The sequence below is a fragment of the Oncorhynchus keta genome, chromosome 27 (assembly GCF_023373465.1).
Source record: "Oncorhynchus keta strain PuntledgeMale-10-30-2019 chromosome 27, Oket_V2, whole genome shotgun sequence".
NCBI classification, from domain to species: Eukaryota; Metazoa; Chordata; class Actinopteri; order Salmoniformes; family Salmonidae; genus Oncorhynchus; species Oncorhynchus keta.
The window spans coordinates 46,090,217-46,234,395 of NC_068447.1; the positions used below are offsets into that span (position 1 = coordinate 46,090,217).

The 144,179-nt window shown below is 43.8% G+C and overlaps 2 protein-coding genes and 2 long non-coding RNA genes across 9 annotated transcripts; 2 read left to right on the forward strand and 2 right to left on the reverse strand.

Annotated features, from left to right (window-relative positions):
- The first annotated feature begins 11,806 nt into the window (after nucleotides 1-11,806).
- On the forward strand, nucleotides 11,807-57,014 carry LOC118360199 (kelch-like protein 17). Of its 3 annotated transcripts, none has more exons than XM_035739444.2 (12): nucleotides 11,810-12,156; nucleotides 21,671-21,935; nucleotides 22,585-22,706; nucleotides 28,796-29,017; nucleotides 49,767-49,883; nucleotides 49,991-50,204; nucleotides 50,559-50,703; nucleotides 51,613-51,780; nucleotides 52,181-52,269; nucleotides 52,557-52,630; nucleotides 52,977-53,158; nucleotides 53,801-57,014. In XM_035739444.2, the coding sequence occupies exons 2-12, from the start codon at nucleotides 21,722-21,724 to the stop codon at nucleotides 54,027-54,029; spliced, it is 1,776 nt and encodes a 591-aa protein (XP_035595337.1). In that variant the 5' UTR covers nucleotides 11,810-12,156; nucleotides 21,671-21,721; the 3' UTR covers nucleotides 54,030-57,014. The 3 variants fall into 3 exon arrangements, with proteins under 3 accessions (XP_035595339.1, XP_035595337.1, XP_035595338.1); XM_035739445.2 differs by lacking the exon at nucleotides 11,810-12,156 and adding an exon at nucleotides 19,899-20,264; XM_035739446.2 differs by lacking the exon at nucleotides 28,796-29,017 and having other exon boundaries at nucleotides 11,807-12,156.
- A 6,061-nt stretch (nucleotides 57,015-63,075) lies between these two features.
- LOC118360200 (pleckstrin homology domain-containing family N member 1-like) lies at nucleotides 63,076-81,732 on the forward strand. 2 transcript variants are annotated; one of them, XM_052482553.1, is made up of 11 exons: nucleotides 63,076-63,295; nucleotides 65,905-65,995; nucleotides 66,602-66,763; nucleotides 71,497-71,577; nucleotides 72,542-72,632; nucleotides 77,275-77,411; nucleotides 78,044-78,193; nucleotides 80,326-80,406; nucleotides 80,752-80,827; nucleotides 80,953-81,097; nucleotides 81,586-81,732. In XM_052482553.1, the coding sequence occupies exons 1-11, from the start codon at nucleotides 63,222-63,224 to the stop codon at nucleotides 81,611-81,613; spliced, it is 1,116 nt and encodes a 371-aa protein (XP_052338513.1). In that variant the 5' UTR covers nucleotides 63,076-63,221; the 3' UTR covers nucleotides 81,614-81,732. The 2 variants fall into 2 exon arrangements, with proteins under 2 accessions (XP_052338513.1, XP_052338514.1); XM_052482554.1 differs by having other exon boundaries at nucleotides 78,047-78,193.
- Nucleotides 74,412-76,927, reverse strand: LOC127912551 (uncharacterized). Of its 3 annotated transcripts, XR_008083266.1 has the most exons (4): nucleotides 75,480-76,927; nucleotides 75,330-75,429; nucleotides 75,030-75,229; nucleotides 74,412-74,979 (listed from the first exon to the last, which is right to left on the reverse strand). It is a non-coding gene; the product is annotated as an uncharacterized LOC127912551 (long non-coding RNA). The 3 variants fall into 3 exon arrangements; XR_008083265.1 differs by having other exon boundaries at nucleotides 75,030-75,179; nucleotides 75,330-76,927; XR_008083264.1 differs by having other exon boundaries at nucleotides 75,330-76,927.
- A 38,280-nt stretch (nucleotides 81,733-120,012) lies between the features above and the next one.
- On the reverse strand, nucleotides 120,013-136,791 carry LOC118359502 (uncharacterized). Its single transcript, XR_004820685.2, has 3 exons — nucleotides 136,607-136,791; nucleotides 136,393-136,512; nucleotides 120,013-120,315 (listed from the first exon to the last, which is right to left on the reverse strand). It is a non-coding gene; the product is annotated as an uncharacterized LOC118359502 (long non-coding RNA).
- Nucleotides 136,792-144,179: the final 7,388 nt, after the last annotated feature.

The window sequence follows — 144,179 nt, forward strand, 5'->3', positions numbered from 1 at the left end:
CCTGCTAGAGCCGCTGTAAATTCAGCTGTAAATTCTGTGAGGTGGAAACATCTAAGAGCAGCAACAGCTCAGCCACAAAGTGGTAGACCACACAAGCTCACAGAACCGGATGGCTGAGTCCTGAAGCGCCTAACGTGTCAAAATCCTCTGTCCTTGGTCGCAACACTCACTACTGGAAGCAATGTCAGCACAAGAACAGCCTCACGCACACAAAGCCTAAGATCACTATGCGCAATGCCAAGTGTCAGCTGCAGTGATATACAGCTCACCGCTATTGGACTCTGGAGCAGTGAAAACGCGTTCTCTGGAGTGATGAATTTCGCTTCACCATCTGGCAGTCCAACAGACAAATCTGGGTTTGGTGGATGCCAGGAGAACGCTATCTTCCCCAGTGCATAGTGCCAACTGTAAAGTCAGGTGGAGGAGGAATAATGGTTTGGGGCTGTTTTTCATGGTTCGGACCCCTTTAGTTCCAGTGAAGGGAAATCTTAATGCTACAGCATACAATGACATTCTAGACGATTGTGTTTCCAAATTTGTGGCAACAGTTTGGGGAAGGCCCTCTCCTGTTCCCGCATGACAATGTCCCCGGTGCACAAAGTGAGGTACATACAGAAATGGTTTGTTGAGATCGATGTGGAAGAACTTGACTGGCCCACACACAGATCCCTGACCTCAATCCCATCGAACACCTTTGGGATAAATTGGAACGCCGACTGCAAGCCAGGCCTAATCGCCCAAGATCATTGCCCAACCTCACTCATGCTTTTGTGGCTGAATGTAAGTAAGTCCCCGCAGCAATGTTCCAACAACTAGTGGAAAGCCTTCATAGATGAGTGGAGGCTGTTAGAGCAGCAAAGTGGGGACCAACTCTATATTCATACCCATGATTTTGGATTGAGATGTTTGACAAGCTGGCGTCCACATACTTTTGGTCATGTAGTGTATGTTGCACTGATGCCACCTTTTCAACTTCCCATGTATTGGTTCACCAAGACCAATGTAAAAAGATAAAGATGAGGACTGAGCCCAATAGATTGCTTTAGTTCTGAAGAGGCATTGTTTCAGAATGGAGGGTGCTGTAGCATGGGCTCGGGGAGAGAGTGGCGGGGTCAGAGAGAATGACATCACTCAACAGGGTCACAGTGAAGGGAGAGCGTGCAGGGAGAGTGATGTTGAACAGTTGACCAACCAGCCTGACATCTGGACTGGGCTGAAGGAGCTGAGAGACATGGTTGGGGAAGAGAGAGTGGAACTGAGAAACATTGTGGGGAAGAGAGAGTTGAGCTGAGAGACATGGTGGGGGGAGAGAGAGTGGAGCTGAGAGACATGGTGGGGGAAGAGAGAGTGGAGCTGAGAGACATGGTGGGGGAAGAGAAAGTGGAGCTGAGAGACATGGTGGGGGAGGAGAGAGTGGAGCTGAGAGACATGGTGGGGGAAGAGAGGGTGGAGCTGAGAGACATGGTGGGGGAAGAGAGAGTGGAGCTGAGAGACATGGTGGGGGAAGAGAGGGTGAAGTTGAGAGACATGGTGGGGGAAGAGAGAGTGGAGCTGAGAGACATGGTGGGGGAAGAGAGAGTGGAGTTGAGAGGACATGGAGGGGGAAGAGAGAGTGGAGCTGAGGAACATGGTGGGGGAAGAGAGGGTGGAGCTGAGAGACATGGTGGGGGAAGAGAGAGTGGAGCTGAGAGACATGGTGGGGGAAGAGAGAGTGGAGCTGAGGAACATGGTGGGGGAAGAGAGAGTGGAGCTGAGAGACATGGTGGGGAAGAGAGAGTGGAGCTGAGAGGACATGGAGGGGGAAGAGAGAGTGGAGCTGAGGAACATGGTGGGGGAAGAGAGAGTGGAGCTGAGAGACATGGTGGGGGAAGAGAGAGTGGAGCTGAGAGACATGGTGGGGGAAGAGAGAGTGGAGCTGAGAGACATGGTGGGGGAAGAGAGAGTTGAGCTGAGAGACATGGTGGGGGAGGAGAGAGTGGAGCTGAGAGACATGGTGGGGGAGGAGAGAGTGGAGCTGAGAGACATGGTGGGGGAAGAGAGGGTGGAGCTGAGAGACATGGTGGGGGAAGAGAGAGTGGAGCTGAGAGACATGGTGGGGGAAGAGAGGGTGAAGTTGAGAGACATGGTGGGGGAAGAGAGAGTGGAGCTGAGAGACATGGTGGGGGAAGAGAGAGTGGAGTTGAGAGGACATGGAGGGGGAAGAGAGAGTGGAGCTGAGGAACATGGTGGGGGAAGAGAGAGTGGAGCTGAGAGACATGGTGGGGGAAGAGAGAGTGGAGCTGAGAGACATGGTGGGGGAAGAGAGAGTGGAGCTGAGGAACATGGTGGGGGAAGAGAGAGTGGAGCTGAGAGACATGGTGGGGGAAGAGAGAGTGGAGCTGAGAGGACATGGAGGGGGAAGAGAGAGTGGAGCTGAGGAACATGGTGGGGGAAGAGAGAGTGGAGCTGAGGAACATGGTGGGGGAAGAGAGAGTGGAGCTGAGAGACATGGTGGGGGAAGAGAGAGTGGAGCTGAGAGACATGGTGGGGGAAGAGAGAGTTGAGCTGAGAGACATGGTGGGGGAAGAGAGAGTGGAGCTGAGAGACATGGTGGGGGAAGAGAGAGTGGAGCTGAGAGACATGGTGGGGGAAGAGAGAATGGAGCTGAGAGACATGGTGGGGGAAGAGAGAGTGGAGCTGAGAGACATGGTGGGGGAAGAAAGAGTTGAGCTGAGAGACATGGTGGGGGAAGAGAGAGTGGAGCTGAGAGACATGGTGGGGGAAGAGAGAGTGGAGCTGAGAGACATGGTGGGGGAAGAGAGGGTGGAGCTGAGAGACATGGTGGGGGAAGAGAGAGTGGAGCTGAGAGACATGGTGGGGGAAGAGAGAGTGGAGCTGAGAGGACATGGAGGGGGAAGAGAGAGTGGAGCTGAGGAACATGGTGGGGGAAGAGAGAGTGGAGCTGAGAGACATGGTGGGGGAAGAGAGAGTGGAGCTGAGGAACATGGGGTTATGACCAGGCGATATGACTAAAATATCACCTCAATATTTTTTTAAAGGTTGACAATATTTGCAGTTGTTGAATAATAAAAGTTCTAAATATGCTTTATGAGTAGGGCATGGCCCCAGGGTGACAATACATTCAATGCCTTTTTAATTGGGCTTTGGCCATTCTGATTGTGTTATACAGCTCAATAAAACTTCCACCAAAAGTTGGAATATAGTGGGCACTTTGAAAACAGTGTTATTTGACATGATAACGAATGAAAATGCCAGGGAGGGGCTATTGTGACAGGGTAGGAACCAAAGTGTTTGGCAGCTTTTACCAAGTGGACCCTAATTCATGTTAAATTAAAATGTTTTCGATTACTGTCGCTTTGAGTAGCTAAAATACAACAGCAATGGTATCAGGCTCTATTAGAGAGCTAGCTACGTTTGCGCTGACTAACTATATTTAGCTAGCAATTAGCATTAGTGGCTAACATGATTTATTTGAGCAACAACTTGCTGTTTGCATATAGACACAAAAACTAATAGTGCGATTATAGAGCGATTATGGATTTAAACTCAGCAAAAAAAGAAACGTCCTCTCACTGTCAACTGCGTTCAGTTTCAGAAAACTTAGCATGTGTAAATATTTGTATAAACATAACAAGATTCAACAACTGAGACATAAACTGAACAAAACTGAACAAGTTACAAGGACATGTGATGAACAGAAATGTAATAATGTGTCCCTGAACAAAGGGGGGTCAAAAGTAACAGTCAGTATCTGGTGTGGCCACGAGCTGCATTAAGTACTGCAGTGCATCTCCTCCTCATGGACTGCACCAGATTTGCCAGTTCTTGCTGTGAGATGTTACCCCACTTTCACCAAGGCACCTGCAAGTTCCCGGACATTTCTGGGGGGAATGGCCCTAGCCCTCATCCTCCGATCCAACAGGTCCCAGATGTGCTCAATGGGATGGAGATCCGGGCTCTTCGCTGGCCATGGCAGAGCTGTGACACACCGCCCCAGACCATGACGGACCCTCCACCTCCAAATCGATCCCACTCCAGAGTACAAGCCTCAGTGTAACGCTCATAACTTCGACGATAAACGTGAATCCGACCATCACCCCTGGTGAGACAAAACCGCGACTCGTCAGTGAAGAGCACTTTTTGCCAGTCCTGTCTAGTCCAGCGACTGTGGGTTTGTGCCCATAGGCGACGTTGTTGTCGGTAATGTCTGGTGAGGACCTGCCTTACAACAGGCCTACAAGCCCTCAGTCCAGCCTCTCTCAGCCTATTGCGGACTATTGCATTCCTGGTGTAACTCGGGCAGTTGTTGTTGCCATCCTGTACCTGTCTCGCAGGTGTGATGTTCAGATGTACTGATCCTGTGCAGGTGTTGTTACACGTGGTCACCAAAATATGAAGTATGCACGCAGAGAACACTATTTCCGTACTATAGGGCCCATAATGCAATTCTTCAGGAAATGGGCGTGGCTTCACATCATTTTCAGATTTGAAGAAAATGGCGGAAAATATGCAGCCAAAGTACAACCAGAGCGGATACAAATGCATTGCTTTAACTAATTATGACAAATGTTAAGCAATGTAATAAAGTAATGACTTAACACATAAGTTACCTTACACGTTATGTTTTCTGACAATTTGTTAGCTATGCTGTCTTTATGAACCACATAGCATATCATTACAGCAGTATGTTCCGGTATGCTAGCTAGCTACCTAATGTTAGTTGGCTGCTTATACATCAAACTTGCCAGTATATTAACTATAGGCTAACTACCCAACATTTATTGACTTGATTATTCCTGTTATTATTAGCTTAGTTATTAAATGGTATAGTCGTTGTGCGTTCTCAGTGGACATTCGGGTGCTTTCGTAAATTCGCTCTGGCTATCTACTCCGTTTTCAGAGCACTCTCGTCTGAGTGTACCAGAGCACAGAATCATGAATGATGAAATGGCCGGTGTCAGCAAACGTTGGCAAAAAAGCATAATTAAATTGTTGCCAGCAGCACTGTTACAGTCACCAACGCTCTGAATAACATGAAAACTGCCTAACCAGCTCTGCTAAAGCAAATAAAAGAGTGGTGTCATTTGTGTCTGGAAGCAGCTTGCAAGCTAGCCAACGTTAGCTTGGGTGCTTGACTGCCGCTGCAAGGTCAGAATGCTCAAATCAACTCTACTCCTCTTCCAGTGTGCCCTCCACCGAGAGCGGAACCCGTACCAACAGATGCATATCTGTATTCCCAGTCATGTAAAATCCATAGATTAGGGCCGAATGAATGTATTTCAATAGACTGATTCCCTTATATGAAAATCATTGAAATGCAAAATGCAATCATTTCAAAGATTTTACTGAGTTACAGTCAATATAAGGAAATTAGTCTATTGAAATAAATTGTTACATGACTGGGAATAAAGATATGCATATGTTGATACAGGTCTATATCAGCAATCCAGTCAGTATCCGGTGTGGCCACCGTTTGCCTCGTGAGGTGATGTCGGCAGATGAATGGCACGATAATGGATCAGGATCTCGTCAAGGTATCTCTGTGCATTCAAATTGCTATCAAACAAATGCAATTGTGTTCATTGTCTGTAGCTTATGCCTGCCCATACCATAACCCCACCAGCACCATGGCGCACTCTGTTCACAACATTGATATGAGCAAACCACTCGCCCACACAACGCCACACACGTTGTCTGCATGGCCCACTGCATGCCAGTGGCCCACTGAAGTTGGTTACGACACCAAACTGTAATCAGGTCAAGACCCTGGTGTGGATGACGAGCACACAGATGTACGTTTCTAACAGTTTGTGCAGATATTCTTTGGTTGTGCAAACCCACAGTTTCATCAGTTTCAGGGTAGCTTGTCTCAAACCATCTGGCAGGTGAAGAAGTCAGATGTGGAGGTCCTGGGCTGGCGTGGTTACACGTGGTCTGCGGTTGTGAGGACGGTTGGACGTACAGACAAATTCTCAAAAACGGCTTATGGTAGAGAAATTAACATTCAATTCTTTGGTAACAGCTCTGGTGTAAATTCCTGCACTCAGCATGCCAATTGCACACTCCCTCAAAACTTGACATCTGTGGCATTGTTTTTGTGTGACAAAATTGCACATTTTAGAGTGGCCTTTTATTGTCCCCAACACAAGGTGTGTAATGATCATGCTGTGTAATCAGCTAATTGATATGACACACCTGTCAGGTGGATGGATTATCTTGGCAAAGGAGAAATGCTCACTAACAGTGATGTAAACAAATTTGTGCACAAAATGTCAGCACTCTATAGTCCCTCGAATCACTCGGACATCAATGCAATGTCATCAAAAATCGAATCAAACACTTTATGAGAGCCTATACGCTCATGGTGCACAACATTTCTGTAGGCTATGCAACTGCCTGAGAAAAGAGAGTTTTGATGACCTCTATTAAAATGAGGATCCCATCAGCTTTCTATAGGCTAGGCCTACTATATTGATCAACTTTCCTATTATTAAGCACATTGCTGCGCTTTACAACAGGAGTAGAGCCTACCTGCCTGGCATGAAAATTAACCATGGGAAAAGAGTCCTCCATTCGCTATTTAAGTGCATAGATTATTTAAAAATGTTTTACCCAAATTCCTGGAGTGGACTTTTGAAAACATGAATACTTACCCTGAGCAGCCTTTTAAATATAGGCTTTTAATTGCATGCCTTTTTAAACATGTACAGGTGAAGTCTGAAGTTTACATACACTTAGGTTGGAGTCCTTAAAACTTGTTTTTCAACCACTCCTCAAATTTCTTGTTTTAACAAACTATAGTTTTGGCAAGTCGGTTAGGACATCTACTTTGCGCATGACACGAGTAATTTTTCCAACAATTGTTTACAGACAGATTATTTCACTTATACAACACTAAGTTGATTGTGCCTTTAAACAGCTTGTAAAATTCCAGAAAATTATGTTATGGCTTTAGAAGCTTCTGATAGGCTAATTGACATCATCTGAGTCAATTGGAGGTGTGCCTGTGGATGTATTTCAAGGCCTACCTTCAAACTCAGTGCCTCTTTGCTTGACACCATGGGAAAATCAAAATAAATCAGCCAAGACGTCAGAAAAGAAATTGTAAACCTCCACAAGTCTGGTTCATCCTTGGGACAATTTCCAAACACCCGAAGGTACCACGTTCATCTGAACAAACAACAGTACACAAGTATAAACACCATGGGACCACGCAGCTGTCATACCACTCAGGAAAGAGATAAATTCTGTCTCCTAGAAATGAACGTACTTTTGTGCAAAAAGTGCAAATCAATCCCAGAACAACAGCAAAGGACCTTGTGAAGATGCTGGAGGAAACAGGTACAAAAGTATCCATATCCACAGTAAAACGAGTCCTATATCGACATAACCTGAAAGGCCGCTCAGCAAGGAAGAATCCACTGCTCCAAAACCGCCATAAAAAATCCAGACTACTGTTTGCAACTGCACATGGGGACAAAGATCATATTTTTTGGAGAAATGTCCTCTGGTCTGATAAAACAAAAATAGAACTGTTTGGCCATAATTACCATCGTTATGTTTGGAGGAAAAAGGGGGAGGCTTGCAAGCCGAAGAACACCATCCCAACCGTGAAGCACGGGGGTAGCAGCATCATGTTGTGGGGGTGCCTTGCTGCAGGAGGGACTGGTGTACTTCACAAAATAGATGGCATCATGAGGACGGAAAATTACGTGGACATATTGAAGAAACATCTCAAGACATCAGTCAGGAAGTTAAAGCTTGGTTGCAAATGGGTCTTCCAAATGGACAATGACCCCCAAGCATACTTCCAAAGTTGTGGCATAATGGCTTAAGGACAACAGTCAAGGTATTGGAGTGGCCATCACAAACCCCTGACCTCATTCCTATTAAAAGTTTGTGTGAGCAAGGAGGCCTACAAACCTGACTCCGTTACACCAGCTCTGTCATGATGACTGGGACAAAATTCATCCAATGTATTGTGGGAAGGTTGTGGAAGGCTACCGAAAAGTTTGACCAGAGTTAAACAATTTAAAGGCAATGCTACAAAATACTAATTGAGTTTATGTAAACTTCTGACCCACTGGGAATGTGATGAAAGAAATTAATGCTGAAATAAATAATTCTCTCTAGTATTATTCTGACATTTAGCATTCTTAAAATACAGTGGTGACAACTGACCTGACAGGGAATTTTTACTGGGATTAAATGATAGGAATATTGAAAAACTGAGTTTAAATGTATTTGGCTAAGCTGTATGTAAACTTCCGACTTCAACTGTATACTTATCTGCAGTGGCCTTTAAAAACATCCATACTTACCTAAAGGTGACCTTTTAACAAGAATACCTACAACACCTTTCAAATGTTTGGGGTCACTTAGAAATGTCTTTTTTTTGCCCATTAAAATTACATCAACATTTTTAGAAATACAGTGTAGACATTGTTAATGTTATAAATGACTAATGAAATGGCAGTTTTGTAACTACCCATCCCGGGTCCGGGAGCGTTGTCATCATCTGACACTAATTAGCATAACGCAACGGACATAAATATTACTAGAAAATATTCCTATTCATGAAATCACAAGTGAAATATATTGAAACACAGCTTAGCCTTTTGTTAATCACCCTGTCATCTCAGATTTTGAAAATATGTTTACAGCCAAAGCAAGACAAGCATTTGTGTAAGATTATCGATAGCCTAGCATAGCATTATGCCTAGCTAGCAGCAGGCAACCTGGTCACGAAAATCAGAAAAGCAATCCAATTAAATCGTTTACCTTTGATGAGCTTTGGATGTTTTCACCCACGAGACTCCCAGTTAGATAGCAAATGTTCCTTTTTTCCAAAAATATTATTTTTGTAGGCGAAATAGCTCCATTTGTTCTTCACGTTTGGCTGAGAAATCGACCGGAAATTGCGGTCACGACAACTCCGAAAAATATTCCAAATTAGCTCCATAATATCGAGAGAAACATGGCAAATGTTTTTCAAATATCTATCCGATAATATATCCACTATATCCAATTGGCTTTTCAGTAGGGCTGAGAGGAAAAATGGCTACCTCTGTCTTTTTCGCAAGAATCACTCTAAGAGCCATCAGGTGACCACTTACGCAATGTAGTCGCTTACGCTCATTCTTCAACATAAAGGCGTGAAACTACGTCAAAATGCTGTAGACACCTTGGGGAATACATAGAACAAATAATCTGGTAGATAGGGACGCATCGGAACGCATAACTTTCAAAACATGAGTCACTTCCGGATTGGATTTTTCTCAGGCTTTCGCCTGCAATATCAGTTCTGTTATACTCACAGACAATATTTTCACAGTTTTGGAAACTTTAGAGTGTTTTCTATCCTAAGTTGTCAAATATATGCATATTCTAGCATCTTGTCCTGACGAAATAGGTTGTTTACTTTGGGAACGTTATTTTTCCAAAAATGAAAATACTGCCCCCTAGCAGGTTATTTGGGTGGTCCTGTGTCAGAAGTACAGAGCGGTTGGTACAGCCGTTTCTTCTTTGTTCCCAAGAACAATGGAATGCTGCGTTGCGTCCTATCCTGAATATGAGTGTTTTAAACAAACACCTCACAGCTTGCAAGTTTAAAATGCTCACAATTCGCCGGCTATTGCAGTCGGTGCTTCCCAGCAATTGGTTCACTTCCATAGATCTGAAGGATGCATATTTTCATGTGGCTACACATCCTCCCTACAGAAAGTTTTGGAGGTTTCATTTCGAGGGTGTGGCCTAATGTGTATCTGTTCCTGCTTTTCAGGCTCTCCCTATCGCCCTGCACCTTTTCTATGGTGGTGGAGGCAGCTTTGGCACCGGTTCGATGCCAGGGGATCAGATTATTGGCCTATCTGGACGATTGGCTGGTCATAGAGGTGGAGCTCCACCCTGCCACGCTGGTTTCCCATATTCAGTCTCTGGGGGTTCATAGTGAATCACAAGAAATGTTGTTTCACTCCGGCTCAGCGCACTCAGTTACTGGGTCTCGTTCTGGACTCGGCTGAATCATGTGTTTATGTCCCAACAGAGGAGGTTCGCATTTAACTATGAAAAGGAGGATGCACAGCGACCTCCAGACCATACCTCCACGTCACTGTCCTCATCAACAATGCCAGTCTCCCATACATTATCTCCTGAAGGTGCCAACCTGAGGACTGGGATAATTAGTTTTTATTGCCATTGTTGTTTTCATATCTACCACTCTTGACAACCAACCGTGTGTCTGAATGTGGGGCAGGAACTGTGTTTGTTATGCCCACAACTGGAAGATACCACACTCTTGATAGGGGTGTGGATCAGAAAACCAATCAGTATTTGGTGTGACCATCATTTACCTCATGCAGCGTGACACATCTCCTTCACATAGAGCTGATCAAGCTCTGTTCACAACGTTGACATCCGCAAACCGCTCACCCACACGATTCCACACATGTGGTCTGTACATGTGGTCTAGTGGACATTCCTGCAGTCAGCATGCCAATTGAATGATTCCTCAAAACTTGAGGCATCTGTGGCATTGTATTGTGTGACAACACTGCACATTTTAGAGTGGCCTTTTATTGTCCCCAGCACAAGGTGCAGCTGTTTAATGATCATGCTGTTTAATCAGTTTCTTGTTATGCCACACCTATCAGGTGGATGGATTCTCTTGGCAAAGAAGAAATGCTCACTAACAGGGGATGTAAGCAAATCTATGCAACACGTTTGAGAGAAATAAGCTTTTTTCATGTATTGAACATTTCTGGGCTCTTTTATTTCAGCTCATGAATCATGGGACCAACACTTTACATATTACGTTTATATTTTTGTTAAAGTTTTGTTCAGTGAAGTTAGATTTAAGCAAACACAAAAAACAATACCAAGACCCAAAACTCGCAACATCTATAGGAACGTGTATGTCTCCCCAGTAACAGACACCTAAGTCAGAGCCCAATCTAGTAGTCTTCATGTGCTTGAAAAGTTGGTCAATTGCATGACGTGTTCAGGAAATGAATGCGAGCTCTGGTATTATAGCCAGAAAAGAGGGGCTTCCGAGGGCAGGCTTGGCATCCATTTTTCCTGATAGGTGTGAATTCAGTTTTCTTCATGTGAATATGATTGGTCGTTGACTTTCCATAGTATATTGTATCGAGTTACTGACTGACGGGGAACAATAACAAAGCAGAGTCCCCGCCCCTGTTTTGGTAAAAAGATGAGGGATGGGGCTGGAGAAATGTAACCACTCTTAAATTCATAGATAGCGCTATGGTTGCAAGGACTGACCATCCGGGATATCAAAATGTGAGTTTTAACCATGTTTTGAGGCTATATAGCGTTTGTTTAGATTGACTTTAAAAAAAAAAACATTAGAGTGAAACAAGTTTATATTTTGGGTTCTGATGGGGTACGACAGTTGATCTAAGCTCATGAGGCATTTCTAAGTTACATTCTTCAAGAATCAATGGGTACATACTGTATAATACATTTCTAAATAAATAAAAATGTATGCAGATTGTCCCTTTAAATGCTTTTCCATTTTGTGGGCCTGTTCAACATTGCAGCCAAATGATCTACAAAGAACCTTGCAATCATAAATAACTACTCATTATTATTTGCAGATCCGTCAGTCACAATTTACTCATGATACATTACTGTTTTGATCCTCTCGAACATAGGTATTGTGAGATGATTCGCCAACCGTGACTACAAAAGAAGACGACCTCGAACTTCACCAATCTAAAGCATTGATATTATGGATGACGTTCAATTTGAGAAGGTTTATGCAAATCCAGTAGATTTAGCAGAGACTGTAGTTCATCTAAATTGATTTTGTATTTCGCTTTTCAATCGGTATCATGTGCAATAGCAAAACACGTATTAGTTCACTTTGTGTTTTTGCAAGATATAAAAACTGTTTTAAAATGTGCAGTCTGAAAGAAGGAGAAACGAAGTATTTGTCAGTGTCACTTGTGTGGAGCGAGCCATACAAGCATTGTTTTGATGCGACATCATGTAATGTTGACGTGATGATTAGCAATTCAAACTACTGATAAATCAAATAAGTTACATTCTGAACTTGGACTATAACATATCAAGAAACTGGAAAAGGTTACAGATAGAAATACGTTTGTGCTGTCCTTGCGACACAGACGACGGCTGGTGAGTCTTGAGTTCTACTGTGTAGTAGCTAGCTTGCTAACTTTAACTAGCTAAATCCCGACATCGCAATGTCATTTTGTCACGGCTGCCGGTGGCTATGTAGTAAACATATAGCTAGCTAGCGATCGGTTAGTTAGCTATAGTAGCAAAATCAATGACAGTTATGTTTTAGCCACAGATGAACAGGGAAACGTTTAGCTAACCATATGGAAGACTGTCGCTAGCTAAATAGCCATTCTGGAAATTCAAAATTGCACTTTATGTTCATCTCGTGGGACACCAGACGCAGTCACTCATTTCTAGCTATAGTACATATTTTTTTTCTGTGGGAACGTAATCTCAATAGAGCGGCTAAATATAGTTAGGATTCGATGTTCTGACTTCAATATCGATTTGTCTGTCTAGAGAGAGGTTGATCATTTGCTGCAGGTTATGTTTTGGGACAGGGCTCTCCAACCCTGTTGCTGGAGTGCTACCGTTCTGTAGTGTAGGTTTTCACTCCAACCCTAATCATTAGCTGGTTGATACGATGGATGAATCAGGTTAGTTACACCTGAGTGAAAGCATTCAGGAGGATAGCTCCCCAGGTACAGTGCCCAGTGCCCTGTTTTGCGATAATGTTCTTGAGTGGCCAGACCAGACGATCCAGCGATTTAAGGTGGTGTAGAGATCGCACCTTGCACATAGTAGATAGCTAATGATAATGTATGAATGTCATAAGCGCCTTTTAGTCGATATCACAATTACAGCAAAAAAAACATCATTTATTCCTGTCAGTGTCTAATTTTATTCACGCCGCAACGATGAGGATCTCGTCACTGCTGCAGATCCACCTTAAACTTTATGTCGTTGCTCATGCGGTCAGCAACGTCATAGAGGATCACTGATGTAGTGCTATTTTTTATTTTTTTTGATGAGGGTGACTTTAAAAAAAAAGTGACTTCATATTTTTATCACTCAGTGTGTACCGACAGATCTAGCCAATTGAATAATTATTTTAAAAATGCATCCTCCAATTGCAACGTCTGCCTATGCCCACACACAGGCTATTGTCTAAATATTTGTAATACTCTCAAACATCGAGTTAGGCATAGGTTACCTAATTTCAAAATATAGGCCATCATCACTGTCAATCATGAATGATCATTATTAATGTTTTACCGGTGAAACGTCCAAACGTATCTCCATTCTGATTATTTTATTGATCTCAATCATTTTCATGGGAATAGGCATTTAGTTATTCTTTAATTACTGTTTCCTGAGTGAATGAGAGAAGATGGTTTTAAACTATTACCCTTTCTCGTATTTTGTTTAAATCAAAGCACATATCCTGCTGAGTGCCACGATCTGTGGAGTTTTGGTGCATGAGAAAGAAATGACTATTCGGTTTCAGCCTAACCATTCTAAAATCTCATTAGAAAAGGAGGTGCTTTTGGTGTAGCAGGAATGTTACAGCCCTACGTTGGTATTGTATTTGGTTATGTAACACGACATTGATTATTTGATCTAGCTTTACTAAACAAGCACCGTTGTGAGAAGGGACAATCTTCGATTTGTAATAATAAGCGATGAGTATGACTATTATAGGCATAGGCAACAGATCTTGATGAAATGTCATTTTAAAGGGATATTTTAATTAAAAGGTTCTGAAAGTACAGCGCCAGGATTGTGCAATGATGTCAATTAAAGAAGTTGAACCAACTTGTGGTGCTGAAGGATAGCTCTTCCATTTGGCCAGTTCAGGATCAAACAACACTCATTTGTAATAGGCCTATGACTACATGGTATAGCTATTTGTAGGCTATAGCCTAATGTAAATACATATAGCTTAATATCATTGCACTATTTGCAAGGAAGGCTTTATTGCGTGTAGGTCTTACATTGTATGGCACACGCTGTATTATAAATACGCTTTGATTTGATTAGCTTGAACACATGGTTACAATAAATGTTGCATTCAGAAAGTATTCAGACCCCTTGACTTTTTCCACATTTTGTTACGTAACAGCCTTATTCTATAATGTATTACATCGTTTTTCCCCCCTCATCAATCTACACACATTAGCCCATAATGACAAAGCAAAACAGGTTTATATAATTTTTTGCAAGTTTATAAAAAAAATTAAAACTTAAATGTCACATTTACATACAGCACCAGTCAAACGTTTGGACACACCTACTCATTCAAAGGTTTTTCTTTATTTTTACTATTTTCTACATTGTGGATACAAGATGATGTTATATTTATGCACCAAATGGTTGTTTTATTTAATAGAGTAAGGTTCTTAGGACTGTCTCGCTCCTTTCTGAGTTAATTGAGAGGAGTCTTTATGGAACTTGGACTGGCAACTGATTAAGTGATGGCTTGGTGATATAAAACCTACAGCTGGCATTCCATAGATCAGATGTGGTGGGTCTCACCGAAATAGAGAGAGCCTGGAGGAACAGAACAAAGGCCTCAGTATTCTTAATTGTCCTGGGATCTGGGAGACAACACCAGAGGCAGATGACCAGAGGATGAACCCAAAATGGCTTATGGTGCCCCCCAATCTATATGTGATGGGTGGAACCAAGCATTCTGGTATCAGCTATATAAACTGTGCATTGTCTGTGAAGGGTAGTCTCTCTGCCCGATAGTCAAGAATGTTGAGTCGATGGTTTCATTATTGAAATAATTAATCAACATTGAATAAAGATGATTGTTTGAATGGAATATTCCACGTCAACCTTTGACCCAGCCTGAGGTCCTGAGTCCTCTGGAGCAGGTTTTCATCAAGGATCTCTCTGTACTTTGTGCCGTTCATCTTTCCCTCGACCCTGACAAGTCTCACAGTCCCTGCCGCTGAAGAACATCCCCACAGCATGATGCTGCCACCACCATGCTTCACTGTAAGGTTGGTGCCAGGTTTCCTCCAGACGTGAAGCTTGGTATTCAGGCCAAATAGTTCAATCTTGGTTTCATCATACAAGATAATCTTGTTTCTTATGGTCTGAGAGTCCTTTAGGTGCCTTTTGGCAAACTCCAAGTTGGCTGTCATTTTCCTTTTACTATGGAGTGGCTTCTGTCTGGCCGCTCTACCAGAAATGCCTGATTGTTGTAGTGCTGCAGAGATGGTTGTCCTTCTGGAAGTTTCTCCCATCTCCACAGAGGAACTCTGGAGCTCTGTCAGAGTGACCATCGGGTTCTTTGTCTCCTCCCTGACCAAGGCCCTTCTCCCCCAATTGCTCAGTTTGGCCGGGCGGCCAACTCAGGGAAGAGTCTTGGTGATTCCAAACTTCTTCCATTTTAAGAATGATGGAGGCTACTGCGTTCTTGGGGTATTTCAATGCTGCAGAAATATTTTGGTACCCTTCCCCAGATCTGTGCCTCGACACAATCCTGTCTCGGAGCTCTACGGACAATGCCTTTGACCTCATGGCTTGGTTTTTGCTCTGACATGCTCTGTCATTTGTGGGACCTTTTTATATAGACAGATGTGTGCCTTTCCAAATCATGTCCAATCAATTGAATTTACCACAGGTTCACTCTAATCAAGTTGTAGAAACATCTCAAGGATGATCAATGGAAACAGGATGCACTTGAGCTCAATTTCAAGTCTCAAAGCAAAGGTTCTGAATACTTATGTCAATAAGGTATTTTAGTTTTTTTTTATTTCTAATAAATGTGCACACTTATTAACCTGTTTTTGCTTTGTTATTGAGGTATTGTGTGTGGATTGATGAGGAAAACATTTTATTTAATCGATTTTAGTATGAGGCTGTAACGTAACAAAATGTGGGAAAAGTCAAGGGGTCTGAATACTTTCCGACTGTATCGTACCGTTTTACAGAATAAAATAAAGAGAAGGCAACTATCAATTAATTGCATTTTAATCTATGCAATTACATTCTATCAAGTAATTTGACCAAGTAGTGAACATAAATCATTACTATGTAGAATTGCACAGCCATAAAATCAGGTGTTTGGTGTGTTCTATTCATGCTTCTCAAAAACTATAACCGAAATGCATTATTACCTCCAACTTGGCCCATTTCACATTTCCAATTGTCTACCGTGACATTCCAAGCTAGAATGATCCTCGTGTCTCCCTTTGGCCACTCTGGTTTGGGAGTCTTCAGCAAAACGTTGTCGCCTTAAGAAGTGGTCACATATTGTTCAGGGTTCCACTGTGCAAGAGGGTCCATGGAGTTTTATGAACATCTTCGAGGCAGACACACAGTGAATTACTTTTTTCCCATCGTTCTGATTGGCCAAAGTGGCCAAGAGTCTTACTGGCCTCTGCAGTGCACACAGGTAGCCTAATAGTTAATTATTGCCACCGCCAGAGAGAAGACGGGGAAGAAACCACAAATTTACCTACCTCTAGGCTGCTATACATTTTTATTTGTCATTCTATAGTTTTTAATTAAATATAATTTATTTAGAATGTATCAGAATTAATTTTCCAGAAATATTTTTATGAGCTCAGTGTATTCTCGAGTCAAAAGGGAAGGAGCCTGCACTCCGGCAGCACGACACCCCTGCAGAGGATTGAACGGAGGCTTTCTTCATATATCATATGCTTTACACAAATATGGACCGAGACAGACCGTAGCGATTATCAAATTAGATGCTTCACGTCACGCCATTAATTCCTATGTGAATTGAAGCCAAATTAAGTCGGTTAAGCTGGCGTCTCATGGAGAGTTTGTGCTACTCCAGGAAAAGATGTTGCAGGCTAGCTCAGTGCTGCCCCCTCTTGTTAAGTACTCTACATGACTATTTCAGCCACACCCATTGCTGATAGGTGTATAAAATCGAGTACACAGCTATGCAATCTCCATAGACAAACATTGGCAGTAGAATGACTCATGCTGAAGAGATCAGGGACTTTCAACGTGGCACCGTCATAGGATGCCACCTTTCCAACAAGTCAGTTCATCAAATTTCTGTCCTGCTAGAGCTGCCCTGGTCAACTGTAAGTGCTGTTATTGTGAAGTAGAAACATCTAGAAGCAACAACAGCTTAGCCGTGACGTGGTAGGCCACGCAATCTTACAGAACGGGATCGCCGAGTGCTGAAGCGTGTAAAAATGTTCTGTCCTCGGTTGCAACACTCACTACCGAGTTCCAAACGGCCTCTGGAAGCACAATGTCAGCTTGTGGCTGAATGGAAGCAAGACCCCGCAGCAATGTTATAACATCTAGTGGAAAGCCTTCCCAGACGAGTGGAGACTGCTATAGCAGCAAAGGGGGGGTCCAACTCCATATTAATGCCCATGATTTTGAAATGAGATGTTCGACGAGCAGTTGTCCAGATACTTTTGGCCATATTGGTTCAAAGACCTATGTCTTTCTGGTCTATTAGAAGCAATGATTGTCTTAAAAAATATATATATTGACATGAAGATTGACCACGATTATCGGCATTTTTCCATTCACTGTAAAGGAGGAACCTGTTTTTTTGCAAACAATGCCTGCAATACCACGGTCGGCCTTGAACTTCCGTGACTTCATTGAGAGGGATCAGTCGTTCAAAGAAAATGTCCTTGGTAAACAACAGGTGTAGACTAACAGTGAAATGCTTGCTTACGGGCCCTTCCCAGCAATGCAGAGTAAGAGAAAATAGAGAAGTAATAGAAAAGTAATAACACACAATAATAAATACACAATGAGTAACGATAACTTGCCTATATATTATATTATATATATATTTATTATTATGTGTACCAGTACCGAGTTGATGTGCAGGGGTAATTGAGTGCATAGGCAACAGGATAGATGATAAACAGTAGCAGCAGTGTATTTAATGAGTCAAAAAAGTTTGTGCGTAAAGGGTCAATGCAGATAGTCCAGCTAGCTATTTGGTTAAATATTTTATGAACTATTTAGCAGTCTTATAGCCTGGTGGTAGAAGCTTTTCATGTTCCGGTTGGTTCCAGACTTGGTGCTTCGGTACCTCTTGCTCTGCGGTAGCTGGAGTCTTTGACAATTTTTAGGGCCTTCTTCTGACACTGCCTGTTATAGAGGTCCTGGATGGCAGGGAGCTCTTCCCCAGTGATGTACTGGGCCACACGCACTACTCTCTGTAGTGCCTTTGCTGTCGGCTGCCAAGCAGTTGCCACACCAAACAGTGATGCAAGAGGCTCTCAATGGTGCAGCTGTAGAGTTGTTTGAGGATCTGAGGGACCATGCCAAATCTTTTCAACCTCCTGGGGGGGGATTGTTGTCTTCTTCACGACTGTGTTGGTGTGTGTTGACCATGATAGATCCTTAGTGATGTGGACACTGAGGAACTTAAAGCTCTCGACCCACTCCACTGATGTGAATGGGGGTGTGCTCGGCTCTCCCATTTCCTGTATTCCACGATCCGCTCCTTTGTCATGCTGATGTTGAGGGCGAGGTTGTTGTCCTGGCACCACACTACCCGGTCTCTGATCTCCCTATAGGCTGTCTCGTTGTCGGTGATCAGGCCTCTACCACCGTCACGTCGTCAGTTCTTCCCTGGTTCCACGAAACTGCAACGTTTATCACTGGTCATTTTGTATTTTCTGCCATTGCTTTTCTTGCTGATGATACAGTTATTCAAAACTAGATGGTGTTGGGGGTTGGGGGTGCAATGCCACATCCTTTAGGAATAGAAATGAATAGAAACAACCTCAAGGGGGAAGGTGAAATGACCAAATGCATGCTGATGAACAAACGAAGCGGAGAAATGGTCTGCAGAAATTGAAGCAGTACGTCTGGCAGTCATCCAGAATACCCAGTGAGTCAGAAAAAAGGTATCGTTATGTGTGTGTGAATAGGTTTGTGTGTCCCCTCAGTGACACTGACATGGCTACGGATAATAGTCAGTGTTTCAGTTAATGACACATCGCTGCAGTGACAACAATGCATTCTTATTCATTGGTGCTGGCAACCTTGTATCTGTTGAAAATATGAACTTGAATGAATGTCATGTCAACATTTGGAAATTATCAATGTGCAAAATAGCCCAATGCTAGCTATTTGCCCAGGGCATTAGAACGTGTGGGTGTGGTGTGTGTGTGGGAGAGAGAAAGGCAAAGAAACAAGCCCTGTTATGCAGTAGTGGGGACATTTTAAGATGCTTCTCTATCAGTTTAAAAAATGAATTTGTTGAAGGAGCAAAAAGTAATGCATCTCACACTGATACATACTACAAAGTCTCCATTGAGTCTATATAATCTATGGCATAGGCCTCATAGAAATGGACAGTGGATTCCTAAAGTGTAAGCTCGGTCTAGGTTATCACAGCATGAAACTTACACTCTGTTACCACAGAACCAACGTAAGATGGTGTTACCGTTATCCAGTTGTAACATAACTCCACTGTTATCGTAGTACCTCACCCTCTCACACACACTGAAGTACAACCTTGGCCAGGTGAAATGCTTTACTGTCAAGATGTTACTGCCAGTAGGGTCCCAGAACAAGCATACAGTCACAGCAGTCCAGTTTGCCAAAAATATGTCCAGGGTGGATCCCGAAGGGGCCCAGGGCCTGGTCTTTTTACAAACATGGCTGTAGAGTCCGAATGGTTTGAACTACAAAACTATTAAAAGCTGTATTAAAAGCTGAGACTCTCACAAAGCTCACACGCTTTTACGAAGAAGATAGGAAATCCCAGGACATAGTGTCTATAGTACTGTAATAAGCTCACATAGTTGCTTTCACAAACTCCACACAGTTGTCACTGACTAGTTGGATGTTGCTCCCAGTGAGCGAACCATTTATGTACTTACAGAATTCATATAAATTCATCTTTATCTGTTTTTTTGCTTTGGTGGACCTTATTTTTAAATTGACATTAGTCAACAAAACTCATGAATTCAACTGTTTTTGTCAAATAGTTTTGTGTTCAGCTTGTAACCCTGGTTGTCCTGAAAAGAAGATGGTGAAACACTTGTGAGGCGAAGTACAAGGGCTTTACATATACATGAAAGTCAGATAAGGAAAAGGCTAATCTTTTTCTGGGGTCACAGGACTGATAGGGTTAACCGTTTTAACAGTGGTTATCTTTCAGACTGGTTCCACCCCCAGAACGCACAAACCTATGGCATGTGTGTACACACAGCCTTCAATCAACAAACATCCAGCCTATCAGAAAGGTAGGCTATATTGACAACAATATCATTTCCAGCAGAATAATTTTACAGGACCTTGGTGCAATGTCTTCAGACATTTTGGGTTATGACGGGGTTAGACCGGGCTGGTTAGCTCAATAAAGCTGACGAGGCATTTACAAGTGATATACTAAGAGTCAACAGCTGTTCAGGCTAAAATGGCAGTACATATCATGGTGGGCCTTTTCATGAAGCCTTCCTAAAACTTTTATAAGGCCTGCTTTAGATTCTAAAACACTACTACGAAAATATACCATATTTGGTAGAAAAAGGCCCCGATTTTAAATGACTCTTTTAGCCACTTGTGGAATGACACATACAGTTGAGAGGAATGTAAATATTCATTATAACACGATTCTACAGAGTACAGTATAGGGCATCTAGATGCTTATGCACCATTTTAAAGTGTGTTCTTAACGTGAGAACTCACTGGATGAGAGAGTCCGAAGGAAAGGTGTGTGTGTGTGTGTGTGTGTGTGTGTGTGTGTGTGTGTGTGTGTGTGTGTGTGTGTGTGTGTGTGTGTGTGTGTGTGTGTGTGTGTGTGTGTGTGTGTGCGCGCCCGCGCGCATCCTTCTTTACCCCACACACCCTGCCAGGAGCTGCAGCTGGCAATGAGCTAAGACCTTATTCTATTACAATACATACGATATCAAGCTTGCCTTATAAGCAAGGATAACATTGAACAAGATTACATAAGGGATAATCAACAAGAGGCTATGCGTTCTATGGAAAATAATGAACTTCCACGGAGTTGACAATCTCTTGTTATACCATCATATACCATAATTTAACACATTTCCCACTAGAAATGTGTTCATCCATAGCTAGCAAGTTCACTAGATGGCGACAGTAGATGCTTTGGTAACCAAACACACAGACTTGCACGTTTAGCTAACCAAACCATCAGTCCTAGTCAAACTAACTCGACCTGTATTGTACTTTTGATTTGACATACATGATTAGGACCTAGCCTACATCGACATCTTCAATGGCATTGACGGTCAGACTGAAAGCAAAGTAGAATCAAGCCGTCTTGATCGCTGATGTCAGTATTATGATGTGGATATTACTGGCTAACGCAGAGTGCTATACAAACTAACCATGCTGGCCTAGCTAACCTACATTTTGGTATACCTGGCGGTCATGATTGTACAGTCAGTTGTCACATCAGCTACTATGACTGTTATGACACCTGTCATGCCTATTACAGCAGTGGTGATGGAAGAGTTTTTTTTGATGACAGTCACATATGACAAAACAGAGATTTATCGAATTGGGTCAATTTAATAGGAATGAACCTAGGGCTGCAAAATTAATTCTGGTGTTTTCTAGAAAACCTGGGAATCTGGGTAAAATTCTTAGAATTGGTTGATCCCCTTGTGTGTTGCAGTCTCCCAGAGTGAGGCCCAGGCAGGAGCCGGCTGCTGCTGACCAAGGCACCATGATGGAGGGGGGCATGCAGCTGCTGAACCGTGACGGCCACAGCATCTCGCACAACTCCAAGCGCCACTACCACGACTCGTTCGTGTCCATGAACAGGATGCGCCAGCGCAGCTTGCTCTGCGACATCGTGCTGCACGTCTCCAACAAGGAGATTAAGGCACACAAGGTGGTGCTGGCATCCTGCAGTACCTACTTCCACGCCATGTTTACAAGTAAGTATCACTCCTCCGAGTCCGCACCCGCACCCACAATTAATCACTCAGACGCAGACAGCTACAAATGCTAAACAATTTCATAGTGCTCTGCAGTGACTGTCCTATGAGAATTTGTGTATAATGGGAGGTACGTGCTTCATGTCTGTGGCAATAGAGCAGGGATCATCAACTAGATTAAGCCGCAGGTCGATTTTTGTTCTTGAAACAATGGTCATGGGGCCGGAACTTAGTTACAAAACATTTTTAGAATGCAAATTGAGCGCAAGAAGCCCAAACAGATATAACATTTGACTAAAACATAATAATTTCAAAGCTAGCTGTTATGTGTGGGAATACTTTGAAACATATTTAAAAAATGAATCACTTTGAGCTGAGTTGCTGGTGTTATTACAGTCTTTTATGTCACCCACCCTGTCCATGGGCTGCCAGTTGGGGAACCCTGCAATAGAGTATATACCACATTACACACACACACACACACACAAATCTTTCAGTTAAAATGGAGTGTTAATTGCACTTGAAATCAACTCTGATTTGATTTCTCTCACTTGACATGTTGAATTGGTTTCGCATATGGTTTGTCCGCACGGACACAGGCACAGACTGGAAAACTGGAGAACTCTGTTGTCTGTCTGTGGTCATGCAGATGAGATGTCGGAGAGTCGCCAGACCCACGTGACCCTGCATGACATTGACCCCCAGGCGTTGGAACAGCTGGTTCAGTATGCCTACACAGCAGAAATCGTGGTGGGGGAGGGCAACGTGCAGGTAAGAAGAAAAGACTACTGCATCTCAAATAGCCCCTTTTCCCTACTTTTATTTATTTACTTGTATTTAACCTTTATTTAACTAGGCAAGTCAGTTAAGGACAAATTCTTATTTACAATGACGGCCTACCAAAAGGCAAAAGACCTCCTGTGGGGACGGGGGCTGGAGAAAACAATAAAAAATAATGAAATATAGAACATCACGACAAGAGACACAACACTACATAAAGGGGGACCTAAGACGACAACATAGCAAGGCAGCAACACATGACAACAACATGGTAGCAGCACAACATGGTACAAACATTATTGGGCACAGACAACAGTACAAAGGGAAAGAAGGTAGAGACAACAATACATCAAGGCAAAACAGCCACAACTGTCAGTAAGAATGTTCATTATTGAGTCTTTGAATGAAGAGATTGAGACAAAACTACATTTGTAGTGCGCTATATATTCAAAAGTAGTCAGTATGTACCATCATTATTCTACATGGTGGTCTCGAACACTCAAAGTTTGTAAACTTCTCTGACCGCTGTCAAAGTAATAACGTGAGAGTTCTGTACTCTGATGTTCGTGGAGAGCATGAAATCTGAACGGGTTTGAGAAGTATTTGGCTCTTGTTTTAATAGCTTTGTATACATACCTCTCTGGAACTAATACATTTAGTAACATAAAGTAAAAAACGTAAAAGTATTCCACGAAAACACACTGATACTGATGATTACATTACTTCGTTAAAGTATTTCTGTTCCTAATCTCTTATATATTGTCACATCCTTTAGCATAACGCCACAAACCATTTACATCCTAACCCATATGATCCTATACTAATCTTCACACCCCATATGATCCTATACTAATCTTCATATCCCATATGATCCTATACTAATCTTCACACCCCATATGATCCTATACTAATCTTCACACCCCATATGATCCTATACTAATCTTCATATCCCATATGATCCTATACTAATCTTCACACCCCATATGATCCTATACTAATCTTCATATCCCATATGATCCTATACTAATCTTCATACCCCATATGATCCTATACTAATCTTCATACCCCATATGATCCTATACTAATCTTCATACCCCATATGATCCTATACTAATCTTCATATCCCATATGATCCTATACTAATCTTCACACCCCATATGATCCTATACTAATCTTCATACCCCATATGATCCTATACTAATCTTCATATCCCATATGATCCTATACTAATCTTCACACCCCATATGATCCTATACTAATCTTCATATCCCATATGATCCTATACTAATCTTCACACCCCATATGATCCTATACTAATCTTCACACCCCATATGATCCTATACTAATCTTCATACCCCATATGATCCTATACTAATCTTCACACCCCATATGATCCTATACTAATCTTCATACCCCATATGATCCTATACTAATCTTCATACCCCATATGATCCTATACTAATCTTCACACCCCATATGATCCTATACTAATCTTCACACCCCATATGATCCTATACTAATCTTCACACCCCATATGATCCTATACTAATCTTCATATCCCATATGATCCTATACTAATCTTCACACCCCATATGATCCTATACTAATCTTCATATCCCATATGATCCTATACTAATCTTCACACCCCATATGATCCTATACTAATCTTCATACCCCATATGATCCTATACTAATCTTCACACCCCATATGATCCTATACTAATCTTCACACCCCATATGATCCTATACTAATCTTCACACCCATATGATCCTATACTAATCTTCATATCCCATATGATCCCCTTCATATGATCCTATACTAATCTTCATACCCCATATGATCCTATACTAATCTTCACACCCCATATGATCCTATACTAATCTTCACACCCCATATGATCCTATACTAATCTTCATACCCCATATGATCCTATACTAATCTTCATACCCCATATGATCCTATACTAATCTTCACACCCCATATGATCCTATACTAATCTTCACACCCCATATGATCCTATACTAATCTTCACACCCCATATGATCCTATACTAATCTTCACACCCCATATGATCCTATACTAATCTTCACACCCCATATGATCCTATACTAATCTTCACACCCCATATGATCCTATACTAATCTTCACACCCCATATGATCCTATACTAATCTTCACACCCCATATGATCCTATACTAATCTTCACACCCCATATGATCCTATACTAATCTTCACACCCCATATGATCCTATACTAATCTTCATACCCCATATGATCCTATACTAATCTTCATACCCCATATGATCCTATACTAATCTTCACACCCCATATGATCCTATACTAATCTTCACACCCCATATGATCCTATACTAATCTTCACACCCCATATGATCCTATACTAATCTTCACACCCCATATGATCCTATGATCCTATACTAATCTTCACACCCCATATGATCCTATACTAATCTTCATATCCCATATGATCCTATACTAATCTTCACACCCCATATGATCCTATACTAATCTTCACACCCCATATGATCCTATACTAATCTTCATATCCCATATGATCCTATACTAATCTTCATACCCCATATGATCCTATACTAATCTTCATATCCCATATGATCCTATACTAATCTTCACATCCCATATGATCCTATACTAATCTTCATATCCCATATGATCCTATACTAATCTTCACACCCCATATGATCCTATACTAATCTTCACACCCCATATGATCCTATACTAATCTTCACACCCCACATCAATCCACATGATCTCAATCTTCACACCCCATATCATCCTATACTAATCTTCATACCCCATATGATCCTATACTAATCTTCATACCCCCTATATCATCCTATGATCTATACTAATCTTCATATCCCATATGATCCTATACTAATCTTCATATCCCATATGATCCTATACTAATCTTCATATCCCAAATGATCCTATACTAATCTTCACATCCCATATGATCCTATGCTCATCCTCACACCCCACATCATCCTATGCTCATCTTCACACCCCACATCATCCTATGCTCATCTTCACACCCCACGTCATCCTATGCTCATCTTCACACCCCACGTCATCCTATGCTCATCCTCACACCCCACATCATCCTATGCTCATCTTCACGCCCCACATCATCCTATGCTCATCTTCACACCCCACGTCATCCTATGCTCATCTTCACACCCCACATCATCCTATGCTCATCTTCACACCCCACATCATCCTATGCTCATCTTCACACCCCACATCATCCTATGCTCATCTTCACGCCCCACGTCATCCTATGCTCATCTTCACGCCCCACGTCATCCTATGCTCATCTTCACGCCCCACGTCATCCTATGCTCATCTTCACGCCCCACATCATCCTATGCTCATCTTCACGCCCCACATCATCCTATGCTCATCTTCACGCCCCACATCATCCTATGCTCATCTTCACGCCCCACATCATCCTATGCTCATCTTCACGCCCCACATCATCCTATGCTCATCTTCACGCCCCACATCATCCTATGCTCATCTTCACGCCCCACATCATCCTATGCTCATCTTCACGCCCCACATCATCCTATGCTCATCTTCACGCCCCACATCATCCTATGCTCATCTTCACGCCCCACATCATCCTATGCTCATCTTCACGCCCCACATCATCCTATGCTCATCTTCACGCCCCACATCATCCTATGCTCATCTTCACGTCCCACATCATCCTATGCTCATCTTCACGTCCCACATCATCCTATGCTCATCCTCACGCCCCACATCATCCTATGCTCATCCTCACGCCCCACATCATCCTATGCTCATCCTCACGCCCCACATCATCCTATGCTCATCCTCACGCCCCACATCATCCTATGCTCATCTTCACGCCCCACATCATCCTATGCTCATCCTCACACCCCACATCATCCTATGCTCATCCTCACACCCCACATCATCCTATGCTCATCCTCACACCCCACATCATCCTATGCTCATCTTCACGTTTTCTATTGCTCCACCCATTGGAACCAGACTTTATGTAAAAGTGGGAGTACAATGGAATAACAAAGTGTAGTCTCAGCAAGCACATTACTTTTCCGTTCTGCCTTTTTGGACCTGTTGTTTTTATGTGAATAAAGGTATACCATATAAAGAAAATCAGGACAGCTGATGGTTTGGTACAAGTTTTTATTTGCCTAAAGATAATTTGTTTGTCCGACAAGGTGGGATCTTTTTGTGTCGGTAAAATGTATTCTGTGAGAAATGGTGGTGGAAACTCATTTATATGCAAATATTGATATAATAACCATCATATCAAAGTAAACCTGGATTCACATGATGATATGGTGTGTGGTCCTTCCACTATGATTTGGGAAACCATGCAGTGTATTAGGTTACAGATGAAATGAGTTATTCTGAACTTCACAGGGTGGTGAAAGTGCAAGGTGATGAGTTTGATGCTCCTTTCCAATAAATATTGAGGGTTATATTCTGGTGACAGGATCGATGCTTGACTGCCGTTCTCGATTTTATCAGTAATAATCTCATGTAGATTAGCCTACCCACACTGTAGACTATCTTCCAGCTGTTGGCTAGAGCACATGTACCAAGACCAGAGTAGGGACATTTGCTATTTAACCCAACAGTTTTAGTCAAAAATACAATGGAAACACATTGAACTTAATTTATTTTTATTCAGTACATTTTAACTTAAGCAAAAAAAAAGTACATTTTTTATGCTCTACGTCATAACGATCTTATTTTTATCTGCAAGTCCGTTTGGTGGAAACACACCACTGGTGAAAAAATGCACATGTTTTCTTCATGCATATTTTAGAATATTCGCATGAAAATATGTCGCCAATTGGATAGAAACCTAGCTGCTGTCACCATCAAAATGTTTCAAATCTGTCTCGGCAGCATACATATTTGATGCAACAAGGGTAGAAATAGCTTATTGGGTCGATATTACCAACCAAGCAAAGCAGAGCTGTTTCATCAAGGTACAAATATCCTGTGCTTTTTCAATTTGCACACAGGCACATATAAACACAGCTTGGCTACATTGTAACCGTGAAGCGGCCGTGGTCCACTCTCATGGGCCTCAGCCAGGCTGTTTACTTTTGTAACTGAATGAAAACAACATTTTGGCAATGTGGTTTAAACCAATTTATTTTGGGGAAATGGTTGGCAAAAATGCCAAATGCCAAATGGTGCTAAATACCTGTAAACAGCTTGGGGAGAAAAGTTATTTCACAGATGTAATATTAGGCCTCATGATTATTTCTCACTATCTACTTGTCAGCTACTCATTGACAGCCCGCCAGCTACCGGACACGCCGTTTTCCGCAAAGGTGTTAGGCTGAAGGAAGGCTACTCGGTCAGTGGGAGAATCTCAAGTGTAAACTCCTCACGTCCCCTCTCCTCGCCTCCTTCTCAAATCGCATTGGATGAGAAAGCCAGAGGTCCCGCCCCTCTGACCTTCTCCTCCAATGAGTTTTGTGAAGGAGGTGAGGAGAGAGGACTCCAGCAATTTGAGGTTCTCTCAGAGGCTGCGATACAGCAAAGCCTTATCAGACATGCTCGTGCTCATCAAGGTTCTTACAGGCAACGTGAAATGGCAAACTTTGCTCGTGGTGCTGCCTCTCAAATGATATGTAACAACACCCTGTGTGCATCCGACATGAAACAGTGATACAAATGTTTGTTTTTTTAACACCAGTGGTGCAGCGAGTGCTTTCTAACTGCACTGAGCCAAAACAGTGGAGCAAGGGAGTGAAGCATCGGTTTCAAGTGGGCCAAACCATTCATCTTGAGGCAACGAGGGGAAGGGGTGCAAAATGGAATCTGTTACTTCCATTTTGATGTATTATATAATAATGTATTTTAAGACTAGTGCAAAACACTACTAATCATTTGAAAATGAGAAATGACCTAATGGATCATGATACTTTTCTGGTAAATAAAAAGTGGGGGTGCAACAACTGCAGCTGCTACGTTTGCTACATCGCTCAGGCGTCTATGGCTCCCCCCGATCGTCCTCTTTTTCTTCTAGACCTTACTCCCAGCGGCCAGCCTGCTGCAGCTCAACGGGGTGAGGGACGCCTGCTGTAAGTTCCTCCTCAGCCAGCTGGACCCCTCGAACTGCCTGGGCATCCGCGGCTTCGCAGACACACACTCCTGCAGCGACCTGCTCAAGTCGGCGCACAAGTACGTCCTGCAGCACTTCGTGGAGGTGTCCAAGACCGAGGAGTTCATGCTGCTGCCGCTGAAACAGGTAGAGGCCAGACAGAATACTGAGCTAGCATGTCATATGCCTTTCCTTACAGAATGACGTGACAGCGACGGGATCTTATTTTTGTCATTGTTTTGCATTGGAGTTGTTGAAAGTTATTGTGGCACTTTGGTTTATGACTTGTGCGCTGATGTTGGGAGCTCTAGGCACACTATGAATATAAACCTTTTCACCTCTTAATCGATCAAGGTGATCTACAGTGCTGTCCACTCGTCTGACAGTTATTGGTAAAGACAAAACAAAGATGCTCAGCTGCACTGGGATGCATTAGTCTCCTCCCACTCTGACTGTCCCTCTGTTTCCTGCAGAAAAAGAGGAGAACATCTTGTCATGTTCTATCCTTTCCTCAACCCCCTGAAGGTCCTTCATAGAGCAAGCAGCAAAGACGAGAGTGTGTAGTTGCCTTTTGAACACTCATTAAACGAAGACATCGCTCCATCCTCGGCTCCTTGTCAATCAGTGTCTCTTGTAGTTTTACTCATCATGCTCTCCGTCTAGTTTTTCTGTCATAGCAGCTCAGCATAGCAGTCACTTGTTCATTGTCTGGACTTGTCCAATGACAGCCTAGTTTAGGGGTATGACCTGGAAGTGGTAATTAGGCAGAGCACTGCCAAGTATGGTTCATGTTCCAGACTGAGTACATTGCAGATGTGGCATTGCATCGACCAATGGTTTCTTGCCACATCATCGACTGCGCAGTCGGTAATCCGATTTCTAGTGGGTAATTCCACGAAAAGGATACAGCTAGAATATTTTTTTTGTATCCGAATGTTCTGGCAATTCTCACATAGAAACGTCATTGGGAGGAAGGATCTTTGACTTGTTTTTTTTTCTATACATGATACCTTTACATTTGAGTTGTCTTATCCGGAACGATTTACAAACGCAATTTAGGGTTAAGTGCCTTGCTCAAGCATAACGGACAACATCTTTGTGTCATTACACTCCCTATACTGTAGTATGTCGAGGTCCTGTCAAAACACAATTACATTTATTTAACATAAAATATATCAATAATTCAGAAGGACCCTTTTTGATTTCGTACATTTTAAGATGTATAGTTTGTTACAATATACTGACTGTACAAGTACATCCAATTTCCAGAGTGGGCTCCCTGCTCATTTTGAAGTGTTTATACGTTTAAAGAGCAACATCAACACAGTGAATGGGGAAATGGATTAAAAGGGAACTCCCTCTGTTGTGATTTGGTTATAATGTCAATTCTATGTATATATAAAATGGGTCATAGCTTCAAAACTAAGTTTGACAATTTGCTAGTTTATCAACTTTAAAAAAAAAAAGATCCTGAAAAATGCAGTGTATGATATACCCGTCTTTACTTTTTACCAATGTAAAAAAACGATTTCAAACGTTACTACATAAGACCAAATCCAGGTGTTGAGACACATATTGTTCCAAAAAATACGTCTAAAAATAAGCTAAATCAAATAGGGTACTTTTTTTGTTTTCAAAATCTAGACATAATCCATATGTTAGAGTTTAATGACACCAAGATGTCGCATGTATCGCGTACGATTCCCGGATCATAAAGTCTGACACGAGGCATGTAGAGGTCTGAAAAAAGGTCCTCAAAAAGAACTCTTCGTCATGAATTTCACCCCAAAATGGTTTGTGATACAAATGTCAAAAGCATGTCAAACATCCTTCCTCCCAATTAAGTTTCTATGTGAGAATTGCCAGAACAATATAAAATATCCAACATTTTTGGGGGTCCTGGCACGGAATCGTAATGTTTAGCTGATACGTTAAACACCCATCGAGGCGTTGTAAGATCCGGCATGCGTCTTGAAGCCTAGAACACGGCCGTGGTGTATGTGCTGCCAAGAGACTGAAACCTCTACAGGAACCCGCGTCCATGAAAAGCGAATGGTTGAAGTAGCGACCTAGCACGTGGACAGATGTGAACGCTCATTTCATCCTGTGGTCAGAGTTGAGGGGTAGGAGTCAGTAGTCTCTGTTAGGGTCTGAGTTGGGGTTAGCAGCGTGCCTAGTTGTGTTGGTGAACATCCGTTTTTCGAGACAATATCAGAGACGGGACAGGTCAAGTCATGTGATAGCTGTGACCGCACCAGCTGTTAGGATTTTCCTCCTGACAGAAACACCACACTAACGATTTGATTGCTCTTTAATTCTCTTCCATCTCAATGTTACCCAGCCAGATTGAAATTAATTGGGCACTATCCATTAGCCAAGAGTAGAATGAGTAGGCTTAGTGACATCCGAAATGGAGCTGTAGGGCTGCCAGCTGTGACTCTGCTCTCTCTTTTGCTTTCTCTTTGTATTCCTTTGTCTCTCTCTCTTTCTCTCTCTCTTTGTGTCGCTCTCTACTTTCTGCCTCTCTTTTTCTTCCTTTCTCTTTCTGCAGCGGTCGTGTGCCAGTCACAGATCTACACAGGGGCAGGATTTATTTACTTAGCTCCCCGAGCCATATGAAAAGCACCCCCACATTTTCTCGTTTTAGACACGAACACTGGCAACTGGAGTTTTGACTAGACCTTATGGTCATCTACTACACAGTGTTATTGCTCACATACACAGATATTTGGTTTATTCATGTTTTTAAATATACATTTTGTATCTGTTCTTTCTGGCTCTCAAACACGCTCTCTGGTACACCTTACATGTCAGACACAGACACATTGTCTGTCTGGCTCTGTACTGTGCTGCTCTGTACTGTGCTGGCTCTGTACTGTACTGACTCTGTACTGTGCTGCTCTGTACTGTCCTGGCTCTGTACTGTACTGACTCTGTACTGTGCTGCTCTGTACTGTACTGACTCTGTACTGTGCTGCTCTGTACTGTGCTGCTCTGTACTGTGCTGACTCTGTACTGTGCTGCTCTGTACTGTACTGACTCTGTACTGTGCTGCTCTGTACTGTGCTGCTCTGTACTGTGCTGCTCTGTACTGTACTGACTCTGTACTGTGCTGCTCTGTACTGTGCTGCTCTGTACTGTACTGCTCTGTACTGTGCTGACTCTGTACTGTGCTGCTCTGTTCTGTACTGTGCTGCTCTGTACTGTGCTGACTACTGTGCTGCTCTGTACTGTGCTGACTCTGTACTGAGATGGCTCTGTACTGTGCTGCTCTGTACTGTGCTGCTCTGTACTGTACTGACTCTGTACTGTGCTGCTCTGTATTGTACTGACTCTGTACTGTGCTGCTCTGTACTGTGCTGCTCTGTACTGTACTGGCTCTGTACTGTGCTGCTCTGTACTGTACTGTGCTGACTCTGTACTGTGCTGCTCTGTACTGTGCTGACTCTGTACTGTGCTGCTCTGTACTGTGCTGACTCTGTACTGTGCTGACTCTGTACTGTGCTGACTCTGTACTGTGCTGACTCTGTACTGTGCTGCTCTGTACTGTACTGGCTCTGTACTGTGCTGCTCTGTACTGTGCTGGCTCTGTACTGTGCTGGCTCTGTACTGTGCTGCTCTGTACTGTGCTGACTCTGTACTGTGCTGGCTCTGTACTGTGCTGCTCTGTACTGTACTGGCTCTGTACTGTGCTGCTCTGTACTGTACTGGCTCTGTACTGTGCTGCTCTGTACTGTGCTGACTCTGTACTGTGCTGCTCTGTACTGTGCTGCTCTGTATTGTGCTGACTCTGTAGTGTGCTGTACTGTACTGACTCTGTACTGTGCTGCTCTGTGCTGACTCTGTACTGTGCTGCTCTGTACTGTGCTGACTCTGTACTGTGCTGCTCTGTACTGTGCTGGCTCTGTACTGTACTGGCTCTGTACTGTGCTGCTCTGTACTGTGCTGACTCTGTACTGTGCTGCTCTGTACTGTGCTGACTCTGTACTGTGCTGGCTCTGTACTGTGCTGCTCTGTACTGTACTGGCTCTGTACTGTGCTGCTCTGTGCTGCTCTGTACTGTGCTGACTCTGTACTGTGCTGACTCTGTACTGTGCTGCTCTGTACTGTGCTGACTCTGTACTGTGCTGCTCTGTACTGTGCTGACTCTGTACTGTGCTGCTCTGTACTGTGCTGACTCTGTACTGTGCTGCTCTGTACTGTGCTGCTCTGTACTGCTCTGTACTGTGCTGACTCTGTACTGTGCTGCTCTGTACTGACTCTGTACTGTGCTGCTCTGTACTGACTCTGTACTGTGCTGACTCTGTACTGTGCTGCTCTGTACTGTGCTGGCTCTGTACTGTGCTGCTCTGTACTATACTGGGCTGACTCTGTACTGTGCTGCTCTGTACTGTGCTGACTCTGTACTGTGCTGCTCTGTACTGTACTGACTCTGTACTGTGCTGCTCTGTACTGTGCTGACTCTGTACTGTGCTGCTCTGCACTGTGCTGCTCTGTACTGTACTGGCTCTGTACTGTGCTGCTCTGTACTGTGCTGACTCTGTACTGTGCTGCTCTGTACTGTATTGACACTGCTGCTCTGTACTGTGCTGACTCTGTACTGTGCTGCTCTGTACTGTGCTGATCTGTACTGTGCTGCTCTGTACTGTGCTGCTCTGTATTGTGCTGCTCTGTACTGTACTGGCTCTGTACTGTGCTGTACTGTACTGGCTCTGTACTGTGCTGCTCTGTACTATACTGGCTCTGTACTGTACTGGCTCTGTACTGTGCTGCTCTGTACTGTACTGGCTCTGTACTGTGCTGCTCTGTACTGTGCTGCTCTGTACTGTGCTGGCTCTGTACTGTGCTGCTCTGTACTGTACTGGCTCTGTACTGTGCTGCTCTGTACTGTACTGGCTCTGTACTGTACTGGCTCTGTACTGTGCTGCTCTGTACTGTGCTGACTCTGTACTGTACTGGCTCTGTACTGTGCTGCTCTGTACTGTGCTGACTCTGTACTGTGCTGCTCTGTACTGTGCTGACTCTGTACTGTGCTGCTCTGTACTGTGCTGGCTCTGTACTGTACTGACTCTGTACTGTGCTGCTCTGTACTGTGCTGACTCTGTACTGTGCTGCTCTGCACTGTGCTGCTCTGTACTGTACTGGCTCTGTACTGTACTGTGCTGCTCTGTACTGTGCTGACTCTGTACTGTGCTGCTCTGTACTGTGCTGGATCTGTACTGTGCTGCTCTGTATTGTGCTGCTCTGTATTGTGCTGCTCTGTACTGGCTCTGTACTGTGCTGTGTACTGTACTGGCTCTGTACTGTGCTGCTCTGTACTGTACTGGCTCTGTACTGTGCTGCTCTGTACTGTGCTGCTCTGTACTGTACTGGCTCTGTACTGTGCTGCTCTGTACTGTACTGGCTCTGTACTGTGCTGCTCTGTTCTGTACTGTGCTGCTCTGTACTGTACTGGCTCTGTACTGTGCTGCTCTGTACTGTGCTGGCTCTGTACTGTACTGGCTCTGTACTGTGCTGCTCTGTACTGTGCTGACTCTGTACTGTGCTGCTCTGTACTGTGCTGACTCTGTACTGTGCTGCTCTGTACTGTGCTGCTCTGTACTGTGCTGGCTCTGTACTGTGCTGGCTCTGTACTGTGCTGCTCTGTACTGTACTGGCTCTGTACTGTGCTGGCTCTGTACTGTGCTGGCTCTGTACTGTACTGGCTCTGTACTGTGCTGCTCTGTACTGTGCTGCTCTGTACTGTGCTGGCTCTGTACTGTGCTGGTTCTGTACTGTGCTGGTTCTGTACTGTGCTGGCTCTGTACTGTGCTGCTCTGTACTGTACTGGCTCTGTACTGTGCTGCTCTGTACTGTGCTGCTTTGTACTGCTCTGTACTGTGCTGACTCTGTACTGTGCTGCTCTGTACTGTACTGACTCTGTACTGTGCTGCTCTGTACTGTGCTGACTCTGTACTGTGCTGCTCTGCACTGTGCTGCTCTGTACTGTACTGGCTCTGTACTGTGCTGCTCTGTACTGTGCTGACTCTGTACTGTGCTGCTCTGTACTGTATTGACACTGCTGCTCTGTACTGTGCTGACTCTGTACTGTGCTGCTCTGTACTGTGCTGGATCTGTACTGTGCTGCTCTGTACTGTGCTGCTCTGTATTGTGCTGCTCTGTACTGTACTGGCTCTGTACTGTGCTGTACTGTACTGGCTCTGTACTGTGCTGCTCTGTACTATACTGGCTCTGTACTGTACTGGCTCTGTACTGTGCTGCTCTGTACTGTACTGGCTCTGTACTGTGCTGCTCTGTACTGTGCTGCTCTGTACTGTGCTGGCTCTGTACTGTGCTGCTCTGTACTGTACTGGCTCTGTACTGTGCTGCTCTGTACTGTACTGGCTCTGTACTGTACTGGCTCTGTACTGTGCTGCTCTGTACTGTGCTGACTCTGTACTGTACTGGCTCTGTACTGTGCTGCTCTGTACTGTGCTGACTCTGTACTGTGCTGCTCTGTACTGTGCTGACTCTGTACTGTGCTGCTCTGTACTGTGCTGGCTCTGTACTGTACTGACTCTGTACTGTGCTGCTCTGTACTGTGCTGACTCTGTACTGTGCTGCTCTGCACTGTGCTGCTCTGTACTGTACTGGCTCTGTACTGTACTGTGCTGCTCTGTACTGTGCTGACTCTGTACTGTGCTGCTCTGTACTGTGCTGGATCTGTACTGTGCTGCTCTGTATTGTGCTGCTCTGTATTGTGCTGCTCTGTACTGGCTCTGTACTGTGCTGTACTGTACTGGCTCTGTACTGTGCTGCTCTGTACTGTACTGGCTCTGTACTGTGCTGCTCTGTACTGTGCTGCTCTGTACTGTACTGGCTCTGTACTGTGCTGCTCTGTACTGTACTGGCTCTGTACTGTGCTGCTCTGTTCTGTACTGTGCTGCTCTGTACTGTACTGGCTCTGTACTGTGCTGCTCTGTACTGTACTGGCTCTGTACTGTACTGGCTCTGTACTGTGCTGCTCTGTACTGTGCTGACTCTGTACTGTGCTGCTCTGTACTGTGCTGACTCTGTACTGTGCTGCTCTGTACTGTGCTGGCTCTGTACTGTGCTGCTCTGTACTGTGCTGCTCTGTACTGTACTGGCTCTGTACTGTGCTGGCTCTGTACTGTACTGGCTCTGTACTGTACTGGCTCTGTACTGTGCTGCTCTGTACTGTGCTGCTCTGTACTGTGCTGGCTCTGTACTGTGCTGGTTCTGTACTGTGCTGGTTCTGTACTGTGCTGGCTCTGTACTGTACTGACTCTGTACTGTGCTGCTCTGTACTGTACTGGCTCTGTACTGTGCTGCTCTGTACTGTGCTGCTCTGTACTGCTCTGTACTGTGCTGACTCTGTACTGTGCTGCTCTGTACTGACTCTGTACTGTGCTGCTCTGTACTGACTCTGTACTGTGCTGCTCTGTACTGACTCTGTACTGTGCTGACTCTGTACTGTGCTGACTCTGTACTGTGCTGCTCTGTACTGACTCTGTACTGTGCTGACTCTGTACTGTGCTGCTCTGTACTGACTCTGTACTGTGCTGACTCTGTACTGTGCTGACTCTGTGCTGTGCTGACTCTGTACTGTGCTGCTCTGTACTGTGCTGCTCTGTACTGTGCTGACTCTGTACTGTACTGACTCTGTACTGTGCTGCTCTGTACTGTGCTGACTCTGTACTGTGCTGCTCTGCACTGTGCTGCTCTGTACTGTACTGGCTCTGTACTGTACTGTGCTGCTCTGTACTGTGCTGACTCTGTACTGTGCTGCTCTGTACTGTGCTGGATCTGTACTGTGCTGCTCTGTATTGTGCTGCTCTGTATTGTGCTGCTCTGTACTGGCTCTGTACTGTGCTGTACTGTACTGGCTCTGTACTGTGCTGCTCTGTACTGTGCTGCTCTGTACTGTGCTGCTCTGTACTGTACTGGCTCTGTACTGTGCTGCTCTGTACTGTGCTGCTCTGTACTGTACTGGCTCTGTACTGTGCTGCTCTGTACTGTACTGGCTCTGTACTGTGCTGCTCTGTACTGTACTCTCTGTACTGTACTGGCTCTGTACTGTACTGGCTCTGTACTGTGCTGCTCTGTACTGTGCTGACTCTGTACTGTGCTGCTCTGTACTGTGCTGACTCTGTACTGTGCTGCTCTGTACTGTGCTGGCTCTGTACTGTGCTGGCTCTGTACTGTGCTGGCTCTGTACTGTGCTGCTCTGTACTGTACTGGCTCTGTACTGTGCTGGCTCTGTACTGTGCTGGCTCTGTCTGTACTGGCTCTGTACTGTGCTGCTCTGTACTGTGCTGCTCTGTACTGTGCTGGCTCTGTACTGTGCTGGTTCTGTACTGTGCTGGTTCTGTACTGTGCTGGCTCTGTACTGTACTGACTCTGTACTGTGCTGCTCTGTACTGTACTGGCTCTGTACTGTGCTGCTCTGTACTGTGCTGCTTTGTACTGCTCTGTACTGTGCTAACTCTGTACTGTGCTGCTCTGTACTGACTCTGTGCTGCTCTGTACTGACTCTGTACTGTGCTGCTCTGTACTGACTCTGTACTGTGCTGACTCTGTACTGTGCTGACTCTGTACTGTGCTGCTCTGTACTGACTCTGTACTGTGCTGACTCTGTACTGTGCTGCTCTGTACTGACTCTGTACTGTGCTGACTCTGTACTGTGCTGACTCTGTACTGTGCTGACTCTGTGCTGTGCTGCTCTGTACTGTGCTGCTCTGTACTGTGCTGCTCTGTACTGACTCTGTACTGTGCTGACTCTGTACTGTGCTGCTCTGTACTGTGCTGCTCTGTACTGTACTGGCTCTGTACTGTGCTGCTCTGTACTGTGCTGACTCTGTACTGTGCTGCTCTGTACTGTACTGACACTGCTGCTCTGTACTGTGCTGACTGTACTGTGCTGCTCTGTACTGTGCTGGCTCTGTATTGTGCTGCTCTGTATTGTGCTGCTCTGTACTGTGCTGCTCTGTACTGTACTAGCTCTGTACTGTGCTGATCTGTACTGTGCTGGCTCTGTGTACTGGCTCTGTACTGTGCTGCTCTGTACTGTACTGGCTCTGTACTGTGCTGCTCTGTACTGTACTGGCTCTGTACTGTGCTGCTCTGTACTGGCTCTGTGCTGCTCTGTACTGTACTGGCTCTGTACTGTGCTGACCCTGTACTGTGCTGCTCTGTACTGTGCTGGCTCTGTACTGTGCTGGCTCTGTACTGTACTGACTCTGTACTGTACTGACTCTGTACTGTGCTGCTCTGTACTGTGCTGCTCTGTACTGACTCTGTACTGTGCTGCTCTGTACTGACTCTGTACTGTGCTGACTCTGTACTGTGCTGACTCTGTACTGTGCTGCTCTGTACTGACTCTGTACTGTGCTGACTCTGTACTGTGCTGACTCTGTACTGTGCTGACTCTGTACTGTGCTGCTCTGTACTGTACTGGCTCTGTACTGTGCTGCTCTGTACTGTACTGGCTCTGTACTGTGCTGCTCTGTACTGTGCTGACTCTGTACTGTGCTGCTCTGTACTGTGCTGCTCTGTATTGTGCTGACTCTGTAGTGTGCTGTACTGTACTGTGCTGCTCTGTGCTGACTCTGTACTGTGCTGCTCTGTACTGTGCTGCTCTGTACTGTGCTGGCTCTGTACTGTGCTGCTCTGTACTGTACTGGCTCTGTACTGTACTGGCTCTGTACTGTGCTGCTCTGTACTGTGCTGACTCTGTACTGTGCTGCTCTGTACTGTGCTGACTCTGTACTGTGCTGGCTCTGTACTGTGCTGCTCTGTACTGTACTGGCTCTGTACTGTGCTGCTCTGTGCTGCTCTGTACTGTGCTGCTCTGTACTGTGCTGACTGTACTGTGCTGCTCTGTACTGTGCTGACTCTGTACTGTGCTGCTCTGTACTGTGCTGACTCTGTACTGTGCTGCTCTGTACTGCTGCTCTGTACTGCTCTGTACTGTGCTGACTCTGTACTGTGCTGCTCTGTACTGACTCTGTACTGTGCTGCTCTGTACTGACTCTGTACTGTGCTGACTCTGTACTGTGCTGCTCTGTACTGTGCTGGCTCTGTACTGTGCTGCTCTGTACTATACTGGCTCTGTACTGTGCTGCTCTGTACTGTGCTGCTCTGTACTGTGCTGACTCTGTACTGTGCTGCTCTGTACTGTACTGACTCTGTACTGTGCTGCTCTGTACTGTGCTGACTCTGTACTGTGCTGCTCTGCACTGTGCTGCTCTGTACTGTACTGGCTCTGTACTGTACTGGCTCTGTACTGTGCTGCCTCTGTACTGTGCTGCTCTGTACTGTACTGGCTCTGTACTGTGCTGCTCTGTACTGTGCTGCTCTGTACTGTACTGGCTCTGTACTGTGCTGCTCTGTACTGTGCTGCTCTGTATTGTGCTGCTCTGTACTGTACTGGCTCTGTACTGTGCTGTACTGTACTGGCTCTGTACTGTGCTGCTCTGTACTATACTGGCTCTGTACTGTACTGGCTCTGTACTGTGCTGCTCTGTACTGTACTGGCTCTGTACTGTGCTGCTCTGTACTGTGCTGCTCTGTACTGTGCTGGCTCTGTACTGTGCTGCTCTGTACTGTACTGGCTGTACTGTGCTGCTCTGTACTGTGCTGGCTCTGTACTGTACTGGCTCTGTACTGTGCTGCTCTGTACTGTGCTGACTCTGTACTGTACTGGCTCTGTACTGTGCTGCTCTGTACTGTGCTGACTCTGTACTGTGCTGCTCTGTACTGTGCTGACTCTGTACTGTGCTGCTCTGTACTGTGCTGGCTCTGTACTGTACTGACTCTGTACTGTGCTGCTCTGTACTGTGCTGACTCTGTACTGTGCTGCTCTGCACTGTGCTGCTCTGTACTGTACTGGCTCTGTACTGTACTGTGCTGCTCTGTACTGTGCTGACTCTGTACTGTGCTGCTCTGTACTGTGCTGGATCTGTACTGTGCTGCTCTGTATGTGCTGCTCTGTATTGTGCTGCTCTGTACTGGCTCTGTACTGTGCTGTACTGTACTGGCTCTGTACTGTGCTGCTCTGTACTGTGCTGGCTCTGTACTGTGCTGCTCTGTACTGTGCTGCTCTGTACTGTACTGGCTCTGTACTGTGCTGCTCTGTACTGTACTGGCTCTGTACTCTGTTCTGTACTGTGCTGCTCTGTACTGTACTGGCTCTGTACTGTGCTGCTCTGTACTGTGCTGACTCTGTACTGTACTGGCTCTGTACTGTGCTGCTCTGTACTGTGCTGACTCTGTACTGTGCTGCTCTGTACTGTGCTGACTCTGTACTGTGCTGCTCTGTACTGTGCTGGCTCTGTACTGTGCTGGCTCTGTACTGTGCTGGCTCTGTACTGTGCTGCTCTGTACTGTGCTGGCTCTGTACTGTGCTGGCTCTGTACTGTGCTGGCTCTGTACTGTACTGGCTCTGTACTGTGCTGCTCTGTACTGTGCTGCTCTGTACTGTGCTGGCTCTGTACTGTGCTGGTTCTGTACTGTGCTGGCTCTGTACTGTGCTGGCTCTGTACTGTACTGACTCTGTACTGTACTGGCTCTGTACTGTGCTGCTCTGTACTGTGCTGCTCTGTACTGCTCTGTACTGTGCTGACTCTGTACTGTGCTGCTCTGTACTGACTCTGTGCTGCTCTGTACTGACTCTGTACTGTGCTGCTCTGTACTGACTCTGTACTGTGCTGCTGACTCTGTACTGTGCTGTACTGTCTGTACTGACTCTGTACTGTGCTGACTCTGTGCTGACTCTGTACTGTGCTGACTCTGTACTGTGCTGACTCTGTACTGTGCTGACTCTGTACTGTGCTGCTCTGTACTGTGCTGCTCTGTACTGTGCTGCTCTGTACTGTGCTGCTCTGTACTGTGCTGCTCTGTACTGTGCTGCTCTGTACTGTGCTGACTCTGTACTGTGCTGCTTTGCACTGTGCTGCTCTGTACTGTGCTCTGTACTGTACTGTGCTGCTCTGTACTGTGCTGACTCTGTACTGTGTACTGCTGGCTCTGTACTGTGCTGCTCTGTACTGTGCTGCTCTGTACTGTGCTGCTCTGTACTGGCTCTGTACTGGCTCTGTACTGTGCTGCTCTGTACTGTGCTGCTCTGTACTGTGCTGGCTCTGTACTGTGCTGCTCTGTACTGTGCTGCTCTGTACTGTGCTGTGCTGCTCTGTACTGTACTGGCTCTGCTCTGTACTGTGCTGCTCTGTACTGTACTGGCTCTGTACTGTGCTGCTCTGTACTGTACTGGCTCTGTACTGTGCTGCTCTGTACTGTGCTGCTCTGTACTGTGCTGTACTCTCTGTACTGTGCTGCTCTGTACTGTGCTGACTCTGTACTGTACTGGCTCTGTACTGACTCTGTACTGTGCTGGCTGTACTGTGCTGCTCTGTACTGTACTGACTCTGTACTGTGCTGCTCTGTACTGTGCTGCTCTGTACTGTGCTGTACTGTACTGTGCTGACTGTACTGTGCTGGTACTGACTCTGTGCTGCTCTGTACTGTGCTGACTCTGTACTGTGCTGCTACTGTGCTGCTCTGTACTGTGCTGGCTCTGTACTGTGCTGGCTCTGTACTGCTGCTGTGCTGCTCTGTACTGTGCTGCTCTGTACTGTGCTCTGTACTGTGCTGGCTCTGTACTGTGCTCTGTACTGTGCTGGCTCTGTACTGTGCTGTACTGTACTGGCTCTGTACTGTGCTGCTCTGTACTGTACTGGCTCTGTACTGTGCTGCTCTGTACTGTGCTGCTCTGTACTGACTGTACTGTGCTGCTCTGTACTGTACTGGCTCTGTACTGTGCTGCTCTGTACTGTGCTGCTCTGTACTGTGCTGCTCTTGTACTGTGCTGCTCTGTACTGTGCTGGCTCTGTACTGTGCTGCTCTGTACTGTGCTGCTCTGTACTGTGCTGACTCTGTACTGTGCTGCTCTGTACTGTGCTGACTGTACTGTGCTGCTCTGTACTGTGCTGGCTCTGTACTGTGCTGGCTCTGTACTGTGCTGACTCTGTACTGTGCTGCTCTGTACTGTGCTCTGTACTGTGCTGACTCTGTACTGTGCTGCTCTGTACTGACTGGCTGTACTGTGCTGACTGTACTGTGCTGACTCTGTACTGTGCTGACTGTGCTGTACTGTGCTGCTCTGTACTGTGCTGCTCTGTACTGTGCTGACTCTGTACTGTACTGACTCTGTACTGTGCTGCTCTGTACTGTGCTGACTCTGTACTGTGCTGCTCTGTACTGTGCTGCTCTGTACTGTACTGACTCTGCTGCTGACTGTGCTGACTCTGTACTGTGCTGACTCTGTACTGTGCTGCTCTGTACTGTACTGTGCTGGACTGTACTGTGCTGCTCTGTACTGCTCTGTACTGTGCTGACTCTGTGTGCTGCTCTGTACTGTGCTGCTCTGTACTGTGCTGCTGTGCTGCTCTGTACTGTGCTCTGTACTGTGCTGCTCTGTACTGTGCTGCTCTGTACTGTGCTGCTCTGTACTGTACTGGCTCTGTACTGTGCTGCTCTGTACTGTGCTGCTCTGTACTGTACTGGCTCTGTACTGTGCTGCTCTGTACTGTACTGGCTCTGTACTGTGCTGCTCTGTACTGTACTGCTCTGTACTGTACTGTCTGTACTGTCTGTACTGGCTCTGTACTGTGCTGCTCTGTACTGTGCTGACTCTGTACTGTGCTGCTCTGTACTGTGCTGACTCTGTACTGTGCTGGCTCTGTACTGTGCTGGCTCTGTACTGTGCTGCTCTGTACTGTACTGGCTCTGTACTGTGCTGGCTCTGTACTGTGCTGGCTCTGTACTGTACTGGCTCTGTACTGTGCTGCTCTGTACTGTGCTGCTCTGTACTGTGCTGGCTCTGTACTGTGCTGGTTCTGTACTGTGCTGGTTCTGTACTGTGCTGGCTCTGTACTGTACTGACTCTGTACTGTGCTGCTCTGTACTGTACTGGCTCTGTACTGTGCTGCTCTGTACTGTGCTGCTTTGTACTGCTCTGTACTGTGCTAACTCTGTACTGTGCTGCTCTGTACTGACTCTGTACTGTGCTGCTCTGTACTGACTCTGTACTGTGCTGCTCTGTACTGACTCTGTACTGTGCTGACTCTGTACTGTGCTGACTCTGTACTGTGCTGCTCTGTACTGACTCTGTACTGTGCTGACTCTGTACTGTGCTGCTCTGTACTGACTCTGTACTGTGCTGACTCTGTACTGTGCTGACTCTGTGCTGTGCTGCTCTGTACTGTGCTGCTCTGTACTGTGCTGCTCTGTACTGACTCTGTACTGTGCTGACTCTGTACTGTGCTGCTCTGTACTGTGCTGCTCTGTACTGTACTGGCTCTGTACTGTGCTGCTCTGTACTGTGCTGACTCTGTACTGTGCTGCTCTGTACTGTACTGACACTGCTGCTCTGTACTGTGCTGACTGTACTGTGCTGCTCTGTACTGTGCTGGCTCTGTACTGTGCTGCTCTGTATTGTGCTGCTCTGTACTGTGCTGCTCTGTACTGTACTGCTCTGTACTGTGCTGATCTGTACTGTACTGGCTCTGTACTGTGCTGCTCTGTACTGTACTGGCTCTGTACTGTGCTGCTCTGTACTGTGCTGCTCTGTACTGTACTGGCTCTGTACTGTGCTGCTCTGTACTGTACTGGCTCTGTACTGTGCTGCTCTGTACTGTACTGGCTCTGTACTGTGCTGACCCTGTACTGTGCTGCTCTGTACTGTGCTGGCTCTGTACTGTGCTGGCTCTGTACTGTACTGACTCTGTACTGTGCTGCTCTGTACTGTGCTGCTCTGTACTGACTCTGTACTGTGCTGCTCTGTACTGACTCTGTACTGTGCTGACTCTGTACTGTGCTGACTCTGTACTGTGCTGCTCTGTACTGACTCTGTACTGTGCTGACTCTGTACTGTGCTGACTCTGTACTGTGCTGACTCTGTACTGTGCTGCTCTGTACTGACTCTGTACTGTGCTGACTCTGTACTGTGCTGACTCTGTACTGTGCTGACTCTGTACTGTGCTGCTCTGTGCTGACTCTGTACTGTGCTGACTCTGTACTGTGCTGACTCTGTACTGTGCTGCTCTGTGCTGACTCTGTACTGTGCTGACTCTGTACTGTGCTGCACTGTGCTGCTCTGTACTGTGCTGCTCTGTATTGTGCTGCTCTGTATTGTGCTGCTCTGTACTGTGCTGACTCTGTACTGTGCTGACTCTGTACTGTGCTGACTCTGTGCTGCTCTGTATTGTGCTGCTCTGTACTGTGCTGCTCTGTACTGTGCTGCTCTGTACTGACTCTGTACTGTGCTGACTCTGTACTGTGCTGCTCTGTACTGTGCTGCTCTGTACTGTGCTGCTCTGTACTGACTCTGTACTGTGCTGCTCTGTACTGTGCTGACTCTGTACTGTGCTGACTCTGTACTGTGCTGCCTCTGCCTCTGTACTGTGCTGCTCTGTACTGTGCTGACTCTGTACTGTGCTGCTCTGTACTGTACTGTGCTGCTCTGTACTGTGCTGGCTCTGTACTGTGCTGGCTCTGTACTGTGCTGGCTCTGTACTGTTCTGGCTCTGTACTGTGCTGGCTCTGTACTGTGCTGGCTCTGTACTGTGCTGGCTCTGTACTGTGATGCTCTGCACTGTGATGCTCTGTACTGTGCTGCTCTGTACTGTGCTGCTCTGTACTGTGATGCTCTGTACTGTGCTGGCTCTGTACTTTGCTGGCTCTGTACTGTTCTGGCTCTGTACTGTGCTGGCTCTGTACTGTCCTGCTCTGTACTGTGCTGACTCTGTACTGTGCTGCTCTGTACTGTGCTGACTCTGTACTGTGCTGACTCTGTACTGTGCTGCTCTGTACTGTGATTCTCTGTACTGTGCTGCTCTGTACTGTACTGTGCTGCTCTGTACTGTGCTGCTCTGTACTGTTCTGGCTCTGTACTGTGCTGGCTCTGTACTGTTCTGGCTCTGTACTGTGCTGGCTCTGTACTGTGCTGGCTCTGTACTGTGCTGGCTCTGTACTATGATGCTCTGCACTGTGCTGCTCTGCACTGTGATGCTCTGTACTGTGCTGCTCTGTACTCTGTGTACTGTGATGCTCTGTACTGTGCTGGCTCTGTACTGTGCTGGCTCTGTACTGTGCTGGCTCTGTACTGTGCTGGCTCTGTACTGTGCTGGCTCTGTACTGTGCTGGCTCTGTACTGTGATGCTCTGCACTGTGCTGCTCTGCACTGTGGTGCTCTGTACTGTGCTGCTCTGTACTGTGCTGCTCTGTACTGTGCTGGCTCTGTACTGTGCTGGCTCTGTACTGTGCTGCTCTGTACTGTGCTGCTCTGTACTGTGCTGCTCTGTACTGTGCTGGCTCTGTACTGTGCTGGCTCTGTACTGTGCTGGCTCTGTGCTGTATGGCTCTCTAGTTGTGGATTAGCTAATGCTGTTTGTCTGAAGCTGCTGCTATTCTATTGATCTCAGCAGCAGCTGGCAACTCCAGCCCTGCCTGACTAGGAGCTGTGCCACCCTCTCTGCAGTACACACACACACACACACACACACACACACACACACACACACACACACACACACACACACACACACACACACACACACACACACACACACACACACACACACACACACACACATCACCCTAAAAGAGGCACACACACACACACTACACCCACGCACTACATAGTCACGCTGTAATATATCAGGACACGCCCTTACGCATTTAGCTTCAGTTAAAAGGGTACACACAGCATATGTGAATTAAAAAAAAAAAAAACATTTTTTCACCTTTATTTAACCAGGTAGGCTAGTTGAGAACAGGTTCTCATTTACAACTGCGACCTGGCCAAGATAAAGCAAAGCAGTGCAACACAAACAACAACACAGAGTTACACATGGAATAAACAAACGGTTAATAATACAGTAGAAAAAGTCTATATACAGTGAGTGCATATGAGGTAAGATAAGGGAGGTAAGGCAATAAATAGACTGTGGTGGCAAAGTAATTACAATATAGCAATTAAACACTGGAATGGTACATGTGCAGAAGATGAATGTGCAAAGGAGCAAGATAAATGAATAAATAAATAAATACAGTATGGGGATGAGGTAGTTGGATGGGCTGTTTACAGATGGGCTATGTACAGGTCCAGTGATCTGTGAGCTGCTCTGACAGCTGGTGCTTAAAGCTAGTGAGGGAGATATGTGTCTCCAGCTTCAGTGATCTTTGCAGTTCGTTCCAGTCATTGGAAGCAGAGAACTGGAAGGAAAGGAGGCCAAAGTAGGAATTGGCTTTGGGGGTGACCAGTGAGATATACCTGCTGGAGCGCGTGCTACGGTTGGGTGCTGCTATGGTGACCAGTGAGCTGAGATAAGGCGGGGCTTTACCTAGCAAAGGCTTGTAGATGTCCTGGAGCCAGTGGGTTTGGCGATGAGTATGAAGCGAGGGCCAGCCAACGAGAGCGTACAGGTCGCAGTGGAAGGTAGTATATGGGGCTTTGGTGACAAAACAGATGGCACTGTGATAAACATCCAATTTGTTGAGTAGAGTGTTGGAGGCTATTTTGTAAATGACATCGCCGAAGTCGGTAGGATGGTCAGTTTTACGAGGGTATGTTTGGCAGCATGAGTGAAGGATGCTTTGTTGCGAAATAGGAAGCCGATTCTAGATTTAAATTTGGATTGGAGACGCTTAATATGAGTCTGGAAGGAGAGTTTACGGTCTAGTCTGACACCAAGGTATTAGAACCGTCCAGAGTAGTGATGCTAGTCAGGCGGGCAGCGATCGGTTGAAGAGCATGTATTTAGTTTTACATGCATTTAAGAGCAGTTTAAGGCCACAGAATGAGTGTTGTATGGCATTGAAGCTCGTCTGGAGGTTAGTTTACACAGTGTCCAAGGAAGGGCCAGAAGTATACAGAATGGTGTCGTCTGCGTCGAGGTGGATCAGAGAATCACCAGCAGCAAGAGCAACATCATTGATGTATACAGAGAAGACAGTCAGCCCGAGAATTGAACTCTGTGGCACCCCCATAGAGGCTGCCAGAGGTCCGGACAACAGGCCCTCCGATTTGACACGCTGAACTCTATCAGATAAGTAGTTGGTGAACCAGGCACGGCAATCATTTGAGAAACCAAGGCTGTTGAGTCTGCCGATAAGAATGTGGTGATTGACAGAGTCAAAAGCCTTGGCCAGGTCGATGAATACGGCTGCACAGTATTGTCTCTTATCGATGGCGGTTATGATATCGTTTAGGACCTTGAGCGTGGCTGAGGTGCACCCATGACCAGCTCTGAAACCAGATTGCATAGCGGAGAAGGTACGGTGGGATTCGAAATGGTCGGTGATCTGTTTGTTAACTTGGCTTTTGAAGACCTTAGAAAGGCAGAGTAGGATAGATATAGGTCTGTAGCAGTTTGGGTCTAGAGTGTCTCCCCCTTTGAAGAGGGGGATGACCTCGGCTGCTTTCCAATCTTTGGGAATCTCAGTCAATACGAAAGAGAGTTTGAACAGGCCAGTAATAGGGGTTGTAACAATTTCGGTACATCATTTTAGAAAGAGAGGTTCCAGATTGTCTAGCCCGGCTGATTTGTAGGGGTCCAAATTTTGCAGCTCTTTCAGAACATCAGCTATCTGGATTTGGGTGAAGGAGAAATGGGGGAGGCTTGGGCTAGTTGCTGTGGGGGGTGCAGGGCAGTTGACCGGGGTAGGGGTAGCCAGGTGGAAAGCATGGCCAGCCAATAAAAAATGCTTATTGAAATTCTCAGTTATAGTGGATTTATTGGTGGTGACAGTGTTTCCTAGCCTCAGTGCAGTGGGCAGCTGGGAGAAGGTGCTCTTATTCTTCATGGACTTAACAGTGTCCCAGAACGTTTTTGAGTTTGTGCTAGCTTTCCTAACTGCCTGTGTATATTGGTTCCTGACTTCCCTGAAAAGTTGCATATCACATGGGCTATTCGATGCTAATGCAGAACGCCACAGGAGGTTTTTGTGCTGATCAAGGGCAGTCAGGTCTGGAGAGAACCAAGGGCTATATCTGTTGCTGATTCTATTTGTGGGGTGGGGCATGCCTTATTTAGGATGGTGAGGAAAGCACTTTTGAAGAATAACCAGGCATCCTCTACTGACGGGATGAGGTCAATATCCTTCCAGGATACCCGGGCCAGGTCGATTAGAAAGGCCTGCTTACTGAAGTGTTTTAGGGAGCATTTGACAGTGATGAGGTGTGGTCGTTTGACCGCAGATCCATTACGGATGCAGGCAATGAAGCAGTGATCGCTGAGATCTTGGTTGAAAACAGCAGAGGTGTATTTGGAGGGCAAGTTGGTTAGGATGATATCTATGAGGGTGCCCGTGTTTACAGCTTTAGGGTTGTACTTGGTAGGTTCATTGATAATTTGTGTGAGATTGAGGGCATCAAGCTTAGATTGTAGGATGGCCGGGGTGTTAAGCATGTCCCAGTTTAGGTCACCGAGCAGCACGAGCTCTGAAGAAAGATGGGGGGCAATCAATTCAAATATTGTGTCCAGAGCACAGCTGGGGGCAGAGGTTTGTCTATAGCAAGCGATAACAATGTGAAAGGTGGATTTTTAAAAGTAGAAGCTCAAATAGTTTGTGTACAGACCTGGATAGTAAGACAGAACTCTGCAGGCTATCGCTGCAGTAGATTGCAACATCGCCCCCTTTGGCAGTTCTATATTGTTGGAAAATGTTATAGTTAGGGATAGAAATGTCAGGATTTTTGGTGGTCTTCCTAAGCCAGGATTCAGACACGGCTAGGACATGCGGGTTGGCAGAGTGTGCTAAAGCAGTGAATAAAACAAACTTAGGGAGGATGCTTCTAATGTTAACATGCATGAAACCAAGGCTTTTACGGTTACAGAAGTCAACAAATGAGAGCACCTGGGGAATAGGAGTGGAGCTAGGCACTGCAGGGCCTGGATTAACCTCTACATCACCAGAGGAACGGAGGAGGAGTAGGATTAGGGTACGGCTAAAGGCTATAAGAACAGGTCGTCTAGTACGTCCGGAACAGAGTGTAAAAGTAGCAGGTTTCTGGGCGCGATAGAATAGATTCATGGCATAATGTACAGACAAAGTTATGGTTGGATACAGTGGAGGTAGGCCTAGGCATTGAGTGATGATGAGAGAGATATTGTCTCTAGAAACATCATTTAAACAAGGTGATGTCATCGCATGTGTGGGAGGTGGAACGGAAGGATTAGCTAAGGCATGTTGAGCAAGGCTAGAGGCTCTACAATGAAATAAGACAATAAACACGAACCAGAACAGCAATGGACAAGGCATATTGACATTAAGGAGAGGCGTGCGTAGCCGAGTGATCATAAGGGTCCAGTGAGTAGTGAGGCTGGTTGGAGTCACGGCGATTCAGACAGCTAGCGGGCCAGGGATAGCGAGCATACACAATGTCTTTGTGGTGCTAATGGAAATACGATTCTAAACCATTTTCTTCATGAAAATTGATTCCACACATTTACCTCGGCTCATTGTTTCATTTTTTGGGACATTTCAGTAAAGCTGACCTTTTCAAGATGTTCCAAAATTAACATTAATTCCAGATAAATAGGAATGAATTCATGTTATAATTTCTTGTTGTGACAACTTTTGTGACTCATCCCACGTGGGATGAACCCCTTTGTGGGGGACTAGCTTCTTTCATTGATGTAAGAGAATCGCTAGCAAATGTCAAGAGGTGTAGAGACTGCTGTGTTTGTAACTCTTGAATAAAATGATACTCTCTCTTGCCCTCTTTTTTTCTCTACTTCTCTCTATGCCTACCCGCTCTCTCTCTCCCCCACACCCCTTCTCTCTCCTCCTCCTCTCTCTCCCCCTTCCTTCTCTCACTCCTCTCTGTGTGAAGGTATTGGACCTAATCTCCAGTGACAACCTGAACGTGCCGTCGGAAGAGGAGGTATACCGGGCCGTGCTGAGCTGGGTCAAACACGACGTTGACGGGCGCAGGCAGCACGTTCCCTGGGTAAGATCAAATATGCACCTGTGCAGCTCAGTGTGTATAGCATGACACTTACAATGTCAGGATTGTGGGTTTCATTCCCGCCGCCCACCTCCCATTCCCCTCTCTAGCTGATGAAGTGTGTACGCCTGCCCCTACTGCGGAGGGATTTCCTCATGAGCAACGTGGACACGGAGCAGTTGGTGCGTCACCACTCGGAGTGCAAGGACCTGCTCATCGAAGCCCTCAAGTACCACCTGATGCCCGAGCAGAGAGGCGTGCTGAGCAACAGCCGCACCCGGCCTCGTCGCTGCGAGGGCGCCAGCCCCGTGCTCTTCGCCGTTGGTCAGTGTGCCCCAGACATTACCCACCAGGGTACATACACACACGCGCGTACACATACTTTATGAAGTACTTTCTACCTATAGAGTTCCATTGTTTAAACAGGGATCCTGAATTTGGCCCTTGGTGAAAAGGCTAACCGGTTCACAGATACTGGGAAACATTCAAAACACATAACATTTTAAATAGATGTGATTTGGCAATTATCCAAAATGAGTTTGGAATATTACAGTTCGCGACTACCATCTATAGAATATTTGTTCGTATTTTAACTGAAATGGGACCATCCTCAGCACTGTTGTGCATGTTGTTAGCCATGATGATTATGTGGTTGTTGTCTGTGTGTGTTGTGCCCAGGTGGGGGTAGTCTGTTTGCCATCCACGGCGACTGCGAGGCCTACGACACGCGGACCGACCGCTGGCACATGGTGGCCTCTATGTCCACCCGGCGGGCACGGGTGGGCGTGGCGGCCATAGGAAACAAGCTGTACGCAGTGGGAGGGTAAGAGATGAACTCATCTGACCAACCTTTGACCCCTAGATAGGATGAGGATAGATCTGGATGTGGGTAATAAGTCTTAACCAATGTTGTGCTTAGCTATCTGAAATAGGACTGTTTAACACTGGTATGCTAGTGGTAGTTTTGCTAGCTAGCTAGCTAGCTCGGTTAGGTTAATATGAATGTCTTAAACGTGAGACGAGGATTAGGGGAGATAACTTGTTGTAATCTCATTTAACCGAACACATTGATTGATATTATTTTGTATGATAAGATAAACAGTTGAATGTGGCAGCAGGACTAACATGAGCGTTGTCCTTAAAGTGTAATTATTCAAATTGTGACTTTCAATGCCAAAGCACGTCCCCTCTATCCGAGAGAGGGAAACAAAACTAATACCCTTTGCTTTTGTACATCAAATGAAAGGTAGAACAAAGTAGTATCCAGACTACTATCACTGTCTGGAATGTCAGAGTCTCATCCAGGTGCCCCTGATGGAAATAAGCCACATGACAAATAAATAAACAGATGATACCTTATTTAAAATCCATTTTATTTCAACAAGGTTTATTGTATTTTTTTAAACTGTTAACAAAATACAGTTGTGAAGAATTGCTTAATGAGATTTAAAGAACGAAACCTGAAGAGGTACCAGACACCACTAGTGTCAGAGCCCATCCTCCTATGGTTGGCCTAGGATATGTCCAAAATGGCACCCTATTCTCAATATAATGCACTGTTTTTGACCTGAACCTTTTTGACCGGAGCCATCTGGTAAAAAATAGTGCACTATATAGGGAATAGGGTGCAATTTGGGAGTCATCCTAGACCAACCATAGGAGGATGGGCTCTGCCACCAGTGTCTGGTAAAAAAAAACCTTAAGCCCACTCACTGGCCTCTCTCTCGCTCAGGTATGACGGTACCTCCGATCTAGCGACTGTGGAGTCCTACGACCCGGTCACCAACTCCTGGCAACCCGAGGTTTCCATGGGGACGCGACGGAGCTGTCTGGGTGTGGCGGTGTTGCACGGCCTCCTGTACGCGGCCGGCGGTTACGACGGAGCTTCCTGCCTCAACAGGTCCACTTCTGTCGCTGCTCACTAGGCCTGTAGCGGTTAGTGCTGCTGACCCCGGGAACACATATGCCAGGGTCGGGATTGGGTTCAAATCTAGCCCCGTGCCTTTTTGACTTGGAACCTCTTCTATCTACTGTACTATCTACCCACTCAGGACTTGGACTCCTCCATAATAACTTCGGGACACCGTCATAAATGTTACAGCGTTAACATGTGTAGCTCCATAAAGTGTTACAAATATGAATGTACCTCTAGCTCACTGTCTACAGGGAGACTTCCTTGAATGTCAGTGAATAAATCCGCCACTGGTTGTCTCAACAGATTTTCACTCACATATACAAATACTGAGCTGATTGTTGTGCTCCATCCATGCATGTAATGAGTGTCCCCTCCACCCCAACAGTGCAGAGCGGTACGACCCTCTGACCAGCACCTGGACCTCCATCGCTGCCATGAGCACCCGAAGGAGATATGTCCGTGTGGCCACTCTGGGTGAGCATGTGATGTTCACCTTGGTGTGATAATGTCATCTATTGAGCACGGATATAATGTAGGCTAGAGTGATCTTCCTACTGGGTTCCTGGTTATTATGGGCCTCATCAAACATGTGCGAGCTTTAATCTGGCATTTGGAGCTTGTCATCACGTGACACTCTTGTCTCTTTTTATCATTTTTCTTCTGTTCTCTCTCCACCATCTCTCTCTCTCTCGCTTTTCTCTCTCCCTCTCTCTGTCACTCTGCCATCTCTCTCACTCGTTCTCTCTACTCTCTCGCTCTAGATGGTAGTCTGTATGCAGTAGGAGGGTATGACAGTTCCTCACACCTAGCTACAGTGGAGAAATATGAACCACAGGTAAAAAAAAATAAAAACCGAAACAAACAATGAGATCTCTATCAATATGAACATGTTTCCTGGACCCAGATTAAGCCTATAGAAGAATCTCAACTGAGCATGATTCTCAGTAGCCTGGTAGAACCAACTTGATCGCTGTGTTCACCATCCTATTAAATACAATGGGGAACGTAGCGATTAGGCTGGTCCCACCAGGCTATATTTTCAGTCCGTTAATATGCTTAATCTGGTTAAAACTGGCCCATAAAGCTGAACTTCTGCCCAGATCAAAAAGTAGAACCAACACTAATGAGTCCCTCAATTGACCATGTGACTCCTAACAACCCTCTATGATTGGTCGGAACAGAGCAACGCGTGGACGGCCATCGCCAACATGCTGAGCCGACGCAGCAGTGCTGGGGTGGCTGTGCTGGAGGGCATGCTCTACGTAGCCGGGGGAAATGACGGCACCAGCTGCCTGAACTCAGTGGAGCGGTTCAACCCCAAGACCAATGCCTGGGAGGGCGTGGCGCCCATGAACATCCGCAGGTGGGCACCGCCAGCCACGTCACAATCGCTACCAACCACCTGTGGCTATAACTTCATTACCAGTGCATATATAGAGCCTTCTCTCGCTCCTCATAGGTGCCTTTATATGTACATGAATGCTGCGAATGCATTTAGAATGTATCCCACACAAGTGCCTTTAAGGTGTTATGATGTACACAATACTTGATGCCATTCTGTTATACAAGTGATGAGGTGTTCATTACAGCCGTTACTCACCTAATGATTAGGGTTTCTGAACCCTGCACATGCAGTGGGCCTTAGAGACCAGGATTGGGAGATTTAAATTGGAGTCAAACATGCACATACACACACACACACACACACACACGAACATGAAGACAATCACACACACAAGATCACACACACAGGGAAATAGACGGAGTCAACAGGAAATGAATTGACCAGGGAAACCTGATGACAATGGATGCTCCAGTCCATAAATAAACCATTGTTGTAATCAGCAGTGTGGCTCATATTCATCTAAAAACAGGCCCCATCTAGTCACGGCAAGGTCGTATTCACTACAACCAAACGGAAGCAAACGGGCTGAAACAGGGAGGGACCTACCTGAATTTGACCTGCCTTACTGAGTCTGCATGTTATGCTGCACCCCTTTCCCAGAAGTACCCATGACCTTGTGGCCATGGACGGCTGGCTGTACGCAGTGGGCGGCAACGACGGCAGCTCCAGTCTCAACTCCATTGAGAAGTACAACCCGCGCAGCAACAAGTGGGTGGCGGCCTCCTGCATGTTCACGCGACGCAGCAGCGTGGGCGTGGCCGTCCTGGAGCTGCTCAACTTCCCGCCGCCCTCGTCGCCCACGCTCTCCGTGTCCTCCACCAGCCTTTGACACGGGGCTAGGTTCCGGCTGACCTCAGCCCCCGCCTCGGTCACCGCCGCCCCCGCACAGCCAGGCCCAAGCAAGAGACGTAACTGCTCTGTGTGAAGGGGGGAGGGGGGGGGGGAATGGAGGGGGTGCAGTTAAACAGAGAAGAGGTGATGAGGTTGGAAGAGCGAAGGATGGGGAGAGGGGGAGAAACACAGAGGTTGCTGGTGGATCTTTTGCGGTCTCGTTTCCTGAGGTCTCGCTGTATTACCGTGAAGATACCAGCTCCTAGTCTCTTGAAGAACACGGTAGAGTTTTCCTTGGATAAAGATAAAAACAAACTAAAAAACATCCTCCCTTTATCCCTCTTTCCCTTTGCAATCCAATGCTTGAAACACAGTCTCTGAAGACAGTCACTTTGTGTATCATGTGTACTGTAAATGTCACCATTTTTGCAATAATATATATATGGATATTGAAATGAATTATTTTAACTAAGGAATGTAGCTATAGACTGGTTCTGCCATGCATGCTTATCGTGTCCTGGCCGGCAGGAATAAAAATGTATAGTGCTGCTGAATGTGTCACACTAGGTGGCAGTAACAGCCAATGTTGTTTTACCGTCCAACCCCACAGACGCACGTGGGGAGGAGGGTGAAGTTACCCCTAGACGCTGATCTTGGGTCAGTTTAGCATTTTCCCCACGAATGGTTAAGGTTAGGATTGGGAAAGGGGGAGCTGATCCTAGATCTGTACCTAGGGGAAACGTCACACTGAAAAATAGATCTATTGATACTAGATCTACCGTTACTCAAAACTGTAGATTTGTTGAAATCCCTTTTTTTATATAAAAAAAAACAATTCCGTTGAATTCTATTTCTTATTTATTAAATGTAAAACAATCTATAGCTAATATATTCAGACAATTTCAAAGATGCTTTATGAAAAGCAAATGGACCACTGCTACAATTCAAGAGAGACGTATTGTTTTTATTTTGTTGCGTTAACTTTGTGCATATCATGGATGGAAGTGTGTCATCGAAAATGTCAAAGTGTGACACTGTTAGTCATTCAGTGTGTGCTTGAGAGTTGAGTGTATGAGTGAAGAGAGGATTGATAAGGATGTCTTAAACTGAAGACAATATCAGGGCCGTATTCATAAAGTATCTCCGAGTAGGAATTCTGATCCCGGATCAGGTCATCTCTCTTATTCTGAATGATTTAAAAGGCTACACTGATTCTAGATCAGCACTCCTACTCCGAGACGCTTAACACATACGGGACCCCGGTCAACTGAAATATCTCTTTTATTATTTGTAATGGAAAACAGTTGAAAGATAAAGGTTTATTTTTATCATGCAGTGGTTCATGTAACCTTGAGAGAATTTAGCTGATGCATTTACAGGTCCTCGTGGATATTCTTTTGTGTGTTGGTACCTTGACTGTAATGTAATGTAAGTATATTTTTTGTGTGTTTTTTTTATTGCCATGCCACGTGCATGACACCACCAATGTCATTAATAGTTAATGAGGGCGGCAGGGTAGCCTAGTGGTTAGAGCGTTTGACTAGTAACCGGAAGGTTGCAAGTTCAAATCCCCGAGCTGAGGTACAAATCTGTCGTTCTGCCCCTGAACAGACAGTTAACCTGTTCCTAGGCCGTCATTGAAAATACGAATTTGTTCTTAACTGACTTGCCTAGTTAAATAAAGGTAAAATAAAAATTAGGGCAACTAATGTCCAATACTGTTGTGTGGAAGGCTATGGTATGCAAGCTTGCTTGTCCACTAGCTAATTAGAAGAGCCTAATGTGCTGTATAGATCATTATGAATGATAAACACACACACAGTGGTATCATGCTTCTGGCAGCTTTGAAATGGCTTAAGTGTGTAAAGTTAAAGTTAGCCAGTTAACACAAATGCCACCAATCTGAACACTTTGACACTAACGACGGTCATGTCAATGTAGAACACCTATGGTGCTGTCATTTTGTCTTACATACACTTCAGTTTGTACTTTCACCCATACCTCATCCATGTATTGTTGGATACAGATGTATAAACGTGTGACAACATGTAATATAACTCCAAGCTCGAATGATACTCTGAAACACGTAAGTGAGATAATACCAGGATTCTTTGGTCGTTAAAAGGTGGAGTGGTTAAAATAATGACCCTATTTGTACAAAGTTGATACTGACTCTTTGCCTGAGGTGAAAGAGCTGTGTCAGCCAAGGTAGACTACAACGGGTCCTAATTTGAGTTCTTGACTCAGTCATGGTTAACTAGGTTCAATAAATATGTAGCACAGTGTGATAAGATGTCAAACTTCTGAGAAGTAATTTTTTTCTCCCTTTTTTTTTTTTTAGAAGGATTTTGATTTTCTAGTTTTGTTTTTTCCGGAACAACCCAATATTGGTTAGTTGTAGAAAGACCCCTTAGAAAACAAAGCTCTGTTTGTCTAATACAGATTATTTCCTGAAATGGTGAAGTGTCTTGTTCCCAAAGGGCAAAAGTGGTTGCACTGATATTTTTTGTGACATCACGGTCAGGTTGTATACTGATTAGATGTATTTTTAGCAACCACAAAAAGGACATCTTTAACTAGTTGTAATCTGGTATCTGACCATACAACCAGAAAACACATTTACAACCAGAAAAATAACTCATAACATTCCATGGCAAATTTTGCCTTCTGGGTTCGTGTGAACTCCTTATGTACCATGAGTGAAATCCATGAGTGAAATCCGCACTCAACCACACAAGACCTTGGCTTCCATTTTGTTGATTCAAATATAAATCAGAAGTTACCCAATTTCTTGGATTAAAAAATGTGTGCAATGTCAAAGTGACTGTAGCTTTTTCAGTTAACACATTGTCACATGCATTGTTTATTTATAATATGTTTGTTATATTTATGAGGACACTTGTAAAGTAATTTTGCACTATTGTGAAAATGGAGCAATACACTGTATAGTAAATAAATAAATAGATGTTTTCCGGTGTGAGGACCCGTGTTGTCTATGGATTATATTTTGAACACACAGCCCACTAAGCACAAGATGTTGAAAATATGTCTTCTTTGTTAAAAAGGCGTTAAAAGACGTCTTTGAACCAATTTTGCCTAGTGGGCGCTAGTTCAGTTGAAGGTTGCTTTGCTAACAGCATGTGTGTGTTGCTATGCCCACTACAGTATCCATTTAGTATCGTCCCAGCATGCTTTCCTTTCACACTAATCTGAGTGGACAGCTGAGCACTCTCACTTTACCCCTCATGACCTCGGTCACATAAAATGCACACTCACTCAAATACACTAAGACACATACACAATGTGAATATAAATGCACACACTGATATGAAAAAGTGCATACTATGTTGGTCATTTTTTTTATTAAACTTACTGTGAGCCATCAGAAAGAACTGTTACACTACAACAATCTGCAATAAGGAGTCAAATGGAGGCCTATTGATGTCTTTGGGGGGGGGGGGTATAAATGAATGGTTTCCCTGTAGTCCTTCTGTCCCCTGTGCTGATAGGTGGATGGTAATGAGTTTACAGCCTGGGCCCATAACCGCAGGCACAGCTATGTAGCCAGTCACACAGTGGATCAGAGACAGCCAAGACCCCCTTCACCCCTCCCTGGTCCCTCTGTGACTGTCACCCACTGACATTCCTGTACTGGTGTCGATGGCCAAACGGCCCTTATCTGGCTATGGTGATTAAGCCACCGTCCCTGGAAAAATTGGAGTGTCAACTGTGCCACAACATGAAAGGGTGGGACCCATATGCTTTTGGGGCTGTTGCCTAAGCTTTTTACTTCTGAAAACATCACAAATCCTAATAAATCAATGTAAACTCCTGGTTTATGAAAATGTTATTTAGGTAATATTGGTTATTTTGATGTTCTCTGAAAAACGATGCAGCTTCCTGATTAGGTTCAGGAGGGTTAAACCAGTTTGATAGGAATTAATGTAAAGTCCTTGTCATACTCGTTTATGAACTTGGTCTTGGTGGTAATATAGGTAATTTGAGGTGTGGAATAGGAATGGAGTCATCATTCTTGAAAAAAAAGATGTGGCACCCTGATTACAGGTTCAGAACTGAAAGGGGAAAATGTGTGCGTGAATATCCATTAGACTTGTCACAACAACACTTTGTGATTCACATTCTTGCTCTGTGGAAATCTATGTATGTCAGTGGTACACAATGGGGGAGAGAGTTGCAATGTGTTGTATGTGGATAATCCAAAATGCGGTATTACCTGCCTTGATACATACACGGATACATCACACCCCTTCCTTGAGCCCACCCCCCTTTGTTCATGTTTTTGTTTTAGAACCTTTTTGAGGACCATATATGAAGTGAGCCATGGAACCTTTCAAATATCTTATGACGTCTTCATAGATTCATACGATCCTAAATTGATTGATCTTCTCTTCAAAGACAGTCCAATTAAGATTCCTTTATTGTTCTCCTGTGTGTGAGAACTTTGGCCCGAACGGTTCCTCTTTGACACCTGATGATGGGGGGGGCTCTTACCCAGACTCCATTTTAAAAGGGCCTTGGTGTGACTTTAGCACCCCTGCTGTCACCCACTGAGTCTGGATAAACACAGGCGGGTGGCTTCCTGGGTAGGCCCAAAGTTAAACACAGACCACATATTGGGAGACATCTTCAGTCAGTGGACTAGAAGGTTATGTGAACACATATCTTAAAACCTAGTGACACCCCATCCCATGAACGGGACCGTTGTCATCTTCTGACACTAATTAGCATAACGCAACGGACATAAATATTACTAGAAAATATTCCTATTCATGAAAATCACAAGTGAAATATATTGAGGCACAGCTTAGCCTTTTGTTAATCACCCTGTCATCTCAGATTTTCAAAATATGCTTTACAGCCAAAGCTCGACAAGCATTTGTGTAAGTTTATCGCTAGCCTAGCATAGCATTTTGTCCAGCTAGCAGCAGGTAACTTGGTCACGGAAATCAGAAAAGCAATCAAATTAAATCGTTTACCTTTGATCAGCTTCAGATGTTTTCACTCACGAGACTCCCAGTTAGATAGCAAATGTTCCTTTTTTTCCCAAAATATTATTTTTGTAGGCGAAATAGCTCCGTTTGTTCTTCACGTTTGGCTGAGAAATCGCCTGGAAATTGCAGTCACGAAAACGGCGAAAAATATTCCAAATTAGCTCCATAATATCGACAGAAACATGGCAAACGTTGTTTATAATCAATCCTCAAGGTGTTTTTCAAATATCTATTCGATAATATATCCATCGGGACAATTCGTTTTTCACTAGGACCGATTGGAGCAATGGCTAGCTCTGTATTTTACACGAGAATCTCTCTGGGAGCATCAGGTGACTACTTGTGCAATGTAGCCGCCTATGGGTATTCTTCAACATAAATGCGTAAAACTACGTCACAATGCTGTAGACACCTTCGGGAATACGTAGAAAGCGTAATCTGGTTGATAGCCCATTCACTGCTCAATAGGGACGCATTGGAACGCAGCGCTTTCAAAACATGAGGCACATCAGTTCTGTTATACTCACAGACAATATTTTTACAGTTTTGGAAACTTTAGAGTGTTTTCTATCATAAGCGGTCAATTGTTTGCATATTCAAGCATCTTGTCCTGACAAAATAACCCTGTTTACTACGGGAATGTTTTTTTTCTCCAAAAATGAAAATACTGCCCCCTTAGTCACAAAAGGTTAATAATCTCAGTATACCTGGGTGCCAAAAGTAGATTATTTCATATGTTTACTACTGCTATAGGCCTACACAAGCATTTCGCTACACCCGCAATAACATCTGCTAATCATGTGTATGTGACCAATAAAATGAGATTTGATATGGATCGTACACTACATGGCCAAAGAGACCTGAATGGCTTGTTATTATTACAGTGTGGTGTTAATTGTGGCAAAGCAGCCTATTGCCTCTACCCATTGAGCATGCTATGACACATAATCATAGGACAAAGTTGTGTAAAGCCATCCTTGTTGGGAATAAAGAGATGGTACCTCATTTAGGACCCACTAGAAGAAAAATCCCCATCCAGCAAGCATGAAATACATGACTGTCATCTTGAAAGATATCACATTAAGTAGGTCATTTATCTTCACAAAACTGACCTAATTGAATGATTGTATATTACTATTTACGTTTAGTTTTAGAAGTTTGATATGATGATTGGGTAGCTGTTAGGTGTGCCCAGTGCCCTACATTAACAGAAAATATGTAGGCCTGTTTATCAGGGTTTGGATTGCTTTTTGGCACTTAGCGATTTTATTTTATTTTCCACGGTATCACGTCTTTGTGTAGGACAGTTTATGCACTTCAGCAGAAATGCAATCGAAACCCGACAGAGACCGGAGTGACCGCAGAGAAATTTCCCGAACTGTCAGTTTTCATAAGGAGCGCTGCTTCCTTCTGGGATATGCGCGTTGGACTGGAGTGCGCACGGTGACTGCATGGGTGAGTCACCATTTGGTGTGCAGTTGCTGACATGCGCGCACATTTATTTTTCCATGACATCCTATGATAGACTCACTCATCCGTCACACACACTAGACTACACAGTCAATAAATCGCTTCAGATTTTGGTATATACCTGCCAACTCGTGGTTGGCTTGTCTGCTCCGGGGGAGTTATAACTATAAAAGGCTGTAATGTAGGTGAAACACTTTTACAAACTCCACTGCCTCATCAATTAGAAAATACTTTTTACGTTATTTTATGCTTGACAAGTTTCATTTTTATTTGTATTCATACTAAGATAAGGGAATAATAAGAGACTAGAGGGCACTATTTGTTAGGGTACTTATGTGGCTTGGCATAGAGTATCAGTCATTGTATGCAACATCATTACAATTGGCTCATTCATCCACTCGCCCCTGTAATTATTCCTCAGCTCCTTCCTGTAAAATGAGAATGTGTTCTCAGTCAACTTACCTGGTAAAATAAGGGTAAAATAAAATAAATAAATACAATTAGGCTACATCAGAAAAGTAATGGACAGCCTCTAGTTTTTTTTCTCACTCAATGTTACATCTGAAACATACCATGGCTGCTTGTCTCTATCAAATTACAGCTATACACCACATTCCCCCTTGATTAAATTATTCATGCTTGAGTAGCACCTAACCTTGTTATGGTAAATGTGGCTTTTCAGACAGACTTTAGATTGCCATCTTGAAGAGTGGAGATTCCCAATAGTGTGTTTAACTAGGATGATGACTGATTAGTGCCTGGGGTGAATCCATTGCCATGACATTTAAAGCCCAGTCATGGACAGAAACTGGAATTAAAGCCTAGGGATGTGGGATGACCCACAGGCGATCATTAGTTTGTGACTCACTGTCTGATTGACCCGAGAAACAATCACCGTCTATTTAAGAAATGTTGTTTTGGGGGAATAATTTTGAAAGGAAAATTGTAGGTTTTTCAGTATGACAAAGATGTGCCCTCTCTACTCATAATAACCTCTAATTATGCTTTTATGAAATCCGGGAAACAGTTGCATCGTTCCTAGTCCTGAAGTATAATAGCAGATACTTTGTTTCGCTTTTGTTTCACTTTTCCTCTGCTCCACGTTAGTGTGAATGACAATGAAATTCACCTGGCTGGTTCTTTTGATAAATCAAACAGGATATCATTTGTCTAATGTGTTCTTTTAGGTAAACAGGAGCTTGTGTATACCAAACGGCATCCTGCTGAAACGGTACATTCCCCCTATCCCACACTGACCGGTAACTGCTTCAGCATTGGATCGTGAGGATGGATTTCATTTAAATGTGGGACTGTATTTCATATGCAACAATCATACAAGGCTTAAACAGTGCACACATATGAGAGACAAATGGGTCAAATACAGTAATTACATCATATTCTCATGGTCTGCTGTACAAGTATGATATCTTCATTTTTGTCAAATGTCATGTAATATACTCATTTTAAGTTAATATTGGGTCTAAAGTGATGTTTTCAAAAATATAGTGTTTTCTCAACACTGATTATATTAACACGTTTCTTTCCTTTGTTGACCCATGTGGCTCAGTTGGAAGAGCATGGTGCTTGCAACCTCAAGGTTGTGGGTTCGATCGGATGGCACTGTTATGGACTGCATCCAATTTGCTGAGTAAAGTGTTGGAGGGTTTGTTTGGCAGCATGAGTGAAGGAGGCTTTGTTGCCAAATAGGACGCCGATTCTTGATTTAACTTTGGATTGGAAATGCTTAATGTGAGTCTGGAAGGAGAGTTTACCATCTAGCCAGACACCTAGGTATTTATAGTTGTCCACATATTATAACACGGAACCATCAAGAGTACTGATGCTCGTCGGGCGGGCAGGTTGCGGGCAGTGATCGGTTGAAGAGCATGCATTTAATTTGACTAGTATTTAAGAGCAGCTGGAGGCCACAGAAGGAGTGTTGTATGCCGTTTTTTTTTTTGGCCTAGCGTCGTCCGGGTTAGGGTTTGACCGGGGTTGGCCGTCATTGTAAATATGAATTTGTTCTTAACTGACTTGCGTAGTTAAATAAAGGTAAAATAAATTAACATTACATACATTTCAGAATGAATTTGTTGTGCTCAAAGTATGTAGGGCCATAATAAACACTCCTTTGGGCCACAGGCAATATCATGCTCAGACATGCCCCAGTCTGACACCACCATCAACCACCACCACTCAAAGTGACCTGTATCTTCTCATGATGGCCTTCAAACATTGAGAAGAGGCCATTTGGCTGGTGAAAAGTGTGAAATGGCACATTTCGCTGGGCCCAGTCTTTGTTGTGGAATGGCTTTAACAGAGGGATCCCAGGCATGGTGTGAAATCCCTCACAACACAAACACACACACACACACACACACACACACACACACACACACACACACACACACACACACACACACACACACACACACACACACACACACACACACACACACACGCACACACCCTGTCACAACTCAAAGCCCCTCCCCCTGCACACACACGCTCTCACTCCCTCACACACACACACCAGTCTGTCTATACAGCACTCAGCCCTGCCCACTTCTCCCTCAGTATCTGCCTGACTTCAGCAAGGAAGCACACCACCATACAGTCTGTTTTGGATTACACATTCACCATCACACAGGGAATACAATCCAGGCCGTCTACAGAGGAGGTTACAGCCCCGACAACAGTAGAGCAACATGGGGAGCAGCATGTCATGTGTTCCTCAACACAACTTCAGGTTCTCCAGCAAGAGTTTCATACGCAGGAACAGGTAAGGAAGGAATAAAACACTCAACTTTGTCTTTTCACTGTACGTCTGGTGTTTGTTCAAGACGGAGCCTTGATGTCATACGTGTCTGGCTCATTTGTCGCGGTGTGTTGTTTTAGACTGGCTGTTTCAGCTGGTAGGGAATCCTGGTTTTTCACAGCGTTGGAGCTGTGTGGTTTAAATGGAGGTTGTGAGGTTTAGGGGGTCAGAGTCAGGATCACAAAAGTACATGAGAGCACATGAGCAGTGATATCTTTCTCTGACTCTGTGTGAACCATAATTACAACGGTGTTTTAAACTGTATGTGTGTACTGCAGTTACCATTTGCCTCTTATTTGCATCTAAGCTGATATGTCGGTTGTCAGATAATATGGTTGCTTCCTCCTTATCGGGATCGAAGCCCCATTAGAATAGAATAGACTGGTTTGAATTGAATAGGAACACTGCCAGAACATGAAGTGTCAATATCCTGGTCGTGAAAGAATGATCTTGTAATGGTTGGACGACTGCTCATGAATTGATTAGCGGTGCTGTAAGCTTATGCTACTTTAATGAAGTATCAGTATAAATAAATCAAGACTTTCTTATGCTACTTTAATGAAGTATTAGTAGAAATAAATCAAGACTTTCTTATGCTACTTTAATGAAGTATCAGTATAAATAAATCAAGACTTTCTTATGCTACTTTAATGAAGTATCAGTATAAATAAATCAAGACTTTCTAATGCTACTTTAATGAAGTATCAGTATAAATAAATCAAGACTTTATTATTCTACTTTAATGAACTATCAGTATAAATAAATCAAGACTTTCTTATGCTACTTTAATGAAGTATCAGTATAAATAAATCAAGACTTTCTTATGCTACTTTAATGAAGTATCAGTATAAATAAATCAAGACTTTCTTATGCTACTTTAATGAAGTATCAGTATAAATAAATCAAGACTTTCTAATGCTACTTTAATGAAGTATCAGTATAAATAAATCAAGACTTTATTATTCTACTTTAATGAACTATCAGTATAAATAAATCAAGACTTTCTGACCCTCAGAGAAATGCTTTTTCTTATGGGCGATTCCCCACAGCAGAACATATTTTTGGTATCTCAGATTGTTCTGGCAATTCTCACATAGAAACTTCATTGGGCGAAGGATGTTTGACATGCTTTTTACATTTGTATCCCAAACCATGATTTATTTTTCATCATGATCAGTGTGTCCATTTTAGGCCCTTTTTAGACCTACTGTATATATGCCTCCTGTAAAGACCCTGTGACCTGGGAATCGGACATGATACAGACATCTTGGTGTCATTATACTCCATGCAGTGTGCTCTAAAATATGGAGAATGTCGAAATACACATTTTCACATTCATATATTTAATATGAACATCTCAAAACGACCCGTTTTGATGTTGTTCATTTTAAGACATTGTTTGGAACAATGTACTCTACAAGTAAATCAACTTTTCAGAGTGGGCTCTCTCTCTCTCACACATACACATGTGAATTGATTTTTCAACTTGGAACAATAACATCAGTGTTCTCACTTCCTCTATGTCCTGTGTCAGCGAAACAGGCCAGATTCAGTTCAGGTATTCCCTACAGAGCCAAGCGAGTGAATGTCAATGCCAATCCAGTGACACAAAAGAATGCTAGGTTCGCAGCTACCTGTCTATTATCTGCATTCCTCTTTGAATTGACATTTCTGGACCTGCGTCAGACAGTCAGTGTGCACAACACATGGTTCTGTTCAGAACTCAAAGAACAAGACCCTGCCAAATTGTGATCTCTTTATTTGATGATTGATGCTTGCCAGTCATGTTAGTCAGTTATCAGATACTGATCCGAAGTTGATTCCCACATAGTGCGAACAATATCTTTGTTGTTATGCTAACTACATTCAGATTGGTCACAGGGAGATAGACTCGAGGGAGATTGTAAAAGTTGACTCCCTCTCTTATCAATGCACCGGAAAAGCTTCGTTATAAAGATGGGACACTAATGATGACAGATAGGGGTCAGTCGTGACAAAGGAAGACATTGAAGCCTGATTCATCTATTCAGGGCCCTGCCTATCTCAGACACAAGCCCCGATTGTTCTGCTCATTTAAATTGGTGATATCGAACGGAACTGACAAGGGGGTTCCTGGTCAATTGAGATGACACGGTGAGACACAAACCACGTTTCGACGTCATTAAGCTGCCAAGAAAAAAAAAGAGCAAAGGTTGTGTTGGAATGAGAACTTGACCACTTGGAGAAACCAGAGAAAAAAAAAGCCCAGATTTACAATGTGACACCAAGCTGTTTTTTTTACACTCCACATACTATTTCAAAACAAAAACCAGACAAGAGAACTCTTGAGAAAGAAACACATTTGTCTTGAACTCATTGTTTTTATCTGCCATTGGGAACCCAACTGGTAGCACAGCAAGCAGATAGGCTACAGGCCTGTATGGTAAACAAGTTCTAACACATGCTTCTCTCCTCCCTCCCCTCACTCCCCTCCCCTCACTCTCCTCCCCTCACTCCCCTCCCCTCACTCTCCTCCCCTCACTCTCCTCCCTCCCCTCCCCTCACTCTCCTCCCTCCCTCTCCATCCCGAGCAGCAGCCGCTTGTTCCGTAAAAATTATCCCCAGGAAGGACAGGAGAAGTCCAACAGCATCATCAATATCCTCTGCACTGTCACCCCGAGGAAGGTAAGGACTGCTGAAAATATGCATCTCTCTCTCTACCGTAGACATATTTCATGTCATATTGTCTTATCTCACCATATCAGACAACACACTTACTATGTCCATACCTGTATACGGTCCAGAAAAGTGTTCTCCTACAGGGACAACCAAATAACCCTTTAAGAAAACACATTACCTCTATGTTAGTCTTGTCTTAACAACCAAACGTATTTCACCTTTTACTGCAGTGGGCTAAATCAAGGTCACACAGAGTGATTCTTGGTCGTCTTAAACAAGTCTACTTTGAAACAAAAGTGCACACCTCACACACATGGTTAAGGGCTTTTGAATGAGGAGACACCTGTACCATATCAGTTGTAGAGTTAAAATGTATTACATGTTGAGTTTGCATCCCAATATGACACTTTATATACATCACAGAAGACTAAAATATAACTAAACTGTTTGACATAGAAAACACTTTATTAATGATGTAAATATGAAAAATATGAATGACATTCCACCCATGGGGCCAAAGAGGGCGCTTTTGGTCATTGACTACAGGAAAGGGCTACGTTATTTTGTTGTGTACAGCGGTCTAATGTTCATTGACGCGACTGTCGGTTGCAGGAAATGACCCATAAAGACCTGCAGACGATCGAGAACGTTAAGTGGGACCCTCCGTTCCCTTATGACCCGGTCCACGGCTGGAAGAAGAGCAGCATCAATGTCAAGAACTACGGCAGAATGGTCCACCATTCTAAAGTCCGTTTCCGCTTTCTCCACTGCCAGGTGAGACACACCTACACACACACATCTACACACACCTACACACACAGACATACACACACAGACATACACACACACAGACATACACACACAGGCATACACACACAGACATACACACACACACCTACACACACAGACATACACACACACCTACACACACACACCTACACACACAGACATACACACACACACATACACACACACACCCACACACACAGACATGCACACACAGGCATGCACACACAGGCATGCACACACAGACACACACACACACACACACACACACACACACACACACACACACACACACACACACACACACACACACACACACACACACACACACACACACACACACACACACACACACTCAAATCACTTTATATACACTACATGACCAAAAGTATGTGAACACCTGCTCGTTGAGCATTTCAATCCAAAATCATGGGTATGAATATAGAGTTGGTCCCCACTTTGCTGCTCTAACAGCCTCCACTCTTCTGGGAAGGTTTTCCACTAGATGTTGGTACATTGCTGCTGGGACTTTCCTTCCGTTCAACCACAAGAGCATTAGTGAGGTCAGGCACTGATGTTGGGCGATAGGGCTGGCTCAGAGTAGGCATTCCAATGAATCCCAAATGTGTTCGATGGCGTTGAGGTCAGGGCTCTGTGCAGGCCTGTCAAGTTCTTCCACACCGATCTTGACAAACCATTTCTGTATGGACCTTGCTTTATGCACAGGGGCATTGTCATGCTTGAAACAGGAAAAAGCCTTCCCCAAACTGTTTCCACAAACAGAAACAACGAGAATGTACAATAAACATATCTCCACACAGTCACTGTGATAAATGAGGTATTTAAACAAGCCTCAGCCCCACAGTGAAACAGCGTGTTAGTCACCCCGACGGGAGGGGAACCAAACAAACAGGTGGAGGGGACAGGGTATAGCCTATGCTCTGTGGCAGTGTGAAGCGCTTTGCTAACGCTTCGCTAACATTGACGCGGTGACCAGCAATGATGAATCAAAACAGGGTTCAGCTTAGGGGACCTGTGTTTGAACATGCTGAGGGGAAACACCTCCCCGAGACAAACTCAGGGCTGATCTCAGAACAGGTATATGGAAAAACAGGCGCCCAACCGTGGGAATCTGTCACAGATGCAACCATGCTGTCAAGAAGAGGGAGAGAAAAAAAGGTTGAAAGAGTGGAGTGTTGGATGAGGTCATAGGAGAAAGAACACATTGTTTGGTAACTCAATACAATGTCGAACGTAAAGCGACAAAGTATTTCTTCACTGTTTTGTTAAAAAAGAGGTGAACCCTAAAACAGTTGAGGGCTAGGCTTGTCAAATGTCAGGAAGTGATTGTAAATCACAAGTGGCTCTTTGGGAAATCCCACAAGCCCTCATAATAACACAAGTCCTTATAATAACACAAGTCCTCATAATAACACAAGTCCTCATAATAACACAAGTCCTCATAATAACACAAGTCCTCATAATAACACAAGTCCTCATAATAACACAAGTCCTCATAATAAAACAAGTCCTCATAATAAAACAAGTTCTTATAATAAAACAAGTCCTCATAATAAAACAAGTCCTCATAATAAAACAAGTCCTCATAATAAAACAAGTTCTTATAATAAAACAAGTCCTCATAATAAAACAAGTCCTTATAATAACACAAGTCCTCATAATAAAACAAGTCCTCATAATAAAACAATTCCTCATAATAACACAAGTCCTCATAATAACACAAGTCCTCATAATAAAACAAGTCCTCATAATAAAACAAGTCCTCATAATAAAACAAGTCCTCATAATAAAACAAGTTCTTATAATAAAACAAGTTCTTATAATAAAACAAGTCCTCATAATAAAACAAGTTCTTATAATAAAACAAGTCCTCATAATAAAACAAGTCCTCATAATAAAACAAGTCATCATAATAAAACAAGTCCTCATAATAACACAAGTCCTCATAATAACACAAGTCCTCATAATAAAACAAGTCCTCATAATAAAACAAGTCCCCATAATAAAACAAGTCCTCATAATAAAACAAGTCCTCATAATAAAACAAGTTCTTATAATAAACAAGTCCTCATAATAAAACAAGTTCTTATAATAAAACAAGTCCTCATAATAAAACAAGTTCTTATAATAAAACAAGTCCTCATAATAACACAAGTCCTCATAATAAAACAAGTCCTCATAATAAAACAAGTCCTCATAATAAAACAAGTCCTCATAATAACACAAGTCCTCATAATAAAACAAGTCCTCATAATAAAACAAGTCCTCATAATAAAACAAGTCCTCATAATAAAACAAGTCCTCATAATAACACAAGTCCTCATAATAAAACAAGTCCTCATAATAAAACAAGTCCTCATAATAAAACAAGTCCTCATAATAACACAAGTCCTCATAATAAAACAAGTTCTTATAATAAGACAAGTCATCATAATAAAACAAGTCCTCATAATAACACAAGTCCTTATAATAACACAAGTCCTCATAATAAAACAAGTCCTTATAATAACACAAGTCCTCATAATAACACAAGTCCTCATAATAACACAAGTCCTCATAATAAAACAAGTCCTTATAATAACACAAGTCCTCATAATAAAACAAGTCCTCATAATAAAACAAGTCCTCATAATAAAACAAGTCCTCATAATAACACAAGTCCTCATAATAACACAAGTCCTCATAATAAAACAAGTCCTCATAATAAAACAAGTCCCCATAATAAAACAAGTCCTTATAATAAAACAAGTCCTCATAATAAAACAAGTTCTTATAATAAAACAAGTCCTCATAATAACACAAGTCCTCATAATAAAACAAGTCCTCATAATAAAACAAGTCCTCATAATAACACAAGTCCTCATAATAAAACAAGTCCTCATAATAAAACAAGTCCTCATAATAAAACAAGTCCTCATAATAAAACAAGTCCTCATAATAACACAAGTCCTCATAATAACACAAGTCCTCATAATAAAACAAGTCCTTATAATAAAACAAGTCCTCATAATAAAACAAGTCCTCATAATAAAACAAGTCCTCATAATAACACAAGTCCTCATAATAAAACAAGTCCTCATAATAAAACAAGTCCTCATAATAAAACAAGTCCTCATAATAAAACAAGTCCTCATAATAAAACAAGTTCTTATAATAAAACAAGTCCTCATAATAAAACAAGTTCTTATAATAAAACAAGTCCTCATAATAACACAAGTCCTCATAATAAAACAAGTCCTCATAATAAAACAAGTCCTCATAATAACACAAGTCCTCATAATAAAACAAGTCCTCATAATAAAACAAGTCCTCATAATAAAACAAGTCCTCATAATAAAACAAGTCCTCATAATAACACAAGTCCTCATAATAACACAAGTCCTCATAATAACACAAGTCCTCATAATAAAACAAGTCCTCATAATAAAACAAGTCCTCATAATAAAACAAGTCCTCATAATAACACAAGTCCTCATAATAACACAAGTCCTCATAATAAAACAAGTCCTCATAATAAAACAATTCCTCATAATAACACAATTCCTCATAATAAAACAAGTCCTCATAATAAAACAAGTCCTCATAATAAAACAAGTCCTCATAATAACACAAGTCCTCATAATAAAACAAGTCCTCATAATAAAACAATTCCTCATAATAACACAATTCCTCATAATAAAACAAGTCCTTATAATAACACAAGTCCTCATAATAACACAAACCCTCATAATAACACAAGCCCTCATAATAAAACAATTCCTCATAATAACACAAGTCCTCATAATAAAACAAGTCCTCATAATAACACAAGTTCTTATAATCCAAGTCCCAGCACACCACTTCCTATAGGTGTAAAATGAACCAATGTTGACAGCATTATAGAATCATTAAGAATAAGACCAACCCGTTAGAAACATGTTGTCAACAGGATGTTAGGCTCTGGTCAAAAGTAGTGTAATTTGGAGGCCTCCCGGGTGGCGCAGTGGTTAAGGGCGCTGTACTGCAGTGCCAGCTGTGCCACCAGAGACTCTGGGTTTGCGCCCAGGCTCTGTCGTAACCGGCCGAGACCGGGAGGTTCCGTGGGGCGAAGCACAGGGATATCTAGGGATATCCTTGTATCATCGCGCACCAGCGACTCCCGTGGCGTGCCGGGCGCAGTGCACGCTAACCAAGGTTGCCAGGTGTTTCCTCCGACACATTGGTGCGGCTGGCTTCCGGGTTGGATGCGCGCTGTGTTAAGAAGCAGTGCGGCTTGGTTGGGTTGTGTATCGGAGGACGCATGACTTAAATCCTTCGTCTCTCCCGAGCCCATACGGGAGTTGTAGCGATGAGACAAGGTAGTAGCTACTAAACAATTGGATACCACGAAATTGAGGAGAAAAGGGGGTAAAATTCAACAACAAAAAACAACAAACAAACCGTTTAGGACACATAAATTGCACTGAGTTAAGAAAAAAAAGGTCTGTGTAGAAACAAAGACTATGTTGCCCCTCTGGTCCACCGTGATGGACATATAGTCATGACGTGATATTCCAGTTGGTGTTACAAGCTGAAAGGAGATTATGGGATTCTGGTGTTATACTGCTCTCGCTTCAAGTTCCAGACCTTAAATTTGACGATATCGGCTATTCTCTCTCTCTCTCTCTCTCTCTCTCTCTCTCTCTCCCTCTCTCTCTCTCTCTCTCTCTCTCTCTCTCCAGGATGTGCATGACTGCTACCTGGACCTTTTCCAGACACACCTTCATTTTGTCTCCAACAACACCACTGGACTCACCTACCAGGTGAGGCTTTCCAACCAACTGTTTTTCAAAGGCTGTTATTTATGGACATATTGCTGTCAAAATGTTGTAAATGAATGAGTGATGATCGCAAATCACTGAAATGGTGAGGAAATGTTTACTATGACTCAGTAGTGCAGCGAGTGCAAGTCCCGCTGCATAAGAGCATCCGCTAAATGACAAAAATGTAAAGGCTACATCATTTTCAATCTCTGTTATGCCTCTAGACACACGTTCCTTGCCAACGGCCTATGTGTTGGTAAACATAGTGTGTATGATTCTGTCTCCTAAACCTGTCTCGCAAAGTATGAGCAGTCATGAATCACTGTGGTACAGTGTGTCGAGGTGTGCGAGTCTATGTTAGCTCTAGACTCGCACCAGACTCAGTGACAGGATGGGAAGCTGCTGGATATTAGATATTGGATATTAGTCATTGAGTAGTCATTGAGTAAATGATGACAAATGTAAGGCCTGATACAATCATAAATGTACCTGGCTAGCTTTAGGTTCAAGCCAAACTAATAGTGATATTTGCGGAAATTAGAAATGTAATTAGATTGAAATCTTTTACAAAAGGAAAACACAAGACCGGACTACGATATGGTGACTATTGGATGAAAACCGTGTATCTCCAAAACTGAAACAAATTATGCTCATAAAATCACCAAACTTCAGAAGCTATTTTGAAAACATTTTCTCGGTCCTAGAGTCATATAATGTTCAGAGTACATAAAGGGGATTTCAATTCATATAGGTTTGAAAATGTTATTGTTCCTTAAGTTTGCAGAGAATGGGAAAAAATATCAAATTTGGCAAAGAAAATGAAGTTATGATGTACAGTACGCTTGAAAAACAGTGCACCCCATCCTTTCTACATAGTATATTTCTATGGTCCCGACAATGATACTGTATGATGAAATGGAATGATTGAACGACTAAGATTTGACTTGTGTTTTGTGCTGTGCAGGGGACTCTTCCTCTGAAAGAGCTCACCATCTGCAACCTGCAGCAAAACGGTCACTACAGCCAACCCCAGGAATTTGCATTACAGATCAACGGTGAGTTGACCTTTAACTTGAAAGTAAAAAACGATGAACTTCATGTGCTTAGTGGTATCCAGAACTGAGACAGCATGGAGCGCTGAGATGTTGCAATTCGTCTGTTTTATCTTTTCTATTGACTATAGACAATCAGTCTGTGTTGAGTTTCCATTGGATCGTCTTGTAGGCTGTTTGTAGTTGTTTATGATTCACAGGCAAGCTTCAAGCTACTCTGTAACTCAGTGGTGTACTAGGCAAGGTTTTATTCTCAACAATTGAGACAAAAATATAGGAATGTTGGTTCACATTTGCATAACAACACCAATAATGTAGTGTCTAAATGACTGTCTTCTTTCAACAAGTCTCAAAGTTACATGAGATGTGTGCACGTAACTCGACTGTCACGGAAATCTTGTATTGCTGTCAATGGATGACGTGTGCAAAAACATGACGTAAAGCACACGGCGCTTAAGTTTCGTTTCTCAAAGAGCCCACATTCACTTTCACGATCCCAAGCCGAACATCACATGCTATTTTCAACTGGGGGCGTTTCTTATGTTCCGACGTTCCGGTGATTCAAAAGTGACATGACCCCTTTCACCTCCCCTCAACCACCAAAACTAACTAGCGTTGCCCCTCTCTGCTCTCGGGTCAGGGGGCCAAGCCTCTCTTGAAAGCCCCACTTGTTATACGACAGGTGCCCCTGAACTCTCTCAGCTGTCGAGGCAGAAAGGCCAGGGCCCGCTCTCAGCCCCGTGAAGACATATAATCTATAACACATTCCAGGGGCACCCTAATTAACGCCTACTAGTTTGGCCTCTTAGGATCTGGGCCTGTATCCACAAACATATCAAAGTAGGAGTGCTGATCTAGGATCTGTCCATGTAATCTTATTAATTATTATCTTAAAGGCAAAGCTGATCCTAGATCAACACTCCTTCTCGGAGAGGCTTTGCCCTGATCTCCAAATGTTCAAGGTCTTCATTATCAACTTCACTGTGTCTTTGATAATGATGACCAAAAAGAGTTGTAAAAGCTTAATTTGAGCATGGTTGCCATATCGGATGTGCCTTAGTCAGCTCCTCTATTGTAGGTTCTATGGCATGACAATGAAGGTCGACGGAGTTGGCTAAAGCACAGACATACCTGGCGAGAGTTGTTATGGTTTGGGATTGGAATGTGTTCGATAATGGGATCTTCGTTGTTTCTCTGAATTCAACACGACACTAATATGATACTTTTGAAGTCAGCTCAAAAGTCATGGAGAATTCAAAGTCTTTATTTATGTATTTCTTTATAATTACCTAAATGTTTTCTTTGTTACGCATGGCCAAAACATACTTCCCATTCAGATATACTTCTCGGAACAAACTGATTTTATAAAATATTGTGTTTCAGATGTTTTCCCTGTTCCGAGAGAGCCTTTATTTACCTAGAGGGAGGCTGCAGTGCACTTGACTGGAAACACATGTAGAGTTAGCATGACAAAACTCTGAGTCAAGTGAGAGATTGTGCTCAGCAGCGATATCTCGGAATGAAAATCTTTCACATCTTCCTCATTGCTACACTGATGAATCAGCTTTCCTGTAAGCCGGAGTAACAACAGGAGTTGACTTAGCATGATGTATAGGTGCACGTACACTCCCGAATACTGCCCTAGAAAGTCCCGGGAAGTTCCTACAAAGGTTTAGTTAGGGTCATGTCGCAACAGTCATAACTTGAGTAAGTCTGTGTATTCATGATATTTTTGTATTCTGATACAGATACATTTGAAATGAGGGGGGGTGAGACATATGAGTGGGCACCACAGCCAGGAATGTGTGGCGAAGGGAAGGAAGTGGGAGCTGGACACAATGGGCTCAGAAGTCTACCCGTAGTCCGGACTCTCGCACTCCTATGAGTCAGTTAATAACACTTAATGACATCAGCCATGGGTCAGAACAATAGGGCCCCAGAAATAACCTGTCATACCCTCGGTCAGGCTTTCTCCATCCTCGCTTGACCCGTGAAAAAATGCCTCAACTGAGGGAGTGTCATGATCAAGGGCAAAAATGAAAGCTGGAATGAATAGAAAGAAAATCTACAAATAAGAGCAGCAAGGCTGCCGATAAGGGAACAGTCAGCTGGCAAGGCAAGCGTTCCTGACGATCAAGGCCAGCCCTAACCTTTTGGGGGCCCAAGGCAAGCGTTCCTGACGATCAAGGCCAGCCCTAACCTTTTGGGGACCCAAGGCAAGCGTTCCTGACGATCAAGGCCAGCCCTAACCTTTTGGGGGCCCAAGGCAAGCGTTCCTGGCGATCAAGGCCAGCCCTAACCTTTTGGGGGCCCAAGGCAAGCGTTCCTGACGATCAAGGCCAGCCCTAACCTTTTGGGGGCTCAAGGCAAGTGTTCCTGACGATCAAGGCCAGCCCTAACCTTTTGGGGGCCCAAGGCAAGCGTTCCTGACGATCAAGGCCAGCCCTAACCTTTTGGGGGCCCAAGGCAAGCGTTCCTGACGATCAAGGCCAGCCCTAACCTTTTGGGGGCCCAAGGCAAGCGTTCCTGACGATCAAGGCCAGCCCTAACCTTTTGGGGGCCCAAGGCAAGCGTTCCTGACGATCAAGGCCAGCCCTAACCTTTTGGGGACCCAAGGCAAGCGTTCCTGACGATCAAGGCCAGCCCTAACCTTTTGGGGGCCCAAGGCAATCGTTCCTGGCGATCAAGGCCAGCCCTAACCTTTTGGGGGCCCAAGGCAAGCGTTCCTGACGATCAAGGCCAGCCCTAACCTTTTGGGGGCCCAAGGCAAGCGTTCCTGGCGATCAAGGCCAGCCCTAATCTTTTGGGGGCCCAAGGCAAGCGTTCCTGGCGATCAAGGCCAGCCCTAACCTTTTGGGGGCCCAAGGCAAGATTTGGTGGAAGGGGGAAACACTTTTTAGTGGCTTCCTCTTGACGTCTGAGAGAAATTTTTCAGTTTTAAAGTAAATATCCTGCAGTTCTACACTTTTTGCCATGGGGCGGAGAGAACATTTAGCACTTTTATAACACATTTCTTGCAATTATTCCCATTTTGCCATAGGGTGGAGATAAATCTGTGCAGTTTTAAAGCTAATGTCTTGATATTCTAAAGATTGTGCCATGATTTATGCCATGTTAATGATATTGAGTGATTGTCAGTAACTGTCATAACAAGAGAAAAACAGCTAATGCACAACCCCATTTTGAACTTGCACTTTGTGTATTCTACTATTCCAACTCTCCAAAGTAAGTTGAGAGCAGTTCCTAAGCAATCACTTATGTCACTTATGCCTGGGGCCTGCCCTGCTAACAATGATGAAGGCGTGGGAATGGAATGAAAGAGGCTATCTCGCCTGTTATCTTTGGTATGTGTAGGGCTGATAAAGGGAGATTCCAGCTCTTTTAACATCAGGTTCTGTAGGCTACATTCCTCTTGGGAAGGAAGGCAGTCCGGAGGAAGGTGGGCTTACTTCTCCACTAGGTGGGCTGTTAGGAGGCTAAAGAGAACAGGGGCCATATGTGTCAAGCATCTCAAAGTAGAAGTGGTGATTTAGGACCAGTTTTACCTTTTAGATCATAATGAATAAGATCACATGGACATGGGGGACTTGATCCTAGATCAGCAGTCGTGCTCTGAGATGCTTTATGAATACTGGCGCAGGTCACACACGCTCTCCTGTAATGGTTTACATGTATAGTGCATTCGGAAAGTATTCAGACCCCTTGACATTTCCCACATTTTGTTACGTTACAGCCTTATTCTAATATGAATTCAATCATTTTTCCCTCATCAATGTACACACATACCCCATAACGACAAGGTGAAAATCATTTTTTAGAAATGTTGGCAAATGTATAAAATAAAAGTACCTTATTTACATAAGTATTCAGACCCTTTGCTATGAGACTCGAAATTTAGCTCCGCTGCATCCTGTTTCCATTGATCATCCTTTAGATGTTTCTACAACTTGATGGGAGTCCACCTGTGGTAAATTCAATTGATTGGACGTGATTTGGAAAGACACACACCTGTCTATATAAGGTCCCACAGTTGACAGTGCAAGTCAGAGCAAAAACGAAGCCGTGAGGTCGAAGGAATTATGTCGAGGCACAGATCTGGGGAAGGGTACCAAAAGATTTCTGCAGCATTGAAGGTCCCGAAGAACACAGTGGCCTCCATCGTTCTGTGATATCTCCGTTAAATTATTTTTTATAAATTTGCAAACAATTCTGAAAACCATTTATTTGCTTTACACTATGGGGTATTGTGTGTAAATTTATGAGAAAAAAAACCCAAACAATTTAATTCATTTTAGAATAAGGCTGTAACGTAACAAAATGTGGAAAAAGTCTAGGGGTCTGAATACTTTCCGAAGGCCCTGTAAGTCAGTGGTTTCACACGTAACCGAACCTGTTTTGACGCTACAGGGGATATTTTGTGGAAGTTTGACAGAATGTGTAATTAACATGACAGGGAGCTCGACTTATTTATATACATATTCTTTTTACATAGATTCTCTCTGAAATAGCGGAAAACCCAAAAGCATCCAAAAGCATGACTTACCGGCGACGACAAGCTGCCATTGGCATAACGTAGAGCTTTCTATCTGTAAATAAATAGGCTAGGGCTTGACACCTCTGACCCCATGATCTTTGACCCCTGCAGGTGTCAGCCTGAACCCCATCATTGTCTACTGTTCCAACCAGGAGGAGATGGACCTGTGGTTTGGCCTGCTCAAAGAACACATCGAGATCAACGGGGGCATCCCCATTGCACCTCTCGAGACCTACACCAGGGTTAAGGTAATCAAACAATACGGTTTCATTTGTATGGCAGGTCAGATGGAATTGACGGAAAGAAAACCAGTTGAGTAGGCCAACGTAGGAGCTCCACCCTGGGATGATCCTGATGTTTAAAAAGTCGTCCATCAGCAGGATGTGTTGAGTCATGGCTGTCTCTCCTTGAGGGCATCGTGATCCCAGGGAGCGGTCATGACTGTGACCGCACCACGACCACATCACTAGACTCACATCTGCACTGGGTCATAGTATGGCTACACCCACATGTGTGGAAAAAGCTGGTCACATACGTTAAATAGGTGATGAAATACAAGTATCAGGGCACAGTTCAGCAATGCAATGTTCTGAGAATGAAAACAAAAGCAAACAAATGATGAATGCCGTTTTGCTTCTGTAGCACCTGCAAGAGTAACAGCTGGTGTAGGAACAATTTGTTCCATTGTACAGTTGTATACGATATTATTTACGTATGACTGTGCCACTATTAAATGAGGAAAAGCCCCAAAGTTATGGCAATAATAGCTCACACGGTGGAGAAGTTCTGCTATGTGGTTAATGTTTATCCTTCATAACTGGTGGGGTAAAGTTGATTATTTCCATGCCTCGCTAATGTGAACATGTCTCCCTGTTTCTAGCAGAAAGTAGAAGAGAGCACGGAGGGGAGAGAGGAGCTGAGGAACTCTATCAGTAAAGAGCCCATCTATGAGTGGGAGGGTTCTCAGCGTGAGAGTCTGGGGCCCATCACCTATGTGACCAAAGTCCACCTTCAACACCTCCCATGCCAGGTACAACACCCACCTCACTGAAATGCTATAACCTGTCATGTTACTGAAACATTATAACCAGTCACTGAAATGTTATAACCTGTCATGTTACTGAAACATTATAACTAGTCACTGAAATGTTATAACCTGCCACTGAAACATTATAGCCACTAAAACATGACGTGTCAGTAAAAAATTATAACATTTGGCCATCTTCTCTGGAAGTTTGACATGAGTATCGAAATATCACCAAAACAAAGAACCCTGAATGCGCACAATACACTTGCTCATAAACAAAGAAAGCCTATTAAGATAGATGAATAAGATCGTGTTTTCATGGTCTTGACTGTTGCTAAGTCGTTTTGCGAAACTAGACGATTCGTGGAATTGTCCAGTGGACAGTTATGACTCCAACCCATTATCAGACTGACAGCAGGGATCTGAGAATGAGTAAAAAATAACATAATCAATCAATAGCATTTACCGCAGAGCTCACTGTCTCACACACACAGTATTCTAGAACTAACATTGTGGGGACACACAATTCAGTCCCATTCAAAATCCTATTTTCCCAAAGCCTTACCCTGAAAACCTAAGCCTGAACCTAATTCTAACACTAATTCTAACCTTACCCCTAAACCCCCTAAAAATAGCATTTGACCTTGTAACGAAAAGAAAAAAAACGAAATGTCTTGTTTGTTTACTATTCTTTTGGAGACTTCTGGTCTCCACAAGTATAATTAAACACGTACACACACACACACACACACACACACACACACACACACACACACACACACACACACACACACACACACACACACACACACACACACACACACACACACACACACACACACACACACACACACACACACACACACACACACACACACACACACACACACACACACACACACGGAGTGGGTGGTGTTGCTGTGACTCTATACCTTGTGGAAGGGTATGGGCAGTATAGGAGTCTACTACAATACTGAGACTCCTACAAAACATGTTACTCTGCTAGCCAAACAGGACAGGAGCCAAAGAAGTACATACTGCCCATTGCTGGCTAGGCTTAATCCTATCAAAAAACATGACTCATGTAGCCCGAGGGTAAATCTCCAAATTAATGTTTGGTGGGAAATAGAGGTAGGCTGGTTGAAGTCTCCGGGGGGGGGAGTTTGAGGGCTCGTAAACTGGGTGTGTGAAAGGCAGTTGCTTGGATCAAGCAACAACTTGACTCACCACACAGCTGTAATGTCTCACCTCACAGCTGTCTGTCAGCCACGCACACATGCAAGCACACGCGCTCACGCACGGTCGGGGAGATAACAGCCCACTTGCATTTAGCTACTGTTTCATTGTAAGGGCCTTTAATATTTGACACAGAAAGCCCAGTAGAACTGTGTAACAGCAACACTGCATCTGACGTGAACACACATTAGCTCTAAGACATGACACTTCATCTTACACTGAACACAAGAGGCAATCTAAATCAAATCGAGCTTTATTTACACAGCACATTTCAGACATGGAATGCAAAAGCAATGTGATTCAAAGGAAAAAATGAATAAAAAACGATTAAAATAAAAAAATGAAATATTTACTACACAACAAACATAAGAGGGTAAAAAACTGAAGAATAGCATAAACTGAATTACTAAAAAGCAAAGCTAAAAAGTTGTGTTGTAAGATCTCTTTTAAGTATTGTCCACAGTTTTGGCCCCCTCAGGTTCTCTGGCAGTCTATTCCAGAGGCTGGGGGGGCATAATAACTAAAGGCTGCCTCTCTATGCCTCTTGGTCTTGAGTTTTGGGATAGTTAAAAGGTCAGTGGACCTGGGGGACCTACTGGGCACATAACTTAAAAGCATGTCTGACATGTGTTGTGGTGCACAATTGTGTGCTCTCTGTCTGGTCTTGTTCAGTATCCGTGCTGCAGCATTCTGTATGTTTTGCAGTTGACCAATGGCTTTCTTGGGTCGAACCAGACAGGAGAGCGTTACAGTAGTCAAGCCTGCTTGTAATGAAAGCATGGATGAGTCTCTCTGTATCAACCTGAGAGACAAACATCCGCACCATGGCAAGAAACTGAACATTGAATTAAGCTATTGTATGCAGTGAGAGTTGATTGTTGCTATTGTGTCCACTATAGGAGCATAGTGACAGACTACTGGTGATGTACCCCACCACTCTGATCATCCTATCAGAAGAGTGCCACGGCCTGTTCTACAAGGTAATTTTAAAACGTCCCACTGAACCATGGATAGACTCTTAGCTAGCCTGGTCCCAGATCTGTTTGTGGCATCATGTCAAATCCTTGTCATGTCAAGGAGTTGGCGTGAAATCATAAACAGACTGGTACTCAGGCTTACTCTTAGCTGCAGTATAGATATTTAACATACAGTGGATGTACTGCTCTGACCCGAGTCTCACCTCTAGCTCGTATGAGTGACTCATAGCCTATGACAGCTTGATTACAGTCAAGGACATACTTTGTCATGTTTGCAATCGTCTCCCTCTGACCTGTCTGTGTCAGAAGTGTGTGTAACAGTGTTTGTGTGTGTGTGTGTGATCACAGGGGAAACTTCCACTCAACATGATCACTGTGACCACACCCTGCCAGGACGTCAAGCCCAACACCTTCATGATCGAAGGTAACTTGACCTGAGCTACACTCATTTTTTAAATCTAAATTGCAAATTAAGTTCACTTAAGTGCAAATTGCCTCATGCAGACTCCAATGAGTGACTGAATCCATGAACTGGCTCTGCTTTCCCAGGCAAGCTGATAAACCCTATCGTGGTGTCCTGTCTTGATAAGAGGGAGTTCTGCGACTGGATCCAGTGCTTCAAAGCCTCTGATGTCCCCGTGCTCAGTCCCCCGCCCCCGTTTATGACATCATCTACACCCCCACGCCGAGAGAGGTGAGACCCCCCCCCGTTAGCTCAGGACCATCCTAGACCATCGTAGATTAGAACAATAAGAGTTGGAGTCCAAAAACAGATGGAGCAAATAAGGACTCTATCTTTAATTATCCATATAGTGTCTCAGAGTAAGACACTGACTTAGGATCAGTTTCCTCCTATTCATATTCATTATGATCTAAAAGGCAAACTGATCCGAGAGCAGCAATATGTTTGTAGCCCTGATTTGACTATAGCCACATTCTATTCTATTGGAACCCACTGTGGACAGCATTATATTGGAGGCTATTGCCATATCAAGGCTATGAATATTGCATTAATGTACCCATTCTAAGTTACCTTGTTTTGGTTTGGTGCAAGCACGTTGTCTTATTTATGATCCATTAATGTGCAACTCAAACTATATTCCACCTCAATTGGAACTTTGTTCGACTGTCCGTTTGATTGGGTTCATTTGTTAACACAACGTGCTGTATTGTTCCAACTAGGCTGCAGAGTTTAACAGGTGGAGTGTGAACAGCCAGAGCCAGGGTCGGAACAGCCAGGGTCGGAACAGCCAGGGTCGGAGTGAGTCTCTGAGGCTGAGCCAGTCCCACAGTGGACGTGGTTCAGGGTCTGGATCCCACCACCTCCAGTTCCCCCCCAGACACGAGGACAACCCTCTGTCCCCAGGGTACACAGAACCCCTGTGTGTAAGTGTGCATTTAAACACTTTCTACCAGACCTGGATCAAATACATAGGTCAAATACATCCAGATACTCAAGCTGCGATTGGTTTAGGTTGTCCAGGTCCTGGTTTCCTGATAGCGATGGAACTTACGGGTGTTTTAACGATGCATTGTTCCTATAACGGTCAGAATTGTCATGTGCTTCCCAGAACACCACGTAAAAGAGAGCGTTCACAAGTGCATCATTGGAGCATGTGTCAATACTGGTAGGGTCAAAAGAAAGGCAAGCGCTGATCTTGGATCAGCTTTCTCCATTCAAATCTTACCTTAACATTCGATTTATTCCACAATCCTGACGACGGATCAGCTCCTAGAGAGATGTTAGGCAACAATTACAGACAGCAGCCCACGATTAGCTAAATAAGACTATTAAATTCACGTGAAATTGCAAACTCCAAGCTCAATGAAGTACACCTCAAAAACAGCGTTCGGAAGTGCTTGACCGAGGTCTGCTTTCTACTAAGAAACTAGAGTGAATTTGAGTGTGTACTACTAAAGTGAATGTATGTACTCTTACACGACGGCATGTGGTGTTGTAAGGCTCTGCTCTGTGTTGGGGGTGTTTACGTAGCTGGTTTAAAGCATGTATCTGATGTCCACAGGACTCTATCGTGAAAGAGCTTGTTTGTTTTGGTGGAGTTGGGCAGAGCAGTAGGAGCACTCTTCGTTTCCAAAGGTGAATTATTAACCAAGGTCTAGACCGTGCCTCTCCTGTTACAACCCAAGCCAACGCTGAAGTCCAGAAAGCCTCCCGAAAACGAGACCAAAACATATTTGTTTTTTCCCTCCGATATAACACCATAAAGACACATTTGACCATAAGAAATTAGGGGCACTTACTCGCTGCCTCAGCAATCAACAGGTTACCTGAGAACCGAGAGACCTCAAGAATCAACAGTACGCTATCGAGACCTTGATCGGACTCCCTAAATAACGAAGGACCCTGCAGACTGGTCGCTCATCCAATTAGCTTATAACGGGAAAAGCTCTCTGCCCAGAAAACGTGTTGTTCTTGGTGTGTGTAGTCTACTTTTAGCTACTGAACTGCACCTCCCCGGTACAAATTACGATGATTTGAAATCTTCAACGTTCCTTGCTTATTCTTTGGCAGCGAATAACATCAGCTAGACTTTGGGTGCTATTCAAGGGTATAGAAACAATAGCATCATAACAGGTTCGCCAGATTACAGATTTGTTTGAACTCTTTGGGCCGATTTCCCGGATCCAAATTAAGCCCTGGACTAAAAAGCATGCTCAATGGAGAATATCTTGGTGCTTTTTAGTTCAGAACGAGACTTAGTCTGGGTCCTGCACATCCCTTTTGTGTTCATTCGTATCCCCCCTGTTAGTTTTGATGTTACTGACCATCTTGAACTTTGCCCTCTGTCTGTGTGTCCTTACAGTACAGTTCCAGTCGGCCCACGTCCACCGAGATGGCTCGACTGGGAAGCCGCAGCAACAGCGTGTCATCCCACACCAGGCCCGAGCGCGACCTCCGACCTTTGTCGCAGCGCTACTCCTCCCCGCAGCGCGGCTCCTACCTCACCCCTGAGGGGCCGGTGTACAACATGCCCTACTCAAGCCTGCACTGTGACCGCGCCAGCACCCAACAGTATCTGGAGAAGGCCCCTCTCGTCAAGGTACTTGCTAACTTGATTATGGAATATTCCCTCTGGGACTATGCTTTGCTGTTCATCATGTGTGCAAGAACCGAACCAGTCTACCACAAAACAACAGGGCTGTCAGTTAAAGGAGTAGAAGAATAGTTGCCTGCGGTGTAAAAACGATATGTTACAGTACCTCTCCAGCTTAATTCAGTAGATATGTCTTAGGGAAGATATTACCCCATAAGTGCTGGACAGGAAACAACTTTCCCTAACCTTCGGCTGTCATTGGGTTCCTAAACTAAATCAGACAGCACTCAGGGAGAGCAGCCTATTGTACGCCACCCCACTAAAGTCACTAAAGACAGATCAGTGTAGCAGGCTAGCGGCATACACTCCACGAGTCACACACTGCACACGAACTCGGACAGTTGTCACGCTAGCGGACTACACCCTCCAACTCCCCCCAACCCCTCTGTAGATCATGTCTGAGATTAGCCCCGTCTCTCCGCTTGGTAACCCTACCCTAAATCCCAGCACTAAGTGTGGCTTAAATGATTAGCGTCTGCTAGTCCCCGAGCGTGAGAGCGCTAGAAAAGAGAATGTCCATTCATGTCCTGTGCTGAGAGCAAAGACTGACTGTGAGCGACGGAATAATAATGACGACCGCTGGAAATCCATGTGTGATCAGTCCAACAGCTGGAGCACTCCACAGACGTCCCTGAAGTACTCGTCGCTTTCTGCCCCCCAACGGCACTCGGACATGTGTGCCCCCCGGCAGCCCCTGTCGCCCCTGTATGACGAGCCCTGCACCCCCGACATCTATGCCCAGGAGGAGGAGAGCCGGCTCAGGCAGCAGCCAGCGGTAAGTGGGTCACGATACTGGATTCAAGCGTCTCAGTTTACACCGCAAGCATACCCGGGAATTTCAGTTGTGTGTCTGGACTCTAGTCTCAGCATTGACACATTGGCAGGTTTGAGGTCCATTTCTCTTCAGTGGCTTTATATGCATGACTGTCATTGGACAGATACTTCATCCAATTAATAAATGCTCACAGTGTAAATTGGGACATTTAATTTCAAAACATTTTCCATGTTCAATTCAATTTCTTTCAATCAATCAAATCTATGTGACCCTTTAAACATTTATCACAAAGTACTTTACTTCTTTAATTCTACCTCTATTACCAATTTGACCTTATGACTTTCTAATGTTCTCTTCCTCTGACCCTCAACAGCAGTGTGTGAGAGGACCACCACAGCAGCAGCAGGACCCTCATCTCCTACCCTCCTCCTTCCAGCTGCGCACCCTCCCCTGGGCAAGCGCTGCCGGAGGAGTCTCGTACTCATCCAGGGCCAGGGGCTGGAGATGGAGGGCCCTCAGGGGCCAGACCAGAGAGCTAAGGCCGTCTCCAGACTGAGGCTGCTGCCTTCACCCAAAGCAGTGCAAGAGGAGGTGAGAAACTGAAACTCAATGACTCACAATCACAAAGTGTTACTGCTGGTCCTAGATCCCTCCTACTCTGAGACACTTTATATATACCGGCCAATGCAACTTACAGTGTGGAGTTGTAAATGCAATATTTATTTGACCTTGAATGTATGGTAAGCATGTGGCCGAGATTCAATCCATATTGTGTTGGAGAATTGTAGCGTTTGACATTCAAAGGTAATTTCTAATGAGAGCTTGGGACTATTAAGGTTCTATCTTAATTTTTGTCAAAATTATAGTTATTGACATAGCCTTGTTCTGTTCAATGTTCTCTACCTACAGTATGTAGTACTCTAAATATCCCAATTCATGTTGTTAAATAAAAAGAATGCAAGATAAAAAAAATGCTGACACCATTCAAACCAATGAGGGTTCGGGAACTTTAAAGCCAATTATCTCAGGATCATCTTTGTGCAGATATAACCTTGTATTCCCAAGCTCTCGAATTAAGCCGACATCCACAGCCCTTACCTTGAATGCAATCTCCACAAACACAGGAACATTGCCTTTAAAAGGCACATAGTCGACAAGCGCTCAAAGGTTTACATTCCGGCCATAGTTTAATGCATTATGGATCAATCATATTTATTTTTGAATACTGTGGGTATAATCTCCATTTGTTGTACTCTATAATAATCCCCCCTAAAGTACCATTTGTGGTTCTTGTACATGCGAAGCAACTTTGTGTCCTCATCTTTTGACAGAGGGTCTTCCCCGTGATGCCTGCTATGAACACCACCCAGATGCTATATGGTTTCTCACCAGGTAAGAATGTCAAGCGTGCGTATGTAAAACTTGCACACTGCACTCACAATGGAACAACATTCTTCACCTTGTACTGTTAGGACCAGAAAATGATACTATGTTATGCTATGTTTTAAAACTGAAACGGCAAGTAAAGTTGGTTACCTTTAGCTTACTATGTATTTAGCATTTCTTTCTGACAAGAAAAGGGAATGCTCACCATTTCAAACCTCTCTATGATATTGTCACATCGTCAATCACACACTTAAATCCCACGAAAATCAGCCTTAGTTGGTAACAATTTGCTTCAAAATCCTCAATGACACCGAAGCCTATTCATAGGGGGACTGTAGTTTTACAACTTCCGAGAAAAACAGGGCATATTTACACATACAGTATAGGCCAGTATAGTACAGAACGGTAGACTATTGGACTGGGTGTGTTTGTCACTGTCAGCATGCAGTCAGACAGGTTATCTCTGCAGAGAGAAAAGTGCAGGAAATGCACAGGTGTGCCAATGAAATGGAGCTTAGGCCAGCTTTAAATGCCATCTGTGCAGGTGTCTCATGGGGGGGGGGGGTCCAATGTAAGAGAACACTGTTCCAGACAGGGTTACTACCAACTGTGATTGACAGCACACGACTGGGCAAGGGCTACTCTATCTAGCTCATATCTAGAGAGATAAGATATCTAATGTAAAAACAGGATGCGTTTTAAGAGGTTATCTCCAAATATAACCCACGATGTAATTGGATATTAGGACATTCCCGGTGATCATTTCAAGCTCTGTGTCTTTGCACAATTCCCAGGAGAAAACAGAGGACAAATGTGGGTGATGTTGTATAGGCATGCCACAGTACTGGTTTTACAGCACAGTATGATTGTATGTTAAGCTGAAGAAGGCAGTTCACACCATGAGAGAGTTATATACATTGGACCTGGACCCAATCTGGGCGAGGCCTTCTATTCTTCTTCTTCTACTGCTATCAAACTAAAAGCCTGGGAATTGTTTCTCTTGCCCCCACAGATCACAACTCGTACCTTGAACCATCTGAGCCAGATGACCAGCAAATGGACTATGATAACATTTGGGAGTACGACTGCAATACTGGGATGATTCAGCCCATGTCTGGAATTTCACCACACCGGACGGGATTAGACTTCGGGGCCAGAGGCCTGGGTGCCATGGCTACCAACCAGCAAAGATGGTTATAAAACCAAACAAAGGACTGGCGCTCGTCTGGACGTGTGCAAACAACAGATCCCCATCAGAGAGCCATAAAAAAAACACTGTGGAAGCTCACTACTGCATATCATGCTTGTGTCCTAAATGGCACCCTAATCCCTATATTAGTGCACTGGGCTCCGTTTAAAAGTCATGCTCTGTATAGGGAATAGGGTGCCATCTGAGACTCGCACCATATCATCCACAAACCTCATGAACAATGTATTTGTAAGATATTCAGTAGTCAGAAGAATGCTTTGTGTGGGTGTGATAAGAGTACGGTATTTGTATTTACGCTGCACTACTGTAGTTAACGCAGATAAACATGATTCAGCAAAATCACTTTCCCACACAACAGTATGAAAAGGTAGGAAACAGCCTGATATTGTAGCATTAATTAAAGTGCAAAGTGTACATAGTTTTTAACCCTGTGCGCTTGAAATGGTATTTTTTCCCCTACTGTGTGTAGGCTACTGTGCACTGCATTGGGCTTCATATTTTACATTTAGTGTGTTTTTGTACTATTTATGAACATTTTCTTGAAAACCGTCCTGTTTCCGTGCTTTTTTATTGTGTTAACTTTTTGATTCGTATATTATATCATTATTATATTCTATCCTCAGACGACTTGTCTTTGGTTGTAAGCTGTAAAAAGCGTTCCACAAAGCTAAAAATAGCAACATCTGCATTATTTATTCAATGTTCTGAAATCACAAAGCAAACGTTGAGGGCTTAAAAGGACTTCCTGCATTGTGCTGCTACCTCTCTGCCAAATGTTGCTCATCTTTGTGTGGCTTGTTTCTTCTACTTTGTTTGAGGTGTTATTTTTTATTTACAATAAAAAGTACATTACATTTCTCTTATTCTTGCCAAATGCTTTGAATATCAATCAACTTGGACTGATAATATTTGATTTCTACTTTTGTTATTTTTAGTGATGTTTAGTAGTAAGTAAACTGAACAAAAATATAAACGCAACATGCAACAATTTTACAGAGTTATAGATCATATAAGGAAATCAGTCAATTGAAATAAATTCATTAGGCCCTTATCTATTTATTTTACATGACTGGGCAGGGGCGTAGCCATGGGTGGGCCTGGGAGAGCATAAGCCCACCCACTGGGGAGCCAGGCCCAGCCAATCAGAATTAGTGTTTGCCCACAAAAGGGCTTTATTACAGAGAGAAACATTCCTCAGTTTCACCAGCTGGCCCGGTGGCTGGTCTCAGACAATCCCGCAGGTAAAGAAGCCAGATGTGGAGGTCCTGGGCTGGCGTGGTTACAAGTGGTCTGCGGTTGTGAGGCTAGTTGGGCGTGCTGCCAAACTCTAAAACAATGTTGGAGGTGGCTTATGGTAGAGAAATGAACATCTGGCAACTGTTATGGTGGAGAGTCATTCAGTCAGCATGCCATTTGCACACACAAAACATCAGTGGTGTGTTGTGTGACAAAACTGCACATTTTAGAGTGGCCTTTTATTGCCCCCAGCATGAGGTGCACCTGTGTAATGATCATGCTGTTTAATCAGCTTCTTGACCTGTCAGGTGGCTGGATTATTTTATCAAAGGGAAATGCTCACTGACAGGGATGTAAACACATTAGTGCACCAAATTTGAGAGAAATAAGCTGCGTATGTAACAATTCTGGGATATTTTATTTCAGCTCATGAAACATGGGACCAGCACTTCACATGTTGACTTTATATTTTTGTTCAGTATAGCTATGACCTGAAACAAACTAAGACCTTATGTAAATAGGTAACACTTTCATGAACAAGCATTAGAAAACAAATTTATAAATGTGTTTAAGCATTACAATTCATTAGCATGTTATCTAGTATGTATAATAATCAATAAAGCATTTTAAACATTTATGAACATTTATAAAAAATGATAATGGTTCATTAATAAAAGTCAAATAATTACATTTGAATACGGGTTACGATGATAGTAGAGTTCCACTGTACAACAGACAAGCTCCTTTGAATGAAAAGAAGACAATGGACCAGATAGATGTGTAAGGAAGATTGACTTCAAATCTGATATTTTCAACCGTACTGAGGAATGCCATTTCAAGAAATGTTTATTAGTCAGGCTCTTTTTCATAAAATTAAATAAATAAACTTTGCAAAAAAAGCACATTCCAGTAGACGTGTTATTTCACCCAGGACCTTAAATCTGTGACGCTTTTCTCTCGTTCTCGCTCATAGCCCAACGTCTCCGTCTACTGTTGAAAAACTTAATTGTATTGGAAATGGAATCAGGCTTTATGGTGTGCTCATCTATGCACACTTTACACACACTTTACACACACACACACACACACACACACACACACACACACACACACACACACACACACACACACACACACACACACACACACACACACACACACACATAATCTTCATATATGCTGCTGCTGCTACACTGTTTATCATACATCCTGATGCCTAGTCACCTTACCCATATACACTGAACAGTGTTATAGAAATAGTTGCGTGGCAGCAATTTGGCTGAAATACAATGTCAGGATTGTGACTTTAACATCAGAATTATTATGTTCAACATTTCAACTGATATTGATCATAACACACACAAATCGGACAGTATGACATTTAATGTTGGGTATGGTTATATGGATTGTGTTTTACAGTTTTTAACAATCGCTAGGACCCATTTCTCAATATTTAGGTCACTTTTTCAAAACTCTTCACACAGTGAGCACAACAGCAGTCTATGTGGGCTAAAGCTGTGGATCATTTTTCATTTTTTTGGCACAAAATGCATTCAGTGACTACATCTTTCAAATTTCCTGAATTCTTTTCTCACTCAGACACGACCACCACCAAAACCTTATGTACCTACGGCCAATTTGCACATGTTTACATACTCTTTTCAAAACTGTTAAACTTAAGTTCAAAACCTAAATTAATACCATCTTGAATAAGACAGCAATTTACTACATATCTACAATAATACCGTATTGAAATATATTCCAAATCTAAAAAATGAAATACTATCAAAACAATTAGACCAACCACAGCTGACTCCCATTGTAGCAGAACACCTACCCAGGTGTTAGTCTTTCACTTTCATTACCATCTATACAAAAGGGGACATCTTAGGAATAATGCTGTACTGTAATGTAAACATGGACCCAGCCAGAGATAGAGAAGTGGCTGACAGAGGAAGAAGAGTGGCTGGGAGAGGAAGAGGAGTATGTATGAGGAAGAGGAGTATGTATGCGTGGTGGAAGACGACTGAGAGGAAGATCCAAGAGCTGTAGTCCCAGATGAGATTAGGGCTACTATAATTGGTAATGTAATAAATCATGGTGTATCAATGAGAGAGGCTGGTCTGAGAGTGCAGCCTAATCTGCAACACTCAACAGTGGCATCTATTGTGAGAAATTTCGGGCAAAACATCAGGTAAGATGTGCATTCTGCAAGGGCATCTATCTGACTGACCTGCACATTACAGAAGTCAATTGAGCAAAGCCTCCAAACACACTTGTGTAATTGTTTTTTGTGTTTCTGCTTAGGACCCAACGGTTACCTCCCACAGGCGGGAGAGGTAGGATTTTCACTGCTGTGCAGGAAACTGCAATCGTTGATATGGTCATCAGAAACAATGGCATAAAACTCACAGAGATTGTTGGCAGACAACATTACATTTGGAAATATTCACAATGTAACCATGACAACTATTTCTAGAGTCCTAAAACAACATCAAGTCAGGATGAAGCAGTTGTACACTGTCCCCTTGGAGAGGAACTCTGGTGGCGTCAAGCAACTCAGGAACCACTATGTTCAGGTAAGATGACTATAACATACAGAACTGGTTTTGAGCAAAACAGGGCAGAGGCACACAATGGCATGTTTTAAGGTATAATGTAAACTACCGTAGTAGCCTAACTCTTATGTTTCCTTGTGGATTTATTTTAGAGAGTCATGGAGATTGAAGCCAGGCCAACAGCCCACATAATCATCTTTGTGGATGAGGCTGGTTTCAACCTGGCCAGAATTTGGCAGCGAGGAAGGAATGTGATTGGGTAAAAGAGCCACAGTGGATGTCCCGGGCCAGAGGGGTGACAACATCACAATGTCTGTAGCAATATCCTCTGATGGATTGCTGTTACACAAACCGCTATTTGGGCCGAGCGTCTCATTACATTCCTGGGTGACCTCTATGGAAGGGTTGTACCAGGTGAGGAAAGGGTTGTAATTGTATGGGACAATGTGGCATTTTACCACCCCTGTGCAGTCACAGAGTGGTTTGCAGCCCATCCTAGGATGGTGACACTTTTCCTCCCACCTTACCCTCCATTCCTCAACCCCATAGAGGAATTATCATCCACATGATCAAATGTCCCTCCTGGACGCAATGAATGCTGGATGCCTGGAGATTCTTTCCTATGTGCATTGCCCAAGATGACATAACATGTGATGTGAATGAGATCCTGTGGCCAAATGCAGCAGATAGGGTTGACTAGCATTGCTACTGTATCTGTATCGGTAGATGGTGTATATACAAATTCTTGTATTTTGGAATCACTCAATGCCAAAAAATGACATAAAACATATTGAAGCATAATGCATCATGTCTGATTCATTCCTGTAACATTAACTGTAGGGAATTATAAACAGTAGAGAGGTGTCATTCTTGTTTTGTAAAGAAAACATTGTGTAATGCTGTTGTTAGTGTTGTTTAGGTCGTTGTTTTATGAGTGACAGAGTGTGCTTGTTGGGTGACGACCTTTGCTAGTGTAATGGCGGAATGAGTTGATTTGAGACCTGTATGAAATGTTTTGGTAGTTTTAGTGCATTTTGGATATGAAATGAACTGCTGTGCCAAGCTGAAATGTTGGTTAGGAGATCTGTGTGAAGAGTTTTGAAAAAGGACCTCCACATCCAGCTTCTTCACCTGCGGGATCGTCTGAGACTAGCCACCCGGACAGATGATGAAATTGCGTAATTTTCATAACCGAAAATCTGCACAAACAGTCAGAAACGGTCTCAGGGAAGCTCATCTGCGTGCTCGTAGTCCTCAGCAGGGTCTTGATGACATCAGTTCAGTGTCGTAATCGACTTCAGTGGCCAAATGTTCACCTTTGATGGCCACTGGGACGCTCTGGATCGACATGTACGACAGCGTGTTCCAGTTCCCGCCAATATCCAGCAACTTTGCACAGTCATTAAAGAGGAGTGGGACAACATTCCACAGGCCACAATCAACAGCCTGATCAACTCTATTCGAAGAAGATGAGGCAAACGGTCACACCAGAGACTGACTGGTTTTCTGATCCACAAACCCCTACATTTTTATCTGTGACCAACAGATTCATATCTGTATTCCCAGTCATGTGAAATCCATAGATAAGTGCCGTATGAATTCATTTAAATGGACTGATTTACTTATATGAACTGTAACTCAGTAAAATTGTTGAAATTGTTGCATTTTTATTTTTGTTCAGTGTATATATCTAACCCTACCATCCCTGCACATTGTAAATATGGTATTGGCACTGACCCTGGAACTGACCCTCACTTACTTTCTCGCGTTCTTCTTCTTTCTCATGTGTTTTTGATCTACTTGACTTAACAAAAAAGAATTATAGTAGTACTGCATTGTTGGGAAAGAGCAAGCAAAGAAAGGCATTTCACTGTACTTGTGCACGTGACTAAATACTTAGGAGGAGTAGGAGTTAAAGGTGTTCTTTGTGTTGTTTTGGGATTGCAACTTTTAAGTGTTGTTCTAACATAGTGATTTATAATCTGGTCGTATTGATATTATTTTGGAAGTAGTTTATACATGATACTATATTGCCCTCTGGTGTATAAAACCGGACAGAATCCATTAGACAAACAGCCGTCAACTCAGAAGTATATTTGAAACATAATACATCCGCAGAACAAACCATACAATGACAGAGTCGTGTAATAGAGGTAATCAGCCTTCATAATGTGTATAAATATACACGGGCACAGTCCTAGTCTCCTAGCCACAGACATCTGGTTTGAATGAGTGCTTTATACACATTTGTTTTGCAAGAGGGTATGTGATAAATTCATGTAGAAAAATACTATCAAGTTGATTGAATATTGAAACATCTAAATGATTCTCAGTTATATTGCCTCAGAATAGTCCGCATACATAGGTTTGTTTTGCTCCTGGCAGAAGTCAGCTAGGCGAAGCGAATGTCTCAAAAAATGTGAAAAAAGCGGCAATATTCCTGTTGTTTGTCCCTCTTGAGCCACTGTCGCAACATCATAGTCCTTACACATAAATCAAGAAATCTGTCATTAATCTGGATTTTTTTTTTTGCAGAGGAAGTCTTAGGTGCGTAAATGTACATCTTAATTATGATGTTTGGTGCAGCATTTCTCAAATGAAAAAATTTGCATGAAAACTAGTCATACGTCTGTCTCTTGGCTAAGGATTCTGGTCATTTAAACCCTTGTTACGGGCTATAATTATCTATGAAAAATGACGTTTGTTTTTGATAGCCAAATGACATCGACTGACCTCAAAACACTAATCAAATGGCATTACACACAGAAATACTTTTATCATACACACTCGCTCAACCATTTCAATGCAATGGACCATAAAATGAATTTCTAACTACAAGATTATCATATTCATACGTCATAGTGCAAACATTTCAGTTGCAGCAAAACGTTGATTTTAGTCCTTTACATTTTTACAAGAGGACACCACAGATTTCACCCTGGGGGGCAAATGTCAGATACATGATGTCAGAGGGTCTGAAACATATAGTATAGTATCCCTTGTCAGTATTTCCATGGCAAAAGCAGGTTTGGAGTGTCGTAGCTGTGCAGGCTGACTCACTGTCGTAGCTGTGCAGGCTGACTCACTGTCGTAGCTGTGCAGGCTGACTCACTGTCGTAGCTGTGCAGGTTGTCTCACTGTCGTAGCTGTGCAGGCTGACTCACTGTCGTAGCTGTGCAGGCTGACTCACTGTCGTAGCTGTGCAGGCTGACTCACTGTCGTAGCTGTGCAGGCTGACTCACTGTCGTAGCTGTGCAGGCTGACTCACTGTCGTAGCTGTGCAGGTTGACTCACTGTCGTAGCTGTGCAGGTTGACTCACTGTCGTAGCTGTGCAGGCTGAGTCACTGCCGTAGCTGTGCAGGCTGAGTCACTGCCGTAGCTGTGCAGGCTGACTCACTGTCGTAGCTGTGCAGGCTGAGTCACTGTCGTAGCTGTGCAGGTTGACTCACTGTCGTAGCTGTGCAGGTTGACTCACTGTCGTAGCTGTGCAGGCTGAGTCACTGCCGTAGCTGTGCAGGCTGAGTCACTGCCGTAGCTGTGCAGGCTGACTCACTGTCGTAGCTGTGCAGGCTGAGTCACTGTCGTAGCTGTGCAGGTTGACTCACTGTCGTAGCTGTGCAGGCTGACTCACTGTCGTAGCTGTGCAGGCTGAGTCACTGCCGTAGCTGTGCAGGCTGACTCACTGTCTTTGTATCAAATGGAGGGTGTTTGACGTAACGGCTTCTCTCAAGTTGCTTTTTCCCTGCCTCTCCTCTACAGGTATCGGATGGCAGAAAGTGCATTTATGTTGGCCAGGAAAACTGTGTAACATTGTGTGGTAAAAAATATCACATGAGCCAATGCCAATGATATCTTCTTCTTACTGAATGATATCGTCTTCTTATTGAATGATATCTTCTTCTTATTGAATGATATCGTCTTCTTATTGAATGATATCTTCTTCTTATTGAATGATATCTTCTAATTGAATGATATCGTCTTCTTATTGAATGATATCGTCTTCTTATTGAATGATATCTTCTTCTAATTGAATGATATCGTCTTCTTATTGAATGATATCTTCTTCTAATTGAATGATATCTTCTTATTGAATGATATCTTCTTCTTATTGAATGATATCTTCTAATTGAATGATATCGTCTTCTTATTGAATGATATCGTCTTCTTATTGAATGATATCTTCTTCTTATTGAATGATATCGTCTTCTTATTGAATGATATCTTCTTCTTACTGAATGATATCTTCTTCTTATTGAATGATATCTTCTTCTAATTGAATGATATCGTCTTCTTATTGAATGATATCTTCTTCTAATTGAATGATATCTTCTTATTGAATGATATCTTCTTCTTATTGAATGATATCTTCTAATTGAATGATATCGTCTTCTTATTGAATGATATCTTCTTCTTATTGAATGATATCTTCTTATTGAATGATATCTTCTTCTTATTGAATGATATCTTCTTCTTATTGAATGATATCTTCTTCTTATTGAATGATATCTTCTTCTTATTGAATGATATCTTCTTCTTATTGAATGATATCTTCTTCTTATTGAATGATATCTTCTAATTGAATGATATCGTCTTCTTATTGAATGATATCGTCTTCTTATTGAATGATATCTTCTTCTTATTGAATGATATCTTCTAATTGAATGATATCTTCTAATTGAATGATATCTTCTTCTTATTGAATGATATCTTCTTCTTATTGAATGATATCTTCTTATTGAATGATATCTTCTTATTGAATGATATCGTCTTCTTATTGAATGATATCTTCTTCTTATTGAATGATATCTTCTTCTTATTGAATGATATCTTCTTCTTATTGAATGATATCTTCTTATTGAATGATATCTTCTTCTTATTGAATGATATCTTCTTATTGAATGATATCTTCTTATTGAATGATATCTTCTTATTGAATGATATCGTCTTCTTATTGAATGATATCTTCTTCTTATTGAATGATATCTTCTAATTGAATGATATCTTCTTCTTATTGAATGATATCTTCTTCTTATTGAATGATATCTTCTAATTGAATGATATCTTCTTCTTATTGAATGATATCTTCTTATTGAATGATATCTTCTTCTTATTGAATGATATCTTCTTCTTATTGAATGATATCTTCTAATTGAATGATATCTTCTTCTTATTGAATGATATCGTCTTCTTATTGAATGATATCTTCTTCTTATTGAATGATATCTTCTTCTAATTGAATGATATCTTCTAATTGAATGATATCTTCTTCTTATTGAATGATATCTTCTTCTTATTGAATGATATCTTCTTCTTATTGAATGATATCTTCTAATTGAATGATATCTTCTTCTTATTGAATGATATCTTCTTCTTATTGAATGATATCTTCTAATTGAATGACATCTTCTTCTTATTTGAGACACATTGTACAATGTAATCATATAATAAACTAAGATAAACAAATAGGCTGTCCACAAACATATTACACACACTAGGCTAGAACATAATAATCATCTTACAAATGTATGAATAACATTGCCTTTAAACAACGGGTCTCTATCATTTCCTCAAATGTACAGCAGATACCAGCCTTACAGGCATCTCCAGCTTGTGGGTCAGCTGACTTCAACACGTCTGACTGACTGAGGGGTAAAAAGGGAGGCATCTAATCCTACAGAGGAGACTGTAAGTCGCTGTGTGAACAGTCAAAAGAGATGCATCCCTTCAAGTTTGAACACTCTCTACTCTTCACATTATCGTGCCAACGGGAACCGTACTGTGCCGGCTTGACTATATATTTTTTCGCACCGTCACCACGGTTCCAGCAGCTATGGTGGATACGGAACTACAAAGAACATAGATACATCGAGAGGACCTATGAAATGGGAAACACTGGTGAAACTGGTCTGAGAGTATTTTGCCTGCTCCTCCAATATTAAAAAGATCATTGGGGATATGGCATTGTTCAGCTGTTTTAGGAGCACAATTGTCCCCACAGGGCACAGAGAAAATGGGCTTATAATACACCTTCACAGAGGGAACATGTCCAGGGGGAGATCAGTGTGATTATCATTGACCTCCCCTCCCATAACAGCTGCAGACAGAGCAGTTCTCATTACATTAGGTAGGGGACTTCCTGTTCTTTCACACTGTGCCCAGATCAGGTTCCAGCTACTGTGGTTACATACCTGGGCTGATTCCAAACCATCTACAGTGTGACACTGAGACAGCTCTGTGGCACCCAAGTATTTCTGTGAGGCTTTAAGCGATGTTCCACTCCACACACAACCTGGCATGACTTTTACACTTACTTTGGCTGTAGTCGACTCCCGAAGACAGTTTGTGGATGTTTTTTGCTTATTGAGATATTTGGTTCTGAACTTCACCTTCAGGCCGATCTGAATCATTGTTGACGAGCTTGTTAAAGACACGTTGCTTATCACATGTACGGACAAGTTCACTGTTCCTTCTTAGAGCTGCTTGCTGGATGGAGTGGTGCTCTTTTGGCCACCAATGTGGGCCTATTTATTAGAAGGCATAGACTTGCCCTCGAAAGCAAACATGAATAACGCTTGGCTCAGGGCAGCTTGAGAGGTCACCCACTGTTAGTGAAGATGGGTTATCACGTGCAATCATTCCTTTGGCATTTGGCTTAGCACTGCTATGTGTGTCTAGACAGTGTTCATTGACAGCTGGACTTAGGGTGTCAACTAAGATCACGATAGTGAGTAATGGATCATTGCTAATTAAGATTTGGTTGGCATGGTACTTCATGAAGACATCATTTCAGTTTTTACCTGGTTTTCTGGTTGACATAAGGCCACCAGATTGCAACCAGTTAAAGATGTCTCATACTCGAAGACTCTCAATGGTGAATGTGCATGATAATGTGTACGAGATAATAATGAAGAAAATGGCCGTACAGGGGATTAGCAACAGCCATCTGCAGATCCTGATATATCTTCCTCTGCTAGTTATTTGAAGATCCCGCCCAGTAGGTTGTACAGCAGTTGATCAGGAAAAGGCTTGTCATGGATGCCCAGTGATATCAACTTTGGAGGGGACAATCACATGACATTTTCTCAAGAGCATATTGAAGAACCATAATAACTGCTACTGGATAATTGAGAGGTACAGTAGTTAAATGAAGGGTTGTCCCAACTTATTAAAATGTTTAAATCATTATAATACTACTACTAATAATAGTTATAGTAGTGTTCCTTATCATTCCAGTATGTATACAGGTATTTGTATTTACAACCAGCAATACCAAGCAAGGCCAGTAGGTGGTAATGGTACTGTACACTGTATGGGTGCAGGTTTCATAAATACAATGAACATGGTGAGATCTCCATTGAGAACCAGCACAAAGTTGGTCTACACACTGAACTTGGTCTACTATTGAACGTTTTCTGATTCATTTATATAGTCATTAAATATGTGCCACTGGTTTGAGTCTATTACAACATCTTTACAAGAACAAAACGCTGAGAATAAGTAGTTCTAAAAGCAAAATAACTACTTCAATGAAAAACCCAAACAAATCAACCAAAATATCCTTCAGAAATACTTAGTTATTGTTCAGTCAGTGTCTCAACTCTTTAAACAACAGCTATGGACAAGTATGTCACACAAAGTATGCACTTTTAAATGAAATAAAATAAATAATTAGTAAGTGTACTGTCATGTATTGAAAACTACTAAACAAAATAACAAATGTCATACTATACACCAGGGGTTCTCAAACAGGGTCCCTGGTGTAATGGCAAGGGGTCCATGAAATAAAAAAGTGTAATGAACGTATTCAGCAGCACAAGGATTCCAGTAACTTTACATATAATCTAGAGGGGGTGGAGGTCCCTGAGGACCACTCAAAACCTTGCCTGCCTTTCCTCAAAATATGCAGGGGTTGCAGTACTCATAAAAGGTTGAGAACCACTGCTATACACACTACTGAACAAAAGAACCAAACCTATGTTTGAGGGTTTCAATGGATCCAACAAATTGCTGACAGATATTTTCCCTCAAGACTGTCCAGCCTGTCTTTATGTACATTACAGACACAATTCTGATCAGCACCTCAACTTGGTCAACCAACCCCCGCACCTCCACTGGAAGGCTCCTGAGGACCTCTGCTGCCTCTCAACTGCTGCTACAGGGGTATTTGTTGCAAAAGAGAGGCAACTGCACTGAAAGAGAATCTATGTTCAGCTCAGGGTACTGATCTAGAGACTCATCCAACTCCCCCGTGAGAAGCACTCTTTCCAACTTTTACAGAATGTTTAGACTGTCCTGGTGAAAACGGTCGCCAAACTGAACCTCCACACCATCCAACACTTTAAAAAATGCTGCCCTACAGTGATCCACTGCTGTGCCAGCACATCGTCTTGAGTGTGTCTCAATGGATTCAATCAATATTGTTGCTTTCTCATTATGTAAAGCTTGTCGTCTGGGGAAGGAGAGGAGGACCAAGGTGCAGCATGGTAAGTGTTCATATTTTTAATATTTGAATGAACACTGAAAACGAAACAATAAACAACCAACGAACAGTCCTGTAATAACAACAATAAACAGAAAATAACCACCCACAAAACAATGGAAAACAATAAACAACCAACAAAATTGACAGCTCCTGATTGAGAACCATACAACAAACAAGAAATAGAAAAACATAGACAAACTAACCAACCCACAAAACACATATGGAATAACAACAGAACGTGACACATACAGTGCAAGGTAGCTTTCGTCATTTCTGGTTTACTCAAACTGGACACTGATTGGACAGTTAACAGTGACGGTGGGTTTGGCAGTTTTGATGTGATGTGAATTTTTCAATGGCTTTTCTCCAGTTCCTAAATCCTGCACTAATGAAGGCAGCATCCGCTCTTTGGCCAAAATATGGCTGGCGTGAAAACCCTTGGCTAAGGGAAAACACAACACTCCTTTTATTGATGGATTATAATGTAAAATCAAACCATCTCTCTTGAAACGTCAACACTCTGTTGGCAAGAGTTTGTGGTTCTATAAATTGATATGGTTTTGTGCCATCACTGAGGTAACTGGACAATGCTGTGCCACTGTCCCCTATACTGGTGCTGCTGGCAACAAGGTTGAAACACTGTCCACTATACTGGTGGTGCTTGCAACAAGGTTGACACCTGGTCCTGCCGTGGCTGTGCCACTGTCCCCTAACTGGTGCTGCTGGCAGAAAGGTTGACACCTGGTCCTGCCGTGGCTGTGACACTGTCCACTATACTGGTGGTGGGCAACAAGGTTGACACCTGGTCCTGCCGTGGCTGTGACACTGTCCACTATACTGGTGGTGCTTGCAACAAGGTTGACACCTGGTCCTGCCGTGGCTGGATGACACTGTCCACTATACTGGTGGTGCTTGCAACAAGGTTGACACCTGGTCCTGCCGTGGCTGTGACACTGTCCACTATACTGGTGGTGCTTGCAACAAGGTTGACACCTGGTCCTGCCGTGGATGTGACACTGTCCGCCATACTTTTGGCAACAAGGTGACACCTGGTCCTCCAGTTCACTGTCCAATACTGGTGGTGCTTGCAACAAGGTGACACCTGGTCCTGCCGTGGCTGTGACACTCCACTATACTGGTGGTGCTTGCAACAAGGTTGACACCTGGTCCTGCCGTGGCTGTGACACTGTCCACTATACTGGTGCTGCTGGCAACAAGGTTGACACCTGGTCCTGCCGTGGCTGTGACACTGTCCACTATACTGGTGGTGCTTGCAACAAGGTTGACACCTGGTCCTGCCGTGGCTGTGACACTGTCCACTATACTGGTGGTGCTTGCAACAAGGTTGACACCTGGTCCTGCCGTGGCTGTGACACTGTCCACTATACTGGTGGTGCTTGCAACAAGGTTGACACCTGGTCCTGCCGTGGCTGTGACACTGTCCACTATACTGGTGGTGCTTGCAACAAGGTTGACACCTGGTCCTGCCGTGGGCTGTGACACTGTCCACTATACTGGTGGTGCTTGCAACAAGGTTGACACCTGGTCCTGCCGTGGCTGTGACACTGTCCACTATACTGGTGGTGCTTGCAACAAGGTTGACACCTGGTCCTGCCGTGGATGTATGTCCAACTATACTGGTGGTGCTTGCAACAAGGTTGACACCTGGTCCTGCCGTGGCTGTGACACTGTCCACTATACTGGTGGTGCTTGCAACAAGGTTGACACCTCCTGCCGTGGCTTGACACTGTCCACTATACTGGTGCTGCTGGCAACAAGGTTGACACCTGGTCCTGCCGTGGCTGGACACTGTCCACTATACTGGTGGTGCTTGCAACAAGGTTGACACCTGGTCCTGCCGTGGCTGTGACACTGTCCACTATACTGGTGGTGCTTGTGACACCTGGTCCTGCCGTGGCTGTGACACTGTCCGCCATACTGGTGCCGCTGGCAACAAGGTTGACACCTGGTCCTGCCGTGGCTGTGGTACTGTCCCCTATACTGGTGCCGCTGGCAACAAGGTTGACACCTGGTCCTGCCGTGGCTGTGACACTGTCCGCCATACTGGTGCCGCTGGCAACAAGGTTGACACCTGGTGCTACTGTCCCCTATACTGGTGCCGCTGGCAACAAGGTTGACACCTGGTCCTGCCATGGCTGTGCCACTGTCCCCTATACTGGTGCTGCTGGCAACAAGGTTGACACCTGGTCCTGCCGTGGCTGTGCCACTGTCCCCTATACTGGTGCTGTTGGCAACAAGGTTGACACCTGGTCCTGCCTCTGAAGTCTCTGTCCTTGGCTCTTTCCCTTTCACCACCCTCACTGCCTCACAGTCTGTCTCCTAAAACTACACAATTAATCACAACAGCAATAACATTGCCTTAAACAAATCTTAGTTCAGTCACCAGTTTAAGTTGAGAGTGGGGGTATCCATGGCATTTTCCAATTATGTCCCTATTTTACAAGTCAAAAAAATGTAGAACCTTTCATAATGTTGCCATACAAAGACTCAACAAACTTACCTGAGACTTCCTGTCTCTGCCAGTCTGTCCCTGCCAGTCTGTCCCTGCCCATCTGTCCCCAGCTCTGCTGTCTATGTACCATTTGTTGCCTGATCTGCCTAATGACATCATTGTGACACATTTCCATTAGCATTTAACTTCTTTCTAATGAACATTTTTACTTTTGAATTTGATATTTGAATTTGCAAAGCTAGCGAGCACCAATTCCGTTTCTGTGGTGTTTGCTATAATCTTTGCTATTGTCAGTTTATTCCAAGATCAGCACACACGCTGGAAAGTCCCTTAGCGACAATTTACTTTTTGCAACGAGACCATTAAAGATATTTAAGACAACCGTAGAAGAGAGTGTAGTTCTGTTCAGTTGGGAGTTCAGTTTATCGCTAACCTTATCACAGGGCAGGGTAGCCTAGAGGTTAGAGCATTGGACTTGTAACCGGAAGGTTGCAAGTTCAAATCCCTGAGCTAATAAGGTACAGATCTGTCATTCTTCCCCTTAACAGGCAGTTAACACACTGTTCCTAGGCTGTCATTGAAAATAAGAACTTGTTCTTAACTAACTTGCCTAGTTAAATAAAAAAGAAAACAGGGACTTTGAAGCGCTGCATGCTGATCTTGGAATAAACTGACGATAGCAAAGATTCCATCTTTGCTGACGCCACATAAATGGAATAGCTACTAGCTAGCTTAATAGTTAATGTTTACCCGCTAGCTCTGCAAATTCAGCTAGTGTGTGTTTTCTTTTTAAGTAAAAAAAACATTGTTATGGCGCGATTGACTGGAATAACCTCTCGTCAGTTACGTGCATTGAGTGCCTTTCTGAACCCTCTGTTACCTGCCAGATAAGGAACTGGCAGTGGATCAAACCATGGTGAGGCAAAGGGCAGGGGGTTGCAATCTTTTGAAACTTAAAAACACGCTATTAAGTGTCTATTACCAGTACAAGTGCTTTCATTGCGTATTATTAATATTATAGACTTCTGTCCCAAAGCAAGCACCAGTTGCCTGAAGCTAGCCTCGAGCTAGGCCCATCTCCCGGCTAGCCGAAGAGATCCATCAGACGATTTCTGGGCTTCAATACTTCTTTTGCCAATTGGCCTGGACCCTTTGCTGCCGACACGGAGCCCTGCTGATCCATCCCGACTGGTCTGTCGACATAGCCGTTCGAGGGGGTTTCAACAGGCTCTCTCATTGCGACTTCCCCCTGAGGCCCATCTGTTAGCCTGCCAGTCCCGGCTTGCTAGCTGTCTGTACATTATGCCTTGAATCTATTCTTCCTCGCCCAGAAATATGCTCCTTTTACTCTCTGTTCTGAACGCACTAGACAACCAGTTCTTATAGCCTTTAGCCATACTCTTATGTTACTCCTCCTCTGTTCCTCTGGTGATTTAGAGGTTAAACCAGGCCCTGCAGCCCCCAGCATTACTCCCATTCCCCAGGCGCTCTCATTTGTTGACTTCTGTAACCATAAAAGCCTTGGTTTCATGTATGTTAACATTAGAAGCCTCCTCCCTAAGTTTGTTTTATTCACTGCTTTAGCACACTCCACCAACCTGGATATCATAGTCTTGTCTGAATCCTGGCTTAGGAAGGCCACCAAAAATCTAGAAATTTCCATCCCTAACTATAACATTTTCCGACAAGATAGAACTGCCAGGGGGCGGGGGCGGCGTTGCAATCTACTGCAGAGATAGCCTAAAGAGTTCTGTCTTACTATCCAGGTCTGTGCCCAAACAATTTGAGCTTCTACTTTTAAAAACCCACCTTTCCAGAAACAAGTCTCTCAAGGTTGCTGCTTGCCCCCCCTCAGCCCCCAGCTCTGCCCTGGACACCATACGCCCCCCATCTATCTTCAGAGTTCTTACTGTTAGGTGACCTAAACTGGGACATGCTTAACACCCCGGCCGTCCTACAATCTAAGCTATGATTGATGCCCTCAATCTCCCACAAATGATCAAGAAACCTACCAGGTACAACCCTAAATCCGTAACCATGGGCACCCTCATAGATATCATCCTGACCAATTTTCCCTCTAAATACACCTCTGCTGTCTTCAACCAGGATCTCAGCGATTACTTCCTCATTGCCTGCGTAATGGGTCCACGGTCAAACGACCACCCCTCATCACTGTCAAACGCTCCCTAAAACACTTCAGCGAGCAGGCCTTTCTAATTGACCTGGCCCGGGTATCCTGGAAGGATATTGACCTCCCGTCAGTAGAGGATGCCTGGTTGCCCTTCAAAACTGTTTTTCTCAACATCCTAAATAAGCACGCCACATTCAAAACATGTAGAACTAAGAACAGATATAGCCCTTAGTTCACCACAGACTTGACTGTCCTTGACCAGCACAAAATCATCCTGTGGCGTTCCTGCATTCGCATCGAATAGCCCCCGCGATATGCAACTTTTCAGGGAAGTCAGGAACCAATATATTCAGTCAGTTAGGAAAGCCAAGGCTAGCTTTTTCAAACAGAAATTTGTTTCCAGTAGGGCTAATTCCAAAACGTTTTGGGACACTGTAAAGTCCATGAAGAATGAGAGCACTTCCTCCCAGCTGCCTGCTGCACTGAAGATAGGAAACACTGTCACCACTGATAAATCTACGATAAACGATAATTTCAGTAAGTATTTTTCTGCGGCTGGCCATGCTTTCCACCTGGCTACCCGTACCCGCCCAAAATCTCACCTGGCACCCCCTGCACACCCCATTTCATCAGACAGCTGATGTTCTGAAAGAGCTGCAAAATCAGGACCCCTACAAATCAGTTGGGCTAAACAATCTGGACCCTCTCTTTCCAAAATTATCTGCAGAAATTGTTGCAACTCTTATTACTAGCTTGTTCAACCTCTCTTTCGTATCGTCTGAGATCCCCGAAGATTGGAAAGCTTCCCGTCTTCAAAGGGGGAGACACTCTAGACCCAAACTGTTATAGACCTATATTCATCCTGCCCTGTTAAGATCACCGACCATTTTGAATCCCACCGTACCTTCTCCACTATGCAATCTGGTTTCCGAGCTAGTCATGGGTGCACGCTCAAGGTCCTAAATGATATCATAACCGCCATCAATAAAAGACAGTGCTGTGCAGCCGTCTTCATCGACCCGGCCAAGGCTTTCGACTCTGTCAATCTCCGCATTCTTATCGGCAGACTCAACAATCTTGGCTTCTCAAATTACTGCCTCGCATGGTTTACCAACTGCTTCTCAGAAAGAGTTCAGTGTGTCAAATCGGAGGGCCTGTTGTCCGGACCTCTGGCAGCCTCTATGGGGGTGCCACAGGGTTCAATTCTCGGGCCGACACTTTTCTCTGTATATATCAATGATGTCGCTTTTGCTGCTGGTGGTTCTCTGATCCACCTCTACGCAGACGACACCATTCTGTATACATCTGGCCCTTCTTTGGACACTGTGCTAACAAACCTCAAAACGAGCTTCAACGCCATACAACACTCCTTCAATGGCCTCCAACTGATTTAAAATTTCTAGTGACACTAAGTGCATGCTCATCAACTGATTGCTGCCCGCACCTTCCCGCCCGACTAGCAACACTACTTTGGACGGTTCTGACCTAGAATATGTAGACAACTACAAATACCTAGGTGTCTGGTTAGACTCTAAACTCTCCTTCCAGACTCACATCAAGCATCTCCAATCCCAAATTAAATCTAGAATCGCTTCCTATTTCGCAACAAAGCCTCCTTCATGCATGCTGCTAAACATACCCTCGAAAAACTGACTATGCTACCGATCCTTGACTTCTGCGATGTCATTTACAAAATAGCCTCCAACACTCTACTCAACAAACTTGATGTAGTCTATCATCCATTTTGTCATCAAAGCCCCATATACTACCCACTACAGCGACCTGTATGCTCTCGTTGGCTGGCACTCATTACATATTCGTCACCAAACCCACTGGCTCCAGGTCATCTATAAGTCTTTGCTAGGTAAAGCCCGCCTTATCTCAGCTCACTGGTCACCATAGCAACACCCACCAGTAGCACGTGCTCCAGCAGGTATATTTCACTGGTCATCCCCAAAGCCAACACTTCCTTTGGCCTCCTTTCCTTCCTGTTCTCTGCTGCCAATGACTGGAACGAATTGCAAAAATCACTGAAGCTGGAGTCTTATATCTCCCTCTCTATCTTTAAGCATCAGCTGTCAGAGCACCTTACCGTTCACTGTACCTGTACACAGCCAATCTGTAAATAGCACACCCCACTACCTCGTCCCCATGTGCTCTTTTGCACCCCAGTATCTCTACTTGCACATCATCATCTGCACATCTATCACTCCAGTTTTAATGCTACATTTGTATTATTTTGCCTCTATGGCCTATTTATTGCCTTACCTCCCTACTCTTCTACATTTGCACACTGTACATAGATTTTTCTATTGTGATATTGGATGTACGTTTGTTTATGTGTAACTCTTTGTTGCTGTTTTTGTCGCACTGCTTTGTTTTATCTTGGCCAGGTCGCAGTTGTAAATGAGAACTTGTTCTCAACTAACCTACCTGGTTAAATAAAGGTGATATAAAATAACAAAAAAGACGGAACCCCAACAATTTGTCTGCCTTCCATTTGCAAATCAGGGGAATTCGATTCAATATTTGATTGAGTTAATGAAACATTCTCTGGAGTAGATGGATCAGGGTGGTTTTCTGTGACATTATTACTTACGCTCATCTGCCTGATGAGAGTTTATAGCACTCTTTGAGGTAACAGAGTAACAAGAGACAGTGAAAAGACACATTGCTAATACAGGCTTCTCAGTTGCATCCAGAATAAAGTCAGCTTTCCTGTCTGGTTTCCATACGTTCTTTGACTGTCTGATTCTGAACAGCAGGGCACATTAAAACAACTGATTTTGCTAGGTAATGGTGTCTTGGTAGGTTTTAGTGTTGCGTTAGTGCTGACCACTCCTAGCAAGAGTTGGGATGAGTCCATTTTTATATTTGTATTTTCTTGGTGTATCTCGAGGACTATGCTTTCATGAGGCAGCTGCAATGCGCTTGAATAAATAACAGCACTGCTAGCTTTCGAAATGAATTATGTATTCTTTCCGACTGCAGGGTTAGGTTCTGTTGATTCTGGTGTGTTGAGAACCTCAGGTGAGGCCTCCCTGTTTTGAGTCTCCCTATTCATTTCTTGCAGTTGTGGAAGCCCAGATTCTCTTTGATATTGTGCGATGTCTGTGCCAAACTTTCCTTCCTCTGTGAATGACGAAGACTCACTAGAAGCACAGGTGGTCATCGACACTGGCAACCCAGGACAATCTTTCAATTCAGCTGATGCCTGTAATTGTAATGAGCTGCTTGGCTGTAAATTTGTTGCCACATTAACAAAATAATTAGGTGTTGACCAACCGGTGTCAACAGCTCGACCTGATGGGGAGCTTGATCACTCAGTGCCTTCACTGTTTGCAGGTAAGCTAGACTCGGCTGGTTTACAGTTAGCCTGCTTTTACTGGTCTTTCAATCAACTCATTCTTCTCAGTTAACTTTGGACTTTGACAGTCTCTTAGATGGGGAGTCGAAAAATGTTCAACTGCAGACGGCCCAGGTGGCACATTGTTTCTGGCTCTCCCTTGGAGTATTTCTGCATATGTGGGTGGACACTGATAACTCTTTGTTTGGAGAGTTTAAGATTTGATATGCTCACAGACTGCCTCAGTCACATAAACTGCTGTGTAATCTCTTGATAGTTGTACATGAGCATCCATTTCTGCTCCCTGTGCACATCTCTCCTCCTCAGAGTTATTCTGATTGACTAAGAATTGCCTCTCGTATCCTTCTTTCTTTGGTGATGTGACAACAAGGTATTTATTTTCCTTCTGTTGATTTATCATGTGGCATCACTACATGAATCCCTATCAGGGTTAAGGCATGAGTCAGAGCTTTTCTTAAGAAGTGTTTGATTTAGATCATTATGATTACATCTTTCGTCACCCATACTTTTACATACAGCTTATTTTGAGAACAGCACTTTCCCAGAGACAGGTGTCTTTAATGAGTCGGCTGTCATTTCCAATACCGCTTTGAGTAAGTCACAGGATCTCTTCTGCCTCCCTGCTTAATTTGCTGACACCAACGACCAATCATCCTGTCTGATGACCAACTACGTGGAGATTGGTTGATTTGTCCGTCTCGCCTTCAGAGGCATTATTGGCTGGGAGCTCATGGGCCATCTTGGAGTCAAGCTTAACTATTGTGTTGGAGTTGGAGTTGTCTGGCTCTGTGGTTTCCTTGCTAGTTGCTGTCTCACTACGGGCAGACAGGGAGTTGAACTCTGGGTTGTTTATTGGCAGAGAGCCGCCGTTGGCTCGTGGACCATCACCACACACCTCCCCCTGTGCTGCATTGCTGCTTTTTCCAAATGTTGCTTGGCTGTGCTCAATAAGCTGTTCAGCCTCCGGGAGACTTTTAAGCCTTTCAAAGGACCTATTGATGAATTCCAGGTGCACATCCTCATCCTCGCTGCCCGAGAGGACATTCCCCAAGCTATCCACGCCCTACTTGCTGAGGTAATGTTCCACGGGAGACCCCTCATAGTCCGAGAGCAAGTCAATGTGGCAGACAACCTACAAAGCACCTGACTTGAGGTCAGCTTGAAATCCAATGTTTAAGAAAGTGCCCCCCCGCGCGCCATTGATGTCACTCATGTAGAAAGTCACCCATGCCGGATTCCATTCCAGACAGCGTGTGTGTGGGGGGCGTCACACTCCTTGCACTCCTGGAAGAAGAAGTCAGAGTCATTCTCGAAGACTTGCACACTGTGTGTTCATAGTCATCCATTGTGAGGAGGTGTTCAAAACAGTTTCACCACTACCTGTGAAATAAATCAACACATGGCCTTAAATGTCACAAAAAAACATGGCGTACTGTCTGAGAAGACACGGATACTTGTCTCAAACTAGTTTAACATAAAAGAGTGATTCCTAAAAGTTCGACTGCAACAAATGACTGTAGAAATGTGGCAGAAAAGGTTACTGTTATTGACATATACAATTGGCATGTATGAATATCTGATCTTGCACCTAAATGCAGACATAACATGCCCCAACAGGAGTGTGTCACAGTGCTGTTACTGATACACTGTGTATTTCTGTTGATATTTCCCAGCCACTTATGCCATGTCTCTCAGCTGATGCCTAATTCTGTCATGATTCATGTGTAGCTTTCCTGCAGCACAGAGGACAATAGAGTATATAAGCCCAGCAACAGTTGCCATCAGTGATGCAAGTCTTTCGTCATAGAAACTAAAGACAAGCGTACAGTAGATTATTGCTTTGGTTAGGCTACACATCTCAGCTCTTAATCTCTGGTTGACATCGGTTTAGCCTTCATGATGCGTCTCAACTAAGTACTGGCTACGTTTGCCAAGTGCATTGCCAAAACTTGTTTGAGGAGAGCATCTAAGACCTGCTTTGCCAAACAAGCTTTTATAGATAATGTCTAACAATGCATTATGATGTGCGTTGTGGTTCCTGTGAGCCCCCACCTGATGTTCAACTCCCTCTGTCTAGGTGGGGAAACTAAATCAACGAAATAACCATAGTTATTAGTACAGTTATTAGTGAAATAATGATTTAATTATAGTTGTCATGCAATTCATGCATGCCACAGATTCAGGAACTTTAAACACTTGTGCATTCACCATACATCTGTATCAGAAGATGTATTGTCCACATGCAGCCATTGGGTCCTACCTGTTAAAACTCCCACTACAATGCCACTGTCCTATATACAGTAGAGTGTTGTACTCCGGAGTCCCAGCAGTGGCATGATTGTCTCTATGTGTCCTCTGGTGGCTGTCCTTGTGTCATGAGAGTGCAATGTGCCAGGCCCTATTATTCATTATAAATATAGCAGTGATTCGGCGCTTCTTATCGCGTAAAACATGGCATGCTCCAGTCTGGCGCTCGCCATCATTCCAAACAGAGGTATAACATTTCAGAACCTTAATCAGGCACCACACTCACAAGCACTCACAAGATCTACCCAATGTCTTCGTGGTATTACAATTGTTTACCGAATCGGTCACAATCACTCTTTTGTATGTATGTTTTTTGTTTTTTTAAAGATCTTCCTTATAGTCGAATGAGTAATTCTAACATTGGCTGTATGGAACAGCCAAGGAATAGCACAACTGTCCCCGATGTTCCTACAGTAAATACTTGTGAAGCAGTTGATGCTCCTGACAACAGCCATACTCCCACGGATGAGGGTCCTCTGAGGCAGTCAGTCAGATGATGCATTACTGGATTTGATGTCACAGGGCGACAGAGGATCCGAATCTTTCCCCCTTGGACACAATGAACAGTCAGAGTGAATACGGGTTGGAGTGTTGGAGGGGCTAGGGGAAGACAATGAGACCCGATTCACGCAAGTGTAGTCTGACACAAGCCATGTTGCAGCCAGAATCTCCCTATCTAATCCCTCCATAAGGGAGACATCTGGATACAGAAAGTGACAGTGCAAAATGCAATAAAGTGCTCAACAAAATGGTCAGTACATTTTCTGCACTTAGCAATGTCTTCTTTTGTAGTCTTTCGAGCATGGCATTAAATTAGGATAATTATTTTATACCTTGGTCTCCTTGGTTTTTCCAATCTTTTCCTATCTTGGGCTCCTTGGGTTATATGGTTTGAGTGCGAGCACCTGTTGAACTCGATAATAAATGAGATAAGTCCAAATAAACGAGCTTGACGTTACTTGGAACATAAGGTCTGTCAGGCTTTGTCTGTGGTGGGTTTGAGCCTTTGTTTACAGCTACCAGGAGGACTCAATTAGGACAATGGGGTTACAGGGCCATCCCTGCTGTCAAAATGTAATTGAAGGGACAGATATCAGGATGGCATATCATTCATGACTTTATTATCAACACTTAAACAGACTGCTGATGTGCCTTGGTTGTAAATGAATGTAATGACTAGGCTATTGACAGTAAAAATAGTTTGGATAAGTGATTTGATACGTATAGCATTTATGCAAGGCACCTTCACACTTTTCACCACATTTCTAAATGTTTTCATCCACAGGGTTTGCTTTTCATGGAGGAACGACTTGTCAAGCATTCAGAACTTGCATCTAAAAAAAGCATTCAGGACTAGCATCTACACTCCACATTTACAAGCTGTGTTTCTCCACGGCCACCACATTATTCACCATGAGTTTTATCACCAAGGCTAATTATGGGAAAGAATCCCTCCTAATTAACAAAGTGCAGGCTGGGCCATGTGCCCAAGAAGGATCTATCAATGCATCGGGTTTCTTAAAGAGAGACAAGCCAGGGCCTGTGTGTATACTGCACCTGGGGCAACAGCAGCAGGCCGTTTTGACGCGGGTGGATTCTGTTGACATCAACAGGATTTGGCCCTCAAAGTTAGTTTGGGATTAAGATCGGAGTCTGTTTAGACTGCTTAAGAGTAACTAATGCCCTGTTGGTTCGTGCTAATTGTTTCACCTTGTCAGCTCCAGCAATTCAGTGTTGATTAGACACAGCCTTGTAAACAGAGGCATTCAAGAGCAGGCAGAGAGACTGTTTTGTATGGTTTTACTGCACTGGCCTGTAATGCCTTGGTTGGTGTCACCTTTAGCATCTCACAGGTGGCACAAACAGCAATGCTTCCATGATGACCAAGTTGGGGAGAGTACTGTACTCTTTGTTTGGAGCATGCTCTGACAGAACATTTGACAAAAGAGGCAGTTTCAGAGGATTGGTTGTTGTTTTGACCATTGAACGTGTTACAAATGCTACACACGGGGTGTTTGAGGGCTTTATTGTTAGGGGATTAAGTTTTGTTCACGTTCAGCAACAGTCTCTTTAAGGCACTGAAGCAGTGCCAAAGCAGAATGTTCTTAGTTGCGTGGCACAAGCAATAGGTTTTTGTAACAATTAGTGGTTGGTCATTTCAATTAATTTTATACCTATTCAATTCTTGAAGAATATGTTGTACAATTTTTGCAAGATGAGTGCAACTCATTTGACGTTATGTTTTTGTTGTCATTTGAGACTTTGTGAACAAGACATGTAGGCCTATAGCTTCATGGGCCCAGTTTCCAAAAAGCATAATTATTAAGGGTAAGTTCATCGTTAGACAGTAGTGGTGCGTGAGTAAAATCACTGGGGAAGCCAAGTCAGACAAAAAGCCATATTACAACCTATGTGTTGTGATAATTCCTTTGTTTGCTCGATAACCTTTAAGTTCAGTTTTTGTTGTCCTAGGCTACCTGGCTAAAATGCTTGCTTGCTAGCCTAACTTATTTTCATGGGCAACAATGAGCAAGCTAGTTAACATTAGCCTCCTACATCTAGCTACATATTGAACTTATATCCTTCATTTAGGCCAGGGGCACAATGTATGAATTTATGGTTGGTTGGATCAGAATCTACATTATATATTTATTGGCCAGTACGGAGAATTAAGTAAAACCACAAGTCCAAATCTCTATCTCCATCCATGACTAATTTAGGAAAGTGACAATCTTAGCTAGCTAGCTAGCCACCCGGAGGACAATGACACAACGAGATGCAACAATTCAAGTTTTTCTGTCAATTATGTTTTGCTTTTGATGTGATGTGATTGGTGTGACGCCAAATCCAAACTGGCTTATGTTTACACTTTTGTTTGGTGTGCCAGGACAATTCCCAGTTGAGCTCACTCAGTTTAGCTTAATGCTGATTGCCTATTATTTTACTTATTTAATTTGTATCAAGGGAGGCCAAATGCTTGCTGGCTTCCCTTGCATTCAATGCTATGGGCGGCAACAATGTCATACTCTTTTTGACCAGACAGCATCAGATAGATGGGCTACACATAAAGAGACAGGGGGGTGCTGTTTTGCTCGCTAGGATTCTTTCTCTGGTAAGATACCATCAGCCTCTAGGCAAGGGAGGAAGGAAAATTACGAAACACAGAGAGACAAAAGATAAATTATTGAATATGTTTTTTGTTGGGTCATTTTTGTAATTTTTTACAGGGAGGCTGGCTTCCTTTGACATCCATGAATAGCGTTAGAACCTTCTTAGGAGCATCGTTAAATATACTAGCTGTTTCCCAAAACCATCGTTATTATAGTTTAACTTCAAAATGTTCATAATCTAACGCCAGCTTCAGACCACAGCTAAGTCTCTCAGAAGATTTCTTTGCCCTCCCACGTCACTTTAGACACAGAACATCACCGCTAAACATAGACTCACATGGTATATCTTCAGAACAAAGTTGACTACAAATACAAAGTTGTCAATGTCTTTGCAATTGATACAAACAACTGACGTATAAAAAGAGGCTTTAAATGAAAACCGAGACAACTGCATAAAAAATGTAGGCGATAGGCCTATCTTAATCCTATTTAAATAAATGTTATGTTCAATCAGTTGAGTTCTATACTACTTGTAGTCTACTGTCGGTAATTTCTCGCAATATATTTTATGTGTAGCCTAACGTGCGCAATGATGTGCCGAATCAGTGATTTCGCGCATTTTTATTGGGTAAGCAATAGAATAAGTCACCTCAACATTTGCAATAACTCTCCAGGATCTGATCCGTCGTCAGTAGTATTGTGAAATAAGTGTAATGTTAAGGTAAGATTTGAATAGAGAACGCTTATGGAAGGAATCAATACGTTACATACATAGCTTGATCAAATTAATTTACAAACACACAGTACCAGTCAAAAGTTTGGACACACCTACTCATTCAAGGGTTTTTCTTTATTTTCACTATTTTCTACATTGTAGAATAACAGTGAAGACATCAAAACTATGAAATAACACATGGAATCATGTAGTAACCAAAAAGTGTTGAATAAATCTAAATATATTATATATTTGAGATTCTTCAAAGTAGCCACCCTTTGACTTGATGACAGCTTTGCACACTCATGATGTCTTCACTATTATTCTACAATGTAGAAAATAGTAAAGATAAAGAAAAACGCTTGAATGAGTAGGTGTGTCCAAACTTTTGACTGGTACTGTACCTCCTGCGAGTTCTCCCCATAACCGGCAGCTAAAATCAAAATCACATTCTGTGTGTGTCACTCCACACACCGAGAGTACCCCCAACAGCACACTGATTCAACTCATTGAGGGCCTGATAATTAGTTGACAAGTTGAATCAGGTGTGCAATAAAAAATATGTGCTGTTGGGGGTACTCAAAGACTAGACTCTCTAGCACGTGCAGACATTATCGTCAGTGGAGGAGAAGAGAGAGTGTCGAGTGACACACACACAGGGTTTGATTTGATTTTAGCTGCCGGTGATGAGCAGAACTCGCAGAAGGTATGTTTACATTTACATTTACATTTAAGTCATTTAGCAGACGCTCTTATCCAGAGCGACTTACAAATATGTTTGTAATAAAAGTGTAATCAAAAGTGATAACATGGATCAATGAACAACATGGATCTAATTTATGATGTAGGTTAGATAAGAACCCACATTGAGTAAACATGAGATGTAGCCTATAGGGTAAATCAATCCTTATTTGTTTTGTTTTATCCTTATTTAACCAGGTAACCTACTTTTTTATTTTAGGCGGTGGGATGGAATAGGCCTGTGGGCCTCCCATCTGAAGAAAAGTAGGTTTCTTACAATACTTTTGCAAGTGTGAAGATTAAATCACCTTTGGCAGGGGCAGCAGTCCCGAACTCTTTCATGATTGTGACCACAAGATGGCGAAGAAGAGCCATAAAATCTGAATGGATTCACCAAGATCAGCCAAAAGCCAAACTGAGTTGAACAGTTCATTGGAATTAAGGTGCGACCTGCAATATTTACTGCTGTTCAATGGCGATATTATAATTCAAGATTAATGTAATATAAATGCCCATGCGTGTGTTACAACTGAGCATTAGCAGGCTACTGTCATCACAACTCATAACCCATCATTTAACCTTGGTTTTTACTTCAACAATTTAGTGTTCAGTGTTATACAATATGTTTAAAACAATTAACGTTGATCTCATGCACTGTCGGTAGTTGCATCCATATCTCCGTCTATGAATTTGTGAGTGGTTACATTTCTCCAGCTCCATCCCTCCAGCATTATATAAAAAGTGACATGGCTGCAGTTTGGCTGAAATATGAAGTCAGGATTGTGAATTTAACATCAGAATTCATATGTTTAACATTTCATCAATATTGATCTTAACACACACAAATCGGCCAGTATGCCATTTAATGTTGGGCATGGTTTTATTGACTTTAATTAGTGGGGGAGATAGGTGAACAAAGTAGCACATGGTCACTTGTAGCAACTATACTGAAGAAAAATATAAATGCAACATGTAAAGTGTGGGGCCCATGTTTCATGAGCTGAAATAAAATATCCCAACATTTTCCATACGCACAAAAAGCTTATTTCTCTCAAATGTTGTGCACAAATTTGTTTACATCAGTGTTAGTGAGCATTTAACCTTTGCCAAGATAATCCATGTGTGGAATATCAAGAAGCTGATTAAAACACATTACAGAGGTGCACCTTGTGCTGTGAACAAAAAAATGTCAGTTTTGTCTCAAGTTTTGAGGGAGCATGCAATTGGCATGCTGACTGCAGGAATGTCCACCAGAGCTGTTGCCAGAGAATGTTATTTTAATTTCTCTTCCAACGTCGTTTTAGAGAATTTGGCAGTTCGTCGAACCGTCTCAGGGAAGCTCATCTGTGTGCTCCCAGTCCTGACCAGGGTTTTGACCTGACTGCAGTTCGGCATCATAACAGACTTCTGTGGGCAAATGCTTACTTTCAATGGCCACTGGCACGCTGGAGAGGTGTGCTCTTCACGGATGAATCCCGGTTTCAACTGTACCGGGAAGATGGCATTGAGTGGACGAGTGGTTTGCTGATGTCAACATTGTGAACAGAGTGCCCCACGGTAATGGTGGGGTTATGGTATAGGCAGGCATAAGCTACGGACAATGAACACAATTGCATTTTATCAATGGCAGTTGGAATGCACAGAGATACCGTAAGGAGATCCTGAGGCCCATTGTCGTGCCATTCATCCGCCACCATCACCTCACATTTCAGCATGATAATGCATGGCCCTGTACATAATTCCTGGAAGCTGAAAATGTCCCTGTTCTTCCATGGCCTGCATACTCGCCAGACATGTCACCCTTTGAGCATGTCTGGGATGCTCTGGATCGACGCGAACAACAGCGTGTTCCAGCAACTTCGCACAGCCATTGAAAAGAAGTCTGACAACATTCCACAGTCCACAACCAACAGACTGATCAACTCAATACAAACGAGATTTGTTGTGCTGCATGGTAGTCACACCAAATACTGACTTGTTTTCTGATCCACTCCCCTACCTTTAAAAAAAAGGTATCTGTGACCAATAGATGGATATCTGTATTTCCAGTCCTGTGAAATCCTTAGATTAGGGCCTAATGAATTTATTTATCGATTTCCTTATACTGCTGAGACACTCAGGGGGCTCCAGAGCGGCGCAGCGGTCTAAGGCACAGCATCTCAGTGCAAGAGGCATCACTGCAGTCCCTGGTTTGAATTCAGGCTGCATCACATCTGGCAGTGATTGGGAGCCCATAGGGTGGTACACAATTGGCCCAGTGTCATCCGGGTCTGGCCGGGGTAGGCCGTCATTGTACATAAGAATTAGTTCTTAACTGGCTTGCCTAGTTAAATAAATGTTAAATATAAAATCAAATATGAACTGTACCTCAGTAAAATCTTAAAAATGGTTTTAAGTTATGTATATATTTTTGTTCAGTGTAGATCTACTCAGGGTTTTCTAAAGCTAGCTAGCTTCAGATAGCTTCACATTCCAGCTCAGGATTTATCAGTACTATGACGGTGGATATTGCTTGTCCGGCTTCCGCTAACTCTAGCAGGCTTGTAATTGCATGTACATGTCACGATCGTCGTAGTGAGGAGACCAAAGCGCAGCGTGATGAGAATACATCTTTTTAATGAAAGACGAAAAAACACGAAGTACACTAAACAAACAAACAAACAAACTAAATAACAAGACGAACGTGACCGCTACCAAAACTGAGTGCAAAAATGCAACATCACATATAACAATATCACAGTAACCCACGAACCACAATACAAAACAGGCTACCTAAATATGGTTCCCAATCAGAGACAACGGCAAACACCTGCCACTGATTGAGAACCATATCATGCCAAAAGACATAGAAACAGACTAACTAGACATGCAACATAGAATGCCCACTCATATCACACCCTGACCAAACAAAACATAGAAACAAACAACACAAAAATGGTCAGAGTGTGACAGTACATGTCGCACGTGGCTAGTCGAATGCCGAACTCTTCATTGAGACAATGCTGAAACATCAATCCGTGGGCGAGGCAGTGCCATATTTAAATTTGTGCTGAAATCAAATGAAATCAAATGATCTTGGTGTGGTGTGAAATAGGCTTTTAGAAGTGCTGTTTTAATTTGATTACTAATTAATTACTAGTTACTAGTTAATTACTAGTTAATGCCTAATGTGGTGTGCTTATCAATACACAACCATATTTTATGTTTGGTATGACTACATAAGACAGAAGGTTACTTAAGGAAAAAATGAAAAGAGTGTGGTTGATCGGGGTGGATGTGTAAGCGTGTAACTCGAACATCTAGCAACCCAAAGATTGCGTCTTTGAATCTCATCATCTACAACTTTAGCATTTGAGCTAATTAGCAACTTTGCAACTACTTACATCTTAGCTATCCCTTCCCCTAACCATTTAACCTAACCTTAAAACCGAACCCTAATGTCAGCCACCTAGCTAACGTTAGCCACAACAAATTAGAATTTTTTGACTCCCTCCGCATATTTTCAATCACACTGCAGCATCTCCTTAGCTATCATTCTATGCTTCCGTCTGACATGCCACTGATTTCAAAACCCCTGTCCTCCAGAAAGTGGAGAGCATTAACAACACTTTGCAGATCTTTTTGTTATCTTTCAAAAAGGTAATGTTAGAAAGGATTACCTACACGTACTGAGCAGATCATGTTGTAGACAGAAGCTTGCTAAATGGCAGACCAATCCTCATTCATCTCTTGTCATGTCCAGCCCATCCATTATCTCAGCCAATCATGGCTAGCGGGAAGGTTCCTAACTTTTTCTGTGGTTAAACCACCAAGAATCGTAATTTAACTATTTAATTCGTATTTACAGATGACATACAAGTTTGTTTTTAAGGCACATAAAAGTTCACATGTTCGTGGTGGTTATTCATGTTCTTTAATAAAGGAACTAGACATGAAATAACTAACAAAACAATAAATGTGCGAAAACCTAAACAGTCCTATCTGGTGCAAACACAGAGACAGGAACAATCACCCACCAACACACAGTGAAACCCAGGCTACCTAAGTATGATTCTCAATCAGAGACAACTAATGACACCTGCCTCTGATTGAGAACCATACTAGGCCGAAACACCCAAAATCTAGAAAAACAAACAGACTGCCCACCCAACTCACGCCCTGACCATACTTAATAAATACAAAAGAAAGGAAATAAAGGTCAGAACGTGACAGTACCCCCCCAAAGGTGCGGACTCCAGCTGCAAAACCTTGACCTATAATGGGAGGGTCTGGCTGGGCGTCTGTCCGCGGTGGCGGCTCTGGCGTGGGACGCGGACCCCACTTCACCATTGTCTTAGTCCGCCTCATTGTCCGCCTCCGTGGCTCTCTAACCATGGCAACCCCTCTCAATGACCCCACTGGACAGAGGGGCGGCTGCTCGGGACAGAGGGGCGGCTGCTCGGGACAGAGGGGCGGCTGCTCGGGACTGAGGTGTGGCAGCTCGGGACTGAGGGGCGGCAGCTCGGGACTGAGGGGCTCTGGCGCCTCTGGGCTGAGGGGCTCTGGCGCCTCTGGACTGAAGGGCTCTGGCGCCTCTGGGCTGAGGGGCTCTGGCGCCTCAGACTCCGGCAGCAGCGCCGGACAGGCGGGAGACTCCGGCAGCAGCGCCGGACAGGCGGGAGACTCCGGCAGCAGCGCCGGACAGGCGGGAGACTCCGGCAGCAGCGCCGGACAGGCGGGAGACTCCGGCAGCAGCGCCGGACAGGCGGGAGGCTCCGGCAGCAGCGCCGGACAGGCGGGAGACTCCGGCAGCAGCGCCGGACAGGCGGGAGACTCCGGCAGCAGCGCCGGACAGGCGGGAGACTCCGGCAGCAGCGCTGGACAGGTGGGAGGCTCCGGCAGCGCTGGAGAGGAGGGAGGCTCTGGCAGCAGCGCCGAACAGGCGGGAGACTCCGGCAGCAGCGCCGGACAGGTGGGAGACTCCGCAGCGCCGGACAGCGCTGGCAGCAGCGCCGGAGGCGGGAGGCTCCGGCAGCAGCGCCGGACAGGCGGGAGACTCCGGCAGCAGCGCCGGACAGGCGGGAGACTCCGGCAGCAGCGCCGGACAGGCGGGAGACTCCGGCAGCAGCGCTGGACAGGTGGGAGGCTCCGGCAGCGCTGGAGAGGAGGGAGGCTCTGGCAGCAGCGCCGAACAGGCGGGAGACTCCGGCAGCAGCGCCGGACAGGCGGGAGACTCCGGCAGCAGCGCCGGACAGGCGGGAGACTCCGGCAGCAGCGCTGGACAGGTGGGAGGCTCCGGCAGCGCTGGAGAGGAGGGAGGCTCCGGGCAGTGCTGGACAGGCGGAATGCACTGTAGGCCTGATGCGTGGTGCTGGCACTGGTGGTACTGGGCCGAGGACACGCACAGGAAGCCTGGTGCGGGGAGCTGCCACCGGAGGGCTGGTGTGTGGAGGTGGCACTGGATGGACCGGACCGTGAAGGCGTACTGGAGATCTTGAGAGCAGGGCTGGCACCAACCGCCGTGGCTGGATCTTCACCCTAGCCCGGCAGATGTGGGAAGCTGGGGTGTAGCGCACCGGGCTAAGCACGCGTACTGGGGACACTGTGCGAACCACCTCATAACACGGTGCCTGACCAGCACCATGCCTGCCACGGTTAGCACTGCTAGGAGCACTGTAGTGCTGAGATGGCACAGGACGTGCAAGGCTAGGGAGATGTACAGGAGGCCTGGTGCGTGAGGCTGGCACAGTCCTCACCAGACCCCTAGCACGCACCTCAGGATGAGTATGGAGAGCTGACCCAGGTGCCATTAAATCCCTGACACGCTCCGTCGGGCGAATGTCGTGCCTCATGCACCAAACCAGCAACTCCCTCATATCTCTCTCCTCCAATTTCCCCATTAACTCCTTCACAGTCTCTGCTTCGCTCACCTCCAACACCAGCTCTGGTTCTGAGCTCCTCCTTGGCTCCTGACTGCCACAATCCCCCTGTGCCCCCCCCCCCCAATACATTTTTGGGGCTGACTCTCGGGCTTCCGTCCGTGCCGCCGTGCTTGCTTTGCCAACCTCATTCTCCTGTAACCTTCCGCACACTGCTCCATCGAATCCCAGGCGGGCTCCGGCACTCTCCCTGGGTCGAACGCCCACCTGTCTATCTCCTCCCAAGTTGTGTAGTCCAGATTCTGCTCCCATGTCCCGAAATCCTGACCTCGCTGTTGCTGTTCCTGCTGCTGCTGCCTCTGTTCCTTCTCCTGCTGCTTCTTTTGCTGTTGCCCGTTACCACGCCGCTTGGTCCTGTTGTGGTGGGTGATTCTGTAAGGGTTTTCCTGTGGTGAAGGAGAAGCGGACCAAAATGCAGCGTGGTGGTTATTCATGTTCTTTAATAAAGGAACTAGACATGATATAACTAACAAAACAATAAATGTGCGAAAACCTAAACAGTCCTATCTGGTGCAAACACAGAGACGGGAACAATCACCCACCAACACACAGTGAAACCCAGGCTACCTAAGTATGATTCTCAATCAGAGACAACTAATGACACCTGCCTCTGATTGAGAACCATACTAGGCCGAAACATAGAAATACCCAAAACCTAGCAAAACAAACAGACTGCCCACCCAACTCACGCCCTGACCATACTTAATAAATACAAAAGAAAGGAAATAAAGGTCAGAACGTGACACTGTGAAGTTATGAGGAGCGATATTCGCCTAGTTTCCTGAAACGATTCACATATATGGACGGGCATGAGATTAAGATGACATTGCTGCATTTTTAGGCATTTGTATGAGGACAGTTTTCTGAAATCTTCTTAATTTGACCAGCCTTGAGGCAGCCTGACTTGGAGTCATACTAAATTAGACAATGTAGTCCATTTGGTCCTTTATGTGTACCGTTGGCTGAAACAGCTGAGCTTGTGTGGAGCAGGGTGGAACCTGTGGACACGCTTCACAGTGAACAGAACACAATGAACCAAGTAGACACGTGACAAGATAGCTGCTATGTGCCTGAGGGGTTGGTTAAGGTTTCCAGAGAAATTGCAATAAATTAGTGCTTCCCGGTATTCCTGTTCAAACCCGGAAGTGCTATTGAAAAGCATATAATACCAGCTAAAAACATCTGACAATGAACTTACCACTGTAAATGGAGAAATGTAGGCTACACATGAATCTAACGGTTTCTTCATTTTGATATTTTTGATTTCTTTCACTTTTATTTAAGCAGGTAGGCTAGTTGAGAACAAGTTCTAATTTACAACATCAAGAGTAGGCAGCCCATCCAATAGGCTAAGGTAAGCTAAGATTCCCGTAAAGTAAATTGAACTTGCCAAAATTATGTCTATACAAAAATAAATAAAGTCCTTCAAAGCACTACACCAGATAGCATGATTTAGCCCCAGAGGAACATTATCTTATTTTAATCTTGATCAAGTTTCAAGTTTTATTAGTCATATGTATGGGATAAGCATTGTACACATCATCCAACGAAATGCTTACTTGCAGGTTCCTTCTCGACAAATCAACAACCATAAAAAAAATTAAAAGCTTAGAATACGAACCGTCTTCACCGCCCGCTGAAGGCCTTGTGGTCATGGATGGAGCAATTCCTGTACCAGGCCATGATGCAACCAGTCAGGATACTCTCAATGGTGCAGTGGTAGTATTTGGAGAGGACCCGGGGCGAGAGTCACAGGGCTAGAGACACTGTTGTGCCCTCTTGGTCAATAGTGGTGTTGTTGGTCCATGACAAGTCCTCATTGATGTTGATGCCGAGGATCTTGAAACTCGTGACTCTACTGCAGTCCCGCTGATGTGGATCGGGGCATAATCCCCCCTCTGCTTCCTGAAGTCAACAATCATCTCCTTTGTTTTGCTGACGTTAGGGAGAGGTTGTTGGCTTGACACCTCAATGCCAGTTACCTCCTCCCAATAGGCTGACTCGTCGTTGTTGGTTATCAGGTCTACAACCATGGTGTCATCAGCAAACTCGTTGATTGAGTTGATGTCGTGCATCCGAGTGAGTCCGTGCTCCTGGAAAGCTTTTTTAGGACAATTTCCTTCTCCAGGATAGATGGACATCATAAACCAGGTTTCCGTCCAACTGTTTTATGCGAGTAAAGAACATGTCGGATAAAAAATGTAATGACAGGCCTAATGGAAACAGCAAATTTGTAGGTAAACCTTCCAAATGTAGACAAAACAATATATGCTAGAGAAGGTGGGATCTTTTTGTGTAGGTAAAATGAATGATACGGGATATGGCAGTGGAAACACCTTAATGCGCAAATATTAAAACAATCATATCGAAAGTAAACTCGGAGTCACGCAATTATATCTGGTGTGGTCCTCCCACTATCGGAAAGCATGTTTATTAGGCAACAGATGAAATAAATTGAGATGAACTTCATAGGGTGGTGAAAGTGCACAATGATGGCTTGATGCTCCTTTCCAATACATATCGAGGGTCTTATTCTGGTGACATGATGATGATGCTTGGCTGCCATTTGACAAATAAAAATGATTGTGCTCCATAATAATATCATTGTGTAGGTAGCCTACCCACACTGTATCTGTGAGCTGTTGACTAGAGTGCACGTGCCAAGACAAGAGTGGGCTATATAACTTATTTTGACAAAACCATCAGTAGAGTTGAAAATGCAGTAGAGTTGAAACCCGATTATTTATTTGGTACATTTGAAACAGGAAACGGCCTTCCCCAAACTGTTGCCACAAAGTTGGAAGCACAGAATCATCTAGAATGTCATTGTATGCTGTAGCGTCAAGATTGTCCTTCACTGGAACTAAGCGGAGAGCATTATTCCCCCTCCACCAAATGTTACAGTTGGCACTATGAATTGGGGCAGCTAGCGTTCTCCTGGCATCCGCCAAACCCAGATTCGTCCATTGGACTGCCAGATGGTGAAGCGTGATTCATCACTCCAGAGAATGTGTTTCCACTGCCCCAGAGTCCACCTCTCCAGCCGACGTTTGGCATTGCGCATGGTAACCTTAGACTTGTGTGCGGCTGCTCGGATCATGGAAACCCATTTCATGAATCTCCTGACAAACAGTTCTTGTGCTACTGTTGCATCCAGAGGCAGTTTGGAACTCGGTAGTGAGTGTTGCAACCGATGATAGAGAATTTTGACATGCTACGCGCTTCAACACTCTGCAGTCCCACTCTGTGAGCTTGTGTGATCTACCACTTTGCGGCTGAGCTGTTGTTGCTCCTAGACATTTCCATTTCACAATAATAGCACTTACAGTTGACTGGGGCAGCTCTAGCAGGGTAGATATTTGACTAACTGACTTGATGGAAAGTTGGCCTCCTATGACAGTGCCACGTTCAAAGTCACTGAGCTCTTAGCCTAGAGTAAGGCCCTTCTACTGCCAAAGTTTGTCTATGGAAATTACATGGCTCTGTGCTCAATTTTATACACCTGTCAGCAACAGGTCTGGCCGAAATAGTCTAATCCACTATTTTGAAGGGGTGTCCACATACTTTTGTTTATATAATGTAAAACTCTGGGGTAGATTTCTGTGCTGCTTGCCATGCGGTAGCTGAGAGAACAGTTCATGACTAGGGTGGCTGGAGTCTTTGACAATTTTTAGGGGCTTCCTCTGACACTGCCTGCTATAAAGGTCCTGGATGCAGGAAGCTTGGCCCCAGTGACGTACTGGGCTTTACGCGCTACCCTATGTCGTGCCAGGCAATGATGCAACCAGTCATGATGCTCTCGATGGTGCAGCCGTAAAACCTTTTGAGGATCCATGCCAAATCGTTTCAGTTTCCTGAGGGGGAATAGTGTGGTCTACAGCTTATCATGAGAAACCTTGAGACTTCCTTAGATATCGTGCACCAGCTGTTGTTTACAAATATACATAGACCTCCACCTCTTGTCTTCCCAGCGACTGTTGTTATATCCTGTCGATACAGTGTAAAACCTGCCAGCTGTATGATGTTCATGTCGTTGTTTAGCCACAACTCGGTGAAACAGAAGATATCGCAGGTGTAATGTTCAGGTTAATCTTGCTCGTAGGTCATCAATTTTATTTTCCAATGATTGCATGTTTGCCAATAGAACAGATGGCAGTGGGGTTTTACTCTCTTTCCTAGGAATTTTCAGAAGGCCCGACCTCCGCCCTCTTTTTCTCCGTCTTCTCTTCAAGCAAATGACGGGGATTTGGGCCTGTTCCTGGGAAAGCAGTATATCCTTCATGTCGGACTCATTAAAGGAAAAAGCTTCTATCAGTTTGTGGTGTGTACAGTTTCAGCATAAACAATGTGTGTGCTTTGAATTTATGGTGACTTTGTGTAAGTGAATACCTTAGGCTAAAACAATGTACAAACACACACACACTGAGCATTGATCATTGATCAAGCAGATAGTAAAGCAGAGAAGGCCGTGGAAAAGACAGATTTAGACATTACATATTATTTAACAGTTCCATTTTACGTCACGCTGTTCATATAAATGATTTATTATCATTTACCGGTCTCTCGCAATTATTCATCCCGGAAAAGGTAGTGGGCTTGGGCGGGAAATCCCGGTAAATCTTGGTAACCCGGTTCCCGCCATTAAACCCTAGTGTTGAGTGACCCTGGGTGTCATTGGCTGACTGGAGTCTGTCTCTTACCCGTGTGGGGATGCTACTGTCATAAGGCGCTCCCTCATGAGCAAGTATGACCGTTTGGGCCCTGGGCTGCACTAATTATTAGAGAATGTCACACCCTAATCTGTTTCACCTGTCTTTGTGCTTGTCTCCACTCGCCTCCCGGTGTCGCTCATCTTCCTCATTACCCCCAGTGTATTTATACCTGTGTTCTCTGTTTTTCTGTTGCCAGTTCATCTTGTCTTGTCAAGCTTACCAGTGTGTTTTTCCATGCTCCTGTTATCCGAGTCTCTGTTTTTCTAGCCCTCCCGGTTCTGACCCGTTCTGCCTGCCCTAACACGGAGCCTGCCTGCCTGACCATTCAGCATGCTTTTACCTCGAACCTGCCTGCTCCCAATGTACAGTCGTGGCCAAAAGTTTTGAGAATTACACAAATATTAATTTCCACAAAGTTTGCTGCTTCAGTGTCTTTAGATATTTTTTGTCAGATGTTACTATGGAGTAGTGAAGTATAATCACAAGCATTTTATAAGTGTAAAAGGCTATTATCGACAATTACATGAAGTTGATGCAAAGAGTCAATATTTGCAGTGTTGACCCTTCTTTTTCAAGACCTCTGCAATCCGCCCTGTCAATTAACTTCTGGTCCACATCCTGACTGATGGCTGCCCACTCTTGCATAATCAATGCTTGGAGTTTGTCAGAATTTGTGGGTTTTATTTGTCCACCCGCCTCTTGAGGATTGACCACAAGTTCTCAATTGGATTAAGGTCTGGGGAGTTTCCTGGCCATGGACCCAAAATATCGATGTTTTGTTCCCTGAGCCACTTAGTTATCACTTTTGCCTTATGGCAAGGTGCTCCATCATGCTGGAAAAGACATTGTTTGTCACCAAACTGTTCCTGGATGGTTGGGAGAAGTTGCTTTTGAAGGATGTGTTGATACCATTCTTTATTCATGGCTGTTCATGGCTGTGTTCTTGAAGCCTGAGACACAGTCCTGTGTCATCCTGGTCTCAGGATGCTTTACTGTTGGCATGACACAGGACTGATGGTAGCACTCACCTTGTCTTCTCCGGATGCCCCAAAAAATCGGAAAGGGGATTCATCAGAGAAAATGACTTTACCCCAGTCCTCAGCAGTTCAATCCCTGTACCTTTTGCAGAATATCTGTCTGTCCCTGATGTATTTCCTGGGGAGAAGTGGCTTCTTTGCTGCCCTACTTGACACCACGCCAACCTCCAAAAGTCTTCTCCTCACTGTGCATGCAGATACACTCACACCTGCCTGCTGCCATTCCTGAGCAAGCTCTGTACTGGTGGTGCCCCGATCCCGCAGCTGAATCAACTTTAGGAGACGGTCCTTGCGCTTGCTGGACTTTCTTGGGCGCCCTGAAGCCTTCTTCACACCAATTAAACCGCTCTCCTTGAAGTTCTTGATTATCTGATAAATGGTTGATTTAGGTGCAATCTTACTGGCAGCAATATCCTTGCCTGTGAAGCCCTTTTGTGCAAAGCAATGATGACGGCATGTGTCTCCTTGCAGGTAACCATGGCTGACAGAGGAAGAACAATGATTCCAAGTTTCAAAAGGAGGGTGGTCTCTCCTTTTGAAACTTCCAGTCTGTTATTCGAACTCAATCAGCATGACAGAGTAATCTCCAACTTGTCCTCGTCAACACTCACCTGTCTTAACCTGTCTAACCCCATTCCGCTAGGGGAACCCCTCTCCAACAGCCAATGAAATTGCAAGGCGCCAAATACAAATCAACAGATATTTCATAAATCAAATTTCTCAAAAATACAAGTATTAGGCACCATTCTCTTTAATCCAGCCACAGTGTCTGATTTCAAAAATACTCTACAGCGAAAGGTCCACAAACAATTATGTTAGGTCACCACCAACTCACAGAAAAACCCAGCCATTTTTCCAGCCAAAGAGAGGAGTCACAAAAAGCAGAAATAGAGATAGAATTAATCACTAACCTTTGATGATCTTCATCAGATGACACTCATAGGACTTTGTTACACAATAAATGTATGTTTTGTTCGGTAAAGTTCAGATTTATATACAAAAATCTTATTTTACATTGGCGTGTTATGTTCAGTAGTTCCAAAACATGCAGTGATTTTGCAGAGAGACACATGAATTTACAGAAATACTCAGTATAAATGTTGATGAAAATACATGTGTTATTCATGGAAATATAGATACACTTATCCTTAACGCAACCGCTGTGTCAGATTTAATTTATTTTTTACGGAAAAAGCATAATCTGAGTACAGCGCTCAGTGCCCAAAACAGCCAAAAGAAATATCCGCCATGTTGCGCAGTCAACATTAGTCATAAATAGCATTATATATAAATATTCACTTACCTTTGATGATCTTCATCAGAATGCACTCCCAGGAATCGCAGATCCACAACAAATGTTTGATTTGTTCAATAATGTCCATAATTTATGTCCAAATAGCTTCTTTTGTTAGGGCATTAGGTAAACAAATCCAAACGCGCGTTCAGGTCCAGTCGAACGAAAAGTTCAAAAAGTTATATTACAGGTCAAAAAAACTTGTCAAACTAAGTATAGAATCAATCTTTAGGATGTTTTTATCATAAATGTTCAATAATGTTCCAACCGGAGAATTCCATTGTCTGTAGAAAAGCAATCGAACGAGAGAGAACACATTTTATTGCGTTCATTATTATTGCCCATTTTTTTATGTGAATTCGCGTGACTGATAACGAGGCTGTTGCCAGACCCCTTGGTCAAACAGTTCTCCTTCGCTCCCACTTCACAATAGAAGCCTGAAACAACGTTCTAAAGACGGTTGACATCTAGTGGAAGCCTTAGGAAGTGCAAAATAACCCATATCCCACTATGAATTTGATTGGGGCTGAGTTCGAAAACTACAAAACTCAGATTTCCCACTTACTATTTGGATTTTTTCTCAGGTTTTTGCCTGCCATATGAGTTCTGTTATACTCACAGACATCATTCAAATAGTTTGAACTATTAACTGGATAGAAAACACTTTAGAGTGTTGTCTATCCAATACTAATAATAATATGCATATATTAGCATGTGGGACTGAGTAGGAGGCAGTTTACTCTGGGCACGCTATTCATCCAAAAGTGAAAATGCTGCCCCCTATCCCAAAGAAGTTAACAAGAGAATCTCTGACATGATGTCAGCTGGTCCTTTTGTGGCAGGGCTGAAATGCAGTGGATATGTTTTTGGGGATTCAGTGCATTTGCAATGGAAAAAGGGACGTTGCAATTCATCTGATCACTCTTCATAACATTCTGGAGTATATGCAAATTGCCATCATACAAAATGAGGCAGCAGACTTTGTGAAAATTAATATTTGTGTCATTCTCAAAACTCGTATTTCAATAAATATCAGAGACTTGAACCATCTGCCTCCTGTGTCTGCATCTGGGTCTCACCCTGTGTCGTTATAAAGAAAGACAGCGATCTCAGCTCTATACATCTGCTTTTTCAGATGAGATGTTTTGAAGAGAGTGCTCTGATTAGTTAAATACTTAAAGATATCACTTTAAGATAGTTAGCCTAAAATAATATAATGCTACCAATAGTTTTTTAATAGACCTGACACTTTGTCCCGTTTGTGTCACTATGCTGATGTTTTCTAATCTTTTCACCAACTAAAATAAGTCATTATGATGAGGACATACCATCATAGTGTCCTGCCAGTTCCCTGAGCTCTGTCTGATAGGGCTATTAAGCTCTTTTCTGTATCATTTTCACAACCTCTGAAACATAGCAGAGGTCAGTCACATACCACTGTAATACACCCACCAAAGCTATAGAATTGAGAAGCAAATAACATTTTAAGTAGAAAAGCAGCTTGATTCATGAGAATCAATTACTTTAATTGTTGAGTTGGAGGAGATTAAGACATGGTAATCAATTTGATGTAATCAATGAATATTACAAGGTCAAATGTCACTCTCATTCAAAACAGTATCAATGTATTGTCTCTTATCTGCCTGTACAAAATAACTCTAGTTGAGAGCAGTAAACATTCTGTAACCCATGGAAAGGAATTAACTAATTTCAAATTAGTTAAGATTCGCTCCACCATTTCTACACAATATACAGTAGTTGATCATTCAGACCGCCTACAGTAGGTGACCGCAATGTTCCTGTTTGCCAGCTGGCTAATTTAGATTGATAGTAGAGAATGATTAGATGAACGCTAAACAACATCCTTGCTTGCATCCATGAAGTTTTGCAGCAATAACCAACAATGATTCATTGGATTCAGAGAGAAGGCTATAGAACATCGTCCCGTCTTTGTCTGCTTCTTATTTGTGTGCCGATTCCTGAAAAGCATTGAGCGGTTTGCTGATGGTTTAAACATACTGGGAGCCATGGGAAGAGACATTCTCTGACCGGTGGACATTTGGGTTGATGAGTTATGCGACGACAAAGGGTTGACTAGCCCGCCAGCCGAGGGATGGCCTTTCTTCCTTGAGCTAAGAAGTGGCATCGCCAGGCACGGGGCACAGGACTGTCAGTCACTTCCTGCATATCTACACAGGCTGGCTGAGTGCTACTGTCTGTCCTTGGCATGTCTCTCGTCGCCACTGATAAAGCAGCAGCCCGGAGCCGCCGAGTTTACGGTCTCCACTCATTCGTTTAGCAGGGGTGTCAGTCACTGGCCCATTGTGTGACCTCCTGACCCCATCCATTACTTAACACTGCAGTCTAGGGCAGGATGGACACAGATAGATGGAAACACAATGTGTCCTTTGTAAAACAAGGTGCATGAGGGGAATTGTGGTGCATGTGTTAATTTATAGATTTTCAGATATTAGAACAGAAAAACAGTATAACCCCAATCCCTCATTCTCGCATCCCTCCCTCCCTCCCTCCCTCCCTCCCTCCCTCCCTCCCTCCCTCCCTCCCTCCCTCCCTCCCTCCCTCCCTCCCTCCCTCCCTCCCTCCCTCCCTCCCACCAAGGCATCATGCAAGGATAACATAGAAAAATGATTGAAATAGGACAAAAACATAAACAGTAATAGAATCAAAACCAATGGAAAAAGTTAAAATTGGTATCATAATTACAGTTGAATATTAACAGCACAATGTATGGCCACTAGAACAGACATGACTGCTTACCGAAATGTGCAAGCTACACTAAGTAAAAGACAGGCTCTCCACGTATTGTATTAATGGGGACCAGTTTAAGTCAAACTTTAATCACCTTCTCCAGAGGCAGAGGTGGCATCACCTCCTTAACAAACTGCAGAAAGGAGGGCGGCTTTGCAGACTTCCAGTGAAAGAGCACAAGGCGGTGAGCTAGTAGTGAGGTAAATGGTTTCGCATTCACCTGATGCGTGGTAGCATTCTGGTCTAGGGGAAGTACCCCAAAAATGGCAGTGAACGGGGTGAACTCAAAGATTGGCATGACCAAAACATGTGTCCCACAGTCGGTGGACTCTGGTGGTATCTCAAACACTTGGGGTCAACATTTGGATTTGTTTTTTCCAATCTGTCATTTGAGTAATGAAGCCGGTGCAAACTTTGAGCTGAATGAGCCCATGTCTCATAGAAAATGATGAGGTGTGGATACGCTTCATACTGTGTTACCATATATCATCGGGTAGCTCGCCACCCATGTCTTATGGAAAATGATGAGGTGTGGATACGCTTCATACTGTGTTACCATATATCATCGGGTAGCTCGCCACCCATGTCTTATGGAAAATGATGAGGTGTGGATACGCTTCATACTGTGTTACCATATATCATCGGGTAGCTCGCCACCCATGTCTTATGGAAAATGATGAGGTGTGGATACGCATCATACTGTGTTACCATATATCATCGGGTAGCTCGCCACCCATGTCTTATGGAAAATGATGAGGTGTGGATACGCTTCATACTGTGTTACCATATATCATCGGGTAGCTCGCCACCCATGTCTTATGGAAAATGATGAGGTGTGGATACGCTTCATACTGTGTTACCATATATCATCGGGTAGCTCGCCACCCATGTCTTATAGAAAATGATGAGGTGTGGATACGCTTCATACTGTGTTACCATATATCATCGGGTAGCTCGCCACCCATGTCTTATAGAAAATGATGAGGTGTGGATACGCTTCATACTGTGTTACCATATATCATTGGGTAGCTCGCCACCCATGTCTTATGGAAAATGATGAGGTGTGGATACGCTTCATACTGTGTTACCATATATCATCGGGTAGCTCGCCACCCATGTCTTATGGAAAATGATGAGGTGTGGATACGCATCATACTGTGTTACCATATATCATCGGGTAGCTCGCCACCCATGTCTTATGGAAAATGATGAGGTGTGGATACGCATCATACTGTGTTGCCATATATCATTGGGTAGCTCTGATACTCCTTCCATTTCAATATTATCACTTGCACAGTGCTCCTTGGGATGTTTAAAGCTTGGAAAATCTTTTTGTATCCAAATCCGGCTTTAAACTTCTTCACAACAGTATCTCGGATCTGCCTGGTGTGTTCCTTGTTCTTCATGATGCTCTCTGCACTTTTAACGGACCTCTGAGACTATCACAGTGCAGGTGCATTTATACGGAGACTTGATTACACACAGGTGGATTGTATTTATCATCATTAGTCATTTAGGTCAACATTGGATCATTCAGAGATCCTCACTGAACTTCTGGAGAGAGTTTGCTGCACTGAAAGTACAGGGGCTGAATAATTTTGCACGCCTAATTTTTCAGTTTTTGGTTTGTTAAAAAAGTTTGAAATATCCAATAAATGTCGTTCCACTTCATGATTGTGTCCCACCCCACTTGTTTTTGATTCTTCACAAAAAAATACAGTTTTATATCTTTATGTTTGAAGCCTGAAATGTGGCAAAAGGTTGCAAAGTTCAAGGGGGCCGAATACTTTCGCAAGGCACTGTATACCTTTCTCATTTGCGGATTTGACTTATTCCAAAGGAAGTTGGAAATGTAGCTGTCCAGTTGTTTGAACACCAATTTTGGCAGAAAAAATGGGAAATATTTGGAATGAGTTCAAAAACCTAGGTAGTACAGTCATCTTAACAGAATTAATGTGACCTGCCTAATGAAATGGGAAGAGATGACCACATTATGAAATCCTGCTTAGTGTGCTCCAGGAGTGTTTGAAGTTATGTTTAAATAGAGACATAAATGAAAATGAGCGTGTGACCTTTATCTCCAAATAAGTAAAGACCTGTTGCTCCACCTTAAATGGGAAATTGGCATACCCAATACCTTCCGCTAACTGATTAATAGGGGGGAGCACACTTTTCGTTAGGTTTAATGTACCAAAACCTTGTCGCATGTCCAAGAGATAGGGTATAGACTCCACAGGGTTAGAGACGTATGAAAGAAGATTGTCTGCATATAAGTACACCTTGTGAGTTATGTCGCCCCTTAGTATTCCCTTATAATCCTCTCCTCCACGCACAGGGCGATAGCAAGAGTCGCAGGAGCCATATCAAATAGGAAAGGGGATAAACAGCAACCCTGCCTGGCCCCGCTGTGGAGAGGGAAGTAGCTGGAGGTAACACTGTTGGTGTGAACAGAAGCCACTGGGGACGAGTGCAACATCTTCATTGAGGAAAGGAATGACAGGCCAAACCCAAATCTTTCTGGTACTGTAAAATAGATGTTCCCACTCAACCTGGTCAAAGGCCTTCTCAGCATCAAGAGAGATGACGACCTCTGGCTGTCGAGTTCAGTGGGCAGAATAAAGAACATTAAGTAGCCTTTGCGTATTCTAGAAAGATTAGCTACGTGAGATACATCCGGCGTGGTCAGAGTTAATTGTGTTAGGCATCACTGTCTCTAAACGGCGAGAGAGGACCTTAGTGAGAATGATGTAATCAAAGCACAAAAGGCTTGTCCTTTTTTAATCCAAACTGAAATAGTCACCTGAGTAACTGTCTGGGACAGTTTCTGACTAGACAGGATTTCATTATACATTGAGCTGAGGATAGGGGATGGTTTAAGGAGAAATCTTTATAAAATTCAATAGGGAAGCCATCAGGCCCAGGAGATTTACCACTCTGCATGGACTGGATTGCCAGAGTAGCTTCATCACTTACTGAGGCATCCATGTTAGTTTGTTCATCTGATTTGAGACAGGGGATGTCCAGATTGTCTAGAAATACATGCATATGAGATGTGTCAGGAAGAGCCTCTTACGAGTAAAGAGCAGAGTACAATTGCTTAAATTGATTGTTGATTGGTAGAAGTTAAATCAGCTGCAACACAGATTTCAGGTATGGTGCTGCTAGCAGCGGATTGGCAAAGCTGGTGAGATAACAACTTGCCAGTTTTCTCTCCGTGTTCATAAAATGTCTGCCTCGATTTAAACAGAAGCTGCTCTGTTTGTTTACTGGAAAGATTGTCAAATTCCAATTGGTGTAACAGTCTTTCTTTGGAGAGTTCAGGAGTCGGAGAAGAGGCATATCTGTTGTCCACATCTAAAATGAGTTGAGATAGCTCTGATAAGCGTTTAGTGCCAAGTTTATTGTCATAATAACTGAAATAATTGGCCCCTTGGATATGCTTTTAACGACTCCCACACAGTAGAATGAGACACGTCAGGGGTGCAGTTGATCTGTAAAAATACATCATGGTGAGCACTACAGGATAGTTGTAGTAGGTCAAGTCGCAACGCGCGTTGTGACACAGTACTGTCCAGAAAGCAGATACCTAGCTGGACAGGGCTATGGCCTGAGATAATGATGCTGTGATATTGGCTATTAGTTACAAAAGGAAGAATCCTATTCTCCACAGCAGGAAAAAGTTTACCCTAGAGTATGAGTGGTGGACTGGAGAAAAAAAGGAGTACTGTTAAGCAGCGGGGTTGCTCTTCCTTCATGGATCAGACAAGTTGTAGGATTCTCGAAATGAGTTGATTCCTGCACCTGATTTTAAAATGACATTGGTCTGGATCTGTCTAGACTTAGATGTAATACACAATTGAAATTCCACCCAGTATCAAATGACGAGAGTTGAGGTCGGGAAGTGTTGCAATGAGACCTGAGAAAAATTGAGCGTCATCCCAATTAGGACCATAAAGGTTAGCCAGAACAACTTGTGTGCTAAACCATTTCCCCATCACTATAATATACTGTAACTGCCATTAGTATCTGAAATTACTTTGGAGGAGACAAACGGGGTGCCTTTTCTGATAAGGGTGGCTGCCCCTCTCGTCTTAGCACCAAAGATGGAGTGAAATATTTTGTCTACCCATCCTCTCTTTAGTTTATCATGGTCGCTGGACCCGGAGATGGGTCTCTTGGATGAAAACAATGTCCGGACTTAAAGACTTAAGATGAGCATACACTTGGCTACTGACAAAGCAAGTGGAGCCTAGAGTATGTGAATTAGGCATAGTCACAGTAATTAGACATGAATGTTAATACAATCACATGGCCAGTGTGCTGAAAGGTCAGAGTAATAAAATATGAAATAAAGAAAAAACAGCTAAAATGTATCTCATGCAATATGCATATTGGTATAAATGTAACACTGGGTTAAACATCCTAACAAGCCAGAACACCGAAAAATGACTGGCAAATGCTTGATAATTAATTCCCGTCCTGCGGTATTAATTACCGGCTGTACAACCTGCTGTCCCGTGCTAGCAGCCACTAAGCACCAACCAGTCAAATAGTACATAATTGTCACACCCTGATCTGTTTCACCTGTCTTTGTGATGGTCTCTACCCCCCTCCAGGTGCCGCCCATCTTCTCCTTTATCCCCTGTGTATTTATACCTGTGTTCTCTGTTGGCTGTTGTCAGTTTGCCGTGTTTGTCAAGTCAACCAGGGTTTTTGTTCTCAGCTCCTGCTGTTCCCAGTCTCTCTTTTTCTCACCCTCCTGGTTTTGACCCTTGCCTGTCCTGACTCGGAGCCCGCCTGCCTGACCACTCTGCCTGATCCTGTGCCTGCCATCCGTTACCATTGCCCCACTTCTGGTTTACTGACCCCTGCGTGCCTTGACCTGCCCCTGTTGGATTATTAAACTATTGTTAATTCGACGTTGTCTGCATCTGGGTCTTACCTTCATACCCGATAAAGAATAATACACATGGTCCTTTGGGAGTACAAACTTGTAGGTATTAAAAATGCTCACAGTATGTTAGTAGGGTATCTTATTAAGGCGTGGAAAGAGAGCTCAGTGGCTAGCCTTAGGTAGCAACTAGGCTAATTAGTACCACAACACCTAGGACCACAACACCTAGGACCGGGGCTGTACAGCGGCCGCTAGTTGGTAAAAGCTAATTGTGCCATCTAGTGTAAATAAAATTCAAACTATATTGCCACTCGCTGCATCACTTGGGCTCCCGAGTGGCGCAGAGATCTAAGGCAGTGCATCTCAGTGCTAGAGGCATCACTACAGACACCCTGGTTCAAATCCAGGCTGTATCTGAACCGGCCATGATTGGGAGTCCCATAGGGCGGGGTAAATAAAAATTTGTTCTTAACTGACTTGCCTAGTTAAATCAATTGTTCCTAATGTTGAGTTTGGGAAGAATTGTCCTTTTTTGGCATCATGATGGAGGCATGTTTCTAATCAAGAAATGAGTTCACTAGTTAGTTCTTAGCATGGCTAGTGTAGGGTCAGGGGCAGAGGCTGACCTCTTCTTCATGACTGCCGCTGTGTAGTCTGGGTAAATGCAAATCTTCTGGCCGTCGTGGGTGAGGGAGCCGGTCGTGATGCCTTACAAAGGATATTCACCTTTTCCTGAAGATAGTGGAAATTGACTACGATGGGTCTGGGCGGCTCCCCATTCTTCAGTGCACGGTCAAGGGTGGGCGAGTAATCGATGCCAAGAATTTCCTGTAGCAGTTTGGCTATGAACAGCGTAGGCCATGCTCCACCTACGGTCTCGAGTCCCTCTCTCACACCGAAAATGCGACCGTTCCCCCGGCACTGCCTGTTCTCGAGGTCCTCGACCTTGGAAGTAAGTTTGACGACATCTGATGATAGCCGGGTGACTTGCTCTTCCAGTGTCACCGCTTTGTCGAAGTAAGTATTTGCGCCACCTTCCAGGCTATTCAGACGGGTGTCCTGTTTCACAAAAGTCTTTTTTAACGGAGTTGTGTTTTCCTCAGTGGTGAGAGTGGCTATTTGTGGTCAGTGGATAGTGACTCCACCTTAGCCAGCACCGTCTGTTCAGACTTAATGATAGCCGCCACTACCTAGGTCGGGGGGTGGGGGGAGGGGGTCAGAGTCAGTGTCCGGTGAGCCCGAGGCTTTAATAGAGGCCTGCTCTTTTGTGACTCTTGTTGTTTCAAAGTTTTTCAATGAAAATGCCAAAAGTGCCAGAAAAAAATGGCCAAATGTTACAAAATTAACAAGGTAGGGAAGGTGTTGGTCACATATTAATAATAAATTGTTCACCCTGGACAGGAGCACCAACGTTGCTGCTCACCAGCGCCCCGAATCAAATCTTTAAACTTGAGAAAATCTATTTTATTTCAGTCCTGACTGTTTGAGTACTGTATGTTCAAAACACCTCACACATGCACACACTCTGACAGACGCTTGTACTGTACACAGAAGAGTTGTGCAAAATCGTTGGCTAAATTCCAAGCACTCAAACCAGACTAATGTCTATTGTTGATGACATCATCTTGAGCAGATCCTGAGTTTCGGTATTCTTGCCCAGCTGTTATTCCAACAGTATGATTCAAGGACCAAAGACACAAGACAGATTATGTTCAATTATTGTAACAACATCAAAAAGTAACAAATACTGTACTTACATTTTTGTCATATTGCAGATTCTCTTATCCTGAGAGACAATCAGTGCATTCGTCTAAGGTAGGTAAAACAACCACGTATCGCAATAGTGTTCACAATAGTCACTATCTGCAAAATCAGTGCTGGAAAGACAAGGAAAATGTGAGTGCAAGAAATGCAGTAAAAGGTAAAAGGTAAAACCTTTCAAAATGTATATATACTTCATATTCTGCTTACCTTTCTCTTCTAGTTTTTTTGTTTAAATGCTTTGTATGTTCTTCAGGGGTAATCATGTTATTACTAATGGTTGTAGGTAATGGCTACATCCATACTTTTTCAGTGAACCAGCTGAGTGTAGCCTAGATATTTATTCGCCGACATGACGACATTAGGGCTTCTGCGACTGAACACCGAGGCATGAGTGTGGGCAAAACTGCCTGGCTGGCAAAACTCTGAGACATTACCATTATGTGATGTTTTCAGGAAGTCTACTGTATGGCTTTGCTTAACAGTTGGGAAAGAGAATGACGTATAGGCTGGAGCTCTGTCTGAACCAGTCACTAAATCAGTTTGTCTACATCTAGTACACTACGGCAGACTTGGGTTCAAATAACATTTTGTTTTCTTTCAAATACTTCAGCTGCGCTTAATTGCTCTTGCCTGGCGGGATGGAATGAATGGGATCGTCTCAGTAGTGCAAATCCAGCCCATCTGGCACTCCAGGCAAACTCAAGCCAATGCTCCAAGTATTTGATAGAAACAATGTTATTTGAACCCAGGTGTGCAGTGCAGTAGACTACCACATAGAACACTACACACCCAGTATCTGTTTTAGGAGCTCTCATGAGTCAATTGGCCTGTGTATCTCTATCTGTCATCCCTGCCCTCTGGCTCTGAGTCACAGTCTGGTGGTGAGGGTGGGTGTCTGCTTTGTTGCCCTGAGTGGGGATCTCCCTGGGGCAACCCCCTCCCACCGTCACTCCAGAACTCAATCATATAGAGCAGGGTCAAACACGGCTCATAGCGCGACCCACCAATCACCTCCCAGTGAACAGAGTAACTGAAACCTTATCTGTGGTTTGACAGCCCTGTATTTCCTCCTTGGTTGGAGGCTGTTTACTTCCTGTTGATTTGGCATCAGAACAGCATTAGTTTTATCAGTTGCTAGCGACAGCTGACAGGACCTCCACACTAGAGTAAACGTTACCTCACTGACGATGCTTGTTTTAAGCTCAGTTGATTGATGTAGGTGTGTTCCCTGTCATCCGTGAATGTTGAGACGCCAGGCTAAATGGCGCATTCTTTGCACTACCACTTCAGACGTTTCACACTCTGACTTCGATCAAACGGTCATGAACAGCAGCTAAATTAACACCGGCCAGCCAGTCAATTCTTAATTTTTTCCCCAATTGAAAGTGTGTAAGAATTTGGATCGAAGCAGCCACTCTTCACAGGATAATAAAGGTGGCCCCCAGCTCTAGCCCCCAGGTCTAGCAGAGAGCACTTTCCAGGGAAAGAGACTTCACTAGATGGTGTCCTGGGGCAAGCGAAGGGCTCTGATAACAAGAGGCAGGTTGAAACTTATATGCTTGGGTGTTGTTTTTGTTGATCAGCTGAAAATAAAATACTTTCTGTTCCTCTCGTTTATGAGATACGGACAAGTAGTTTTGCATTATATCTTATCTCAAGGCCCAGTGCAGTCAGAAACATGATTTTCCTTTGTTTTATGTACACTGAGTATACAAAACATGGGGTATGGTAGTAGGTGCCAGGCGCACCGGTTTGAATGCGTCAAGAATTGCAACTCTGCTGTGTTTTTCACGCTCAACAGTTTCACCTGTGTATCAAGAATGGTCCATTACCCAAAGGACATCCAGCCAACTTGACATAGCATTGGAGTCAACATGGGCCATCATCCCTGTGGGACGCTTTCGACACGTTGTAGAGTCCTTGCCCCAACAAATTGAGGCTGTTCTGAGGGCAAAAGGGGGGCAAGACAATATTAGGAAGAAAGTGAGTTCCAAGAAAGTGAGTTTTTGCAGCAATTCGACCATGAAGGCCTGATTCACGCAGTCTCCTTCTGAACAGTTGATGTTGAGATGTGTCTGTTACTTGAACTCTGTGAAGCATTTATTTGGGCTGCAATTTCTGAGGCTGGTAACTCTAAGGAACTTATCCTCTGCAGCAGAAATAACTCTGGGTCTTCCTTTCCAGCGGAGGTCCTCATTAGAGCCAGTTTCAGCATAGTGCTTAATTGTTTTTGCGACTGCACTTGAAGAACATTTCAAAGTTCTTGAAATGTTCCTGATTGACTGACCGTGTCTAAAAGTATTGATGGACTGTTGTTTATCTTTGCTTAGTTGAGCTAATCTTTCCATAATATGGACTTGGTCTTTTACCAAATATGGTAATATATCTTCTGAATACCACCCCTACCTTGTCACAACGGATTGGCTCAAACGCATTGAGAAGGAAAGAAATTCCATAAATTAACTTTTAACAAGGCACGTCTGTTGATTGAAATGCATTCCAGGTGACTACCTCTAGCTGGTTGAGAGAATGCCAAGCGTGTGCAAAGCTGTCATCAAGGAAAATGTTGGCTACTTTGAAGAAACTAAAATCTAAAATACATGTGTTATTACATAGTTTTGATGTCTTCACTATTATTCTACAATGTAAAATAAAGAAAAACCCTGAAATGAGTAGGTGTCCAAACTTTTGACTGGTACTGTATTTCAGGAAACAATTTCATGAATCTCTTTGAAAATGTAGTGGTAGATCAGATCTAATGTGTTGCGAAAGATCTTTTGCACAAGTTCTTTCCCACACAACAGCTCATTGTTGTGCCATTACATTTGTGTTGATACGATCCCCAACCAACCTTGTGAAAAAGCTTTGAATGTGACCTCTTATAGGTGGACAGTGGGCACTTAGGCTGATGCGTGAGACAAAGTTGGGGGTGGGAGGTGGCAACAAAGACCATATACTTGAACAATTGTCCTTCAAAGTTTTAATCAAAGTACAGAGAGCAGGGCATGCTGGGAGCAAAACTTGCCTTCACTGCAGCCTGGAAAAATGCCAGCTCGCCCTGAGAACAACCCTTTTTCCTCCTCCACTTTCACAGAACTCCCACGGTGTTGTAATATCAACCTAGAAGGGGGTAGAGATATTGTGAGAGGTTACAGAGCTGGAGGGTACATTATAGGGGAACCTCTTGGACAGCTACACAATATTGATAAATACTCTCTCTTGGGGTAAGGTTGCTGAGGTGAAGCGGCTGGTTACAGCATGGGGGTGGGAGAGGGGAGTCGGTTGGAGTCCAGGGTTTCTCTGTGGTCCCTCTTGATTAAAGTGCCTCATCGTTGTTGTGACCGCTTGTACAGGCAGAAAATAAGTTGACTACACATATTAGACCTGTCCGTCAGTCTGCGAAGCTGTTTCCACAATGTGCCAGCACTTTAAAAAGAGGTGCAGGTGGTGACATCTGGAGATTTACTGGAGTGATGCGTTTTAATATCGTTCGGCAGAGTGGGGTTGTGTCAATTTGGATGAATGCCGTTTGGTTTGGGAAATCATTTGTAAGATTTCACAGAGAGGTTTGAGATACTGTTTCTGAGCAGTTTAGGAGATCCTTCATCTCTGTAGCCATCCCTCAGGCCTGACCCTCCCCCTTATAACACACTCCTTCACCTTCTCAAGCCCTCCTCCTTGCAGAGGAGCAGCTTGTGGAGCACAGAACCTCCTCCACAGAGCTTGAGGCTTCACAGGTAAAGAGGGCCCTGAGGACATGTTCTCCAGCTGTGCCCCCTAGCATGAGAACTGATTGATTTCCATGTTTATGAATGCTCTTCCGGCTGTTGGCCCAAGGCTCTCTGTTTGCGCTCTCCACATGACCCCCCTGTCACCTCACCCCTGTTAGCATCATAGCATCAACCTTGTTAGCATAGACCCTGTAACCATCACCACACAACCAGTCACGATACAACCACAATAATCTAGCTGATTCTTAAAGAATAAAAACATGACCCTAATTAGACCATGAACCAAATCACATTGTATTTTTCACATTCGTCAAATACAACAGGTGTACCTTACCATGAAACGCTTACTTACAAATCCTTAAGCAACAATGCGGTTTGAAAACTAATAAGAGTCAAGACAAATATTTACTAAATAAACTGAAGTAAAAAATAAAAAAGCAACAATAAAATAGAATAACGAGACTATATACAGGGGGTACCGATACCGAGTCAATGTGCGGGGGTACAAGTTAGTCGAGGTAATGGAGCTAATATATACATTTAGGTAGGAGTAAAGTGATTATGCATAGATAAATCAAATCACATTTTATTGGTCATATACACGTTTTTAGAAGATGTTATTACAGGTGTAGCGAAATGCTTGTGCTTCTAGCTCTGACAGTGCAGTAAAATCTAACAAGTAATATCCAATTTCACAACATGTACCCAATACACACAAATCTAAGTACGGCATGGAATTAAGAATATAGGCATATATTGACGAGCGATGTCAGAGTGGCATGGACTAAGATACAGTAGAATAATATAGAATATATGTAGTATATGTATATGTATATGAGATGAGTAACGCAAGACGTGTAAACATTATTAAAGTGACTAAGATACAGTAGAATAGTATATAATACAGTATATGCATACTGTAAGACATGAGTAATGCAAGATATGTCAACAGTATCAAAGTCACAAGTGTTCCATTTCTTAAAGTGGCAAGTGATGTTTATAGGCAGCAGCCTCTAATGTGCTAGTGATGGCTGTTTAACCTCTTGAACCTCTGGGGGCAGTATTTTATTTTTGGATGAAAAACGTTCCCGTTTTAAACAAGATATTTTGTCACGAAAAGATGCTCGATTATGCATATAATTGACAGCTTCGGAAAGAAAACACTCCGACGTTTCCAAAACTGCAAAGATATTGTCTGTAAGTGCTACAGAACTAATGTCTACAGGCGAAACCAAGATAAAATGTCATACAGGAAGTGAGCCAGATTTTGAATGCGCTGTGTTCCAATGTCTCCTTATATGGCTGTGAATGCGCAAGGAATGAGCCTACACTTTCTGTCGTTTCCCCAAGGTGTCTGCAGCATTGTGACGTATTTGTAGGCATATCATTGGAAAATTGACCATAAGAGACTACATTTACCAGGTGTCCGCTCGGTGTCCTCCGTCGAAACTATTGCGTAATCTCCAGGCGCATGCATTTTTCCATTTTGTTCAGAGGAGAAACCAAACTGCCACAGTGATTTATCATGGAATAGATATGTGAAAAACACCTTGAGGATTGATTCTAAACAACATTTGCCATGTTTCTGTCGATATTATGGAGTTCATTTGGAAAAAGGTTTGCCGTTGTAATGACTGAATTTTCATTTTTTTTCCTTAGCCAAACGTGATGAACAAAACGGAGCGATTTCACCTACACAAATAATATTTTTGGAAAAACTGAACATTTGCTATCTAACTGAGAGTCTCCTCATTGAAAACATCCAAAGTTCTTCAAAGGTAAACTATTTTATTTGAATGCTTTTCTTGTTTTTGTGAAAATGTTGCCTGCTGAATGCTAGGCTTAATGCTATGCTAGCTATCAATACTCTTACACAAATGCTTGTGTAGCTATGGTTTAAAGAAGCATTTTTCGAAATCTGAGATGACAGTGTTGTTAACAAAAGACTAAGCTTGTGAGCCAATATATTTATTTCATTTCATTTGCGATTTTCATGAATAGTTAATGTTGCGTTATGGTAATGAGCTTGAGGCTATAATTACGCTCCCAGATACGGGATTGCTCGTCGCAACAGGTTAACAGTCTGGTGGCCTTAAGATAGAAGCTGTTTTTCAGTTTCTCGGTCCCAGCTTTGATGCACCTGTTCTTCTGGATGATTGGGGTGGTGAACAGGCAGTGGCCGGGAGGTTGATGTACTTGATGATCTTGTTGGCCTTCCTGTGACATCGGGTGCTATAGGCATCCTGGGGAGGGTAGTTTGACCTCGGTAATGCATTGGTCAGACCGCACCACTCTCTGGAGAGCCTTGCGGTTGCGAGCTGTGCAGTTGCCGTATCAAGCGGTGATACAGCCCGATAGGATGCTCTCGATTGTGCATCTGTAAAAGTTTGTGAGGGTTTTAGGTGCCAAGCTGAATTTCTTCAGCCTCCTGAGGCTGAAGAGGCTCTGTTGTGCCTTCTTCACCATAAAGTTTGTGTGGGTGGTCAATTTCAGTTTGTCAGTGATGTGGGAGTGGGGGTGGGGGAGGGGCACCCTCTACTGTTTCCTGAAGCGCACGATCATCTCCTTTGTTTTGTTGACGTTGAGTGAGAGGTTATTTTCTTGGCACCACACTCCCAGAGCCCTCACCTCCTCCCTGTAGGCTGTCTCATCATTGTTGGTAATCAAGCCGACTACTGTTGTGTCGTCTGCAAACTTGATGATTGATAATAAATAGAGAGTTGCAGCAGCGTAAAAAAAAGGAGGGGGTGGTCATTTGATTTGCTGTTCAGCAGACTTATGGCTTGGGGGTAGAAGTTGTTAAGAAGCCTTTTGGACCTAGCTCTGTTACTGCTTGCCGTGCGGTATCAGAGAGAACACTCTATGACTGGAGTGACTGGAGTCGTTGGCAATTCTTAGGACCTTCCTCTGACACCGCCTGGTATAGAGGTCCTGGATGACAGGAAGCTTTGCCCCAGTGATATCCTGGACCGGACGCACTACCTTCTGTAGCACCTTGCGGTCGGAGGCCGAGCAGTTGCCATACCATGCAGTGATGCAACCAGTCAGGTTGCTCTCGATGGTGCAGCTGTAGAAATTTTTGAGGATCTGAGGACCCATGCCAAATATTTTGTCTCCTGAGGAGAAATAGGCAATCTCGTGCCCTTGTCACGACTGTCTTGGTGTGTTTGGATAATGATAGCTTGTTGGTGAAGTGGACACCAAGGAACTTGAAGCTCTCAACCTGCTCCACTACAACCCTGTCGATGAGAAGGGGGGCGTTCTCGGCCCTCCTTTTCCTGTAGTCCACGATCATCTCCTTTGTCTTGATCACGTTGAGGGAGAGGTTATTTTCCTTGCACCACACTTCCAGGTCTCTGACCTCCTCCCTGCATCATCATTGTCGGTGATCAGGCCTACCACCGTTGTGTTGTCGGCAAACTTAATGATGGTGTTGGAGTTGTACTTGGCCACGCAGTTGTACTTGGCCAATAAATGAACAGGGAGTACAGGAGAGGACTAAGCACACACCCCTGAGGGGCCCCCATGTTGATTATGGTAGACGTGTTGTTGAATTCCCTTACCACTACCGGGGGCCCATCAGGAAGTCCAGGATCCAGTTGCAGAGGGAGGTGTTTTGTCCCAGGTTCCTTAGCTTAGTAATGAGCTTTGAGGGTACTATGGTGTTGAATGCTGAGCCGTAGTCAATGAACAGCATTCTCACAAAGGTGTTCCATTTGTCCATGTGGGAAAGGGCAGTGTTGAGTGTAATAGAGATTGCATCATCTGTGGATTTGTTGGGACGGTATGCAAATTGGAGTGGTTCCAGGGTTTCTGGGATGATGGTATTGATGTGAGCCATGACCAACCTTTCAAAACACTTCATGGCTACAGACGTGAGTGCTACGGTTTGGTAGTCATTAAAGCAGAATACCTTGGTGTTTTTGGTCACAGGAACTATGTAGGTATTACAGACTAGGCCAGGGACATGTTGAAAATGTCAGTGAAGACAATTGCCAGTTGGTCAGCGCGTGCTTGGAGTAAACGTCCTGGTAATCTGTCTGGCCATG

Coding starts and splice junctions, on each gene's coding strand:
- LOC118360199 (XM_035739444.2), top strand. CDS start 21,722: ATGATGGAGGGGGGCATGCAGCTGCTGAACCGTGACGGCCACAGCATC. Junction 50,205..50,558: donor CCCCGTGCTCTTCGCCGTTG/GTCAGTGTGCCC, acceptor TGTTGTGCCCAG/GTGGGGGTAGTCTGTTTGCC. Junction 52,631..52,976: donor TGGAGAAATATGAACCACAG/GTAAAAAAAAAT, acceptor TGGTCGGAACAG/AGCAACGCGTGGACGGCCAT.
- LOC118360200 (XM_052482553.1), top strand. CDS start 63,222: ATGGGGAGCAGCATGTCATGTGTTCCTCAACACAACTTCAGGTTCTCC. Junction 66,764..71,496: donor TCCGCTTTCTCCACTGCCAG/GTGAGACACACC, acceptor CTCTCTCTCCAG/GATGTGCATGACTGCTACCT. Junction 78,194..80,325: donor TTCAACACCTCCCATGCCAG/GTACAACACCCA, acceptor TGTCCACTATAG/GAGCATAGTGACAGACTACT.